Below are 143,491 nucleotides of genomic sequence, written 5' to 3'. Positions count from 1 at the left end.
CCTCTGAAAGGAGGCTACAAAGTGTTATTTTCTTTTTTAATGAAATTTAGACTGAAAGTTAAAAAAAAAAAAAAAAGCCCTGGGCTTGACGCCTACCTTGGCCCAAGGCTGTGTGACCTTGGGTGAATTACTTAACCTCTCTATGCCTTAGAGTCTTCATTGATTAAATGAGAAATTAGGTCTAGGTAATGTCTAAGATCCCTTCCAGCAGTCCCTGTTCTCCAAAGACACTGGACAATGCTGGGCATTGCAATACCAAGGCTCCAACTGATTGGCTATCTGTGTCCACCCATTCACCAATGGGACACTCTCAAATGCCAATCCTCACCTGCCTCCTGGTCCCCTCCAGACAGATGTGAGAGTTGAACTTGTTACCCTTCTGTTGTGATGACAGGGGAGAGCCGTGGGCATGGTGGGGAGAAGGGACAGAGGCAAGCGCCTGGCACAGAGTCCCTTCTTCTCTTCATCCCTCCCCACTTCTTCTTCATGATCACAATAAGAGCAAGAATAAGAGTGGCAACAGCACTCACCAACTCCCCACTACTGGAGCCTTCATGTGGTGCCTGGTCATTGCTATCAGCTCATGACAGAATTAACCTACTTAATTCTCATAATGACTCGATGAGGAATGTACTCTTAATACCCTTTCTTTACATATGAGGACATGGAGGCAAGGAGACTACTTCTCTGAGGTTACACAGCCAGGAGGTGGCATTAGGCCCTCACAGCTGGAAGGGCCCTGAGAGCCCATCTAGCCCACAGCTTGCCAACCCTGCCTGCAGAATGGAAACATCAGGGAAGCTTAGAACATGCGGATGCCTGGGTCCCACCCCGGAGACTCTGGTTTAGTTGGTCTGGGGTGCAGCTGGGTATCTGGGTTTTTAAAATCTCATTGAATGATTTCAACGTGAAAGCAAAGGTTGAGAAACATTTAAAAAACAAAACAGTTGCTACCAAGTTGACCCCAGCGCATGGTGACCCCAATGTGTGTCAGAGTAGAATTGTGGGTTTCTGATGGCTAATTTTTTGAAAGTAGATCTCCAGGCCTTTCTTCTGAGGTACCTCTGAGTGGTCTTGACCCTCCAACCTTTTGGTTAGCACCTGAGTGCATTATCCACAAATTTAGTCTAATTACCCATTTTAAAGATGAGAGAATTGAGGCTCAAAGAAGGCAAGTGGATTTATTGAGCTTCTGTCTCATCTGTGGCCCCCATTCATGGATATCCTGGTAGGAGTACTGGGACAGAGACCCCGTGAGCTACAGGAGTTCACCCTCCTCTTCTGGCCTCCTCACAGCCCAGTGCCTCTGAATCTCCCCAGGGGACCCCAGGGGTGTTGTCTCTTCCACACTCCGCTATCCTTCTGCCCAGGTTGGATCAGTAAAGCCTTGAGGTAACTGGGGGACCACAAGGAAGGGGCAGGGGCAGAGGAGCTTAAGGCCTCACTGGGGTCAGCCCTGGGGACTTAATTATTCTCTACCTTCACCGGAAGTCTTTGCTTTTATCCTCCCCCAGCACATCATTTTCTGAGCTGAGTCCTCACAGGTTTCAACTGGCTGAGATCAACAGCGTGTGACCCGCTGTGAGTGCTGAGCGAGAACATCAACCCCAGGCAGGGAGCAGCCCGGGGGCTTGATCTGAAACAAAAACCCTAAGAGTAACCATGTAAAAGTGCTTCTTATAGACCAGGCACTGTGATCATTATTTATACCTCAGGAGTGTAAGATGGAAACATTATCAACCCCATGTTCCAGCTGTGAAAATGGAGGCTTAGAGGGGTTAAATAATCTGTCCAGGGTAAGTCAACTAGTGAGTGATAGCACTGAAATTTGAATCCAGGTCTCAGGCCAATGTCAGCTTAAGTGCCGCCTCCCCCAGAAAGCCTTCCCTGAATACCAGGACAGGACAGATCCTTTTGTCACACCCTAGTGTTCTCTGCGTATTACTTATATTACTTATGGCTACATGTAGCCAGCCGAAATCCAAGAAACTGAAGTTGTGTACAATTTCATTCTACTTGGACTAGCAAACAACACCCATGGAAGCACCAGTCAAGAAATCAAACAACATGCTGCACTGGGCAAATCTGCTGCAAAAGACCTCTTTAAAGTTTTAAAAAGCAAAGCTGTTACTTTGATGACTAAGGTGCACCTGACCCAAGCCATGGTATTTTCAATCACCTCATTTGCATGCAAAAGCTGGACAATGAAGAAGGAAGACAAAAAAGAATTGATGCATTTGAATTGTGTTGGTGAAGAGTATTGACTATACTGTGGAATGCCAGAAGAATGAACAAAGTGGGCTTAGAAGAAATACAACCAGAATCCTCTTTAGAAGCAAGAATGGCAAGACTTCAGACATGTCACTAAAAAAAAAAAAAAAAAGGACATTGTGGTTGGTAAAGTGGAGGTTCAGCGGAAACAAGGGAAACCTTCAATGAAATGAATTGACACAATAGCCATAACAATGGACTCAAACATACCAATGATCATCAAGATGGCATAGGATCAGGAACCACTGTGTTCTGTTATATATAATGTCATTATGAGTCGGAGCTGACTTGACAGCACCTAACAACAAAGCAGAAACTCAACTCCAGTGTATTAGCCGTATTGGGGCTGGTTTATTTTTCACATCTAACCAGTCCAGAGGAGGGAAGTGCAAGGCTATTGCAGCCGTTCAAGGGCATCCTTGAGGACCCAGGGTCCTTTCAGTTGCCTGCTCAGCCCTCCTCAGAGGAAATTTCCATCCTCACGGTCACAAGATGACTGCTCCATCACTGGGTGTGGAGTCCAGGATTCTGGGGGCAAAAGGAAAAGGTAAGGGGCCAAAGATAAGGAGCCAGCTGGGCCTGACCCTTTTTCAGGAAAACAATGGCTTTGCTAGAAGCCCACTGCAGAATTCAGCTTGCATCTCACTGGCCTAAATGGGAATCACATGGACCCAAACATCAGTGGAGTCTGGAGAGAGAAATATTTTTAATTAAGCACGTTGCCCAAGTGGGATTCTACTAGAAAGGAGGACGGGAAAGATGAACATTGGAGAGGTCACTGGTGATGTCTGTCACATAGGCTTTGTGCTAGGCATGAGGGATACAGAGGTGAACAATATGCGGCCCCTCTCCCCACAGGGCACATGGTCTGGTAGAGGAGCTGGACTTGAAAACAGGATTTTACAGTACAACAAATGTATTGCTAGAAGAGTGGTGGGAGCCCAGAGGACATAGTAAGTAGACGACCTGGGGGAGCTGGGGAAAAGTATCACAAAGAAGACGACATTTGGGATAGGTATTAAAGGAGAATTAGAAGTTTGTCATGTAAACAGAGTGAGGATCTGGCCTTTCAAAAGCTGTTAGCCCCAGCTCTAGGGGTTACCCTATTCTTCATGCTTTAGGGCCCACTTAAAACTTGCTTCATCGTCCCTCCTTTGGGATGGATCTTCAAGGAAGAGTAGGAGTTTGTCAGATGAACAGTGAGAGCCTGACCTTTCACAATCTGGTTCCAGTCTACCTTCCAGCCACAGCTCTTGGGATTACCGCACTCTGTACGCTTTGGAGCCCCCAGACAACTCAAATTCCCGCATATTCCATACTCCATGAGTTCTGCGTGCCCTATCGCAGGCTGTTTTCTCTGCCTGGAATGCCCCTCCCCCTTCATTCCCTGGGATGCATCTCCCCTGTGGTGGTGACTCATCCTTGGCCAGCTGTTGGGAGGGCGAGAAAGGACTTATCAGAGTGAGGTGTATGCAGGAAGACAGACTGCAGTCACACAGTCAAGCTACAGAGTTTGACTTTGCTTGTTTTATAAATGAGAGGAAAGAGGAAATCAACACTGTGAACCCCAGTCATAGAAGGGAACACTGGATGTATCATCTGATCCTACAAACAACCTGCACAGTAGATATTTTTGTGCCAGCCTGGGAAGCTGGGACCCCGAGAGGTGAAGCAATGTGTGCAACAGTACTTAGCGATGAGGTGACATGCCTGGATTTGAATCCTGCCTACCTAATGCCAAAGCCTGTGCCCCTGCCAGCACACCATGAGGTCTTGGTGGATTTACTTGTACTGGTGCTGCCTTGTGTGGCTGCTAAGTAAAAAGTTGACGATTCAAACCCACCAGCTGCTCCGCTGGAGAAAGATGTGGCAGTCTGCTTCTGTAAAGATTACTGCCTTGGAAACCCTATGGGGCAGTACTGCTCCATCCTATAGGGTTGCTGTGAGTTGGAATCCGCCCGATGACAATGGGTTTTTTGTTTTTTATTCAAAATGAAGGATTTCTACCTTGAGTTTCCCTCCTACTCTTTACTCTCGTTCTGAGCGACAGCTAGGGCAGTAGTTCTGGGGAATTTTGCCCCCCAGAGGGCACATGACAATGTATGGAGATACTTCTTGTTGTTATGACTGAGGCTAGGGTGTTATAGCATCTACGGGGAAAGGTCAAGGATGTTGCTAACTAAACATCCTATAATGTACAGAGAGCCCCACAACAAAAAAATTATCTGACCCAAAGTGTCAATAATGCTGGGGTTGAGAAACTTGAGTTAGTCTCCTTTAGTCTTCTTGAATGCCAAGAAAACAGGTTCTTTCTGGAAGGTTCCTCTGGCAATTCTTGTTACACCCTCCCTGCCCCCTCTTGACAGTACAAAGCAGTAAGTATACCCTATGCTGATTGCATTTTCCAGGAGGGTCTTCCTTTCTCTGCCATCACCTAAATTCTTGTTCATCTTAACTCCGTTCTTTCTAATTTTCATGAAGAGATTGGGCTGTCTGGAGTTCGAATTGTGAGCCTATGCCTTACCTGGGACAAGTCATTTAACTCCTCTAAGATTCAAGCTTTCAGGCTAAGAAAGACTAGGAAGAAAGGCCTGGTGATATACCTCTGAAAATTAGTCCATGAAAACCTATTGTTCTGTGTAGTGCCAGAAGATGAACTTCCTAGGTTGGAAGGCACTCAAAGTGCACAAAGGGCACAACAATGGACTTAAGCATTCCAACCACTATGGAGATGACTCAGGACCAGGCACCCTGTTGTACATGGAGTTGCCATCAGTCGGAGCTGAATCTATGGCAACTAACAACAAGATCCAAGTTCCTCCTCTTCAAAACGGAGATGACAACAGCACATACCTCATTAGGGTTATTCTGAGGATTTAATGGGATAATTCATATAAATTAGAGCACCTCCAGAGACGTGTTTGCCATTTAGTATGTGTTTGCCATTATTTTTACTCTGAGCTTCTTACCTCACCTGTCAGCTTTCTGTTTGAGTCATTTTATTTCTCTGAGAGGCATCTGGTAGAGGGAAAAGGGCGTAGACATTGGAGTGGGACACCCCCGAATCCCAGTCATAGCTCTGCTAACTTGCTGGCTGTGTAAGCTTGGGCAAGTTACTTCTCCAAGTCTCTGTGTCCTCATCCGTAACGCCGGGATAACGCTGTTGTTGTCGTTAGTTGCTATCAAGTCAGCCCCCAGCTCATGGCAACCCTATGTGTGTCAGAGTAAAACTGTGCTCCATAGGGCTTCCTTTTTTGTTTTTTCTTTTGTGGAGGAATCAGCTAATTTATAGCTATCATTTATGAATTCCAAGATGCCAAAAAAAGTCCAAATTTTTAAATATATATATATATATTTTTATTGTGCTTTAGGTGAAAGTTTACAGCACAAGTTAATTTCACATACAAAAATTTATACACATATTGTTATGTGACCCTAGTTGCAATTCGTATAAAGTGACAGCATACTCCCCTTTACTCCATAAGGTTTTCAATGGCTGATTTTTCAGAAGCAAATGGCCAGGCCTTTCTTCCAAGGCACCTGTGGGCAGACTCGAACCACCAACCTTTTGGCTAGCAGCCAAGGGCGTAACTGTTTGCACCATCCAGGGACTCTGGGATAATAATCTTACTTCATAATTTTTATAAGAATTAAGTTAGCTAACCGTCTGACACTTAATAAGTGTTTAGTAAACATTAGCTGCCTACTCTTTCTATTTCTGAGTCTTCCTGGACATTGATAAATAAGTATTTTTGCAGCATCTTATTTAACCAGACATACAGATGATGATTCTTGCCAGAAAACAATTGGGGAGGACAATCTTCACATCGGGAGACCAAAAAGTCTATGTTTAGGAGCTAAATCCGCTTGATGCAGGGACTCTGGTTGTACTCTTTCCAGAGCATGTTATCAATAAAGTGTAGATAAAACTCAATAAATGGACTCATTTGGGCGTTTGCGGTGAAATCCAATATCGAGAGCATTATTTAGAAATGACATTCTAGCCTGCGGGAGCTGAAGATGAAAGCAGATTTGCTTAATTTCTCTGTAGGAGTTAGCAAGCAGAGGAGGGACGCTTTGACAACAATAGGAGAAAGAGGGTGTTGTGCTGGAATCTTCCACTTGCCCTCCCAGGTCCACTCTCTTCCCCTCTCCACCCTGCTGTCTCCCCCCGAAGGCTAGACCACACGGGCAACGTGAGTGGGTTCAGCCATTTGCAAAACCTGCCTGGAGATGGAGGGAGGAGAATACAGTGGGGATATTTATTTCCCTGGTGCCCTTCCTGCCACTTCGCTGCAGGCTGGCTGGTCCCCAAAGGTCACAGCTCTTTTTCAAGCAATTCTCTCACCACGGAATGTTCCCTTTTTTTGGGTTCCAGTTAACTGCTCCCTGTCCTCCCCTTGGCTGCCCCCGGGGTGGTAGTGGGTCCCCACTCTTGCTAGCCCCCAGGTACTGCACTCTCCCTTATCGTGCTGCACAGCCTGCCCACATCATTACAAATAGTGCTTTTATTAAACCAAAACCAAACCCACTGCCATCAAGTCGATTCCGACTCATAGCAACCCTATAGGACAGAGTGGAACTGCCCCATAGAGTTTCCAAGGAGCGCCTGGTGGATTCGAACTGCCAACCTCTTGGTTAGCAGCCATAGCATTTAACCACTACGCCAAACACTCCTCAAATTACCCAACCTGAGCATGCCGTTTATTTCTTGCTAGCACCTTAACGGATCAAGAGAAACTTGAATTCTTGGTTCTCATTGTGGTGGTGGTTGAAGAATGGGAATGCCAATTAGACAGGAATAAGATGTCTTGATGGCACTGAGGATATAGCAGTATTCAAGAGGGAAGAGGTGTCTGCTTTCAAGGTCCCTGGTATTCTAGTGGAGTCCTTGGGTGGTGCAAATGGTTAATATCCTTGGCTGCTAACTGAAAGGCTGGTGGTTCAAATCTACCCAGAAGCACCTCGGAAGAAAGGCCGGGTGATCAACTTCTGAAAACTCAGCCACTGAAAGCCCAATGGAACACCACTCTTCTCTGACACACATAGGGTTGCCATGAGTTGGAGTCAACTCCATGACAGCTGGAAAATTATAGAGGGGTAGAGAAAGAGACAGACCACAAAGAAGCCAATCAATAGAGTTATTCCAACGGTGACAAATGCTGGAAAGATAGACAAGATCCATGATAGAGGAGAGGGCAGAGGGTGGGATTTTGGTAGAGGGTTAGGGACAGCCTTTCTGAGCAGAAGATTTCGAAAGCTGATATCTGAATGAGACAAAGGAGTCTCCATTTGAACAACCAGAGAAAAACCTGAATAAGAAAAATTCAACAAGCCAATACTCGCTTTGAAGAAGGAAGGGGGCCATGAGCCAAGGAATCCAGGCAGCCTCTAGAAGCTAGAAAAGGCAAGGAAATGGATTCTCCCCTAGAGCCTCCAAAGGGAAGATTTTCACCAATTTCAGGTCTCACAGTAGGGCATTCCTGGCAGAGGGAATGTGGACAAAACATAAGCAATGGCTGTGTTCATCCAGAGAATAACTTTCACTGAGGCAAGGTTGAAAAAGAGAATATGGGGGACACGCTTGTTTTCATTGGAGTGAAATTTTAAAAATTCAGTTTAAACAGGCATCATTTGAGTGGGTCATTTTCCAGCACATTCCGTCATACAGCACCTTCCTCTGTACTTGGATTTTGCATTTATCCTCTCCTTTTTTTTCAACCTAGTATCTAGAAGTTTCCAGGGCAGAGGCTGAGGAACTGAGTTCCGCCTGGCACGTGGGCCTGGAGAGCTGGCTCCGTCCTGTTTTAACCACCGTCAGGCCGCGCAATAGGCAGACGCTCTGACTCTGTGTACAGAGATGGTGCGGCAATGCCATGGGCCCATCGCAATTTCCCCTGCGGTTTGCTAGGCGGCGCGGTGGATTAGCTTGCTGGGGCAGGCTCATTTTAATGTATTAGTCTGCATTTAAAATATTACCACTGTGTCCACGGGGATCTCTATCTATTCCATATGTTTGCAAGAGCTCTGGGGCCAGCATTGTGTTTGGTTTTGTGTTTAAAAATGAAGGTTAAAGGTGACTCGCAATAAAGCTGAGCAGTAACCCTAGGAGAGAGACTAAGACGCCTTCTTAGTAAATATCAGCTTCCTTGAGGCTCTCCTTCCCCACAAACAGCCTCAGAGGCTGTTAGGTTGTAATAGATCCTAGAGACCAGCTCTTTCTACGGGTTCAGCCTCCCTCAACTCAAACTCTTTCTTTTCCTCCTCTCTTCGTCCTTCCCTCCTTGATTTTCTTCCAAAAAAGTATATTGAGCTGACCACCTGTATTTGTCTCCTATTGCTGCTATAACTAATCACAGCAAACTTAGTGGACTAAAACAACACGAATTTGTTATCTTATAGTTCTGGAGGCCAGAAATCTGAAATGGGCCTCAGAGAGCTAATATCAAGGTGTCAGAGGGCTGCACGTCTTCTGGAGGCTTTGGGGAAGAATTTCCTTGCTTTTTCCAGCTTCTAGAGGCCACGACACGCCTTGGCTCATGGTCTGCTTCCACCTTCAAAGCCAGAAGTGGCCTCAGGCTGCACCACCCTGATACTGACTCTCCTGCCTCCCTCTTTAAATTTATAAGGGCCCTGTGATCACAAAAGAGCCCTGGTGGCTCAGTGGTTAAGTGCTCAGCTGCTAACCAAAAATTTGGTGGTTTGAACCTACCAGCCACTCCACAGGAGAAAGATATGGCCATTGCTTCTGTAAAGATTACAGCCTTGGAAACCCTGTGGCACAGTTCTCTGTCCTGTAGGGTCGTTATGAGCCAGAATGGACTAGATGGCAACGGATTTGGTTTGATTTTTGTTTTTTTGTGATTGCGTAGGGCCCACCAGGATAATCTAAGATGATTTATCTCAAGATCCTTAATTTAATCACACCTGCAAAGTCCCTTTTGCCATGCAAGATAACATATTCGCAAGTTCTGGGGATTAGTATGTGGACATATTTGGGGGAGGGGGCACTATTCTGCTGACCACACCACCCCTCATGCAATTTAATTTCTTCCAGTTATTTGCTTTCATAACATCCACACTTCTTAGCCATGTTGTTTGTGGTTAGGTGTTGTTGAGTCAATTTTGACTCGTAGGACCCCATGTGTCAGGGTAGAACTGCCCCACAGAGTTTTCTTGGATGTAATCTTTATGCAAGCAGATAGCTAGGTCTTTCTCCCCTGGAGCCACTGTGTGGGTTCGAACTGCCAACCTTTCAGTTAGCAGCCAAGTGCTTAACCGTTTGTGCCACTTTCCTTAGTCATAGTGCCCATTGTAATTCAGTGCTTAGCTGTGAAATTATTGATTTAATTCTGTCCCCTTTGCTGGAACATCTTAATCATCTGTAGTTTTCTCAGAGCTTCCTAGCAGCAAATGCAAGAAAGGAAACTAGCTGAGAATAGAGGAATAAGATAAAACAAACAAACTAACTAACATTTAATGACCAGTTATGTTCCAAGTACTAGCCCGTTTAATTCACATATGTGAAGGAGGGACCGTCATTTAATTTAAGCAAGTGGCAGAGCTAGAATTTGAAATCCATGATCTTAACCATTATGCCATATAGACAAATACTCTCAAATAATATTTCAGGTACTGTAATAGAAGTCTGAGAGGTGGAAACGTACGCGGGAGAGATACGTTTTACAGAAGGGCTGGGTAAACCTTTCCAGAGGATGTAAGGCATGAGCAGAGACTTGGAAGACAGAGAGGGGGGTGTAAGGTGTATAGTTCGGTGAGCTGGGTTGGGAATGTGCAGGGTGTTCTAGGCGGAGGGGACTGTGTGAGCAAAGTCCAGGCAGAAATGACTTGGTGTTTTCCAGAAACTGAAGGTAATACAGTACCGCTGGAGCTTAGGTGCTGAAAGGCAGGAAACAGATGAAGCAGAAGAGGGGGACAGAGGTGCCATTTCTGAGGGTGCTGTAGGCTACACCTGGGCTTCAGACCTTACTTAAGGAAGACAGGAAGCCGTTGAATGACTTTTGATACCAAAGTCTTAACAAAATCAATTTGCTCACTGTGTGGAGGAAGGTCTGGAGGGTTGGGATGCTGAAAGCAAAGAAGTAAATGTAGAGAAGGTGAATGGGAAATCTAGTGCTAGAACCCAGAGGTTTCACGGCTCCAGCCCAGGCCATTTCAGCTCTGCCTCTGGACCCTCTCAAAGGCCTCCCCACTACTCACAAAAGGAGTGGGGTGGGGGACTACTGAGCCCTCTGATGCTTGGAATGAAAAACTTTGAACTCCAGTCTCCTTGCTTCAAAACCAGAGTTGGAGTAGAAGTGAACCAGAGGAAATGCATTTAATTCATAACTTATAGCCCCTTTCTCCAAAAAGCCTACCTTGCTCAACTCATTCAGAAATTATTTCTCCCTCCTGTGATCACTCCCCACTAGCGTTTCTGCCACTCACGTTTATTCAATTAACAGATGTTTATTGAACACCTATGGTGCAATGGTTAAGAGCTATGGCTGCTAACCAAAAGGTCAGCAGTTCGAATCCACCAGCTGCTCCTTGGAAACCCTATGAGGCTGTTCCACTCTGTCCTGTAGGGTCGCTATGAGTTGGAGTCAATTCAATGGCAACTTTTTTTTTCTTTTTGTTTGTGTGCCAGGCACTGTGTGAGGCACTGTGTTAGATACAGACATGAAAAATCCTGACTTGTTCTTTGCCCTTGTGGAGTCCTTGTGGAGTTTACTATCTAGTGAGAAAATAAAATGTCAAACAAATAAATACATATATGATAACATGATTTTCAAAAATAATTTTTTGTTGTTGAAAATATACACAGCAGAACATACATCAATTCAACAATCTCTACATGTACAGTTTAGTGACATTGATTACATTCTTTAAGTTGTGCAACCATTCTCACCCTCCTTTTCCAAGTTTTTCCTCCCCCATCAATATAAACTCACTGCCCCCTAAGTTTCGTATTCTAATCTTTCGAGGTGTTCTTATCAATTCGATCCCATATATCTAGTTCTATAAAGGAGTACAATGCTCAAGGCAGACATTCTAGTGGTTAAGCATCAGCTGGCTAACTGAAAGGTTGGTGGTTCGAATCCACCAGCCACTCCATGGGAGAACAGTCTATTTCCATAAAGATTATAGCTTTGGAAACCCTATGGGGCAGTTCTACTCTGTCCTATAGGGTCACTATGAGTCAGAACCAACTTGATGGCAGTGGGTTTGGTACTTGATTTAAAGAAGACTTCAGGGAATAATTTTGGTTAAAGGTTTAAGCCTTGAAGATTATCTCAGGGCAATACTTTCGGGGGTTCATCCAGCCTCCAGGGCTCCAGGAAGTCTGGATTCCATAAGAATCTGAAGTTCTTTTCTGCGTTTTCCCCTTGTTGATCAGGAGTCTTCTACAGAAACTTTGAATATGACAGTATGACTTTACATGTGGAAACTCTATGAAGAAGTTTAGGGTTCTTGGAGATGGTATGATGGAGAACCTGATTATGGTGCATTATATCATTGGCTCCAGTTCTTTACCCCTCCTTGTATCCTCAACCTTATGGTGTAGCTCTTATCTATTGGGAGATATGAAGTTTCTTCCATAACAACGGAGTGTGTCTCCACAACTTTTGACTTTGGGCTTAGCCAGTGAGTTGCTTTTGCAAGCAAAAAGAAATGAAAGTGACAGTGAGCCAATTCCAAGGCAGACCTTAACAGGTTCCCATTTGCCCTCTTGTGCCTCTGCCATTGCCTTGAGAAGAACATGCCTGAGCTAGCCTGCTGGTTCCGGAAAGAGGACGAAAGATACGTGGAACAGAGTCACCCAGGTGAGCTGCCCCAGCTAAGCCAAGCCTAGATTGGCAGACTTCCAACCCTGAAGATGAGAGATCCCAACTGAGACCAGAAGAGCTGCCCAGCCAATCCCAACCCAGATCAACTGATCCCTAGCTAACCTGCACACTTGTGAGTTCCATTAAGTGCTTATTGTTGTAAGCTGCTGGGATTTTTTGTAGGTTTTTGTTATGGGGCACTATTGCTTATAGTTAACCGATACGAGGACTTAGTCTAAGCAGGATTCCCTAAAGAAATGGCATCTCAGTGAAAGCGCAGTTGGTGAAGGAGGAGGTGGGGAGCATTTCAGGCTGACAAACCAGAATGAGAAAAGGCCCTGAAGCAGGGAAGACATGAACGTTTTGAAAAATCAGAGTTTTCTAGGGGTGCAGAGGGCACTAGAGAGCTAAGGGTGACCAACTGTGGTGGAAGAAGGCTGGTGAGGGAACAGATATCTGTACTCTTCCCTGCTTTCGAATGCCACTAAGCAAAATTAATGTCCTGTTGTATTGTGCATTGGAGCCCTGGTGGCGCAGTGGTTAAGAGCTATGGCAAGCTATGGCTGCTAACCAAAAGGTCAGCAGTTTGAATCTACCAGCCACTCCTTGGAAATCCTATGGTGCAGTTCTACTCTGTCGTATAGGGTAGCTACGAGTCAGAATCGATTCAACAGCAACCGGTTTTGTTTTGTTTTTTGTATTGTGCATTTTCGTGTTGTTCCCAGCTATGCTGTAATGCTTGGAAGGAAAGGGTCCATGACTTATCTTTGTCTTCCTTCACTCTGCCAGAGCAACACTCCACCCAACAGTAAATACCCAGTATCCTGGGTGGATGAAGAAGTTGAGTTATTGAGAGTAGTGCTGAAAGAACAGCTCTCTGGCTCCTCCTAAACCGGGACAGTGGCTACCATTTTTCTTCCTTGGTAAATAGTCCATTTGTAACACTGTCGTTTCACGTGGGAGGCCTCCTCTTTCACCCTACCACTCTCTATTTTCATATTGTGCTCTGTGGTTCCTCATGACATTTATTGCTACCTGATTTTATATTACAGAATTATTTGCCTAGCATGTTTCCTTCACTAGAGGTAGGGACCTTGCTTTGTTCATGACTGTACCCTCCATACCTAGAGCTGTCCCCAACACAGACATAGATGCAAAAAATATATACACTTGTTGAAAGAATGCATGACTATATGCTGAAATAGTTAATGATGAATAACCCTCAAAAAAGTACAGTCCAGAAGTTAGATGTGTTGTTTTTAGGTGCTGTCGAGTGGATTCCAACTCACAACGACCCTATGTACATCAGAGCCAAACACTGCCCAATCCTGTGCCCTTCTCACAATGATTGTTATGCTTGAGCCCATTGTTGCAGCCACTGTGTCAATCCATCTCCTTGAGGGTCTTCCTCTTTTTCTTTGACCTACACTTTACCAAGCATGATGTCCTTCTCCAGGGACTGGTCTCTCCTGACAACATGTCCAAAGTATGCTTCTAAGGAACATTCTGCCTGTACTTCTCTCAAGGCAGATTGGTTTGTTCTTTTGGCAGTCCATGGTATATTCGATATTCTTCACCAACACCACAATTCAAGGCATCAATTCTTCTTCTGTCTTCCTTATTCATTGTCCAGCTTTCACATGCATATGAGACAATTGAAAACACCATGCCTTGGGTCAGGTTCACCTTAGTCCTTAAAGTGACATCTTTGCCTTTTAATACTTTAAAGAAGTTTTTTGCAGCTGATTTGCCCAATGCAATACATCATTTGATTTCTTGACTGCTGCTTCCATGGGTGTTGATTGTGGATGCAAGTAAAATGAAATCCTTGACAATGTCATTCTGTTCTCCATTTATCATGATGTTGCTTATTGATCCAGTTTTAGGGATTTTTGCTGTCTTTATGTTGAGGTTTAGTTCAAACTGAAGGCGGTGGTCTTTAATCTTCATCAGTAAGTGCTTCAAGTTCTCCTCACTTTCAGCAAGCAAGGTGTGTCATCTGCATATCACAGGTTGTTAATGAGTCTTCCTCCAATCCTGATGCTGTGTTCTTCACATAGTCCAGCTTCTCCGATTATTTGCTCAGCATACAGACTGAATGAGTATGGTGAAAGGATACAACCCTGATGCACGCCTTTCCTGACTTTAAATTACAAAGTATCCCCTTGTTCTGTTTGAATGACTGCCTCTTGATCTATGCACAGGTTCCTCATGACCACAATTAAGTGCTTTGGAATTCCCATTCTTCACAATGTTATCCATAATTTTTTATGATCCACACAGTTGAATGCCTTTGCATAGTCAATAAAACACAGGTAAACATCTTTCCATTATTCTCTGCTTTCCGTCATGATCCATATGACATCACAGTGTTCAAAGGCCTCTTCTGAATCCAGCTGCAATGTTTGGTAGTTTATTGCTTATGTACTGCTGCAATAGCTTTTGAATTATCTTTAGCAAAATTTTACTTGTGATATTAATGATGTTCAGTAATTTCCATATTCTGTTGGATCACCTTTCTTTGGAATGGGTACAAATATGAATCTCTTCCAGTCAGTTGACCAGGTAGCTCTCTTCCAAATTCCTTGGCATAGATGAGTGAACGCCTTCAGTGCTGCATTCATTTGTTGAAATATCTCAGTTGGTATTCTGTCAATTTCTGGAGGCTTATTTTTTTACCAATGCCTTCAGTGCAGCTTAGACCTCTTCCTTTAGTACCATTGGTTCTTGATCATATGCTACCTCCTGAAATGGCACAGTGACTCTGTGTATTCATCTTCTCTTGACACTTCCTGCATTGTTTAATATTTTCCCTGTAGAATCTTTGACTATTGCAACTCAAGGCTTGAATTTTTTCTCCAGTTCTTTCAGCTCGAGAAATGCCTTGCATGTTCCTCCTTTTTGGTTTTCTAACTCTCAAACTGTACAAGAATATTGAGGGTAGGGCACTTGTCTGTCTTGTCCACTACCGGATTATACAGTGCCTGGTATCTCTCTCTCTCTATCAAACCCATTGCCGTCGAGTTGCTTCTGACTCATAGTGACCCTGTAGGACAGAGAAGAGCTGCCTGACAGGATTTCCAAGGCTGTAAATCTTTATGGAAGCTGACTGTTACATCTTTCTCCCGCAGAGTGTCTCGCATCTAGTAGGTTCAAACTGTCAACTTTTCAGTTAGCAGCCAAATACTTAACCACTGAGCCACCAGGAATCCTGGTATATGTTGCTGTTGTTAGGTGCAGTTGAGTCAGTTCTGACTCATAGTGACCCTATGTATAACAGAATGAAACACTACCAAATAACCAAAAACCAAACCAAATCCATTGCCATCAAGTCATTTCTGACTCATAGTGACCCTACATGACACAGTAGAACTGCCCCATAGGGTTTCCAAGGAGCAGTTGGTAGATTCAAACCGCCAGCCTTTTGGTAAGCAGTCAAGCTCTTAATCACTGTGCCACCAGGGCTCCCACTGGCTGATAGAAAGTACTACATAAGTATTTTTGAATGGACAAAGGAATTGGCAAGCGATAGGGGAAGACATTGCTGTTCTCTTAAGGCTGGATTCTAGCCCTTAGGTTTTTGGTTTTTTTAGAATAAATCACCTGCAGTTATGAGGTTGCAGTATTGTATCAGTTATCTATTGCTGCGTGACAAACCACTCCAAAACTAGGTGGTTTAGAACAACAACCATTTTATTTGCTCACAATTCTGTAGGACAGCAACTTGGGATGAGTTCAGTCAGGTGGTTCTGCTGGTCTCATCTGAATTAAATCATACAACTGCTATCATATGGTGGCCAGACTGGGGATGGATGAGCCAAATGGTGTCACTCCTATGTCTAGTGGTGATGTTAATGGACCCACTTCCTCTTTATAGTCTCAGGACAGCAAATAGGTGACCAGCCATCCTGCTTTATCCTGGATTGTCTCGGTTTTAGCAATGAAAATCCCACATTCCAAGAAACCTCTCAGTCTTGGGTAAATCAGGATGGTTTGTCACCCTGGCAGCAAGAGAGAAAAAGAACAGAAGCTACAAGGCCTCTGAGGTTTATACTCAGAATCTCCACACAGAAGCTTCTATTCAATTCTGTTGGTTAAGGCATGTCACAAGGCCAGTTCAGATTCAAGGGGCTGGAGAAATAGACTTTATCTCTTGATAGGAAAAGCATTAAAGATGTATTGCAAAGAGAACACATGCACAGATGGAAGGATTTTTTTTTTTTCTTTTGCAATCTACTATAGGGTCATTATGAGTTGGAATTGACTCGACGGCACTGGGTTTGGTTTGGTTTGGTTTACAGGTATTGTACAAAGTAAGAGCACCGGTTCAGAAGTTAAAGTAAGGCTTTTTTTTGTTAATGAAAATCTGCATGAAGGAAGGAAGTATCGGGAGAGCCCTCACCAGCCAAGTGCTGGGTGAACATTGCACCTCAGTTCCTTGACACATCAAAATTACAGCCTTTCTTTTACAGGTACAACTTACGACCTCCTTTGGAAAAAAAATGCCTTGTGGTCAGAAGGTGAGGAAGAGTTGAGACACTCTGGTAAAAGAGTGACGACTTCTTGGTTATTAGGAGAAGACAGGAAGGCAAATATTGTAATTATATATCAGCAGTATTAGAAAGGTGGTTTCAAGGATAATGTTAGTAACATGTTTATCCAGCAAAATATTTGGGATAATAGAAGTTTACACTTACACAATGCTTACTATGCTCTAGGCACTATTTCTCCTGTAGGTGATTTACACCTATTTAACACATTTAAACCTCACGTTTACAGATGAGGAAACTGAGGCCCACGATCACCTAGGTAGTAAGGGGGGGAGCCCGGATTTGACCTCAAGCAGTCTGGCTCTTAACTACACTACACCGCCTTTCCAGGTGCTATCATTCTGCTAAGACTTTAACTTCCTTTCTCTAACTAGCAGTTTGGAACGGTCATCTAAAAGTCTATGTGTTTTGGAGGCTGCTGCTCTTTCTCATCAGGATTAGGGAAAGAGGCTGGTCCTGGGCAGCCCTGAGCAAAGATCTAGAAACATGCAGCTTCCTAAAGAGCGACGCGGAGGAGAGTTTGGTTCCGGAACAGAACTCCAAGGCTCAAGTTCCCCAACCCGGGCAGAAAAAAAGAGGACTCTTGCGCAGGCGCAGTGACTTAATCAGGACTGGGTCGGAACCCTGGTGGTGTAGTGGTTAGGCGGTGTGGCTGCGAACCGAAAGGTCCGCAGCTCCAGTCCACCAGCCGCTCCTTGAAAACCTCTGGGGGCGGTCCTACTCTGCCCTGTAGGGTCGCTATGAGTCGGAATCGACTCCACGGCAAGGGGTTTGGTTTTCTAGGGCTTGGGTTGGTTTCAGCCTAGACATCCCTGCGAGCCCCGCAGCCGGAGGGTCAGGCCGTCCCCTCCCTCTCCCCTCATTTGGTCTTTGTGGTCGGCGACGGGAGGCGGCCGACGGGGTCCGCGGGGCTGGGCATGGAGGGCGGGAGCGGGGGAACCGCGAGCAGGCCTGGAAAAGGGGACACCGGAAGTGCCCTCCGCGCGGGAAGGTCTGACTCCCTGGGGCCCGCAGGTGGCTGTGGAGGACGTGTCGTTACACGTCATTACACGTCCTGCAAGGGGCCGCACCTTAGGAGTAATCGTCTCAGCCCACGCACGCATTTGATGGAGTGGCAGATAGAGCTTGTCCCATCTGGGAGCCCTGGAGAGAGCTCACTTCGCTGACTTCTTCTCTGAGCCCGGGTTCCTCATCTGTGAAATGGGATGGAGAGTTCCTGCCCTACTTTTGTTAATTCAGCGAATTTCGATTGCGCTATGTGCTACTTAATCACATGATCACTGTGGGGAAATGAGATGGGATGCTGAAGGTGAAAGCACTTGGCATGCTTTTAAACATAAGTGTGAGCTCTTAGGGACAGCCTGAGCGTTATGTAATTATTGTTCATTTTTTATCAAAAAAGAGGCCAAGCTTTCCTGGTTCCTGACCTCAGCTCACCCCACTCCCTCCGGCCAGATTTCTTGCAAATAGATCCAAGGAGTCACTGAAAAAATTGAGAATTGAATTGCTCAATGCAAATAGATTATTTCCCTTGCTATGCTTTATACCTTTAATATTCCTTCAAAGAATGTAAAGTGAGTTGGTAATTTGCAGCTGCTCCAGCTGCAGTTCCCTGACAGATCTGAAGTGTATTTCAATTTACTAATTAATTTGGGAGATTGAAAATTGTTTATGTTGAAAATGAAACTTCTGCTGCCTTCCTTTCCCCTTTGGTTAATGAAAATCCAGTAGTAGGGAAAAAAGAAAAAGCCCTGGCATCCTCATTGCTGCTTCTTTTCATTCAAAAGACTCATTGTTTCATTTGTGGAAACAGTATAATATTGATACTTTTACATATATAAAGTTTAACACACATTTACGCAATAACAACATGGGCAGGGTGCTGTGCCAAGTCCTGGAGACAGGAGAAAATGACTGTGATAACAGTTCCTGCTCTCAAAAAGCTTACAATACTGAAGGGAAAGAATGTAGTGGGGGATCTAAAACAAGTGGAATTAGAACTCGAGGGAAGTTTCACAGACAAGCTCCCTTATTTTCTTAAAGCCATTGGTTGTTTTATTTTACTAGCAATTGGCATCATATCTTTTTTTTTAATACATGCTAGTGACTCCCAAATTTGTATCTTCAGTCTAGATTTTCTTTTAATTAACTCCAAATTTGTATATCCAAGTGTCTACTTAACAAACATACTTATTCCACAACTACTTCAAATAAAATTTATCTGAAACAGGCTCCCTTCTCCAAAGCTGCCACACTCCAGGGTTCTGCATCTTTATCCAGTGGCTGAAGCTGGGGACCGAGGAATCATCTCAGTATGTTTCTCATGTCCTTGTGCCCACATCAAATAGATCACTAAGTTATATGGCTTCTACCTGCAAAATAAAACTGAAACTCACCCAGTTCTCTCCATCTCCACTGATAACACCAAAGTCCATGCCACCATCACCTGTCCGCTGTGCCCCTGTAACAGCTGTCTCTCTCAACTTTCTCCTCTAATCTGTTTTTGACATGGCAACCAGTGTAGTCTTTTTAAGTACGAATCTGGCCAGACCCCTTCCCTGATCAAAATCCTTTAATGCCTTTGCTGGTAGACTAAGGTTTGAGTCATTCCCGAACCGTACGGCAGCCAGTTTACATAATTTGGCCCCCCACCAACTAACTTCTCTGACCTCAGCTCCCAACACTCTATGCCCCATTGTCACCTCCCCTCGTCCCTCTACTTCTTTGCCTAACTAGCTCTTATTCACCCTTCATGTTGCTGCTTAAGTGCCACTTTTTCAGGGAGGCCTTCCCTCCCACTCCCCCATCATTATTTTGCCATCTTAGGAGACCCTCAGAAACCCTGGTGGCATAGTGGTTAAGTGCTATGGCTGTTAAGCAAAAGATCAGCAGTTCAAATCCACCAGGCGCTCCTTGGAAACTGGGGCAGTTCTACTCTGTCCTACAGGGTCGCCATGACTCATCGACTCTACGGCAATAGGTTTTATAGGTTTTAGGAGACCCCGACTTTTTGTTTTCTGTACTATTTATCTTGATGGTAATTATTTAGTTCTTTTTTTTTTTTTTGCATAAGTATTTATTCATTGGTTTCCTCCGTTAGTCTACAAGTTCCTGAGGATAGAAATCAGGTATTCGCAGCACCCAGCACTGTGCCTGGCACACAGAGATGCCCATAAGATCATCGGAAAAATGAGAGAGAATAAGGTAGCTTATGTCAAGTATGATCAAAAAGCTCCAGAAGATGAGTACAATGAAATTCAGGGAAAGGAGCCATCACTGTGGCCTGAGGCAGATGAGAGTTGAATTATTTCTTAAAGAAAAGACCTTTTCCAAAGGTGGCTATTGGCCCTGAATATTCAGGGGAAAAAGAGTGTACCACTTTGACAGAAGTTTCATAATAAGGTAGCAGTTAGAAATAAATGTGGGGAAGTAAGTTGAGGCCATCTTGTGGATGCTCTTGAGTGCCACGCTAAGGAATTTAAACTCTCTTCTCTAGACAGTCAGGAGCTGTTGGTATATTTTTCAGCATGAGTGGTAACCTTTGTGAATGAGGGACATGAGAAATATATCTGTTGGGGAAAGTTCAGTTACCAGTGAGATGTTCATCCTAAATAACCTTAAACAAATGGGAATTTATTGGCTTACAAAACTGGAAAGTCCAGAGATAGTCCCAGCTTTAGGCATGCTTACTGCAACAACTCAGATGATATAACTGGTCTCTTCCTGTATCGCACTGCTCTGTGTCATTTGGGTAGGTTCCTTTCTCATACAGGCTTTCCCCTCGTGGTGACAGGATGGTTGCAGCAGCTCCAGGATCACGCCTTTTCAGGCTGAGATCTAGGGGGGAAAAAGAGAGCATCAGCATTCCCAGCAGTTCCAATACCAATCCAGAAATTAAGTCTAGATGACTGAGACAGCCTGGTTTGGTTCGTGTGCCCAGCTCAGGACCAGCATTTATCACCAGAGTAGCGTGGCTTAGACCTAGTTCAAGTTCACTGCCTCCCCTCTCCAGCTTAGGGCGGGGTCAGACCCAACCAAACCACACTGAATGAAAGCAGAAAAGGAGTGAATTTCCAAATGAAAATGGGATTGTTGTTGGAAGCAGCGTACTTAGAAGTTAAGCCCTAAGCCAGCAAATGTCAATTATAGGAAGTAAGGTCAGCCTGGCAATGGATAGAATAGACTGGAGCAGAGAGAGACCACTGTGGGGTTGTCTTGTCATTCCTATTTCCTGCAGTAGCCTGTGGGAGGATCAGACTCAGCCATTCAGTTCTTTGGAATCATCTAAGACCCTCTTATAATGCTCTGCTTTCCAAAGGTCCTCATTGTTGTTATTACTGTTAGGTGCCGTTGGGTTGATTCTGACTCATGGTGACCCATTAGGACAGAGTAGAACTGCCCCAAAGGGCTTCCAAAGAGTGGCTGGTGGATTTGAACTGCTGACCTTTTGATTAGCAGCCAAGCACTTAACCATTACACCACCAGGGCTCCAAAGGTCCTCAGAGATCTCCTTAATTGTCTCTATGGAGAGAAATTAGAAGAGAAAGAAGGAATTATGATAGATAAAATGTGTCTATGAGGCGTTGGTATTCAATGGCAGAATTCTTACCTCTCATGTGGGAAACCTGGGTTTCATTCCTAACCACTAAACTGCATATGCAGCCACCACGCATCTGTCCGTGGTGAATTGATGGGTTGCTACGATGCTGAATAGGTTTCAGCAGAGCTCCCAGACTAAGGTAGACTAGGAAGAAAGGCCTGGTGATCTGCTGCTAAAAACCGGATGGATCACAATGGAACATTGTCTGATCCACAACCGATTATGCGGATGGAGTAGGACCAGGCAGAGTTTCATTATGTTGTGCATGGGGTTGCTATGAGTTGGGCCAACTCGACAGCCGCTAACAATAGGAAACTACACTCCTATCTCATTGTCCTTGAATCGGTCACATTTTGACATATAAGAAGACACTTCCTATTGATCATTTAAGTATCTGTGGTAGCAGTATGTTTAGAAGAGAAAGGCTGCTAATTTGGCAGGATTGTTAATCTGTCTAGGTTTATGGTGATTTAGTTCTTTTTAAATTTGTGGCTGTGTAAAAAGTGGGTTAAAAAATCAGATTTTTGTTTTGTTTTCTCATGATTTTTATTTATTGCAGAACTAACATCACAATAACAATAAAGGAAGAGAAAAAGGGAAAATAAAGAGTAGGATACTGTAAATGTCTTATTAAAGAGACAGACAGCCCTTGGCAGATGTATAAATATTGCTTCAATTTGTCTTGTATCCTCTAAATGTGGATCTGTCAAAAACAAAAACAAAAACCCATTCTGTAACAGTACCAAGAGGTACATTAGTACAAAGTGCAACATAGTTTGTTGAATTTTTTATCAAGCATGGGCTAGACAAGGAAAACGATAGTCCGTCCTCTTAGACTTTCTGATGAAGGAGCTTGAGGAAAGTGGGAATAAAGAAAGGAATTTGTATAATGTTTATTCACCTTTTACCTGTGGCCATTCTTCTATTGCATAGTCTGTCCCGTGTGAAGGAAATGCAGCTTCTAACCCATTTTCTGTCTACCAGTGTAAGCTCTAGAGGACTGGCTGGGTCACTGAGCTCTCAGCTTCCTGAAAAGCCCATAGAAGCAAGAGGGCATTAAGTACATAATTGTGAACGAGGGCGATGAGTCATTTTGTTTTGGCATTGGCAGAAAGGAGAGCTTGGCTGGTGGACGACTACCTTGGGCTAAGCCTGTCATCTGATGGACTGACCTACTCTGCTACAGATTTTTCTCCTCCTCTAGGACTCTCAAGTCATTTACTGGAACAATTCATGGCCTGTCTATTAGCCTTTTACTTTAACAAATCATAGCCTGTCTATTAATTTAATGTGATTGAGACAAACGATGAATGCAACCATTTTAAGACCATAATTGAAAAAGCATAGCTTTTACAAGTGTGTGGGGGAAGACTAGTATTTGCAAAGCCCCTGGACAACAGACACATCTGACAGAAATGTAGGTGGTAAATTGAATAAATAGGATCTATCATGTGTTGGAGAGTGGTTTCTGCAAATAGGAAATTAATGTTGCTCACAATGAGTCAGATCCGAGATAATGGTGCTCAAGACTGTTGACTCCCACTCAGGTATTTTAAGGACTAAGGCACCCAATCTCAACCGTTTTCAAAATACAAGGCACTGGAATATGACAGGTGATGACTCTGAAGCATTATCTGTCCCCTTTGGGCTCATTTGCATAGTACACACACAAACCAGTGCAATCAACATCTATCAGCTCATGCCCTTCAAAATTAATGGAGCCATTTCGTAAATGCCTCTGCAGCATTGTCTTCTGTCTCTCTGCTGCAAAGCTCCAGTCATCCAGCTCTCTCCCCTTTCTCCTTCCCATGATGGCACTTTGTTCCCTCCCTAGCAAGGTAGAGGGAAGCACTATCCAATCTCAGCTCCTCCTGGCCTTCCCAGACCTATTTCACCTGGATGCTCCCTAAAATGAATTGTGTTCTTTCTCTCTCTTGGAGCCTTGTTTTCAGGAAAATAGAAAAATGATGACTAGTCTCTGAAGTTTTAAAACATTCTTTTCATGTTAGTTTTCTTTTTCTTTTACTGAAGCAGCTGGCTTCAGCATTTAACCTCATAGCAGTGATGTCATCGACTGCACAGTGCAAGCATCTGAAGTGTGGGACCAGCAAACTGAACCTTAGTTTTCCTTTAAATCTTCGTACTGCATATAGGGTCACTATGGGTTGGAATCGACTTGACAGCAGTGGGACTACAGGGTGGTTCTGGGTGTGTAAGAATGGTGTAGTGAAGGTGTCTGACATCCTCTAACTTCACAAGGGGGAAGGAGAAACAAGAGCAACAGCCCAAGGCTGATTCCTATGAGGTGGAGGTCAGATATACCTCTTCTCTCCAGTCATTTTACCAATTCTGACACCAGCTGTCCTGTCCGTGGCACTCTCTACTTCTCTGCTCAGTTCAATAATTCATTGCAATGGCCACACAGAACTCACAGACAATACTCACAGTTATGGGGTTTACTAAGGAAGTAACAGGATCAATTCAGGATCAGAAATTACTAGAATCCAGTTCTTCTATCAGGAAACCCTCTTCTCAGCTGTGTCTGCAAGTCAGCTTCTCTGGCCCTTGGGTTTTCGGCCCAGCCACTGCCCTGCTCAGGCAAGTGTTACAACAAAGCTCTTTAGCTCCACCACTAAGTGCCCAAAGGCACCCTACTCCACCAGCAAGCATCCTGCCTGAAGGTGCTCAGCTCTCTTGCTCCTGCTGCCTCTACTGCTGCCATTTCTTTGCCACTGCCTCTCACTGTCTCTTGCCATCTCCAGTGTTACAGCTCCCTCTGTCTTCTGGGTCTAGGGGAGTTTTAGCACAGGGATCCCAGGTCCAAAGGACACATTCTGCTCCCATCTTTTCTTCTTGGTGATAGTCAGGTCCCCCCTTTCTGCCTCTGGGATAGCTCATTTTAAGTCTAGCAGGATGATAAAACGGACCAATCCCCTCATTAGGGTTCCATACACCTTATTTGCATTTTGCTATGTACCTTATTTGCATTATTAGCAAGCTACCCAATCCTCTTGGTGGGCTACAAGCACCTTATTTGCATAGTCCCACCCAATAATTTGATGGAAGTTATAAGATTATGGCTAGAAGGACCATATTAAGTAATTCACTGCACAACCCACTCTCAAATCTCCCTTTTAATGCATCTGTGTTTGTCATTGCCCTCTGGGGACGTAGGGCGATGAGTGCAGCATTCTCCTGCCCTCCGCTCTGCCTCTCAGCCTCTAAGCACTCTGCAGGCTGTACTTTGTAATGTTCTGGGCTGGATGTGGGTAATTTTTCCCCCACAATGCTCTCTTTGTCAGCCCTGAGCATTTAACGTGAAAATATGGTTGGCAGGAGCAGATGTGCTGTTGCACACCCCCCCTTGCTCATTCTCATTAGCAATCTTTCTTCAAGGCAAATTGCCAGGGGAGTGCAAGTTCTAGTCCTGCTGCAAATGCTAAAAGCTGGATGTTCACTGACTTAATGCCTCCTAAGCAGCATCTGCTTCCTCCTTCTTCCCTCCTGTACATCTCTTGAACCCCGTTTGTGAAAATAACATTCATTTGGTGCCTGGGCCAGGAATGTTCTAAACTTATTGAGGAACAGCCATTTATCTGGTGCCTATTATTTTTTTATTACACAGAAGGCATGTCTGCTCTACTATATCTTTCAATCTTTGTATCAGCCCTGGAAGGTAGGTATGGAGCCAGAAAGGCATGGGTTTGAATACTGGCTCTGTCACTGACCAGCTCAGTTACCTGAAGTATGTCAAGTGACCTCTCTGAGCTTTATTTCCCCATCTGTATAATGAAGATAAAGGAGCTCTGATGGCACAACATTTAAGCACTCAGCTGCTAATGGAAAGTTGGTGGTTCAAACCCACCCAGCAGCTCCCCAGGAGAGAGACCTGGAGATCTGCTCCCACAATTACAGCCTAGAAAACCCACTGGGGCAGTCCTACTCTGTCACGTGGGGTGGCTATGAGTCGAAACTGACTCGACAGCACCTAACAACAACATAATGAAGATAATGATATCCCCTCCATAAGGTTGTTAGGAGATTTATAGAGGATGGTCAATGTAAAGTCCTCAACACAGTGCCTCGGATGCAGTAAGTGCTTAATATTTCATATGGAGAGCTTGAACTTGGTGAGGTTACTTGGCTTATCCACAGCTATACAACTGGTACATGGTCAAACTGACCATGAATCCAAATTTTTTGAACCTACTTCCTTTTCTTCCTGCCCTCCTTTGTTAGAAAGAATGCTGTGGTTGTACTGGAGCATCGTGAAAAAGAACTCGGAGCTCCTGGGTACTTTGGCAGTGAGCTGCGCAATTAAACACCAAAGCTAATAATAAAAAATCTGCTAACACAGCAGCCAATATCCACTGAGTACTCACTATATGCTAGGCACGTGCTAGGCAATTGGCACGCACCCTCTCTAACCCTTTTAACAGTGTTCACCAAATTCAGTCACTTGTGTTCCATCATCATAGCTTTTGCCACTTCTTTGTACTATTATTTTAGAGATATTCTTTATCTCATTTAAGTCTTCAGCAAGCCTATGAAATAGGCATTATTATCTTTAATTTACAGAAGTTAAGCAAGTTTCTAAGTTTATACATCTAGTAAGTGGCTGTGCTGGGATGCAAACCCAGGCCCTTGACCTTGTCCCTTCTTTTTAGATGTAAACTACTTCAGTAGATCCTGTGGTGAGCTGCCCAGGCCTCCTATCCCCTCCTCCTTTCAGGACTGAAGCACTCACTCCTCCAGCTGCCAGGAGTGTTGGTGGCTGACAACTCTCAGTCATGCCCTCTGGGGGTAGGTGAGTGGGATATAAAGCCCAGCCCTTGCCTCCACACAGGGCAGCTCTGCAGAGCCGTCCCAGCTCCAGGCTCCTCCTGGACTCGGTGAAGCTTTAGTTGTGATTGCATCGTGGTTCTATGTCTCCTGCCACTCCTACTTCCTTCACTCCCCCACAGGTGTGATCCACACAGCGTTTCTCCAACGAAATTTTTATGGGCAAATCTCCAACTCAGGATCTGTTTCTCAGAGAATCTTCAAGTATGTCTTAGTTATCTAGTGCTGCTAAAACAGAAATACCACAAGTGGATGGCTTTAACAAACAGAAATTTATTCTTTCACATTTTAGGAAGCTAAAAGTCCGAATTCAGGGCACCAGCTCCCTGGGAAGGCTTTCTTTCTCTGTAGGCTCTGGAGGAAGGTCCTTGTCATCATTTTTCCCCTGATCTAGAAGCTTCTTGGTGCAGGAATCCCGGGTTCAAAGGACATGCTCTGATCCCAGTGCTTCTTTCTTAGTGGCGTAAGGGCCCTCTCTTCTCTGCTTACTTCTCTCTCTTATATCTCAAGAGATCGACTCAAAATACAACCTAATCCTGTAGATTTTGCCCTGCCTCATTAACATAACTGCCTCTAATCCTGCCTCATTAACATTATAGAGTTTAGGATTTACAACACATGGGGCAATCACATCAAATCACAAAATGGTGGACAACCACGGGATACTGGTAATCATGGCTCAGCCAAGTTGGCACACATTTTGGGGGGAGGGTACAGAATTCAATCCGTAACAAAGTACATTCAGTGGAAATATCCATATTCTAGTGTCACAGCAAAGATATCACCTTGAAGACTAAGATGTGCCTGACCCAACGCACGGTGTTTTCAATCACCTCATATGCCTGCGAAAGCTGGATGATGAATAAGGAAGACCAAAGAAGAATCGACGCGTTTGAATTGTGGTGTTGGAGAAGAATGTTGAATATACCATGGATTGCCAGAAGAACGAAAAAAATTTGTCTTGGAAGAAGTACAACCAGAGCGCTCCTTAGAGGCAAGGATGGCAAGACTTCCTCTTACATACTTCGGACATATTATCAGGATGGACAAGACCCTGGAGAAGGACATCATGCTTGGTAAAGTAGAGAGTCAATGAAAAAGAGGAAGACCTTCAATGAGATGGATTGAAACAGTTGCTGCAACAATGGGCTCAGGCATAACAATGATTGTGAGGATGGTGCAGGACTGGGCAGTGCTTCCTTCTGTTGGATATAGGGTCACTATGATTCAGAATCTACTTGACGGCACCTAACAACAACAACAAGTGTCAGAACATTTGATGCATCAACTTCCATCCTGCTAACAGGAGACAGGAGAGAATGGTCCTCAAGAATGGGGACTCTAGAAGCCACGTCATCTGGATTCGAATCCTGCCTCCACCACTTACGGCTGTGTGTGCTCTTGCAGATTAACCTCAGTACCTCAGCTTTCCTATTTGTAATACCAGCATAATAATAGTACCCATCTCATTGATGTGTGGCAATTGAGATAACTTAGATCATGCACCTAGAAGAGAGCCTGGTACATAGTAAACAGGCAGGCAGTAATTGTTGGGTATCAGTAGCAGTCACCCTGTTGAACACGCTATCCTCATTTTCCCTGTAACGTTGGTTTCCCTGAGTCACACTCTCCTTGTTCTCCTACTTTCTCAATATTCAACCTCTGTTTGCTTTGCTGGTTCCTCTTCTTCCTCCTGTCTTCTAATTTTAGGTATTCTGTAGGTTCTATCCCCCTCTCTGTGCCTCTTCCTTTTTTTTCCCAGGTTTTCTGTCTCCAGTCTCCTCCACACTGCTGGTAACTGGCCCACAAGCCCTCAAGTGCAGTGGACTAGCCCTTGACGTGGCTGCTTGTGTGTGTGTTTTCTGTTTTTTTAATATTTTTTATAATTGTACTTTAGATGAAGGTTTACAGAACAAACTATCTTCTCATTAAAAAATTACTACACATACTATTTTATGACATTGGTTACCAACCCCACGACATGTCAGCATTCTCCCGTTTTTGACCTTGGGTTCTCCATTACCAGCTTTCCTGTCCCCTCCTGCGTTCTAGTCCTTGCCCCTGGGCTGCTGTGCCCCTTTAGTCTCATTTTGTTTTATGGGTCTGTCTAATCTTCATGATTAAGCTAAAAGTATGTCCGTGTGCCATACTCTGAGGGTTTCTCCGGTCTCTGTCAGACCAGTAAGTCTGGTCTTTTTCTTTTTGTGAGTTAGAATTTTGTTCTACATTTTTCTCCAGCTCTGTTGTGATCCCTGTCAGAGCAATCGGTGGTGGTAGCCAGGTACCATCTAGTTGTGCTGGACTCAGTCTGGTGGAGGCTGTAGTACTCATGGTCCATCAGTCATTTGGGTTAATCTTTCTCTTGTCTCTTTGGTTTTCTTCATTCTCCCCTGCTCCGGGTGAGACGAGACCAATGGAGTATCTTAGATGGCTGCTCATAAGCTAAAAAGACTACAGGTACTGCTTACCAAAGCAGAATGTATAAATTTTCTTTATAAACCATGTTATGCCAGTTGAGCTAGATGTTCCCTGAGGCCATGGCCCCAACAGCCCTCAGCCCAGCAATTCGGTCCCTCAGGGAGTTTGGATGTGTCTATAGAGCTTCCATGAGCTTGCCTTGGACAAACCGTGCTGGCTTTCCCAGTTTTGTGTACTGTCTTACCCTTCACTTTGGTCTCTATTTTAGTATTTACCCATTTGGTTTCTCCAGCTGGCTCAGAAGCCCTCCTTGGATCAGAATCTTGTTTTATTAAAAAAACAAACAAACAAACAAAAACCATTGCTGTCTAGTCAATTCCTACTCATAGCAACCCTACAGGGACAGAGTAGAACTGCCCCAGAGGGTTTCCAATCTCTCTTCAGTCTCCTCCACACTGCTGGTAAGTGGACCCACAAGCCTGCGAGTCAGGTGAACAGCCCTTGACATGGGCTGCTTGTGTGTTTTAAGTGAGGCAATTTTTAAGGAGAATAGGAAGACCTGTCATTTGCATGAATAACCAGAGTGTTTCGCATTTCAGTTGCTCCAAAAGTTAGTCTGTCAAAGCTTTTGAATTGTGTTAGCAGTTTTGTTTGCAACTTATGCCCTTCAGTAAGGGCAACTGCCTGTCTTGTAATAGGAGCTATTGTTAAGGCTGATAATGCAGAGAAGACAAGAGAAAAAGGAGAGAAGGTAACTGCCGTCTGAAGTTCTATGACAAGAGACAGGATAAAGGGATTCTGTGAAAGTCCTGGAATAACGAGGAAAATAAGAGTCATTATTCTCAGGGTTTCATTTTTAGAATGCTTTGATACGTACCTTAAATCTCAATTGTTTAGATATGAGTTACAAGACTTCTAGGAAAGCAGAAAACTCATGGAAATCATGTAGAAGAAATTCTACTGATGGCCTGGGTTTTGTAATAAATTGACCTCCAACTAAATCAATAAAAAGTATTTTCTGACTTCAAAGGTTAAACTTTTAAAAATATGGTTCTAGGCAGTAGGAGAAAAGAAGAAGAGGGGTCTGGGAAAGGAAAAGATATGGCGAGAAAAAGGCAAAGAGGGAAGAAGAAGGGAACTGACATTTATCAGTCATTACACTGTGCTTGGAGTTCCTGGGTGGCACAAATCGTTAAGCACTCAGCTACTAACCAAAAGGTTGGTGGTTCAAACCCACCCGGAGGCTCCTTGGGAGAAAGTCCTGGCAATCTACCTCTGAAAGATCACAGCCATTGAAAACCCTGTGGAGCACAGTTCTATCCTGAAACTCATGGGGCGCTCAGCACTTGACAGATGTTCTCTCATTCAATATTTACGAAACACCTATAAGGATATTCTGTCATCCCCAATGTCATGGACTGAATTATGTGTACGAAAAAAATGTGTGTATCCACCTGGTTAGGCCATGATTCCCAGTATTGTGTGGTTGTCCTCCATTTTGTGATCGTAATTTTATGTTAAAGAGGATTAGGGTGGGATTGTAACACCACCCTTATCCAGGTCTAATCCACTGTAAAGGGAGTTTCCCTGAGGTGTGGACTGCACCATCTTTTATCTCTTAAGAGATAAAAGGAAAGAGAAGCAAGCAGAGAGTTGGGGACCTCATACCACCAAGAAAGCAGCTCCAGGAGCAGAGCGCATCCTTTGGACTTGGGGTCCTTGTGCCTGAGAAGCTCCTCGACCATGGGAAGATTGAAAACAAGGACCTTCCTACAGAGCCAACAGAGAAAGAAAGTCTTCCCTGGAGCTGATGCCCTGAATTTGGACTTGTAACCTACTAGACTGTGAGAAAATAAGTTTCTCTTTGTTAAAGCCATCCACTTGTGGTATTTCTGTTATAGCAGCACTAGATGACTAAAACACCCATTTTTTTATTGTGCTTTAAGTGAAAGTTTGCAAATCATGTCAGTCTCCCATACAAAAATTTATATACACTGTGCTATATACTCCTAATTGCTCTCCCCTAATTAGACAGCCTGCTCTTTCCCTCCACTCTCTCTTTTCATGTCCATTCCGCCAGCTTCTAACCCCCTCTACCCTCTCATCTCCCCTCCAGATAGGAGATGCCAACATAGTTTCAGGTGTCTACTTGATCCAGGAAGCTCATTCTTCACCAGCATCTTTTTCTATCCCGTTGTCCAGTCCAATCCCTGTCTGAAGAGTTGGCTTTGGGAATGGTTCCTGTCCTGGGCTAACAGAAGGTCTGGGGGCCATGACCACTGGGGTCCTTCTAGTCTCAGTCAGACCATTAAGTCTGGTCTTTTTACAAGAATTTGTCATCTGCATCCCACTGCTCTCCTGCTCCCTCAGGGGTTCTCTGTTGTGTTTCCTGTCAGGGCAGTCATCGGTTGTAGTCATGCACCATCTAGTGCTTCTGGTCTCAGGCTGTTGTAGGCTCTGGTTTATGTGGCCCTTTCTGTCTCTTGGGCTTATAATTACCTTGTGTCCTTGGTGTTCTTCATTCTCCTTTGGTCCAGGTGGGTTGAGACCAATTGATGCATCTTACTTAGATGGCTGCTTGCTAGCCTTTAAGACCCCAGATGCTGCTTCCCAAAGCGGATGCAGAATGTTTTCTTAATAGATTTTATTATGCCAATTGACTTAGATGTCCCCTGAAACCATGTACCCCAAACCCCTGCCCCTGCTATGCTGGCCTTCAAAGCATTCAGTTTATTCAGGAAACTTCTTTACTTTTGGTTTAGTCCAGTTGTGCTGACCTCTCCTGTATTGTGTGTTGTCTTTCCCTTATCCTAAAGTAGTTTTTATCACTCTCCCTCCCTCCCTCCCCCCTCTGGTAACCATCAAGGACTATTTTCTTCTGTGTTTAAACTATTTCCCAAGTTCTTATAATGGTGGTAAGACACCCATTTTACAGATAAGGTAATGGAGGCTCAAAACAGCTTTAAAACCCTTCCCAAGGCCATAGTCAGGATGATCTGACCTCAAAGCCTGTGTTCCAAATGCCCCACCCCTTTGAAAAAGCTAACAGGTATAGGAGTAGGGACTCTGATATCACAACTTCATGATGATCTTTAGTTGACTACAATTTCTGTTGTCATCCTTCTGATACGTAGGGACAGTGCTGCAAGGTCATATCTAAACAAGTGTTCCTAAGTAACCACCCTGATTTGTTCATAACACAAACCAATGCAAGCTTTAAGATGAAGTCATGCCTCCCCACCCCATTTTCCTATCCCTCTAGACCAATACCCTTCTTCCTCCCCAGGGCGGATTAACCAGTAAGCAAAGTATGCATGAGTTTACAGTAAGCAAGTTATACTCAGGCTTGTGTTTACTCACTAATCCGTCACAATTTCACACGAGTTTCAGCACATCTTTTATGTCAGTGAGTGCAAGTAAGCCCGTGTGTACCTTGCTTATTGGATAATCCATCCCAGCTCCCCACATACACCCACACCCCAGCTACACACTCCCCTTAATTCAAGAGAATCTTTTGAGGAGCTTCGGTTCTAACTATTAATTTTCATACTATCTCTGGTTCAATCCATTTTAGCCAAAAGAATGGATTGAACCTCCTTTCAGTCTACTTTATGAGGTTAGAAAATCCCAGAGTCCGGGTGAAAGTTATAATACTTGGGTGCTAGGGGAACCCTGGTGGCATAGTGGTTAAGAGCTACAGCTGCTAACCAAAAGTTCAGCAGTTCAAATCCACCAGGCACTCCTTGGAAACTCTATGGGGCAGTTCTACTCTGTCCTATGGAGCCACTATGAGTTGGAATCAACTCGATGGCAATGGGTTTTTTTTTAGGGTAAGTCCTTGCGTTGGCCAGGCAGGGGCACCCTTTTGTCACACCTGTGATAAATTCTTGCTTATGTGAGGAGTCACACCAAATGATTTCTCATTTAATGACCTTTTATTATTGTTGCAAAGACAGGAAAAGATGGAGAAATTATTTGGAGAAAGGGATTTTAGTAAACAAATAAAGATGCTTCCTTTCCTTGGAGCTCGATTAAAACAAACAAACAAAAAAACAAAACTTAGCAGTTGGAATTTTGTGCTTGTGGTTTTGAAGAATAAACTTCCTAAGCTTGATGATGAACTTTTGTTGGGCTCTAGCTGGCGGTCAGCCCACAGTCTGCTTGTTACCAATTGCCAATCTGACACAAAGGGTTCTTGTCTTTTCCCGAGTAAGAATACACGGGAAAGACAAACTTTATCTTCAGCAAGCTTTATTTTGCTGGAGTCAGCGGGGATCTAAGCCTCTCCAAAAAACTGACTTGAAAAGGAAAGCAAGGCTAGGGCTTATATGGGTTCGGTGGAGACAATAGGGTAATGAATATTTAGTGGGCTTCTTTCAAGGGGCAGGTATTTCTCAGAATGGAGGTGCATGTTAATTAGGTTGTGGGGCATCTGGAATCCAAGATGGAACCCGCTGATATTCAAGATGGAGTCCTCTCAGCAGCCCTTGGCATCACTTATTATGGGATATAGCGCAAGTACACTGATATTTGGAGGGCTAAGGAAGGTTAAACAGCAGTCACACTTTGTTATTCTGCGCATGCGGGAGCCTATAAAGGGGGAAGGGACTAGAAAAACACTAGGAAGGAGATAGTAATTCACAGGTTGTTTCAGCCTTGTCTCATGCCGGCAGGGTGTGGTTCCTGTCTACCCAACTTCTAGATGGTAATCTTTTAACAGCCCTTTTGTTCCTTCAGCACACTTAACCTATCTGTCTCACGCCCAGCTGCGCATGATCAAGTTCTTAGTATTGGCAACCGGAAGCAACACAGAGCTGATAAACAATTGCCACCACCTCAAAACAAAACCCTCAAACATGAAGTACTTTTAAAAGTGGAGTGAGGCTTAGGATGTGGCTTTGCCTTGTTGTGGTGTGGCAACGTTTGATGCTGGGTTTTCATGAATTTTATGTTTGAGAAGTCTTTCCAAGATTCTTCTTGGTTGCCTAGAGTCCAGGGGTTTCGTAAGGTCAGAGCAAAGTCGTTCTAGAGAACATACGAGGACAGATTGTGGGCCAAAACATCAATTTTGCTTTCTCCTTTTATTCCTCCCTGTGAAATATTTTCCAATTATTTTTCCATGTTGTTCTTAAGCAAACACTTCTTTGTGCTTTACTGCCTAGATTTCCTAAGTAAGGACTTGAACCATTTGCTTCAGAAACCAGATGTTCACAGCACTCCCTCTGTATGGAAACCCACTTACAATAATAGAGTTTGCACTGCTGCCTCGGGTTAAGAAACCCATTTAGATTTCTAGAAAGCAGTCTTGTCCAACTTGCCCCCACCCTCAGTGCCTAGCTCTCACCCCTCTCCGGTTCTGATTTAAAAAGGACTTAATTAGAGTGCTAATTAGAACCCAATCAGGTACCTAATGAAGTAGTTGACAGCCCAGATCAATTAAAAAAAGGAAAAAGCATTCTGGCCTTTTGTTTTCAGCTTCTACAGGAGATGACATTCTCTTTTTAATTGCTTTGAAACAGGCTTTGCTGAACGAATCAGACTCTGTCATTCACGCTTGGCTCCCGGTCATGTTGCCTGCGCCAACAAGAGGCTGCATTGCAGCAAGAGGCTCTTAGACTTTGGAAAGCAAGGATTTCCTTTTTTCTGTGCTTTATGCTTGGAAATCTTACACTTCTAAGGGTATTGCTCTGCCCACCTATCTCCATCCTGGTTACTGGGTTTCTGAGCTAATAGCTATAAATCCCAACTAAGCTGAATGACCATTTAGTCAGCACATGCCCCTAGTGTATATAAAAAAAAAAATATATATACCTATTTTCTACCTGAAAAGGTAACAGTGATCATTTGAAACCAGAGAGACGTTTAAAATAATATTTCTTCCTGTGTTTTTGGTGCAAACCTGGATGCTGGACTCGAGACCCCAAACTCTAGAGTTTTGCGGATGATTTTGTAGCAATCACAATAGTGGGTGTATTCTGACATAGTAGGCATTCACCATGTAGAAAATAAAGTAGTTTTTGAGGTTGCAGTCATCTCCCACAGTGTGTGAGGGTTATTGTGGGACCAGGCCTGCAGAGAGAGCAGAAAGGCCGGATGGCCAAACCGACCATGAGATAAGGGAAAAAGGAGATGGAAGGAGAGGGAGGCAGGGACCTGAGAGCAGTGGATGCATAGAGGTGCCAGAAAGAGGTGGAGAAGTGGTTTAGCAAAGTATTTTTTTAAAAAAATATATCGAGCACCTATTATGTGCCAGGCACTGTGCTGAGCATGGGTTGTAGAACAGTGAACAAAACATGGCTCTTTGGAAGACAGACAATAAACAAAATTACTGTAAATAAGCAAAAATGTGCAAAATGCTACAGAAGATAAATCCCGAGTTCTGTGAAATAACCAGTCACCACTGAGTCAACTCCAACTCATGGTGACACCATGTGTCTCAGAGCAGAACTGTGCTCCATAGGGTTTTCAAAGGCTGATTTTCCAGAAATATATTGCCAGGCCTTTCTTCCTTCTGAGGCACCTGTGGGTGAACTCAAACCTCCAACCTTCTAGTTACCAGCTGAGCACGTTAACCACTTGCATCACTCAGGGACTTCTTAAGTACTACAGGCATGTCCTATATGGGCACCTTAGACTTCCCAGAGGAATGAAGTTGAAGCTGAGAAGTGAAGGTCAAGTAACAGATGACTAGGCAGAAGTCAGAACAGAGTCCCCATAGCAGGGATAGCATGAAGGAAAGTCGGAGGGAGGGAGAGGGCAGGTTTTGTTCTAGTAACTAAGAAAAGTCCCCCACGTTGGAGCAGAGAGAAAGAGGGAAGGGTTTCATGAGTTGAGGCTGGAGAGGCAGGCAGAAGTCCACTTATTCACAGCCTTTTATGCCACATGAAGGATTTTGGATTTTAAGAGGGTAGGAAGCCATTAAAATCTTCTAAGTAGGGAATTCTTATGATCAGATTTATGTTCTTGAAATATTTCAACAGCTGTGAGGAAAATAGATGAGAAGAGGTCCAGACGGAAAGTGGGGGGATCATTGGGAAGATTTTTACAGTTATCCAATTGGAAGTCAGCAGTGACCTGAACTAGGATGTTGACGGTGGGCATGGGGAGAGGTGATGAGATTTGAGAGACATTTAGAAGATGGAATGAACCAGAATTGGTGGTTAATCAGATGTTGGGAGTGAGGAAAAAGGAGGAGCCAAGCTAGAATTCAAGTTTTGGCCATGTTTAGTCTGAAGTTCTGTGGGACCTGTAGTGGTAATGTCATGGAGAACAGTGGGGTCAGTGGGTCTGGAGCCTGGAGGAGCTGGAGATGTGGGAGTTGTCAGCAAAGACCAAAACCCGTTGCCATCAAGTCGATTCCGACTCATTGCAACCCTATAGGACAGAGTAGAACTGCCCCATAGGGTTTCCAGGGAGCACCTGGTGCATTCAAACTGCTGACCTTTTGGTTAGAAGCTGTAGCTCTTCACCACTGAGCCATCAGGGTTTCCGTCAGCAAAAAGGTGGGTTAGAAATCTGTGGCACTCTGTAAGATCTCCTTGGGGGAGAGGGTAGCCTGAGAGGAGGTTTGAACACAGCACAGAGCCATGAGGAGCCCCACAATTAAACGGTCTATTAAAAGAGGAGGAATCAGGAACCAGCCAAAGAAATTGAGAAGGAGCTGCCAGAGACAAGAGGAGAAAATCGGCAGGGACTGGAAGACTTTGATGTGATAACGTTTTATTTTCAAAGCTTTCTGCAAGGAGGTGCCTGGGAGTTGATAACCACTGTAGACGTGAGAGAACTAGTTTTCCTAAATGTTTACCCTGTTGAGAGAGTAAAATCTTATGTAGATGACACCTGGAAGCTCTGCTCCCCCAGCCTTCCTCTTGGGCCTCAACCCCACCTCCCGCCTCTGAACCCCAAGGCTCTGAGGAAGGACGTTGGAACAGCCCTGCCTTAGAAGATGGTCACTTGGCCTGTTGAATTTAGGGCTACTCTGAGTAGGATAACCTTGGATTAATGGGTGTTGTAGCTCAGTGGTAGAGCTCTTGCTTCCCATGTATGAGGTAAATGGCTTAACTTCCAATACCACCAAGTCTTCTTTGTGGAGCCCTGATGCTGCAGTGGTTAAGCATTTGACTGCTAACTAAAAGGTCAGCAGATCGAAACCACCAGCCACTCCTTGGAAACCCTATGGGGCAGTTCTACTCTGTCCTATAGGGTTGCTATGAGTCAGAATTGACTTGACGGCAACTTTTTTTTCTCTTGGTATGTTCTAAGGCTGTGCACCACACTGAACCAGGAACTAACCACAGGCCCAGCTCCTCACTCCTAGGGAGGTTCCAGAAACAAGTATCAGGAAGCCGTTTACTAGACACCCCTCCCCCCCCCAATAAATGCATCATAATCCTTCAATATCCAGCTTAGACATCATTTATTTCATGAATCTTCTTAGGCCCCCAATTCAAATCTGATCATGCCTCCCCTGTGCTGACCCCCTTAAGCATCCTTGTTGCACTCATCATATACTACTTGGATTATTTTATTTATACACTCATCTCCCCTACTAGACTTCGAGTTTCTTGAGGGCATGGACCAAGCCTTTTCATCTTAAAGCCAGTTTAATGCCTGGCACAGGGTTAGTGTTCCATAAATGTTTGCTGAATTCTATTAAATTGCATTGAATTGAACTTGGAAGGGGCCTCAGATGGTCTATAGTCCTTCCATCTCGTTGATAAGGGTGAGGATAAGCCTCAACTCGTGACTGGCAGAACTGCTTCTGGAATCTGGACTCTTGATTTCCAGTGCAGTTTTCTTAGGATCCTTTCCGCCGTGTTCAAGGATCCAAAAGAAGAGTTAAACCCGTTGCCATCCAGTCAATTCCGACTCATAGCAACTCTACGGAACACAGTAGAACTGCCCCATAGGGTTTCCAGGGCTGTAAATCTTCACGGAAGTAGGCTGCCACATCTTTCTCCTGTGGAGCAGCTGGTGGGTTCAAACTGCCAACCTTTCGGTTAGCAGCTGAAAGCTTAGCTAACTACTGTGCCATCAGGGATCCTTTAAAAAAAAAGAAGAGGAAGAAGAAGATTTAGCAGCACTGAATAAGTAAATAAATGTTGGAGAACAAACTCCCTGGTTTACCGGCTGTAGGTGGCTCTCGCTGGCTGAAGCGGTGCTATCTCAGTCTCAGCCCGCAGGCCCATGGCATGAAGTGCCTTTCTTTGGAGTTGCTTTTTCGTAAGCTATAAGCGTGACTCTCTCCTATTTGTCCTCGCCACCTGTCATGCTTCCAGCTCCTTCACAGATTTCCCCATCACTTTTAATTCCTACCTTCCAAAAGGGGAGATGCTTCGTTTGTTTATTGTTAATCTCCTCTTACAGGAGTTGGCCCAAGAATGTCTCCAATAGAAAGGCTCTCGGGTTTCTCTGCACCGTGAAGGGTTAGGAAATTCCTTGGGGGGAGAATAGATAAAACTGGCCTCTCTTCCTTGGAGACAGAATAATGGTTTTGTGTTTGAAGACTCCTTGAAGAGGGGTTCTAAAGGGCCAGCCTTGAATATAAAAGCCACAAACACTTCTTTTTCACTATCAGCAGTAGCAGTGCTGTGATCCCCAAGTACAAAGAACCCACTGAAGGGTCTGAGAATCTGGCTGTTCACTTCAACTCTTCCCACTGATCCTTTATCCGAGTCTGTTTTTTGTTTCCTTTCAGATCTTCCCTTCTCAAACTGAAGTCCCTGGGTGGTGCAAACAGTTATCACGCTCAGCGGCTAACTGAAAGGTTGGTGGTTTGAGTCGACCTAGAGGTGCCTCAGAAGAAAGGCCTGGTGATCTATGTCCAAAAAAAATCAGCCGTTGAAAACCCTATGAAGCACAGTTCTACTTTGACGCATATGGAGTCACCAGTGAGCCGGAATCAACTCAGTGGCGATTGATACTGGTTCTCAAACTACACTGCCGCCCAGTTTCAGCCAAGAATTATCATCAGCCTATCGATTTTATTGAGAAAATGGTGAAAGCAGTGAGAACATGGGCCCAGGACTTGATCTTGTGTTCTAATCCCAGCTCTACAATGTACAGTGTGAGATCTGTCCTTTAACCTCAGTTTCCTTTTCTATAAAATAGGGCCAATAATTTTCCCTAGCAGGTAGTTGCAAGGATTGGTGCAAGTGTACATAAAGCCCTCCCAGTCCATAGTAGTCACCTAGTAAATGTTTGTTGTTAATACACCAGATTTTTAGGTTGTATCATTACAGTTTTACTTGCTTTAATCCAGGTAGTACATCCAAAACGGTTACGATTGATGGACGTGGGTGTCTGGCACAATAAATGGTTTGCTCCTCTAATTATTGTTGTTGTTGATATGATCGTGATACTTATTTATGGGGTGGCCCCCTTTAAAGAGAGATTCCCTGGTGATAAGCAGTTCCTTGTAGCTGAACAGATACAAAGAATGACACCTGGCTCACTTCATGTGTTTTGTGTTTGAAAAATATGAATTAATCTGTCAGAATAAAAAGAAAACGTGTTTAACCAATGGGGGCACTTGGACTAATTGAGCCCTGATTCTGTAGCTGCTCAGGGTATCCTTGGCAACTGTTTAGGCGAGAGCAGAGCTTCTCAGAGCTTTGCTTTCAGATGGAGGACACAGAAAGGTTACACCTTTCAAAGTTCTTTGTGTCTGTGAGCTAGTGTCTGCAGGCAATATGTGCTTTTTAGAGAGCCTGCTGAATTGTAAGGAAGGTGTAGGTGGCCAGATTCTTTCCTTGAATAGAAATATTATAGTTTTTAACTAATGTCTGATCTTGACTAAATAGCTCTCTGGTAAAGAGGTGGCATAGAGTGTATCTTAACCCCAGTTTAAAAGCAACCTGAAGGGTTACTCTTTTTTTTTTTTGTATCTTTATGCTGAAAGCCCTCACTTTTCTATTTGCAAAGGAGTTCTGCTACTCCAGTCAGGCCATTGGTAACATCGAATACAATGGCTGGATTCTGTTTACCTTTTTTGCAGTATTGAGCATTTCCTGGGAACTGTTCCAGTAAAAACTAGTTGCACATGTGGGTATATCCTAAGGAAATCATTAGGAACAGCAAAAAAGCTTAAGAAATTCGTCTTGGTATTATTCTTAAAAGGAAACCACTGGAGACACCTGACATGTCCAGCAATGGGAGCCGCGGTTAAGGAGAGGGGAGTACGCCATAAAAGATGGACATTTATGTAACCATTGAAAACTGCATTTTGAGAAGTCCTTATGCGGATATGTTCATGATACAATCTTAAAGTAGGACATAGGATTGTATGTCACGCCTGATCTTGGCTTAAACAGATGAAAAGAGTGCAAGGAAGTGTGCCAAGCTGATAATTGTACCAAAGTTGTCACTTGGGAGTGGGACTCTAAGTGATTTTTATTGTATTCTTTATATTTTCCCATATTTCCTACTTTTTTTTTTTTTTTACAGTAAACATAAATGACTTCAATTTAAGGTAAAAGTGTTATTTAACGAAAAATAAAGACAAAGGTTCAGGGAGGTGGTGGTGGCAGAACCTTTAGAAATGGGCAGCCAGTGGCCGCTGTTGGATATGAATGTTAGCCCTTATATAACATTTCATGGGAGGCTTTTAAGGTGTTTTATAGCACCTGAGCTCATTTGCATACCATCCCTGTGTGGCAGGCTGCAGGAATTGTAATGATTCTGTGGACAAAAAAAGCCAGGCTCAGAATGAACACAGCATTTTGTTTTTACCGATGTTCTCAAGCTGTGAAATCAGGTCCATGTGATGGGCTTGGTGCCACCATTCCCCACTCTCACAGAAGCATTGAAGTTTAGGACTGGCAGGGGCCTTAGAAATAGCGTGTGGTACAGTACCTCACAAAGTATTAAGTGACTTGTCCAAGGTTGAACAGTGAGTTAGCACAGTGTTTTTTTTTTTTTAATTAATTATTTTTTATTTATTGTGCTTTAAGTGAAAGTTTACAAATCAAGTCAGTCTCTCATACAAAAACTTATATACACCTTGCTCTGTACTCCTAGCTTCTCTCCCTCGATGAGACAGCACACTCCTCCTCTCTACCCTGTATTCCCATGTCCATTCAACTAGCTCCTGTCCCCCTCTGCCTTCTCATCTCGCCTCCAGACAGGAGCTGCCCACATAGTCTTATGTGTTTACTTGAGCCAAGAAGCTCACTCCTCACCGGTATCATTTTCTGTCTTATAGTTCAGTCTAATCCCTATCTGAGGAATTGGCTTTGGGAATGGTTCCAGTCTTGGGCTAACAGAGGGTCCAGGGATCATGACCTCTGGGGTTCCTCCAGTCTCAGTCAGACCATTAAGTCCAGTCTTTTTATGAGAATTTGAGGTCTGCATCCCACTGTTCTGCTCCATCAGGGATTCTCTGTTGTGTTCCCTCTTAGGGCAGTGATCGGTTATAGCCAGGCACCATCTAGTTCTTCTGGTCTGGGGGAGTTAACACAGTGTTTGAAAAGATAATTTCCATGTGTTGTTGTTTAGTATGGAAGATATTCCAGAGGCACTTCCCCTCTTAATATGTAACATTGTTAGGGGGAGGGGAAATCCTGAATCATTGCAGGTTAGACTGGAGATGGGGTAGATGGGAAAACCATTGGCAGTTAGAGAAAGTGGGCTTTGACTCTCCTGTTTGCTGAGTTCCCTGCCTGATCAGTATACCTGGCATTCTTCTGGTCCCCTTGTAACAGCCAGACTCTCCTAGCTCCTCTTCTGTGACCCCCAGTTTCCTGGACTTTCATGTACTTAGTGTCTCTAGCATTCTAGCCCACCTATGATAACTTTCAAGTTTACGATTCCAGGGTATATACCCCTAAGGTGATAAAAGAATTCTAAGCTTCTCTCTTTCCCAATTTTCTGATGTAGTTTTTAAAGGTGGTTACAGTCCAGATTCAGAGGAGACGCATATGTATCTTCCCCCACCAGTTATTATCTCTGATATTTCTATCAGTGTTGGACTGCGGATGAACTTTTTTCATAGCACCCAAGGGTTTGTAGGGATTCAAGAAAAGGCAAATGTTAATGTGATGATGCTACTTTGGGAGTTAAATAGTTACCTGGGTTTGAATGGAGGGTCTCCCTTTTGGTTAGCTGAGCTTCAGTTTCTTCAAGTATAAAAGTAAGGTAATAAGAATAATATAATAGCAGCTATGTTAAAAAAAATTTTTTTTTTTTTATGTTAGCATAGGTCATGCTATGATGTTGTAACAAATAAATCTGGAAATCTCAGTAGCTTAGTGTAGCAAAAATTTATTTTTTGCTCATGCAGAATCTGATGCAGGTCACCTGGGCCCTTTTCTGTCTGGTGACTCTGGGATGCAGGTTCCTTCCATCCAGTGTTGCCACCATCTCAACACTTGGCTTCTAGGGTCACTGAGGCCGGGACAAGAGAGCTGGAGGGTCATGCACTGGCTTTTAAATGCTGTGTCCAGAAATGACATATGTCACTTCCACTCATATTTCATTGGCTTGAACTAGTCACATGGCTTTGCCTAACTGCAAGGAGATTGGAAATTTAGAAGCGAACACGGGCTACTGGGCGAGTGCTAAATATCTCTACTGCCTTACTAACATTAATTGAGCCCTTACCATGTGCCAGGCACTATTCTAAATGCTCTACGTGGCTGATCCCATTTAATCCTTAACCTTATGACGTAGTTACTAATACCTTCAATATACAGATGGTAACCTGAGCCAGAGATGTTAGGCAACATACCAAAGTCTCACAGCTGGTAAGTGATGGAACCAGTATCTGAAGCCAAATAGTATGATTTCAGGACCTGAGCTTTTAAACTCTGGGGCTATTGTCTCCCTAATCAACTCTCTCCAAGAGGGATTTCTGTAAAGTTACAGGCAATGGAAATAAAACACCTGCTATACAATTCTGACATGTAATAGTTCACTCACGAATGGCAGCTATTTCTATTATTATGGTTACTGCTGCTGCTGTTGCTGCTGTTGTTGCTGTTGTTGGCTCCTTCCAATCCTTTCTGAGTCAAGACAGGGTATAAATAGATGACTATGGGATAGAGCTTTATTAAAAAGGCATCTCTTTTGTCCTGGCATCTGGTGTTACAGGGAATGCTTTAATAGAACCTTGCATAGAAGTATCAAGTAATTACCATCGTATGAAAGTATTTTAGCAAGCCGTGCCCATTCTTACCCTGTAAGGGCATGAAAGCAAAGTCTACATTTTAATTACTGGCCTGCCATGTCTCATTACGGGTTCTGCAAGGCTGCTCTGAGCAAAATTTAAGGACGCAACAGTCATTTATTTTGTATTTGTTATAATTAAACATTAGCACTGATCTTGACTCGTGCTGTAGGTAGTTAAAGCAAAAATGCTGTGCTGTAAAGTGACTTCTGAACCTCTTTGTGTAGCCAGAAATACATTTGGTTTCAAAGTGACTCTCCTGTCTCTTTCTTGCTATGAGTTAATTGATAGCCCTCTTGCTTTTTCTCAGGAAGGCTCAGCAGCTGGAGGCAACCTGATTTGTGGGTGAGCAAGCAGGCAGCACTATCCAGGGAAAAGGAATTGTTATGATTCTCCGGGTTTGTATAGACCAGTGAAGGATGCCATTGGGTTTGTGGACGGACGGGGGCAATAAGTGCTGTGCAAAGACCTGTGTGACTGTGGTGGTTGGAACCATTCTTCATTGGCGAGGGAGGAGGGCAGAATTTTGGCACTTGAGAAGTATTTCTGATTCTCCCCTAACATTGGGAGTTGGGAGGATGGCTCCTTTTCATTACTGCTTTCAAGTATCCCAATATCTGCCATAGATTGCAGCCGATTGTCACTTTTGTCACCCTGACAAGAGAAGATCCACACCCAGGATCTTTTACTCATTAAACTCGTGTGTGTAAAGTGTGTGCTCAGCAATGCACCAGGAAGGAAAGGTAGGGAGATCCTGTCCAAGCTCCACCACACACAGATAGGTAAGCAATAAACTACAAGAGACAGAGCTTTAAAAGTACTAGATACACACCCACTAGGTTGGCTGTTATCAGAAAAATGGATACTAGCAAATGCTGGCAAGGATGTGGAAAAATTGGAACATCATGCATTGCTGGTGGGAACGTAAAATGGTGCTGCCACTATGGAAGACAGTTTGGCTGTTTCTCATAAAGTAGAACATAGAATTACTGTTTGACCCAGTAATTCCAGTCTTAGGTTTATACCCAATAGACTTGAAAGCAGGGACTCAAACAGACACATGCATTCATTGCAGCATTATTCACAAGAGCCAAAAGGTGGACATAACCCAAGGGTTCATCAACAGATAAGTGGATAAACAGAATGTGGCATATATATACACACACAATGGAATATTATGCAGCCATAAAGGGAAATGAAATTCTGATACATGCTAGACATGAATGAACCTTGAAAACATTATGCTTTGTGAAATAAGTACATCATGTTGAGTGAAATAAGTCCATCATGTTGAGTGAAATAAGTCAGACACAAAAGGACAATTATTGTACAATCCCACTTATGTAAGATACCTATATTAGGCAAATGCTTAGAGACAAAAGTTCCCTGGCAGTGAAATCGTTAAGCACTCAGCTGGTAACTGAAAGGCTGGCAATTCAAACCTACCCAGCCGCTCCAGCGCTATGGGACGAAGACTTGGAAATCTGCTTCCATAAAGATTACAGTCAAGAAAACCCTATGGGCCTGTTCTAATCTGTCGCATGGGTCACTATGAGTCAGAATTGACGTGATGGCACCTAACAACAACAACAACCAGGGACTAGAAGAAGGAGAGAATGGGAGTTATTGCTGAAGGGTTGCTGAGTTTCTGTTTGGGGGATGTAAAACCTTTTGAAGGAGCCCTGGTGGTACAGCGGTTACGTTTGGTGGTTTAAACCCACCAGCCGCTGCTCCACGGGAGAAAGATGTGGCAGCCTGTTTCTGTAAAGATTACAGCCTTGGAAGCCTTATGGGCTATCCTATGGGGCTGCTGTGAGTCTGAACTGACTTGACACAAATGGCTTAGAAACATTTGGAAATGGACAGGGGTGACGATAGCACAGCATGGTGAATGTAATTAATGTCACTGAATTGTACACTTAAAAATGGTTAAAATCGCAAATTTTGTGTTATACATATTTTACCACAATACAATTTCTTTTTTTGAGTGCTAAATAGAACTATCTAGAGGTGTGCAGAGGAGGGGCCGATTAACTCTGAAGATAATGCTGATGTTCTCTGAGTCATCTATGTCTCCTAGGCCTTTAATACTACTCAGAGCCCACAGGTATTTACTGTTCCGAAGAATTAACTAGGTCATGTTAGGTAATGTATTTCCCCAGTATCATTTTACCTTTAAGCTGAATGGGTCTTTGGATTAGGTATTGACGCTTTAGCATTAGAAATTATGTCAGCCAGATACTGGATAAATTCTGGCAGGTCTTTAAAAAGATGTGTTTTGTAAAATTGCAAAATAGCCTGTATTCTGTAATTTTTGATAGCTGCCAACAAGTCAGCCCCCAACTCACAGTGACCCCAGGCACCAGGGAACAAAATGCTGCCGAGTCCTGTGCCATCCCCACAATCAGTTGCGCATCGGACTGTTGTGATCCATTGGCTGATTTTTGGAAGTAGATCATCAGGCCTTTATTCCTCGTCTGTCTTAGTCTAGAGGCTCTGCTGAAACCTGCTCAGCATCATTAAAAAAAAAAAAAACTGTTAGTGACCCTATAGGACAGAGTAGAAGTGCTCCATAAGGTTTCCAAGGAGTAGCTGGTGGATTTGAACTGCTCACCTTTTGGTTAGCAGCCAAACCCTTAACCACTGAGCCACCAGGGCTCCATTCAACATTGTAGCAACACGCAGACTACCACAGACAGATGGGTGGTGGTTACGCATTAGGTGAGTTGGCCAGGAATTCAACCTGGGTCTCCTGCATGGAAGGTGAGAATTCTACCACTGAACCGCAAATGTCACCTTGTATTCTATGATTACGACTATATAAAAATAACTACAGATGTGGCCAGAATCCAGGCAGAATTATACATGTTGAAAGTAGTTTATAGTGATGGGATTGTGAATTAACTTTTTATAAAATACTTTAAAAATATTATCCTGTTTTCAATTTAAAGAGGGAAGAACAAATAATGATTCTGGTATATCTAAAACAGTACACATTTTTTTAATCAATGAGAAAAACATCAATGATGATGTTCAGAAAGGAATCTTTAATGTAACTCAAAAACTGTCACATTCGATGGAAATTCTGACCTTTGGGAAGAGAACTAGGATGAAATTTTTTAAAACAGAAATGCATTTCCTAGGGAAATATAGGAAGCTATTCAGAAGTCAGTAAATCCTGGTCATTAGAGATTTGCTATTGATATTTTTTGGACAACATAGCAAAACTAAGGACACCCTAAGAGAGAAAAATTCACCCATAATCACAAAAATAACACAAACCAAACTCTCTTTCTTTTTCTATTTGTTCCTTACACTCTAGCATTTGCCCGTATGTGTGTAAAAATTTAACGTAGCTCTAGATGCATGCAAGAGCTGGACAGTGAGTAAGGAAGACAAACTGATGCCTTTGAATTGTGGTGTTGGCAAAGAGTATTGACTATACCATGGACTGCCAGAAGAACGAACAAATCTGTCTTGGAAGAAGTGCAGTCAGATGCTCCTTAGAAGCAAAGATGGTATCATTTTGTCTCACATGCTTTGGATATGTTATCAGGAGGGACCAGTCCCTGGAGAAGGGCATCATGCTTGGGAAACTAGAGGGTCAGCGAAAGAGAGGAAGACCCCCAATGAAGTAGATGGACACAGTGGCTGCAAGGACGGGCTCAAGCAAAGCAACTATTGTGAGGGTGGTGTAGGACTGGGCAGTGTTTCGTTCTGCCGTATACAGGGTTGCTATGAGTCAGAACGGACTCGACAGCACCTAACAACAGCTAGATGCATTTTATACAGTTTTTTTTTTTCCCACAAAAAGACTGTAAGTATCTTTACTCAATACTGTATCATTTCAAACAATCTAAAAAGGGTTTACTGACTACACTTGAAAACATGGTTATTCTGGAACGTTTGATCTTCTCTTAAAAAATAATGCCAATATGACAGCGAAAAGGAAAGAGATGTCAGCGTTGTCATCTTTGACTTTCACAGAGATGGGAAAGGTGATGGTCACAGATGACCTGGCCTTCCAGCCCTCAGAGATGCCAATGCAGGAATTCTGCAGCAAAGGCTGCTTGGCCTAATGTCCTTTCTAATGCTTCAGGGCCTTTGAGTCTATGAGGCTGACATTCTAGAAACTCACTTCAGCTTTTGAGCCGTAAATGGAGGTGCATTGCAGAGCCTGCCCCAGAAGCCTCGGGTGTCCATCCTGGTAAGAAGAATGCAAGCAGGTGGCAACCAAGTCTATACTGTGGGGCTCAGAGTCCAGGTCCTGCCTCCATAAACCCATCTGCCTTGTTCATTCTTAACCAAAGCTTTAGCCTTTTATAACAAAATGGCTTTCTGAGGTTTAAGTTCCTGACCATTTCCTGTTATGCCCTGATTCAACCTGCGGAGCACGGTTGCACCATCTCGGCCTGGTCCTGGAAGACCAGCAGCTGCCACGCCTTCACTGTGCTCGGCCGAGTGGAACCAGTGAACAAATGCCCAAGGGTAAGGAGAACTCACTTGGTGAGTGCGCCAGGCCCTGCCGGCTGCAGTTAGAGACACAGTGCCATCTAGTGGAAAAGAGCCATCCATTGCTTTTTATTTTATTTTTTTGAAAATTGGTGGAGAACCACTGAATTAGAATTGAAATGGACCTTGGAATCGGATGTCCTCATCTGATACCAATGGAGCTTGAGACTCGAAGAAGAAATGGATTTCGCAGATGTCACATGGCCGGTGAGTGGCGTCACTTAGCCTTGGTCCGGCATGCTTTGCGCTATACCACGTTAAAGAAAGGGGAAGGTGGAAAAGCTAGTTTCGGCTGAATGGCCTTTCAGACCTCCGCGAAGGTGGAGATGACCATAAGCAGGGACAGGTGTCTGCAGTGGAGGCCTCAGGTGTTATCGCTCTGTAAAACGCTTGGCTGGGCTCTCTTGAGGATGAGTGCGGGGCCGGCACGTATTCCGTTGTCCACCCTGCTCCCCTCCCCAACCTACCATGAACCTCAACACAAGATATGACAATGTAAAGTAAGGAGCAGGGATGCCACAAAAGGGTTACTTGTGTTCTGAGGGAACCGGCCATTGTAGAAAAGGGAAAGAAAGCTTGTGGACAGCCAGCTCCAGCCTTTTCCTATTCCCTCTCTCTCCCACTTTTTTTGGAGCAAAGTAAAATCTTGAGCCTCTGATCTCAGTCCTAGCTCTTCCCACCTCTTAGAAATTCCCTGCAACGCTAGGTTCCTGGTCCCCAGGTGCACAGGCTACCGAGGTCTCAGACCAGGAGAGGAGGCGGACCTTGTCTTCTACCCGCTAGAGACTGCCTTGAGCTTGATTAGACTGGACTGCCACGTGAAATTGAATGGTGCTGGGGCTTCTCAGGAGCCCTGGTGGCACAGCGCTAAGAGCTCGGATGCTAACCAAAAGGTCGGCAGTTCGAACCTACCAGCCACTCCTTGAAAGCCATATGGGGCAGTTCTACTCTGTCCTACAGGGTTGCTGTAAGTCGGAATCAATTCGACGGCAATGGGTTTGTTTTCGGTTTGGGGATTCTCGGCCAATCTGCAGCTAATAGGTGCAGACACGTCGTGGCAGGGATGTGCACGCTAAATTATTCAGTGTCAGTTTGAGGGGTGGAGGGAAAGGTTAAAGCCGATGCCTAACTCCATCCCCTCAGCATAAAGCGCTTAATGTTGATTCGAAACATATGGCTATGCTTTGATAAATCTTAGCCTAGTTCTGTTTGGATATCCTAAAACAGCCAGAGGATTTCTTGGCTGTGTTCCCTTCTTTTAGAGTCTGGGCCTTCCCTGGACTCCTGTGCCCACATATCAGAAAGGAACATCCTGCCTATCTTGCCTTGAACTGAAGACGACTTGCAGAGCCATAAGCTGTCTATATGAGCACAAAGGGTGCACTGTTCACCTTTAAACGTACTCTTATTTATTTTTTAAAACTAATTAGGGTAAGGGGAACTTTTAATGCCATTTGTTTTTCTAACCCAGGGAGTCTGACTCAGGGACTTTTGTGAACTGGAATGTCCCGAACTGGCCAAGACTTGACAAAACCCTCGGTGCCCAGGGCACTAGCTGAGTCATTGTGCAGCATCACATGGCCTGGGTAACCCCGGGGAAGACATCCGTGAACTTCTCTGGAAGACAGAACAAGCTATCCTGGGTGACAGAACAGCCTATGGAGGCTGAGCACTGAGGGTCTGTTGCCCAGCAACCCCCAAACAGAAAGCCCACCTGCAGCAGCGTTCTGCTTCAGCCTACTTCTGTTGTCTCTCCAAATCCAATGCCCTCCAAAGCGCTTGGTCAAATGGGCTTTGTTGTAGGCCTGGGGAATCTGTCAAGATGTAGTAAACTCATCGACAGGTCTGCTTTTCAGCCCAACACATCCCTGGAAAAGGTAAAGAGTATCTTTGTGATGCAGATCATATCCTCAGGCACATTTCTAACCAGAGCCCAGGACCACATGAATCACAGTGACATCCAAGAGCGTGTCAACAAAGTCAACATGTCCAGAAACCTCTGCAATCATTTGTCAGAAGAAAATCTCTGACAAGTCTTTTGTCTTGATTCTCACAGGGTCCTAGCTCATTATTCAAGATTCCTGAGTTGAGCTATCCATGCTGGGGCCGCTTCCTTGACTCTCCTGGCCTTGCTCTAGAGGCTCTTAGCCCCCTGGTTTTTCTACATTGGGTGGCTCTTCTGTCCTTTCTCACAGACCTTTGAGCAATTCACAATTTCATATGCCCTCCTCTCCCCACCCAGCCCACCCCAGGTTGACCTAATCTGCGCTGCGATGAGCAGCACCCCAGACTGTCATAACAGCCTTGCTCTCCATGTTATTAAACCTGTACGGTGATTAGCATGTAAAGAAAATTCCTATACAGTACACGTACAAGTCAGAGCCCTAGAACAGCCTGAATGCATCCCAAATCCACTGTGCCTTAAGGGGAAAGGGTACCTAAGTAGGCATTCAATTATTCAAAAGATATTTATTAAGTTCTTCCTGTGTGCCAAGCAGTGGTGGTTAAGAATTTTTGCCTTCCATGCGGAAGACCCGAGTTCGATTCCCAGCCAGTGCACCTCACGTGCAGCCACCACCTATCTGTCATTAAAGGATTTTATATTGCTATGATGTTGAACAGGTTTCAGCAGAGCTTCTAGGCTAAGGCAGACTAAGAAGAAAGGCCTGGCGATCTACTTCCAAAATGAGCCAGTGAAAATCCTGTGGAACACAGTGGTCTGATCCGCAACTGGTCATGAGGTTGGTAAAAGACCGAGCGGTGTTTAGTTCCATGGTGCATGGGGTCACCATGAGTCAAGGGCCAACTCAGTGGCAGCTACTAACAACAACAATGTGCCAGGTACTTCTCAAGGCACTCAGGATGTAGCTGTGAATAAAACAGACAAAAACTCAAGCCCACATGGAGCTTCAGCATAAGTTGCGTTTGTCTAATGATTGGAAAGACCATTGGCTTGGGAGTCAGGAAGCCTGAAGATCTAGTCTAGATGTTTCTATTCACCAGCTAAGTCGCTTCCCCCTGTTTGATCCAGACTCCTCATCTGGTAAGGACTCTCACTTGTGACCATCTAAAGGTGTTTTGATTTGTGACCTTCTTTATACCATCGAACCTGTGGCTTCTCAGCCAAGAGGGTAGAGCTCTCCTGCCTCTCCTTAAGCAATGCATTCAAGCTAGCTCCCCTCTCTGCCCTCACAATTCTTTCCTGCTTTGGTTATTCTTTGGTCTTAAGAGAGAAAGAAAAAGAGAAAGCGTTGCTCCATCAGTTCACCTGCCTGTTTTCCCATCTTATTGCCCCGTATCCTCCCTTCTCCATGTCATGTGATCACAAACACTATTCAAGACCCCTTCTTCAAAGATGGTTTTTGTGGATGGAATGCTTCTGGGGTCACTGTGGTGCTTTGGGGGCATCTGTTACCCTGAGCATGCTCAAGGAAACCAGTGAACAGACAGCAGGGAGGGACTTAGTACAGTTGGTGCAACAGAACCACTGGAAACCAATTAACGGGCTGAAAATCAGAGAGAGGACAGTGGCCAAAGAACAGGCACCATGTGGTAGACAATTACCAGTGTGGGCAGGGACGGCGATGTAGGTCAGCTCTCAGCCAGGAAATAGTTTCACAAGCACAAAATGTGAATTCCTTCTGGAAGCAGAATCTAGGTAAAGGTTTTCTTTCTATATTTGGGCGGATGACCACCTGGCAGCCCTGCAATTCCCCTTGGTTTCTGAGACAGCTGGTCTTGGCTTCCACCTGCCATCCAAGAAAAGTGCCTCAGGGCCTTCTAACGTTGACCTTCTGGTGGATACCATGAAAGAGGGGCTGTTTTTTTTTAATTTTTTAATTTTTATTGTGCTTTAAATGAAAGTCCACAAATCAATTTAGTCTCTCACACAAAAACCCACATACACCCTGTTACATACTCCCAGTTGCTCTCCTCCCAATGAGACAGCCGGCTCCTTCCCTCTACTCTCTCCTTTCGTGTCCATTTTGCCAGCTTCTAACCCCCTCCACCCTCTCATCTCCCCTCCAGGGAGGAGTGCCAACATAGTCTCAAGTGTCCACCTGATCCAAGAAGCTCACTCCTCACCAGCATCCCTCTCCAACCCATCGTCCAGTCCAATCCCTGTCTGAAGAGTTGGCTTTGGGAATGGTTCCTGTCCTGGGCCAACAGAAGGTCTGGGGGCCATGACCACCGGGGTTCCTGTAGTCTCAGTCAGACCATCAAGTTTGGTCTTTTTACGAGAATTTGGGGTCTGCATCCCACTGTTCTCCTGCTCCCTCAGGGGTTCTCTGTTGTGTTCCCTGTCAGGGTAGTCATCGGTTGTAGCCGACACCATCTAGCTCTTCTGGTCTCAGGCTGATGTAGTCTCTGGTTTATGTGGTCCTTTTTGTCTCTTGGGCTCGTAATTACCTTGTGCCCTTGGTGATCTTCATTCTCCTTTGATCCAGGTGGGTTGAGACCAATTGATGCATCCTAGATGGCCGCTTGCTAGCATTTAAGACCCCAGACACCACTCTCCAAAGTGGCATGCAGAATGTTTTCTTAATAGATTTTATTATGCCAATTGACTTAGATGTCCCCTGAAACCATGCTCCCCAAACCCCCGCCCCTGCTATGCTGGCCTTCAAAGCATTCAGTTTATTCAGGAAACTTCTTTGCTTTTGGCTTAGTCTAGTTGTGCTGACCTTGCCTGTATTGTGTGTTATCTTTCTCGTCACCTAAAGTAGTTCTTATCTACTATCTAATTAGTGAATACCCCTCTCGCACCCTCCCTCCCTCCCCCCTCTGGTAATCATCAAAGCATATTTTCTTCTCTGTTTAAACTATTTCTTGAGTTCTTAAAATAGTGGTCTTATACAATATTTGTCCTTTTGCAACTGACTAATTTTACTCAGCATGATGCCTTCCAGATTCCTCCATGTTATGAAATGTTTCACGGATTCATCACTGTTCTTTATCGATGCGTAGTATTCCATTGTGTGAATATACCATAATTTATTTATCCATTCATCCGTTGATGGGCACCTTGGTTGCTTCCATCATTTTGCTATCGTAAACTGTGCTGCCATGAGCATGGGTGTGCATATATCTGTTCATGTAAAGGTTCTTATTTCTCTAGGATATATTCCAAGGAGTGGGATCGCTGGATAGTATGGTAGTTCTATTTCTAGCTTTTTAAGGAAGCGCCAAATCGATTTCCAAAGTGGTTGTACCATTTGACATTCCCACCAGCAGTGTAGAAGTGTTCCAATCTCTCCACAGCCTCTCCAACATTTATTATTTTGTGTTTTTTGGATTAATGCCAGCCTTGTTGGAGTGAGATGAAATCTCATTGTAGTTTTGATTTGCATTTCTAAATGATCATGAGCATTTCCTCATGTACCTGTTAGCTACCTGAATGTCTTCTTCAGTGAAGCGTCTGTTCATATCTTTTGCCCATTTTTTAATTGGGTTATTTGTCTTTTTGCAGTTGAGTTTTTGCAGTATCATGTAGATTTTAGAGATCAGGTGCTGATCGGAAATGTCATAGCTGAAAACTTTTTCCCAGTCTGTAGGTAATCTTTTTACTCTTTTGGTGAAGTCTTTGGATGAGCATAGGTGTTTGATTTTTGGGAGCTCCCAGTTATCTAATTTTTCTTCTGCATTGTTAGTAATGTTTTGTATACTGTTGTCCCTATTTTTTCTTCCATGGTCTTTATCGTTTTAGATTTTATATGTAGTAGGTCTTTGATCCATTTTGAGCTCGTTTTTGTGCATGGTGTGAGGTATGGGTCTTGTTTCATTTTTTGCAGATGGATATCCAGTTATGCCAGCACCATTTGTTAAAAAGACTGTCTTTTCCCCGTTTAACTGTTTTGGGGCCTTTGTCAAATATAAACTGCTCATATGTGGATGGATTTATGTCTGGATTCTCAATTCTGTTCCATTGGTCTATGTATCTGTTGTACCAGTACCAGGCTGTTTTGACTACTGTGGTGGTAGAGAGAGGGACTGTTTTATGGTTCCCATTTTGTGGGCTAGGCTCTGAGCATGTGTGTCTGTACTGCATGCCCACATCTTGAGGACACTTGACATTCTTTGGCGCAGCCATGGTAGGTTCTTTTTGGTTTGTTTATTTTTTTGAGATGGCACTTTTCAGTGTCTGTGGTGCTTATGAAGATTTTATCAGTTTTGGATGAATGTCTGGGGAATCCAGAAATTAAGATCACCATCCAGGCTTGAAGGGCTATTTCTGGCAGGGATTCGGTCAAGCAGAAACAGGACACTTTGTGGTTCAGCTCCTAGTTGGTTATGAAATGGAATAGCCTCATCCTTCCGACACCCCATGGGAGCTTCAGCCTAGTGGTTCAGGTCGGTAAGAGCCACTGTGATACATAACCTCCTAGCTGTTGGCGTGGCCACAGGCTTTTATAGTTTACCAAGTACTTCTATGTTTATTCTCTCGTTGGCTACTGAGAACAGGTGGGCGGGCAGGTGTTAACATTTCTACTTTGTAGATAAGGGAATTGAGCCTCACAAAGGCCAAGGGTTTGTGTTTGCTGAGCTCTAGGAGACAGAGTCAAGACTGGAATGAGGTCTTCCTGCAGGGAGACCAGGAGTTTTCCCACCACACCACAGTGGGTTGTCTTTTCTGAGAGAGCCCTGGGTTAGGCAGGGTGGCGGTGCTCATGAAAACATAGTTTTGGTATCTAGTTGGTTAATCTTATGCTAGAGATATCAGTCCTGACATCCCACTGGATGCCACTTTCTCTCAGAGATCAGCGCCACAGACCCTGACAGGATTTTTTTCTAGGTGGTTCCTGACTCTGCGTCAACAAAACCAGAGAGGAAGCTGCATTTCCTAAATACCCTCCACTCCCCAGGATAGCCGAAGAAACAGCAGTTGGCATTTGTCAAGGGCTTCTGAGGGTCTGCTCTTTGGTCTCACTGTGGTGCTGCTTTTCCTTGCTGGCACACGTTGGCCTTTGGATTATGTGGGAGTGTTGACTGAACCCCAAGACTCTGTTCTCAGGCACCACATGGCTCAGTGCTTTGGCATATAGTCCTCATGATGGCTGGGCTTTCTGTTGGCCTTTTCATATAAGAACAAAGAACTGACATCCTCAACTTAGCAACATAAACCCCCAGGCCCGAGAAACACCTGCTAGCAGCTAGTCACGTACCATTTCTTAAAATGGTACGTGAGAAAGTTTGCAAAGGCAGTCGTCTAGAATCCTTTTGGCTTTAGTTAAGTATGCCAGCTGAGTTGTCTTCCTAAACGAACCCTGCTTTGACTCATCTCAAACTAGTTGGACTAGACGACAGCTCACATTGGGCCCCCCAAATATTGTTCCATGCAGGAAATACTTAGCATGATACAGTCAGCTTTCAAGGCACTCTCTAGGGCCTTGTTACAGAGGGGTAACTGTTAGTGGTGAAGGAATTCATTGTTTGCCTGTAGGAGTGTAATGTCTTTTTTTTTTTTTAAACCAGGAATTGAGAAATGTAACTAATGAGCACAGGGTAAAAGCCACCGCCCACCTCATTAAATGTTACAGCCACTTCGCAGGTTGGGTGGAAATGCAATCCCCAAAGAAAGGCAACATCATCAATTAACAGAAAACATTACTTTTTTTTTTTTTAAACAAATGTGGTAAAGATTCAACAGACATTTCTGATAGACAAGGAACATTTTACCCGAGGCCTTCAAAAAAATCCTGATTTCTGGTGGGATGTGAAGGATGAGGAGACTGTGGGTAGTGCAAACGGTTGCATGCATAGCTACTAACAGAAACGTTGGTGGCTTGAAGCCACCCAGAAGTGCCTCAGAAGAAAGGCCTGGAGATCTACTCCCAAAAGCATAGCCATGAAAACCCTGTGGAGCGCAGTTCTATGCTGCACGCATAATAAGCTTAGCATAAGTTGGAATTTGGAAACCCGGGTAGCGTAGTGGTTAAGTGCTACGGCTGTTACCAAAGGGTCAGCAGTTCAAATCTGCCAGGCCCTCCTTGGAAACTCTATGGGGCAGTTCTACTCTGTCCTATAGAGTCGCTATGAGTCGGAATTGACTCGACGGCAGTGGGTTTTTTTTTTCTTTCTTTCTTTTTTTTCCTGGTCTGGTGAGGGAATGAAAGAGGTGGGGAAGAAGCGATTTCTCTACATGCTCTGTGTTATCAGAGAACAGCTGGTTTGTGATTTCAGGGTTCTGATGACTCCCGGCTTTTTCTCCCTTCTCTGCAAGGACCCTTCTGTCGTTACAGCTTTTGATTACTCTTCCAGGACCCGCTGCTAGGATTGTTGTGAGGTTAGAAGACAGAATTCATGAAACGCTTGTAATTCAGTGCCTGGCACACACCAAGTGTTTGGGGGAGGGGTATTAGCTGTCTTATATTGTCCATAATATCATTACTGGGAGAAGAGAGGTGCCCTTTTTGTGAATGGGAGGATAGAGGCCAAGATCAGGGTGACTTGTTGCCCATGGCCACTGCAGAAGGTCACTTCAGCTCTTGGGCTTACCCTTCACAGGCCATCTGGCTACAGTGACAGTGTCAGACGATGCCCAGGTCACATGTCAGTGGGCTGCTGGTCAGCCACTGAGGGCCTCTTCCCATGGTAGCCCCCACCCACCTGGGTATGTTGGCAGCCTGGGCTGAGCTAAGACAGCAGTACTGATCCACTCAGAATAAGTGATTATAAACACAAAAGCTGCAGACTCTCTTTTATAAATAACCTTATTAATTGCCTAGTGGCTTTGAGTGGGGCCGTACTTTATGCTACAATAGCCTTAGCTCAGGCTTTCCAGACTGGTCTCCCAGCCTCCATTCTCTGTCTCCCCCTCATCCACCTTTCAACAGCTGCAGGAGGGCTCTTTCTAAAACAAGTTTCAGATTTTGGTCATGATACAGCCCTGTCTTGAAATCTCTGTTGGCTCCTCTTTGCCTACAGGTTTAAGTCCACATTCCTTAGTGTGGCATTCAGGGCCCTTTATAATCCCTAACTAACACTCACTCAGGAAGATCACGCTCCTTCCAACCACTCTGAGCTCATTATTTGCCGACAGGGCAGACCCTTTCCTAACTCTGAGCTTCTGCCCATGATCTTCCCGCTGCCTGGAGGGCCCTTCCCTACCCCTCCTCTGCTTGGGAAGCTCCTGTCTCATTGTTCAAGACCCAGCTGCAGGGGGACCCCTCTTTGTGGCTTTTCCTGACTATCTCAAGCCGAGGGATCCCAGGGATCTCTTTTGATACCTGTTATGACACCTTTACATCCTTAAAGCTCTTGCCTGTCTGCCTTAGCAAACGGTGAGCTTCTCCAAGGCAGGTCTGAAGCCCCAATGGTACCTGACAGGTAATAGGCATTTAATGTTTGTTGGGTGAAGGTAGGTACACAGTGCCATGTTTTTAGCCATTTTCTAAAGGTCTGACTTGATGGGCAAGATACAGGGCTCGAATTGGGTAAAAGAATTTCTTTTTTGTCTGTGGCCTGAGAAATAAAACCATTCTGATGGGTGGGGGGTGGGAGCTGGGGATTTTCTCTTCCCTATCCCATGTTACCTTTTTGTTCCACTTGCGCTCCCATCTCCGAGAAGAACCACAGGGTATGTCGGCCTTCCTTGACTTCCATCTTGTTCTCACATACTCATTTGGGAGCAGGAGTCTCCTGTCTGGTGAAGGCCAATATGCTTCCTGTTTTTCAAGATCTGGTCCCACCTCCCCCACCACCACTTGTGCACGGGGCTTGATATTGCTGGATAGTGTAGCCTGGCCTTGGAATATCGCCTTCAAGACCTGTCATATGCTCTTCATTTCAGCCTCCTTCGAGGATAGTGTGAAAGTCTACACCGGAAGTTGTCCTAGTCTGAAAATTATGCAATTGATATTGTTGTTGTTAGCTGCCTTCAAGTCACCCCTGACTCATGGTGACCCCATGCAACAATGGAACAAAATGGTGCCTGGCCTCATGTCATCCCTATGATTGGCTGCAGATCAGACCATTGTGATCTATATGATTTTCAGAAATAGGTAGCCAGGTCTTTCTTCCTAGTCTGTCTTAGTCTAGAAGCGCCACTGAAACCTGTTCAGCAACATAGCAACACACAAACCTCCACTGACAGACAGGTGGTAGCTGCACATGAGTTGCGTTGGGCAGGAATCAAACCCAGGTCTCCTGCATGGAAGGTGAGAATTCTACCACTGAACCACCACTAATAATTAGGAGATGATAAGCACCATTAAATTATCTCATTATTTTTGTAATAATGAAATGGAGAAGCACTGGGACTTGGAAGTGAAATTTTCTCTGAACTCTTTAGCAGTGGTTCTTAACTGGGGGTGGGGGTGGAGGTATTTCAGAATCACCTGTGGGCTTTGGAGAGACTGGATACTGGTGCCCCTCCCTCTCCCAGATTCTGAAATGCTCCTCCTCATCCCAGCGTCTCCTCTGCCCTGCTGTAATCACTGTGCATGGCTTCGGACTCAGAGGCACTGGATGTGCTTCGTAGCTGAATGGCTTTGGCAAAGTCCTGCTTCCTCTCTGAATCTCCATTTCCACATCTGTAAAAAAAAAAAAAAAAATCTGTAGAATGGAGGTAATAACGTTTGCCTCAGGCCACATGGGAGTCTGTCTGTGAAGTTCCCAAGAACAAGTGAGATCCCTTCTCCTTGTCCCATCCTCATTTCATCTAGAATTCGCCCCAGGTCCCGCCAAAGAAACTATTGCCACATGTAAGGAAGCCCTCAGTGCAGCTTGGATACAGAGAGAGGTCAGGCCAGAGAATATGAAGCCTTGGGCAAAACGCAGCCCTGTTTCTCTCTCCTCTGTTGCTTGGGAAAAAAGATCAACCCAAAGACACTTCATAAACAAGGGGTTCCATGGGTTTTTAGCTCATGTCTGAGGGCTGCCTACAGTTCACAAAGGGGGGCCTTCACAGCACCATTTCTGCCCTGTGTCCCATGTTCTAACTCATTTAATCACTGGTTTGGAGTCCTTGGGAGGTGATAATGGTTAATGTGCTTGGCTGCTAACTGAAAGGTTGGAGGTTCGTGTTTACCCAGAGGCAACTTGGAAGAAAGGCCTGGAATTCTACTTTGAAGTAGATTTCAGCCACTGAAAATTCTATGGAGCACAGTTCTAATGTGACACACATGGCGTCTCCATGAGTCAATATTGACTCAATGGCAACTGGTTTTAATCACTGGGGTGTAGATTGCCGAGGTTGCCTGGGTGGTGCAAACCGTTAAGTGCTTGACCACAAACCAAAAGTTTGGCAGTTAGAATCCACCCAGAGGTGCCTCTGAAGACAGGCCTGGCAATTTCCTTCTGAAAGGTCACAGCCTTGACATCCCTACAGAGCACAGTTGTACTTTGCACACATGAGGCTGCCATGAGTCTGAATCGTCTCTACAGGATGGCTCCCAACATCAACACAGATTGCTGGGTGAATGGCTGCAACGCTCTTCGAGGAAGTACAGCAGGTGGCGCTATGGAGTGACCAAAGGACCTAAGAAACCAAACCCGTTGTTGTCACGTAGATTCTGACCCATAGTGGCCCTATAGGACAGAGTAGTACTGCCCCATAGGGTTTCCAAGGAGAGGCTGGTGGATTCGAACTGCTGACCTTTTGGTTAGCAGCTGTATCACTTAACCACTGTGCCAAGGATGGAAGGGAAGGACAGAAGAAGTCACACTTGGGGAAAGGCGAAAAGCAGAGCCCTGACCCAGGGCCATGCAGGCAGTGGACAGTGAGTCTTTGGTGGTGGCCAGCTTACTCTAAGATTGCTTTGGAGCACATTTGGAAGCACCTCCATCCATTTTCCTTAACCTCGCAACCTTGTAGAGCTGTTAAGAGTGATGATGCTTACTATGGGCCTCCCATGATGCTAAGTGCTTCGTCTGTATTAACCCATTTAATTCTCACAACACTGAGAGTTAAGTACACTAAGTATCCTTGTTTTAAACTCTGGGAAACTGAAGCACAGAGAGGCTAAGTAGCTTGCCCAAGGTGAACTGACTGGTGGGTAGGGCCTGGTCTGGCCCCAGGAGGCAGGTGCTTCACCACTCACCACACCACCTAAAGGCACATTTCACTCCAGCAGCTTCAATAGCTAGATATTACTCAGGTTATCCCGTAGCAGTTTGAGGTCAAGTCAGCAACACCGGCTTAAAGAAGGTATTTCCAGGAAGCTGGAGATTCTACTTTCTCTTAGATTATGTACCTTTAGGTTGCCATTTTCAAGAGACCAAAAATTCACAAGGGTATGGCCCCTGAACACCCTTTTAACTCAGTACCGAAGTCACTCCTGAGGCTCGCCTGTCAGCCAAGATTAGACAGGCCCATAAAAAAAAAAAAAAAAACAGTAATACACGTAGCTCAACCATGCATACAAGATTGAATGGCACACCAGCCCAGGGACAAGGAGGAGTAGGCAGGAGGGGACAGGAAAGCTGGATGAATGGAAATGGGGAACCAAGACGGAGAAGGGGAGAGTGTTGACACATTGTGGGGCTGGCAACCAATGTCACAAAACAATATGTGTATTAATTGTTTAATGAGAAACTAATTTGCTCTGTAAATCTTCACCTAAAGCACAATTAAAAAAAAAAAAAAAAAGGAGGCCAAAACTAGTGCACTGGGGTGTACCTTTGGGTTCTTGGGACATTAGTTACTCAATAAATGTTTACCAGCCAGCCACTGGGTGCTGGAGTAGGAGCGAGCAAGGCTCCCATTCTCCTGGACCTTATACTGGGCTTGGGGAGTGAGGGAGACAGCTGATGAAGAAATAGACCCATAAATAAGATCATTTTAGTTAGTAATAAAAAATGAAAAGGGAAAGCAGATTAATGGGATAGAGCTTGAAGAGGGGAGGGATGGAAGAGAATGAGCAGGTTGGTGCAGCAAGCCGATCATTCTGTGTGAATTTCCCACTAAACATTTCCTAATTCTGTGATCTCCTTCAGGTAGGGTACTTGTAGAGTGACTTGTATACACTCACTCATACAAGCACCCTGTCCTGTCACAGCATCAGCTCAGGCACACCAAGGGCTTAAATAAGGGATGACGTGTTCTCCAAGTGCCAGAGGTTCTGGAGCTTGGCCAGGCTGTCTGTGAGCCTCACTTGCTCACCAGGCCCCAGGTGTAAGTGGTGCAGAAACACAGTCCTATGCAGGCCAGGCAGCTGGCCAGGTCAGAGGGCCCTGGGCAATTGTTGAAGCTGAACCTAAAATTTGAGAGTTTTGCAGAAAGAGGCCTGCTCCTGCTCACCGTTTTCCGGCAGTGCTGGCTTTTAGCAAAATTTCCAGTCCCAAGCGATAAAGATCCAGCCCCTGATGGGCTGCAGAGTCATGGAACTGAAAGGGCCCTGAGGGATTGCGTAGCCTCTGTATGTAGACAGGGAATGTGTTAACCACATTGCTCAAACCCAAAACCAAACCCATTGCCACTGAGTCGATTCCAACTCATAGCGGCCCTATAGGACAGAGTAGAACTGCCCCAAGGACTGTGATCTTTACCACATCTTTCTCCTGCGGAGCAGCTGGTGTGTTCGAACCAATGACCTTTTGGTTAGCAGCCGAGGCTCCATTTCCCTTCTTGCATATACCCAGTGGGCTTCAGTGGCCTCAAATCTATTCTTTGAGCCCCGGTCACAGCGTTTTCATTCAGAGATGTGATCCTCAGAGCGGACCTGAGCAAGGGCCATTAGAGTATTTAATTACTTACATGACGACTATTTCACCTGTAGACTGGACTTCTGTCCTCGTGAAAATGCGAAGCATTTAGAGAACAGGCACCTACCCTGTCTGCATGGCCCCTTGATGCTCAGAATCTCTCACCTTGATTAAGGGAATGAGAGACCTGCTCTGCAGTATGTGGATGAGGACCAAGGCAGATGGGCTGAATTAATCTGTGTTTGCCAGTGCTGCACAGAGCACTGTGAGGAGCTTTGGAAAGCACGCCAGGCTCTTTGGAGATGTCATCATTGTGAGCCATGTCGCTGGGAACTGGCTGAAGGGCTTGGGTGACCCAAATGACCTAAGTTAATTTCATGCCTTTGATGCTGAGTTGTTTTGTTTTAAAGCAGGACCTTGAAGAGTTTCATTTTGGGGAGGCCTTCACTTGCTTTCCTTTGGCACCTACTACCTGCAGGGCCCATAGCTAGGCACCAAGGGGAACACACAGATGAATTATTCATGGTCTGGGGTTGAAGGGCCTTACCAAAACCAAACCAAACCAGGTGCTGTTGAGTCAATTCTAACTCACAGTGACCCCATGTGTTGCCGAGTAGCACGGTGCTTGCTCCATGGGGTTTTCAAGACTGTGACCTTTCAGAAGCAGATTGCCAACCTTTCTTCCAAGGCACCTCTGGGTGAGTTTGAACCACCAACCTTTCAGTTAGTGGTCTAGTGTTTAACAATTTGTGCCACTCAAGGACTGTTAGGGGCTTACAACCTTGTAAAGGAAGTCAGCTGTGCCCTGGTTCTAGAATATCATTCTCCCCTTGCCTGTCCTCCCTTACCTGGCCCTTTGAGCTTCAGCTCCCATCTTCAATCCTTGATTCCATAATACCCTTTTATTCATTCATTCACTCCACGAACACTTAACCAGCACCTGCTATGCACCAGGCTGTTTTAGGCACTGGAGGTATGTCAGTCAATCAAATAGGCAGTCATGCTAAGCTTGTGATATTACAGTTTTCTGTGTACCTATCGGCCTCTCCCAACTGGACCGGCAGCTTCTTGAGAACAATGACCACATATTCATTATTGTATTCCTGGTGCCTGGCAAAAAGCAGGTGCTTGATAAATGTCCGTGAAACAAATGACAGTATGACAAGGGTAGTTACTAAAATCCTCCACCTGTCTGTCAGTTTGTTGTACTGTGGTGGCTTGTGTGTTGCTGTGATGCTGGAAGCTAGGCTACTGGAATTTCAAATACCAGTGCAGTTACCCCTGGCGGATAGGTTTCAGTGGAGTTTCCAGACTGAGACAGACTAGGAAGAAAGGCCTGGTGATCTCCTTCCAAAAATTAGACAACAGAAGCCCTGTGGATCACAACAGAAGCCCTGTGGATCACAACAGAATATTGTCGGATGTAGTGCTGGACGATGAGCCCCCTAGGTGGGAAGGCACTACACAAAAGCTGTGACAATTGACTCAAACATAACACTGATCGCGACGATGGCACAGGACCGGGCAATGTTTCATTCCATTATACATAAGGTCATCATGAGTCAGAGCACACTCGATGGCAAGTTACTAAATAAAGATTAGCATTTATACATATTTTTACAGGTCTCAAAACATACTGAATACACATCTCATAGGATTCTTCACAATAGCCCCTTGTGAAGCAGTTGCTTCCATTTGTGAGTGCAAAGATTGAGGCTTGGAGAAGTTATGGCTCACGGAAGCTTAAGACATGGAACTTTTGATTCCGAAGCCACTTCACATAGGAGTGCTTCCTTGATGAAAACTTCAGGGAGATAATGAACGGGAGACCCCAGAGAAAGGAGAAGCTCCTTCCAGCAGAGTGCACCAGGGGAAGCTGGGGTTGAAACTGAAAGGGAATGGGGCCTCCCAACAAGTAGAGGTGGGGTTGGAGAGGAGGAAGTCCTGGCAAAGAAAGATATGAGAGCAGGTGGCCTAGGGCAGGGTTGGGGGCCGGCAGTGGTCTGGCCTGGTGAGATGAGAGAATCATAGACCTTCAGGGTTCGAAGAACCTTGAAATGGCCTAGTCCAGCCCAGGAGTTCTTAACCTGGCTGATCCTTCCCATCTTCTGGGTAGTTTCTAAAAGGGGGGTTCCCAGGCTCAGACCCCAGAGACTTCAATTCAGAAGATCTGGGACAGACCTTTATAAAAAGCTCCAGAATCTCTTTGGATATTGAAGCCTCCTTTTAAAATCTACCATTGCATTTTTGCCCATTGGACACAGACTTTAGACTTTAAAAGACATTAGGGAGGCATTTGGGGCTCTGTCGAGTCAAAGGTTACCTATCTCCACCTGTAGAAACCACATCGTCTAAGATGTGCTGGTTGATGGTCTGCATTTTCCTCAGTGTTTACAGCCTGGCCCTTGTATGCCTGGTCCGCTCCCTCGACCCTCACCCTTTTACACAGTGGTCTTCCTGACTCCTTGGCCTGGAGATTAAGGAAGTGCTGCCAGGGTTGACTGAGAGTATGCATATTTATTTCATCTCTCTTGAGTAAGTATCTGTGGCTCACACCTTGGACTTCCTGGAGGATGAGGCTGGGGAAGCTGATGCCCTGAATAGCTTGGCCTGGTGGGGAATGCTTTGAGCAGTGGGGCGCAGCCTGAACAGTCAGGACCAAGTACAAGAACATTTTCAGTAAGTCCCAGGAGTGTCTCCTCCATGGCCCCTTTCCAGTATAAATGGAGGAGGGGGGCAAATGCTCTCTGTAGAAAAAGACGAAACCAAACCCATTGCTGTTGAGTCGATTCAGACTCCTAGTGACCCTAGAGGACAGAGTAGAATTGCCCCATAGAGCTTCCAAAGAGTGTCTGGTGGATTCCAGCTGCCAAACTTTTGGTTATCAGCCGAGCTCTTAACCTCTGTATCACCAGTGGCGTGATTCCCTGTACTCCCAGCTTGGCCTTTGTTACAATCTGCCAGTCACACCCCCACCTCCACCCCGTCCCCTTTTTTGAGACCAAATTAAAAGGCACTAGGAAACAGTGGCTTGGGAGCCCAGGCCCTCACACTGAATGTGAGCAGCTTTGACAAGGCTGCTGTGAAGTTGGGCGTTTAAAGTTGGGTGTTCAGAAATCCCTGCAGAGCTATTTGTTGTCGAATAATAGCAGTACTTTCTACCACTATTGTAACCACTTAGTTGGTTTCAGACTAGTATCCAATGAGATGCTAGACTAGTATAGTACTTAGCACAAATTGTTATTTTTATTTACGCACGTCTTCCCACTAGACTGGAAATTCCTTGAGAACAGAGACCAGTCCAATTCATCTTTGTACCCCCTGAATCCCCTAGAGGGTGCGTGTACATGTTCAGTTGGTTGGCTCAATGGGAAGACATATAAATAAGATTCAAGTCATAAAAATCCAACATGCGCACAGTTCAAGACCACATGTATTTTGTAAAATGGAATGCTTCATGTAAATATTAAGAACAAAGGAATGTATCTCTCAGGACCCCAGCAGTCTCCATTTCCCTTAGCCACCTGGCTTTAATCAGAATAGAATGTCTCAGGGTATGACAACAAAGTAGCTGTACCTTGAGTTTTTAGTCTTAGTATTAAAACCTGTCCAAAGACATGGGAAAATGTTCATGTTTAATAGTAATCAAAAATATGCAAAGTAAAAAAAAAAATTTAGATCCTGTTTTTGACCATCAAATTAGGGGAAATTATAAAAAGCCATAACCTTAAAAATGGAGACATTGCAGTGAAACAGTTTTGTGCTTGCTACATAACCCTTTGAATAGCAAAGCAAAATTCATAAAGGTTTTCATGTAATATTGGCCTACCAGTCTGACTCCTGTAAATTTATCCTAAAGAAATAATTCAAAAAATGCAAAAAGCTACATAAATGAAGATGCCAACATTGAATGTTACAGCCAAAAAAAAAAAAAAAACCTGGAAACGTGTAAGCTTCCCATAAAAGGGAAATGTTTTGATAAATTCTAGCACATTAACGTGCTGAAACATTACTCAGTCATAAAACAGTTATAAAGACCGTAGAAATCTGGAAAAAGAATATGAAACTGTTCGCTAGCATTGCAAATGTTAAAAATATGCATGTTTGCCCTTTGGCAAGGAAATAATGTGCAAAAAAAAATTGAATCTTTAAGAATGAAATGATATACACCAAAATATTAACAACAGTTATCTCTGAATGAAAGGATTATGGATGATTTTTACATTCCTCTTTAATCTTCTCTATGTTTTCCAAAATTCCCGTTAAAAAAAAAAAACAAAAACCTCATGTTTTGCTTTGGGGGCAGAGTGTAGACTCTAGGAATAAGCTTCTTTTGCCTGGAAAAATAATTTATTCTGATGATTCATATTATGGGCTAGCATTCCCTTTAACAATATTATTTTTTACAATACAGTTAAGTATTATCTTTTTTTAAGTGAACGGATTAGACTTTGAGGAACTGACCAGTGGTTACCACATCTGTGGCTACCACCCTGGACTTTGTCTCACTCTTGGATTATGGTTGTTGTTAGTTGCCATCAAGTCGGCTCTAACACCTGGCAACATTCTGCATAACAAAATGAAAACTTGCCCAGACCTGTAATAGCTTCTAACTGATCTTCCATCTTCTACCCTTGTCCTCTACAGCCTCAGCTCAACGCTGCCACCAGAGTGGTCATTTGAACAAATATATTGGTAACCACTCTTCTGCTTAGCACCCTGGGTTCCAAGGCTTCCCCATTTTACCCAGAGTTCCAATGGCTAAAAAGCCCCACGGGACCTGTCTCTGACCGCTCTGCCCCTCCCTGTTGGCCATACTGGCCACCTTGCTTTCCTTCTAACACCATAGGTGAGCTCCCTCCTTAGGACATTTGTACCGGTGTTTCCTCTTCCAGGACACTCTGTCTCCCACACATCCACACAGCTAAATCCTTCATCTCCTTCACATCTTTACTCAAATGGTACTTTGTTGATGAGGTTTGCCTTTAGCATCCATTAAAAATCTCATTATGTACCTCCACCACCACCACACCGCCACCACCTCTACCCCCACGCACCATTCTCCACATCTCCCTCACCATGCTGTTTTTCTCATCCCCTTCTACTATACTCTATTAGTTATTATGTTCATTGTTTACTTTTTGTCTCCTCTCCTTAGAATGTAACCTCCGTAAGGGCGGGCAGAGATTGTGGGCCTGCTCTGCTCACCGATAGGCCTGGCATATGCCTGGCATATAGGTGCTTAATATTTGTGGGGTGAACTTGTTACAGGTTATTTGAACAAGATGAGAGCCTTCTGGGAACTCCATTAAGAAGGGTAAGAGTGAATTGAGGCCCAGGCCGGGTTTGGGAAAACTAACCAACCCTCTATAGAGTGTCAGAGTCTGGATCCACAGTCTTCAGGATATGGTATGCTTCAAAGTCGGGGTTGACACCCTAAGTATCTAAGAGCTGGATGCAGGCGGTGAGGATGGCAGACCATTTCCAGTCTGTACTTCCCAGTTTGGAGGACGGGAATCACCACCATTTTCCCAGGGTTTGTTGGCAGGTGGCTGGTCATTCTTGTTCACAGTAGCGGGAGCTAGAACAGACCCAGACTGTCTGTTGGTGGTGCCTACCAACCAGAGTAGATCCAGAACACTGTCAGACAGGGCAAATGTCAGAGATTCACTCATCTGGTTACAAAAAGGACAGAGGTCCTGCTGCACAGATCCCCTCATTGTAAAGAACAGGTGGGCATGAAAAGTACACAACTAGGAGCTTTGTTAATTAAGCCACAAGACTGTGGTTTTGTTTGTTCTCTCAAGAAGAAATACATTCCAAATCAGATGTTGGATTTGAATGAATAGAATGAAAGGAGGCAGAAGAGAGAGGTAAAGAGGAGGGGAGATATAGATAAACAATGTGTTACTTTACTGGAACAAAGAATTTCTTATTAAGTGTCCTTGGCCAGTAATCATTGCCTAGAGTTAGATGAGTAATTGATGTTAACTTAGACCTAAACATTAAGTGATATAGGGACCTTTTTGGTTGTACCTGTTAATTAAAGCAGTTAATAGCTTTTTGACACAGTGGCTGCAACAATGCGCTTAAGCATAACAACGATTGTGTGGATGGCACAGGACTGGGCAGTGTTTCCTTCTGTTGTACACGGGGTGGCTATTAGTCAGAACCAATTGGACAGCACCTAACAACAACAACAACAGCTTTGGGGTTCTCTGTACACTTTGTCCAAAAGCGTTCATATATCTCCTTCCTATGAATGCTGCCGCTGGTCAGTGTTTTTCCTCTGCCTGTCATGTGTTGGAAACCCTGGTGGCGTAGTGGTTAGGTGCTATGGCTTCTAATCAAAAGGTCAGCAGTTTGAATCCACCAGGCGCACCTTGGAAACTCTATGGGCAGTTCTACTCTATCCTGTAGGGTCACTATGAATCGGAACTGACTCGATGGCAACAGGTTTCATTTTTTTTCCAGTGTCATGTGTTTGTTTTGTTGTTGTCATGTTTATTTTTGCAGAAAGAAAGAGTTGGCACTATTGGTCACACTAAGTCCACTTGGGTAAACCTAACTTTGTCAAACTATCGTGCTTTTTTTTTTTCCTTGTAAGAAAATGGATTATACCTGAGCCCAGAACAACTAGATGGTGCCTGACTACTAACACCAGCAGCTCTGACAGGGATCACAGTAGAGACTCCCAGACAGAGTGGGAGAAAAATGTAGAACAAAATTCAAATTCACCAAAAAAAAGACCAGATTTACTGGTTTGACAGAGATTGGAGGAACCCCTGAGACTATGGCCCCCGGATACCCTTTTAACTCAGAACTGAAGTCCACCCTACAGCCAAAGATTAGACAAGTCTGTACAACAAACAATTACACATGTGAGGAATGTTCTTCTTAGTTCGATCATGTGTACGAGACCAAATGGGCAATAGCTGCCCAACAGCAAAGACAAGAAGGCATGAAGGGACAGGAGAAATGGACAGATGGAAACAGGGAAAGTGGAGTGGGGAAGGAAAGAGTGTTGACACGTTGTAGGGATTGCAACCAATGTCACAAAGCAATTTGTGTATGAATTGTTGAATGAGAAACTAATTTGCTCTGTAAACTTTCACCTGAAGCACATCTAAAAAAATAATAATAAAATGGATTATATATTCCAGAATCTGACCACACTCATGACAACGGCTCCCACCCTCGTCCAAGCCACCATCATCTCTCACCTGCACTACTATAATACCTCCAGTAGCTGGTCTTCCATCTGCTGCCCTAGCCCCCTACAGTCTACGCTCAACACAACAGGCAGAATGCTCCTTCAAACAGGACAGTTTCCATGAGGCTTTCTTCATTTTCTTCACTGGCAGCTGCCACATGAATTATTCAGCCTCTCGGGATAGGATTTAAATATATCCACAAATACTTGCAGAGATCTATTCTTCTGCATTGACTGTTCAGGACTGCTGCTTCCTGAACTGTTTGGACATAAAAGAATGTAGACGATTGTCAGAAAGGGCTTGTAGAAACTTCCCTAATCAGGAAAGGAAAATGTCACCAGTGTTGACAAAAAATAAAACGCCCACTTTTATTTTTATAATGTGACTTACTGTCTCGGGTGTTAGTCAATGAGTCACCAAAAGCCCGCTGTACTTTGCTAATTCCTGTGCCGTGGCCTCTGACCTTTCCTGCATGTCTGGGGGAGACTGGTTGGTTCTGGTTCAGGGTAAACCTCAATAGATTCCCAAGCTCTCAACTTTATTGTGGCGAGTTGCCTCAGTGGACTAAGAAAACAATTGTTCCTGCTTAATTCTCAGAATGACTTCCAAATGCGTCAAAGTTAAAAAAAAAAAAAAAAACTAGTTCTCTTTCCCATTTTGTTTAAAAGATGGGCAAGTAGACCCTCTCTCCATATAAAAGGCTCATCTAAAGTATACCTCCAGAAACCCTGGTGGCATAGTGGTTAAGTGATACGACTGCTAACCAAAGGGCTGGCAGTTCGAATCCGCCAGGCGGTCCTTGGAAACTCTATGGGGCAGTTCTACTCTGTCCTATAGGGTCGCTGTGAGTCGGAATCAACTTAACCGCACTGGGTCTGGTTTTGGTTTGGTCTTAAAGTATACCTACAACTACAGGAAACTGTGTGTTCTTTTACTCAGCTTCTTATAAATACTTTAGTAAGAGTAAACAGAAACCTTTTCTCCCCCCTGCAAAGTAGCTTTGACATTAAAACCAGGAACCCAACCTGTTGCCATCAAGGTGATTCTGAGTCATAGCGACCCTATGAGGGTAGACAGTAGGGTCGAACTGCCCCACAGGGTTTCCGAGGAGCGGCTGGTGGATTTGAACTGCTGACCTTTTTGGTTAGCAGCTGAGCTCTTAACCACGGCACCACCAGGGCTCCTATTTGACATTAGAAACCCATTGTAAATGGCAGACAGTTTAAAACTAAGCAAAAAGTTTAGTTTCTTGAATGGCTACTTCTGCAAAGAAGATAATCTGTCAGGAGTGTCTAGGGTTATACATTGGAATGGAATGCCCCAAGGCTTGTCTTTTCTTTTGTGACACATTTTATCTGGGAGGTCTGGGCCGCCTGCTGGCCCACAGTCCTGTTCACAGACGATCTCTTCATCAGGACTGCCCTGGGTTGACAGCTCTTGGCTGAGTCCCTAGGTACTCTCAGGGCAAGGACTGTTGTGTTAAAACCACCCGCTATCTGTTGATGTAAATTTTTTGGATTCTAAATGGTTAGTCACTTATTTCTCCTGCTGTTCCTTCTGCTGCCAGGACTAATTTACCTACTCGACTTTATCAGAAAGGTATACTGGAACAACCTGTCATGAAGCTTTGTCCCATACAAAATTCATAATCCTAATGAGCAATCTTCCTAGCGCCAGCCCTGGAAAAGGTAAGAAGAGTTTCCCTTATACTTCCACAAGGTGGTAAGGAGATACAGTAGCGATATATCTCATCCTCACTCTGGGGTCCTTCACAGATAAAGCTATAGCCACTGACTTCCAGTAGGCTTGGAGTTGAGGGTCCAGTGTGCTTCCACATTTTCTGGCCAACACTCTCTGTGGCCAGCAACTTGCTAAGATGCTAGTGCTTGTCATCAAGTGCGGCACAGGGTAAGCCCTCAATAACTTGGTTAAATGAATGACTTAGGTCTGTGAACACAAAATGGGTCAAGGCTGACCTACCCTGGGCCAGCAAGAGTAGTGTGCTGGGTCAGGCTTAGCCCATTAGGCCACAGTGCCTAGCTGGCAATGTCACCTACAGAGTCACCAAGAGCTCTGAAATTCTGGTAGATCTGCTCTTGCTGACCTCAAGATCAGAGTATTTGGAATGGTTTTTAGGACAAAAATTCCAGAGATGCCATACTGATAAGCTTGGTGTTATGAATATGAGCTGAAAGCAAGAGCTATGGGGCTTCTGCAGTTGGCACCTGAAGTGCCTGGGAAGGAGGGCTTGGTCCTAGCAGTGGAGCTGAAGATCACACTAACAAAACCCTCTGTCCACTAGCGTGGCAACCCAAGACTTAGGCTGAAATATAAGATGTACTTCTCCACTGACTCGGTTTCACACAAATCAGATTTTATTGTCAGTATCATCTTTTGTGAAAAAAAAAAAAAAGTTTATTAAGATAACTCAAACGTAGCTTTATTCACATATTCGAAAATATCATTTCTATGCTCCATGCCTTCCATTTTGTCTTTTTTCACCACCCCAAAATTTTAAGCTAAATAGTAGCAGCAGCAAACCCCTAGGTGTGGAAGATTCTAACTCCTTCAAGCCTACTCCATTGCACTGAAGTTTTCTGAGGCTTTCCTGCCTGGAAAAGGTGGGTGGGATTTTATTCTTACCACAGAGTGGGTGTCATTTTATGGCTCTTCCCCCAGTCTCCTAGATCAGAGGCAGTTAATGTGCTTGAATCCTAGGTGGGAGGCGAAATTCCTGTACTGTTAGTCCCTGGCTCAAGGCACCAGCCTGCCACCAGTCCCTTCTGCCAGGAACAGTAATTGGAAAAGGTGGCCAGTTGTGTGGGCCTGCCTGAGGCACCACAAGCCCCAGCTGACCTTTCCAACCAGAGGAGTGGCTGACCAAACCAGGATGAGCCTGAGAAATTCTGCAAAGCCTTCAGAAAGAACCTATTCTAGCGTGATTTGGATGGTGTGGGATACAGTAAAAGGCAATCCTTCTTCAGAGGACACAGTGCTGTTAATTTCCATTGCTAGGAAGTATCAATTTGCTAGAAGTTAACATTTCCAACCACATTCCTTATCTGTGTACAAAACGTACATGTTGCTGAGGTAGCCACATTTGTATGTTTCTAGAATACACGATTCCTACCTTCTCTGTGTACCTTCGAGGTGGTGGGTACATGTTGATACTCAGGGCTTTGTGATGGCTGTGCTCTAGGGAACAAGGCACCCAGAATGTCTGAGTGTTCCCTACTCTGAATGGTGATTTGGCCTTAAAGAGGATGCACGTGAGTTGTGGGAATCTTGCTGAACTCACGAATCAAGAGAACTTTGGCAAACTGTCCACATTCACCACTTCAGAGTTGGAAAAACAAGACTTCATGGTCTTCAAAGTAGCCACAGGATGTAGGGGTCACTTCATGCCAATCAGCTAGATGCTTGGGCACACAGGCTTTCAGCACAGGCACAGCAAAGTCACGCTAGACCGAGGCGCCCCCCTTCTTCCGAGAGCACTCAGAGGACGGGGGTACCACTGTTGCTGCTCCAAAGGAGACTCTGTGCTTGAAGTGGGTCAGACACTAGACCTGGGGGATAAAGGAATTGATCCACACCACAGACAAGCCAAGGGGGCCTTTAGTCGGCTGTGTACAGATCGTGGGCTTGAACATTTTAAAAACAAAACTTTCCACTAATGACAAAAGCAAACAGAATCAGTGACACCGGATTTTCTCTGTTGTGGAAGAATTCTGCACACAGAGTAGCTACCAGTAGTTGTAAACCCAGTCAGTCTCTATTCAAAAGTAGCTACAGGCTGATCCGTGCTTGTGGAAGCACTTTACTTTCCAGCTTCAGGGCTATTTTAGAAATTCTGATGTATCAAGGGAATTGTATTAGAGAAAGACCTGTTCTTCTCTCTGATGTCACCTGACACAAACAGCAACACCAAGGAGCCCAAACCACCTGAGCCCATTAAAGGGAGCTGTTTTCAAAGACAGAGTCAACCTCCCATTTCTTAAAGAAATACAAATAGACATTTCCTGAACCCTGGTTATTTACCAGACTAGAATCTTCTCTGGGAAGTTTTAATCCTGCATCAAATACAGAAAGGCAAACCATTGGCTTCAAGAGTAAAAATTCATTGTCAAGGCAAGCAGACGCTCCAGAAAGGACCATTATTTTAGAAAGATTCAAAACCCTGGAAAGGAGAAGACCTAGTAACAGCTGGTTCAGGAGTGGCCTTGGTAACCTGTCACTTCCCCAAGGATAGAGAGGCTTCCTAACACAGAGTATGTGCAAATCTCGCTGCTTCAAAGGAGATGCCGTGAAGACAAAGTCCCAAGGATCCCAGCTACACCAGGTTCACATGGCACTTGGAAGCAAGCTGCCTGGGCACCCAAGTATGCTCCTTGCTCAGACACCCAGGGCGCCAGCTGGGTGGCTGTGGACTTAGGGCCACTCCTCCCCATCTTCCTGTGAGATGCTGAGCACTGACTTGTGGGGGATTCTGCACTCTTGCAGAGATTTGGTGAGGTCAGAAAAGCTTCTCCTGGGCACCTCCATAGTTTTGATGCTGCAGCGTGGGTAGGTTGTCTTATTCTTCTGTTCAGCCACAGCAACTACGGTCTGTAAGTCATCTGTTGGCCGGAAATGGCGTATAAACCTTTGGCCAGACGGTGATCTGACAGCAAGCAGCAGCCGTGGCTCTTGGTCTGAAGGTTCCTCTAAGTTTCCAGTCCTGGAGGAGCCCTGCCTCTTGGTTTCGATGGTGACCTTTTCCTCTGGGGGACAGGCTCGAGCTCTGGAATCATCTTCGCCTGTCTTCATGGTGCGGGTCTCCTCTTGGTAATGAGCCTTAATGCTGCTCAGGTGCAGTGAGCTGACCGTTTTAGCTACTGTTTCCCCAGCCCTTTCCTCCAGGTTCTTTCTGTTGATGGAAGGAAGGACTGGGTATTTATTGAGTGACGAGGACGCCCCAATGGACACCTGCTGCAGCAGCTCGGGGATCTCATCAGGGGCTCCCTGATTTGGAGATTTGGGTGTGCAGGCCCCTGGTTTCCACGTGCTTGGTGACTCGCAGGGAATGGCTGGAGGCGGAGAAGAAGGCGTGTGGCTGGAGCATACCTCTGCGCCCTGGGATATGTGTAGACGTGGCCGTGTACGTCCCTTGGCGGACTTGGGCCTTATGACATGCATGTTTAGTGGCTCTGGCTGCCAAATGAAGGTGTCAGCTGCTGTGCCTACAGCACTTCTGCGCTCAGGTGGTGCGACGTTCACAGGGGCTTCTGTGGCCATTGCTTCTCAAGATCCCTGAGGAAGCAGGAAGAAACAGAGGACGCTAGGAGTTAAAAACTTCCTGGGGCTTCTGGATTCAAGCCATCCACTCCCCAAGTGCCCAGCCTAAGTCACCACTTACTGCCTTTACTCAAAAGAGTGCCAGCAACCCTGCTAAGTTGCCAAACAGAGAAATGGGGCCCAGCTTCCTTGGAGAGCTGAGAAGAGTGGATGGACACGCCTCCCCTGCACTCCTGCTGAGAGCACTTCCTCACCAAGGGACACAGTCTACTCTGCTCCCTTATTCTCTGTAGGAGAGCCACCTCTCTGACCCCGCTTTCACTTTCTCCCGCAATTCCTACTCATTACTGTTTCCAAGGAACCCCTGCTTTGCCCCTACTTCACAGTACCTCAGCCTTGCTACGTGACTCTGCACAGGTCACTTAGTGTACAGCCCTCCACTGCCCTAACTTTGTCATCCTTCTTGAGGGCCAACACTTGGCACCTCTCCCAGCACTTCTCAGATTCTCTTGTGGTTGGCAGTGTACACTGATATCTTCCCAGCTACCTTGTGAATACCCCGAAGGCCTATGTATTTGGACCCTCCCACAGGGGATGATCAGGCATCCCTTGGTGGCTCAAAAGGTTAACACATTTGGCTGCTAACTGAAAGGCTGGAGGTTCACGTCCACCCCGAGGCACCTTGGAAGAAAGTCCTGGTAATCTAAAAAAAAAAAAAAATTTTTTTTTTTTTTAATTTTTGAAAAATCAGCCACTGAAAACCTATGGAGCATGTAATCTAGCACACATGGGGTAGCCACGAGTTGGAATCAACTCAGGGCAACTGTTCTTGTTGTGGTTTTTAATAGGGAGTGCGCCGGTGTGCTAGTTCAATCAAACAGACTCAACTGTACTGAAGCATGGTGGGAGACGTGAGCATTTCTCTGGGCAGGCCAGGAATTGACAAATTTGTCACCTCCTCTTTCATCACCATCTTGGTGGCCCCTTCTCTAATACCATTACCACCACCACCTCCACTCTGTCCCTGGTGACATCCTTCCCAGAACCCTGCAAAAGGTTTTCTGGGCTCCCTGCCTCCTTCTGCATCTTGGCTACCACTGAGACTGCTGCCTCCTCTGCCCACACACTGACCAGGTCTCTCCCAGACTTCTAAAGACCTTCCAGACTCATGGTCCCCAGAAAGCAGCACCTCTGGGTGGCAAAGGACACAGGAGTGGGTGTCACAAGGCTTGGGTTCTATTTTCAGCTGTTACTAGCTAGCTGTGTGACCACGGTGCAGTCACTCCACCTTTCTGAGCTATGTGACCTTGAGAACATTACTTAGATGCCTCTGAACACCAGTCTCTATCTGTGAAATGAGGTCAGTAATAGAGGTGATGGAGCTAAGGCAGTAAGCTCCAGACTTTAGCACAGAGCAGGGGCTTAATTAAATGTTACGTTTTTGGTTTTGTTTGTTTTCAGTACTTTCTATTATCCTAGGTCCAAACACTTTACTTGTTGTTTCAGTGCTTCTCCCAAGGTGTCCTTGGTGGCTCTACTCCTAGTCAGTTCTAATCACCTGGGTGATTCATGCTACACATTTGCCCTGCCCACTGCACAGAAATGCCGTAAGGCTGATTTCAATTTCATACTGCCTATGAAATTGCCTTAAAAATGCAAAATAAATGCCTGAGGTTATCATCACTTCCCTTCTGATTCTCCACTTTCCTCTTACAAACCAAAATCAAACCCATTGCCATCAAGACGACTCCAACTCATAGCGACCCTGTAGGACAAAGCAGAACTGCCCCATAGGGTTTCCGAGGCTGTGAATCTTTACAGAAGGAGATTGCCACATCTTTCTCCCTCCGAGAGGCTGGTAGTTTTGAACGGCTGAACTTTCGGTTAGCAGCCAAGTGCTTAACGGGGTTTTTTCCCCCCTCTTATTAAAAAAAAAAAATTATACTTACCTCAAATTCACATACTCTGAGCTACGTCCACGACACAATCCTGAACAACGTGATGCAACTACCTTACGTTTTACAGACTAACGTTACCATTAGGTGCCTGTAACGTGCGTGCTACCATAATTGCCTACTTTTAGGGAGTATCTTCTTTCTTCTCACTAAAAACACGATCAAACAAAACACAAAATTCAACTATATATCCTCGAAGTCCTAGTCAGTTCAAAATCTTAGAGGAAGCTATCCTCTCTTTCATATTTTAAAAGGCCTCTGTGCTTTTCTCCTTAAGTGCTCAGCTACTAACTGAAAGGTTGGTGGTTCAGATCCACCCAGAGGTGCCTCAAAAGAAAGGCCTGGCTATCTACTTCTGAAAGATCACAGCCATTGAAAACACTGTGGAGTGCAGTTCCACTCTGACACACAGGGTCACCGTGAATCAGAATCAACTCAGCGGCAACTGGTTTGGTTTTTATGTTTTTCTTCATCCTACTCACAGATTGAGCCTTTCCGCACTCCCATTTTCCACTTAGTCTTTCACACCCAGTCTGGCTGCTGGGAGTTCAGGAGGCTTCTCCATGGCGAAGTCTTGGCGTCAAAAACGCCTGCCTTTCTTTCTCCTTCTTAATCTATTTTCTGACCAACTGTGAAGAATGTGTTTTTTTTCCCCCTTTAATTTGAGTTGAGTTCTAAAGTCTTTCACTTTTAATTAAGCAGCTCCGTACTTTAATTCAGGATGGCACACGAAGGTCAGAACTGCCCAACTGTTCTGCCACAGATGAGCTCAGCTGGTAAACCGACTCCTCCTTGCCACCCCCCTGGGCCCCCTTGGGTAATGGCTATTAATTTGCCACAGCTTCTCCAGAATGATCACAGGCTTGGCTTCCAACACCCACACATGCCTTGGGAAGGTTTAACTGTCAGTAAGTTTGGTAACTTAGAAACCTCTTCCTTAACAACTTTGATGAGGGAAGTCATCTGTTCTCACCAGCTCTCTGCTGGCTTATTTTTAACACTAAAACTTAAGTATGTACATGCACTTTCTATACCTTTTGGTGCTATATAATTATCCATGTTCAGGGGGTGTCACAGTCAAGACACCCTGGCCATAAGATAACATGACTGTGAGCTTTCTCAGAGAAAAACCTCAATTATGACTAATTCCTATAAGCCCACTCATGGTTATTTAGAGACTAACACCTCCTTCAGGTAAAACCGTTACATCAAACCTGCTTTCGTAACCCGCTGCCTCCTTCTGAGTGCAGGGACCATCTGTTACACGGAGGGAACACCAACTCTTCCTAGCATCCATCCCAAGGGTAGGGGACGTCGGGGAGACAGGTGTTTGGGGATCTGGGCCAACTGTGCCTTTACATTCACACCTTGGGTCCCGCGCTCTGCATACCTGTCCACCTCCCTCGGTCCAGGAAGGCTTCTGCACAGCCATCATGATCTCTGCTCAGCTCCTTTCACCACCCCCAAGGCCTGGCAGGCTCTCAAGGACAAAGTGATTTGAGGAGAGCTAAGCACAACACTCCAGCAAGCTCCCAGCTGAATAGGCAAGTGGCCTGTTTACTTAAACACAATAGCAGCTCCCCAGAGGCCTGCTAGGAGTCAGGAAACAAACATGGATCACCATTTCCAAGAAGGTGCCAAAAAGGCAACTCAAGATTAATGGACAGGTCAACTGGAATGAGGGAAAACTTCATGGGAGATGCTAAAACAAGATCCCTGCTTTCCAAAGGTGCCCACTCCCCACCATAGGGTCAGACCATCCTATTTCCGTGGCAACCCAAATCTAAAAAGCTACAGTAAATGCAATAAAATATAACCACCTACATACCTGCTTGGTATTTACCAAGAATGCATACATTGAATTGGTCTTTTTCAAAAAAATGTTTATCGTTAATACTATTGCCAGCCAACCCCTCCCCCCGACCTTGTGAGGCTTTCAGGAGGAAAACGCTTAGGAGAACTAACAGGAGGGGGTAGTTGGCCTGAGAATGAGAAAACTTTGGTACCATTCCCAGTCCTACCCTGGACTAATGATTAGAAAACGCTGTCCTCTGCAGAGTGCCACGTTTTAAAGGGGGAGTGGAGAAACTGGACCACAAGGCACCAAGTGATCCAAGTTTGGATAGGGCATTGAGGAGGATTCCAGCGGCAGAGGAGGGGAGGGGGTGGAGGATGGCTCAATTGTTTCCAAGTACCAGGCAGCGCTAGAAGGAAACAAGCTTTAGTAGCAGAACGAGGGACGTGGGGGAGGGGTAAGAAAATGCGTCTAGAAAGTGAGGGTTGACTTGGGTGAAAGGGCGCAGGTCTGGGGGAGGCTCAGATCTGGTGCCCATCTCCGTGTGACTGGGCCGTCCTTTTCTCTCTCTGGGTCTCAGTGTCCCTGTCTGTACACCCAGCCAGAAGGGGATGGCCCAGCGGTTCCCTAAGCCCATAGGCTTCTGCAGAGCCTGGCAGTTTTCCTGTTTCGGTAACGGTGAGCTCTGGCCCCTGGGGATGAGTGACCTCTCTCAAGGTCTCTCTCCTGTCTCCTGGGGTTCGCCCGTCCGGGCTGGGTCTGGGGAGGCCCGCCTGGACGACATGTCCGAGACCTCGGGGACCGGCCTCTCCAGGCCCCTTCCAGACCGGGTGAGAGGCCAGGGCAGGCCAGTGGGGTTGGACAGCCCGGCCGCGCTCACCTTGCCTCTCGGCTCCATCCGCCGCCTTCGCCCGGCTCCTGGCTCAGGCCATCTGGTAAACAGCCCCGGTCTCCGGGGCAACCGCACCGGGAGGGGGCCACGTGCTTCCGGTCTGGGTCTGACAGGAACAGGCCTGGCTGGGGTGGGGTGGGGTGGGGTGGGGTGGGGTGGGGGGAACCTGGGGCGCAAGAGTCCAGAGCCGAGGCCTAGAGCCTGAGGCAGTCAGGGCCAGCCTCTGGGAGTGGTCCTGCCCGGTGCTAAATATCCTGCCCGGTGGGGGCAGGTAAAAAGCCCCTAGCCCAGACTCTCACTTGCCTTCTCTCCTTTCCCTCACTCTGTCTCATCTTCCTGGGGGAATGGAAGTTTCCCCACCGGGAAGGAGAGCACTGGCCTAGGAGAGCAGAACGCCTGGGCCCCAGTCCCACCTGCTTTAGGTTTTTTCACCCATTCAGTGTCCCCGGCTTTCAGTAAGGCTGTGGAACTGATTGAGTCCTGGGAACCCTGGAATACGGGCAACTGCATTTAGGGTATCTGCTTGGGTTCAGAAGCAGGTCAACTTGGCTGCCTTCTCTCACCTTAGTACAACCTTTCAACACTGGGCTGTCCTGTTCCTTGACTTCCTTGTTTCCTCATGGGCCTCCCACTTGAAGGCCACATCCTGACACTGTTGTCCACTACCTCAGCACCTGCTCTGACCATTTTTGTCTCACTACAACCTCTTAAGCGTCCAGCAACTTAAGTCATCTCCACCACATTTGTTTTTCATCTTTGGGACTTTCATCCTATTGACTTCTGCCCTCTCCATGTCTGTCAACCCAGTTCTTCCCTACCCTTCTCAGAGCCCATGGCCCATTACCTTGGCCTCTCTGTGGCCTGAATCCTCCATGGCCTTGCCCTGCTGTCTTTTCATCCCTCCAGTCTAATAAGGCCCAGCCCAAATGAGTCCACCCATCTGCCTTGTCTGCCAACACTCAGGTACTGAAGAAAAGATCAACCAGACACGCACCATAGCGTAATGGAAATGTGTGGCCTCCAACCTCAGTTGGACCCTCAGCCCTACACAGCAATCGTTCCATCTTCCCCATCTCAGTTCTCTCTCCTTACAGTTGCTATTTCTAAACCTGGTTCTCCTTCCGGAAGCCTTCCACCCCTCCCCTCCCTCCTTCCTCTCAGAAGATAACCTTACCTCCCGCTTCAGAGAGAAAATAGAAGCCATCATATGGAAACTTTCTCAGCTTTCTGCCATCAGACCTACAAACTTGTCTGCCTTCACCTCCTTGCTTTCACCCCTCCTGTTCTAATGGTAGGGGGACCCATCCTCTGACTCTACCCAAAATTAACTGCTTCTCCCGTTCTCTCCCACATGGCCACACATATACACACCCTCACTATGCCCCCGGTCTGCTCCTGCTGTTCCCTCTGCCTGGAAGATTCTTCTCCACATTCCCCAAATCCTCCCTACCTTCACTTGCCTAATTCTCATTCACCCTTCCTGTCCCGACTTAAATGGAAGAAGCCTTTCTTCCAAAATGGAATTAAGATGGCTTCAAAAGAAGTCCTAACTGGGCTACTGTCTGCCAGGCACTGTTCTAGATGCTTGGAATGCCCAGATGAATAATTTAGTGACTGTGTGATTAGAAGATAATATTAGTAGACATTCAGGGTCCATATTATCAGAGAAAAGAATCAAGATTGATTACCTAGCATTGCGATAAAATATTTGCCATCTGGTCTGTCCTGGACACAGGGTCTTGGACAAGTCGAGCACAACTTAGACCCTGCCTTCAAGAAGTTCGCAATTTGGTTGAGAAGACACATTACACACTGACAAGAAGTTACCAAACAGATTATTTTCATTAGAATTTGAGCCAAGAATGGAGGAGCAGGCACAGGCTGGATGTGGTAATCTGCCAAGTGATTAGCATAGACAGAAAGTTCTTTGGGGGCTGGGAAGGAGGGCGTCAGCTCAGCGGTGGTATTTCTGCCCATTGCAGAAAAGGAGCTCCTGACCTGTGGGAGCTGCTGGTGAGGACTGGGCTGGGCAGACCTCCTGTTAGGGTTACCCCATCTCCCACCCACCCTGGACACCCACAGATACAGCTGAGGCTCCAGGAGGGTGCAGGAGATGGTGGTCTCAGGAGCTGATGGTTTTGCCGTTCAGTGCCGGTGGCTTGTGTCTTATAAATGATTCTGTTAGAAATAGCTAAGCAATACACTGCAGCCCTTCATCGCCCACCCAAAAAAGATTAAAGTAGATTCCTCATCAGCTATTTTAATATCACCTAAGAAGTACGCGCTCCTTTGAAAAATCAAATTGGCTTCTCATCCTCTTTGTGTGTGTGTGTGTGTGTGTGATGATTATCCCTATGGCGGTGTATGCCTTTTGCTCCCCAGTGTCATCTCATGCACAGCCCCAGGGTAAGGCCATAGAGAAGGAGAGGAAACTGGCCGGTGAATTGCTGTACCCACCTGCTCTTTAAAGAGAGACTGGACTTTGCTCCCTGTCTCCTGTCCATGCTGATCCTTCAAGACCCGTTTTCAAAGACACTTCCTCATAAAGACCTTTCCTGACACCCGGCCACACCACCTCATGTGCTGCCTCTTTTGGTTCCATGAATCATGCCTGAGATAACACTGTACCTGCTCCCTCCAGCAGCTTCTTTAAGAAATTTTCACAAGTGGCCTCCACTGGCCTCTTTTGCCTTTGAAAACCACTAAACATCATGTCCTCCTAGCTAATGAATGGCAGAGAAGTTTTAGAACGAAAGTCCAGCTGATTCCAAAGATCATCCTGATCCCAGCCCCCCCCCACTGAGGCTCCCCGTGGCACATTATCTATACCCTCCTATTGTACTGGTCACACGGATTGCCTCTGGAGTCAAGGCGTGAGTTTGAATCCTGACTCCACCACTTGCTAGCTGAGGACCTTAAGCAACTGTCATAACTCCTCTGGACCTGAATTTCCACATCTATGGAATTGGGGATGATAAAAATAGACCCGTTGAGAGGATAAAATGAGATAATACAAGTAAAGGTCTTAGAACAGTGCCTGGCACATGGTAAGTGCTTGCTGAGGGTTAGTGAATATTTATGATATTGTTTGCACCCTACTGTGTACCTCTTCTTTAGGAGGTCACAAGCTCCTTGAGGGCAGGGCCTTGCCTTGCCCGTTTTTGGAACCTGTGTTCAGTAAAGGAGAATTAAATTAATGATGATGGCTATGGTGATTGCACAGCTGGCTTTCCTACTGAGAGATCCAGCAAGCTGCCAGTTGGCATTCCCTGAGGATATCTGCCTAGTGGCCTGAATGACCTCCCCTAGGACTGGGCCAAAGACAAGACCCAAAACCCAGTGCCGTCGAGTCGATTCCGACTCATAGCGACCCTATAGAACAGACAAGAGCTCCGATTTTTCAGCATCTTGTCCTTGAAGAGTTTTTGGCCCCATTTTCAAACTGTTGTTGTTGTTGTTAGCTGTGGTTGAGTCAGCCAGTCTCCAACCCACGGTGACCTCATTCTCAACAGAACAAAATGTTCCCCGGTCCTGCAGCATCCTCATGGTCAGTTGTGAATTGGACCGTTGTGATCCTTAAAGTTTTTATTGGCTGATTTTCAGAAGTAGATTGCCAGGCCTTTCTTTCTGTCTGTCTGGCAGCTCCACTGCAATCTGTTCGGCATCACAGCAACATGTAAGCCACAGGTGGTAGCGGCACATGAGGTGCATTGGGTCTCCTGCATGGAAGGCGAGAATTCTACCATTGATCCGCCAATGCCTCATATAATTTTGAACTAGTGCCATCTAAATTTCAGAGTCTGTACCCAGTGTCCTGCTCTGTCTGTCCTTGACACCATTAGACATGTCAGTTGAGGTCATGAATAACCTTTAAGCAAAAGGTGACTGGATGGATACCCTGGTAGAGAGGCCAAGAGGATGACACAGTTAGTCATATCTTGTGGTGAATCAGCTTCCTGAGGGGACCTACAAGACGGAAACTTCCAAATAATGAAAACATACTCCTTTAAGTGCTGTAGCTTTTTATTATTTTTTCCATTTTACTGGAAACCTTTCAAAAACATATTGCCTACTCCTCAGTCTTCTTAAGCAAAGGTTTCAAACATGGTAACTTGCCTTGGTTACTGTTGACCAAATGCTTTTACCTTCAGGAGCTTGAATTTTGCAGGCAACCATAGGAGGCCAAGATCATTGTCTCCTTCTCCCGGGTGAGGAGGTTAAAGTCCCAGGTGATTAAATCTCTCTGCCAGAAAGTAGTGGAGCCCTGCTGCAACTCACTTCTCTGACATAGAACCCTGAGTTCTCTTGTACAATGTAACCTTTTTTTGGAGACTCAAAGTGAATAATTGTGCTACAGGTGCAATACTGTCCATGTGGGTAGAGCCACTTGCCCCTACACTCAATGGCTCCAGGTCCCGAAGTTTTACTGGTTATCATTTTAATCACTCCACCCTTGCCTTCCTGCCAGTAGCAGCCACTCTAACACCATTCCTGTTCAACTCCTGAGTCTGAGGAAAAGAGGCTTGTGGGAATTGTGTCTAAAATAAGAGCATAGTGGCATCTCCTTAGCTGCCGAGGTCATTTTTGGTTTTGTTTTCTCTCTTTCTTGTATTGGTACAGCCCTTGGATCAATGACCCACAGGTCAGCAGGATACCTACTGAGGGATTAGGAGTGCTGGCAGACACATCTGGGGTTAAATCCTGGATCTGCCAATTTGCAGAGCAAATTACCCAACACCTCCAAGTCTCAATTTTCTCACTGATACACGGGGATTAATAGTAGATGCTTCACTGGGGGCATTCAAAGAGGATTCAAGGAGATAATACACATAGCATGTTTAGCCTGATGCTGGCATTCAGTAGGTTGTAGTTACCACTTTTCTTTCTTGAACTTGAAGTGTGATAAGACTCTGACCATTCATTCATTTATTCCTCAAATATATATTTACTGCCATCTCTCTGTGTCTAGTTTCCTTATCTGCAAGATGAGGATAATAACAGTACTGCTCTAGTTGCAGGATGTGAGGATTAAAAGAGTACATATAGGTACAATGCTCAGACCTGTGCAGGGTATAAAAAAGGCACCCTATAAATGCCACCCATCATCATCATTATTACTAATTTGTACCAGGCAAGGTGCTAGGTCGGCGCTAGGGAAAAAGAGGTGAACAGAGTAGACGTGACCCTGTCCTTATGGAGCCTGTAGACTCTTTCCTTGTTATTTTCTCTATAGGGGGAAGAGCCCACCAGTGTTTCATCACTGTCTATAGAAGATGAATTGATGGGTCTGGCAGATGAACCAGAGGGTGGCTCTTATGGTCCCCCGGTTTGCTGGCTGCTGCTTTTGAGTCTGGCGTGGGAGCACATACATGCTCCCCTACCATGTTCTTGCCCCTCGTCGAGTCCCTGGCCTTCTGGCCCTGTGCTTTTGGCTTTCTTTCAGCACTGTCCAAAAAAAAAAATTTTTTTTTTTTTTTTTGCATCCCCAAATAATTGGTCAAATGAAGAGAACCACACCTGTCTTGCCTGCTTCACAGTTATAAAGGCCAGTGTCTGTGAGATGTTCTGTAACCTTCAAAATGCCATATGGACCAGAGGTTGAGGCAGGGCGACTGGGAGGTGGAAAGAGCTCTGCATTTGGAGTTAGGGACCAGAGTTTACGTCCTGCCACTTAGCAGCTGTGTGGATATTTTTTGGGTCACTTCTCCTCTTAGAGCCCGGGTTTCCTCATCCATAAAACGGAAAAGCTATCCTGGTTGAGTTGTAGTGAAGATTCAGTGAGGTCTTACAGCACCTTCTTTGGGAAGTTTTCTGAGACCTTCCCAGGAAAACACACTGTTTGTTTCTCGGAGCTCACAGGTGTTTACTTACATAGCCACTACAGCAATGCTCACTGCCCCACATGGTCTCAGGTAGGGCTTCCTAGACCCAGGTTCCAAAATGGAGAAGTGCATTCTGGAAGGTTCCTAGGAGTTACACCTGTCAGGAAATGAGCACAGCAGGAATGGGCAGGGGAGAAGTCAGCACATAAGGCAGGTATGCCTGAGGCCTCAGCCTGTCCTCCAGGGAGTGTTGGAGCGGGGTGGCCTTTCAGCTCTGTCGTGAAGTAGACAACGGGGTCGGCCACTTAAATCATAGTCTCAGCCAGGCATTGGCCAGGGACTGCACCCTCTTCCCCCAGCCAGCAGGGGTCATGACCCAGGGTAGGGCAAGGCAGTCCCTGCAGCAGGAGCAATTCCCAGTGCGAAAGGGTGGAGCGATCAGATCAGCTGCAGCGAAGATCCCAGCTCTGAAGAAGCTATTTGCCAGAGAGTGTGCTGAGTATGAAAGAAACACTGGAGACCCACACATAGAACTTTGTCTTCATGGGAGTTTTCGTCTCTATTTTAGTATTTACCCATTTGGTTTCTCCAGCTGGCTCAGAAGCCCACCCTGGGTCAGAATCTTGTCTCATTATTAAAAAAAAAAAAAAAATTGCCATCGAGTCCATTCCGACTCATAGTGACCCTATAGGACAGAGTAGAACTGCCCCATGGAGTTTCCAAGGCTGTAAATCTTTATGGAAGCAAACTGCCACATCTTTCTCCCACAGAGTGGGTGGTAGGTTTGAAGTGCTGACCTTTCAGTTAGCAGCCGTGCATTTAACCGCTGCGTCACCAGGGCTCCTCTTGTCTTGTTAGAAGAGCACATGGTTGATGCTTCATAAGAGCCTATCCAATTTCATTACCAGCGAAGCACTCAGCCACCACCTGTCTGTCAATTTATTGTACTGGGTGGCTTGCATGTTGTTGTGATGCTGAAAGTACGCCAATGGTATTTTAAATATCAGCAGGGTCACCCATGGTGGACTGCTTTCAGCAGAGCTTCCAGACTAAGACTAGGAAGAAAGGCTTGGTGACCTACTTCTGAGAATCAGCCAATGGAAACTCAATGGATCACAACAGAACATTGTCTGTCTCACTTGCCAAGGACAGCACGAAGGCTCAATTGCTGGAGGAGAGCATAATGTTTGGTGAAGAAGAGGGCCAGAGGGGGAGAAGGAGACCCTCAGTGAGGTGAATGGGCAGGATAGCCACAACAATGGACTTGAGCACGTCAGCGCTAATGAGGATGATGCAGGACTGGGCAATGTTTCTTTCTGTCGTACACACAGTTGCCATGAGTCGTAGTCAACTCAACAGCAGTTGTCTGTCTATCTGTAAAGCACCAAGGTCCCTTTCTTGGTCTCTGCAAAGAGTCATCTCCTACTCATTCGAAAGACGTGAGCCGGTTCTTCCTGGAGTAAACCTGCACACGATTACTTTTTCAGACTCAAAAGAGAAAAAGGAAGCAAAACCTGTAGAGATGGCACCTAATTAAAACACACCCTGTGCAGCCTTTGAAATAAAGTTTGGCTGGGATCAGGCCTGGTAAGGGCCCAGCCTCACAGCATCCACCAGCATTTTGCCCAAGGGGGAGAAAATCGTCAGGGTGCCTGATTAACTCTCTCGGGCTCAGCAGCAGGATGCTCATTTTGAAGCTTCCCTGGGAAACTCGGCCACACAGTGTAAATCTAGCTAAAGTTCCACACTTGCCAAGTCTTGTAGGCCCAATAGAGCTGTTGTTCACATGGCAAGTCCTGCCGTTATCAGATTTAGGCTGACTTAATATGGGAACCCAGAAAGACCACTTGTATTGAAAGTAGGCTGTTGGCTGGTCGGAAACCCTGGTGGCGTAGTGGTTAAGAGCTATGGCTGCTAACCAAAAGGTGGGCAGTTCAAAACCATCACCTGCTCCTTGGAAACCCTACGGGGCAGTTCTACTCTGTCCTATAGGGTTGCTATGAGTTGGGATCGACTCAATGGCAACGGGGTTGGTTTTTTTGTTTTGGTTGACCGGTCATGCAGATAGTCCACATCAGGGACACCGAGCCTATGTTCTTCTCTGTTGTCCTGCTGGAAATGTGCATGATGTTGATATCATCATTGCTAATAGTAGTAAGAATGGTGTATTTACTGCTAGGAGTAACCCTGGGTCATGCAAACGGTTAACATGCTCAACTGCTAACCAAAAGGTTGGAGGTTCCAGTGCACCCAGAGGCACCTCAGAAGAAAGGCCTGGTGATCTCCTTCTGAAAAAATCAGCCATTGAAAACTCTACAGAGCATAGTTCTATCTGGGCACAAATGGGATCGCCTCGAGTTGGAATCCTCTATGACAACTAGCAACAGCATTTACAGCTATGGCGTCTTATAGTACAAAGTGGTTTCACTTCCATTGTTTCATTATTTCATGTGGTCCTCAAAACAAGCCTGTGAAGTAGGCGTGAAGTATGTGAAGTGTGAGTGCAAGGAAGTTATTTGATCTCTCTGAGTCTTAGGTTCCCCATCTTCAAAATGTTAATGGGATCTTCCTCTTAAGCTGTTGCAAGAACTAAATAGTTTAATACCTGTGATGCACTTAAAAAAAGAACACTGCCCAACCTTTAGTAATCTCTTAATAAACACTAGAGCCCTGGTAGCACAGTGGTTAAGAGCTTGGCTGCTAACCAAAAGTTCTGCAGTTCAAATCCAGCAGCTGCTCCTTGGAAACCCTGTGGGGTAGTTCTACTCCGTCCTATAGGGTTGCTATGAGTTGGTTTGGTTTTGGTTTTTTGGTTTAAAAATATTAGAGATTATTGATAGGCATTTTTAGTGTCACTTTACAGGAGAGGCCACCGAGATTCAGAGGGACTAAGGTTATGAACGTGAAGCACTGATGATTCAATGGTAGAATTCTAGCCCCCCGTGCAGGAGACCCTGGTTTGATTCCTGGCCGATGTGCCTTGTATGCGGCCACCACCTGTCTGTCCGTGGAGGGTTGAGTATTGTGACGGTGCTGAACAGGTTTCAGTGGAGATTACAGACTTAAGATGGAGCAGGAAGAAAGGCCTGGCAATCCACTCCCAAAAATCAGCTAACGAAAACCCTATGGATCAGAACACCCCAGTGTGCAACTGATCATGTTGATGGCACAGTACCAGGCAGCATTTGTTTTCCATTGTGCTTGGGATCGCCATGAGTTGGGGGTTGACCCCATGGCAGCTAACAACAACAAGTTTATGAATAAGATACTTGGATGTTAAGGAGAAAAAACACTGTGGGATTACGATGCAAATGAGGCTAGACTTCTCTGAGCTGGATTTCCATGGCAAACAATATATATGCCCTTTATACTCAGGAGCAGAGGGAATGCCACTTCTCAAAAGAAAAAAAGAAGATGTAAGAATTTTGTTGCCAAGGCGGGGGGGGCGGGGAACCCTTGCACTTTTCAGGTAAATTAACCGTTCTTATTTTTATATTTCGGTCTAAATACCAGAAACGGTATCATATTCAGAGATGTTTAGGTTTGAAAAGATCTCTTTGTACTGAGGGCTTTTGAAGGTCTACACTGTGGTCATTTTGGTCATTTCCTTCACTTAGCAGGAGTTCAACTGGCTGAACCCTCTTGCCCAGGCCAAGGTGTGACCGTGGCGCCTCAGACCCTCTGGTCTCCTCGGGAATGAAGGTCATCGCCGTTCTCGTTGTCTTTGTCTCCTGCTGTAAGTAGTAAGCCAGCTGGAGAGCCAGGGCCTTGTCCTTTTCTGTGTCATCCCAGAGGCATTGGATGAGGGGAAATCATGAGTCACCCACAAGAAAACAGGAGAAGAGCTTGCTCCCACCAAATTTCTCATACTTCTGTTTCTTCTATAAAATGGGCTGATCCTAGAGTCAGGATCTCATAAAACTTCCAGGAGATCAAAGATTGTTAAGCATTTACTGAGAAAGAGGGAGTTTGACTACTGTTTTATCACCCTTCCCTTGCCCTATGCCTGGGGTCTTTTTTCCTTTGGCTAGCTGCTTTTATTTAAAGCCATGTGGATTCCGGAACAGAAATGTAGACATACCCCTGTCTAATTTAGGAACGATTAATTCTTACCAGAAAGACAGTCTGTGTTGACTTACGGAATAATTAGTCGTCGTAAGTCATCACTAGGAGATCAGGTTGCATACGTCCGCCAAGCGATGAGGGGCTTACTAGGAAAAAGTTTTAGGCCTGCTGAATACTCTTAGACTTTCTTGTTTGATTTCTTGGGTGGAGATTTGTCCGGGTTCATTTTTCTGTCTATTTCAACTGTGTACCACTGCTAGCAGTTGCCTTTGGGTCGATTCTGACTCATGACGACCCCATTGTTTCAGAGTAGAACTGTGTTTCATAGGGTTTTTTGGAAGTAGATCTCCAGGCCTTTCTTCCGGGGTGCCTCTGGATGGACTCAAACCTCCAACATTTTAGTTAGCAGCCGAGCATGTTAACCGTTTGCGCCATCCAGGGACTCTGTTTCAACCATGTAGTAATAACTTTTGGGCTCCTAAGTCGAAATGTCAAAAATGGGGTTCCCCCCCTTTTTTTTACTTGGTCAGTGATAGAATTTACAGCTGTCAAGATCATGGGAGAAACCCTGGTGGCGTAGTGGTTAAGAGCTAAGGCTGCTAACCAAAAGGTCGGCAGTTTGAATCCACCAGGTGCTCCTTGGAAACCCTATGGGGCAGTTCTACTCTGTCCTATAGGGTCATTATGAGTAGGAATCAACTCGGTGGCAATGGGTTTGGTTTTTTTGTTTTTAAGATCATGGGAGTGGGTTGGACCTGCACACAGGAAATTCTTAAGATCATAGGAAAGGTGTATCTGTACGTAGGTAGGACCATGTCTGCAGGCCCACAGTGTGCCTTGGTGTGGTTCAGTCCTCTCTCCGGGAAGGCAGCAGTGACCCCCTCCTGGGCTTCCCACCCCTTTGCAGAGCTTGATGCCAACAAAGCATCCAAAACCACCATAATGACACAGAAAGGCTCCTGGGAAAATTTCCCCAAACTCTCTGTTTCTGCTTTTCTTCTTCAAGGGCATGTTTTTATTTTACTGCAGAAGCAATACATGCTTTTAATTAAAAAGTAAAACAAATGAGTACATAGTAACGGGACAAAGCCCCTCCTCATTCATGCCACAGTTCTTTTCCTATACTCACATGTAACCACTTTTGAGTTTGGTATACATCCTTCTAGGCTTCATACATACACATCTGAGACATTTTAAAAGTAATGCATGCCATTGTAAAAAAAGAAAAATCCAAAAGCATAGAAGTATAGAAAATAAATCTTGCTTGTTTCTCAGCCTGTCGCCTCAATCCCATTGCCTAGAGATACTGCTATTAAAGTGTTACATTTCCAAGACACATAATTTAGTTATTGTCCCCCTATTGGTGAACATATGGGTGGTTTCCAATTTGTTGATACCACAAACAAATACTGTAGCAAACATTCTTGTATTTATATTTTTGCCCACTTTCATAAGCATTTAGTAGAAGTAAAATTGCTGGGTCTACATGCATTTGCCCTTTAAAAAAATGGATTGAGGGTAACTTCCTGCCTTTTCAGTATTTTGTTTTTGCTATGAGATTGTAAATGCCTGATGATATTTGTAGGAACTGGCATTTCTGGCTTTGAACGTTTTCTATTTAATATTGCAGCAGACCTCAGGGTGTTTCTTCCTAGGATAGTGGCTTTCCGCTTTTTGAGGGGGGAGTAGGGGGAGACTGGTTGACAGTAGAGCATTGTCTCAAACATCATGGAAACTGGGTTTGCATCCAGGTTTAGCAAGAAACCATCTGGGTTATGTGGATAAGTCTGGTCCTATTTTCTTCCCATTAAACGGGCTAATCATACCAGTGGTACCCATTCACTGTGTTTTAGGATTTTCATGATTGCATGTTATCCAGAATGCAAACATTAGGGGAAGTCAGAATGCAAACGTTAGCGTCATTCTCATTGCATCTTTTTTCTCACTTATTTTCTTCTTGGCAGTGATGGCTCCCACCCAGAGCAGCTTCTGGCAGTTTCAAAGGATGGTCAAACATGTCACAGGGCGGAGTGCCTTCTTCTCCTATTATGGATATGGCTGCTACTGTGGGCTTGGGGGCAAAGGGACCCCTGTGGATGACACTGACAGGTGAGTGAGGTGGCTGGGGCTCTGACGCCGCCAGCATTCCATTGGAAGTGAAGTTCGTGCTGGAAGCATTGAGAGGGCATTAGGGTTGCAAATAACAGAATCAGCCAAGTTTAAGGGGAAAAATGAGTGGGAGCCAGAGGGCAGATCTTGAGGAATGCAAAGCCAGGACTGTCTTCCTGGGCGTTCGACCTGCACAGTTTCATGGGCCCCATGTTCAGAAGAGATCACGCTTGGTTTATTGCTCTGCTGTCGCCATCTTGAAATTCTTACTTTTTGAACAAGGGGCTTGCCTTTTCCTTTGCACAAATTGTGTAGCCAATCCTGCCTGGAGCTCTAGAAACTTTTTCACTTCTCTGTTCTTGTGGCAAACGTGGGCTTCCCTCAGCTCCTCAGGTTTTAGGCTTATAGGCCCAGCAAGACCGACTGCCTGTCTCTCAGTCCTCATTCTAAATTCCAGGAGGGAGAATCTGGGTGGTCTAATCTGGGAAAGTTGTCTGTCTGGGTGGGGTCACAGAGTACCAGCCTGGTTGGTGGGGCCTACTCGCAAAGATGGGGTGTGTAGGGTGGAGTGTGAGTTCCCAGAAAAAAGTGGAGGTTGGTGTAATTTGGTGAGGGCACAGGGAGGTAGGAAACAGAAAATTTTGTTATTTCATTTGAAATAATAAGAAAGCAAAATGGCTAGTTCCTAGCCACATTCAACCTAGTGTAGATAAATGTGTTCCCACAGCAGGGCCTGAAATACCACTCCTGGAGCTTGATTCCTCTGGGTTGGGCTCAAAGGACCATTGAATATTCTGGTAGAAGGATCCTAGAATCCTGGAAGGGAACTGAGGCTCATGAGGTGAAGTACCCACCATGTGCTGAGCACTAGGATTGGTGATGGGGACACAAGGGCTACTTTAATCCCTATGAGGATTGTACGAGGCAGGATGTACCCATTTTACAGGTGAGGACAGTGAGGAACCAAGACCAAGAGTTACTGAACAACCCACCCTAAGACATGCAGCCTCTTAGTGGCAAAGTCAGGATTTGAATAAGAATTTTCGTGTTTTAATGGCCGTGCCCTTTCCCCAACACTGTGCCTCCTCATTGTCCAAGTCCAAAGGCTGGTAATAACATTTAACACGACTAGCCAAAGATGATAAACTGCAAAGAGCCCACTTGCTGATAGGAATGGTGAGAGGAGAAGATAGAACCACCTTGCCCAGGGCATCAGCAAGGAGTATTTTCTTTTCTCTTCCATTTGAATCCAGGTCAGGCTGCTGCGTCTCTGCTTTCCTGTCCTCCTACCAGAGATGGACTGTGGGGGCTGTTCTCCGGCTGTTTTCTCTCCTCAAATGCCCTTCTGTCTGGCTCCCAGCCCCCGGCAGACTGTGAGCCACAAGAGAGCAAGGGAGAGGTCTGCTTTTGCAGACAATTTTCTCCTCAGAGATTATTGCAGAGCGTGGCACATAGTAGGTGCTCCGCAAAAATTTGTTAAATGAAGGTCACACGGACCTAGACTTGAGTCTCGGGCTTATCATTTTCTAGTTGTATAATTTTGGGAAACTTACCTCTCCGAATCTTGTTTCTTCCTTATAAAATGGGAACAGTGATGGCACTTCATTGGATTCCTTTGGGGAGTGAATAAGCTAGCAGCAGGATCTAGAAAGGGCTCCATAAGTGGTCATGGCTATTTATGACCAGTAATTCCCCTCCCTACCTTTGGTGCCTTCTTATCCAGGGAAGGAGGCAGGTGGGTCCTTTCCTGTTCCTGCCTGAGGTCCTCCAGCTGCTTCCCCAGGGACCCCTGGCCCAGGTTGGAAAGCCCCTCATTCCCTCTCCTCTGGCCCCCAGGTGCTGCCTGGCACACGACTGCTGCTATGAGAAGCTGAAACAGCTCAGCTGCCAGCCCGTGTTGAACAGCTACCAGTTCGACATCGTCAACGGCACCGTGGCCTGTGAGTAGCCTTCCCTTAGGGACGCATCTTTGAACCTGTGCCTTTCCCTAATGTCCACCTCCTTGTTGAGTCAGAGAACTCTTAGGAAATCAGATGTTTCCAGATGCTTCGCCGTGGGAACAGGTTCTGGGGAGTCCTTGTGTCTCTGTGTCTCCTGCCCACAGCTGGACCTCCAGCACCCTCCCTGAGCACAGAGCACAGTTGTTGTTGTTGTTGGGTGCCATCGAGCTGATTCCAACTCATAGTGACCCCATTTGACAGAGCAGAACTGCCCCATACGGTTTTCTAGTCTGCAATCTTTACAGAAACAGATTGTCAGGTCTTTCTCCCTCAGAGCCCCTGAGTGGGTTTGAACCATCGACCTTTCAGTTAGCAGCCGAGCGTTTAACCGCTAAAGACACCAAGGCTCCTTTGTTACATAGTAGGTGCTCAATAAATACTTGTTGAGGTTACACTGAATTTTGCAGCTTCCCTTGGCAACTGTTGCTGTTGAGAACATTCCTCCTTCTGTCTGTCATGTGTTACACAAAGCAACTCAGCTGTCTTTCAGCTGAACAAATGTTTGTTAAGGGCGGCTGCGTGCCAGGCACTGTGAGAGTGCTGTGGGGGACATGAAAATAAGCAGGAGGGGAAGGGAAGGAAAGGAGTGTAGTGCTGAGACCATTCAAGGGAGAAAGGAAAGAGCAAGAGCGGGCAGGTGGACTGAGTATCCAAGACATAGGGAGTGATCCCTGATATCGGGGCGCCTGTCTGGGGCTGGTGGGTGTGGCTAGGGCAAGTCCAGACTCTGAACAGCAAGCCCATTTAAAGGCTCTGTGCAACGGCCTTCTTGGGGAGCAGCATCACTCCAGAGTGGCCGGTGGTCTGGCTGCTCCTGAGAGCCAGTGGTCATGGGGCCGACTGCTGCTACCTGGCCTTGTGGGCTGCTTGGATCACTTACCACCACCCTCGCACCCCCACAAACCCCATGTGTATTTATTCACTGTTATGAGTTTTTTCTTAGAGTCCATCTGTCTCCTCCCAGGCCAGAGAACTGTCATTTCGTCCATTCATCTTCTCCCTGGGAGGGGGAGGGAGATTTGTACGTGCCCCATCATATTGGGTGCTTAGTGCTCAGACCCCAGGTCTCCCCAGCGCCCCAAACACGGAGGTCTAGCTAAGTGCACCAAGACTAAGAGGTAGGATGGGACAGTCCCTCTGCACGAGCCGTGAGACCTGAGCCATGTGAGCTGGGGGTTCCATCCCCTGCAACAGAGGGCCAGCTTCAGCTCTGGAGGCTCCTCAGGCCTCTGCCCCCTGCCCCCATCACAGTATCGACAGGAAAAGAACCCTTTTTTCTTCCCATGCGAGCTCATGGACACTTCCCAATTTGGAGCTCTTCAGGGATGAACAACTTCCGGTCTCAAGCAGAGTATCACTCTTGAGACTTTGAAGGCCATGTCCAGCAGACGAGAAGGCCAGGGCCTGGTGGGAGGGATAGGGGAGAAGGGGTTGGAAGAGGTTGCTCCCAAAATATTGCTTTCTTTGGCATATGATGCCTCCCTGAGGCTAGGGACTGAGTTTCTGACCACCTTCTCCCACCCCTCTCTGCCCCAGTCTCAAGAACCCCAGGCATAGTCGCTCACTTGCCCAGTACTGATTGAGTGCCCATCAATGTCCACCCAGGGACAGTACTGCACCGGGAGCCAGGGACATGGAACCAGGCAGACCCAGGGGCTGCTCTTCTGCCTTCACAGCCTTGTGGGAACCCCAGAGCTGAAAGCGCCCTTAGAGACCACCCAGATCAACCCCTCGTTGTAATGATGGAGAGACCAAAGCCCAGAGGACAAGGTTTCATCCAAAATTAAAACACATGCATCTTGAGCCTTTCCAGTGCTCTGTAACGCACTGCCCAGCCTCAGTTTTCTCATCCATCAAATAAATGTAACAGTAACAGCTACAGTTTATGAGTATCTCCCAGTTGCTTGCCAGCCAAGACCAGGCTTTGCTGATCAAGAAGAATTCCTTCCTTATCTTGGGTCTTGGCTGTTACATTTCTATCGTATCCGAGGGTTCAACTTTGAGAGTTTTGGTCTTCCATGTCCGAGGTTTTATGAAAATCTGAATCTTGGCTGTGGTTCCACTGCAGATGACTGGTCGGGGAAGCCTGCACGATAAACCTGTGAAGCAGGAATTGTTTGCCCCATTATCAAGGAGGACCCCAAGGTTCAGAGAGGCTGACTGAGATGGCCAAGGTCACACAGCCAGATAAAGAAGGATGTCTGACCCAGAGCTCCTGTTCCTGCCTTGCTCAAACCACCCTGCCCAGAGGCATGGGGCTCTGGGGAGGGTGATGAGTCTGTGCATGGCTTCAGGGCTCATGGGCAAATGTAAACCTTACTGGGCTGTAGCAGGCTGCACAAGATGCTTCACCCTGGCCCGGGAAGGGCAGAGACGAAGTTTGCTCCTCTCAAATGCCCTGGATCTTTCCATTCCTGCTAAGGTGCCTGGAGTGAGCATGCGCTTTGGAGCCTGGCAGAGCTAGATCCTAATCCCAGCTTCACCGTTTCTAACTGGGTCATTGGACAAACCACCCTTGGGCCTTAGACTCCTCATTTGTTAAGGGAGATACTAATCTTTACTTTGTAAGGTTGCTGCCAGGATTGACTAGAATAACCAAATGAAAGGGTCTGGCACATAGTAGGTACTTAGTTTATGCGCTAGATGCTGAGATTTTTCTTCTTCAAGTTTTCTTTTCCCCTGTACTTTGTGGGTAAGGGCTGGGATTTTGTTACTGTTCAGGAATTTCTTTGAAATTCTTTTTTCTCCTTTGAACTTGCTTCTCCTCGGGCTAATGTCGTTAACCCTTTACAGATAAATCTCTCCCCCACCCTCAGTTTCTCCTCTGTTCAAAGAGTTGCCTGTGCAAGGATTAAGCACCTCCCCCCCAAAACAAAAACCTCCCCAGCCTCCCTAAATTCTGAAATCCTGCACCCAAGCCCAGTCCCAGGTTACCTAGCAACCAGCAACCGCTCCAGGAATGCAGTAGGTGCGCAGGGAAGGGAAACGAGAAAAACAACTTGGTCTGTCCACTCTCTAAATGTCACTGAGATCAGTGTTGAAAAAGGCTGTAACCCAAGCCCTGGGGCCAATCTGCCTGGTAGGCACGGCTGCCCTCGGATGGCCTGGGAGGCTGTTATCCCTCCTTTGGGGGGCTTACATAAGTACTTGGCATTTGCAAGGGGCTTTCGGATCACCCAGTGGTGACACCCCCTCTCCACCCACACACGCATACCTGTGCTGTGGGGGGAGGAGCCCAGCCGTGGGAGGCAAAGACCAGGTCCCAGCGGATTTCACCACGACCACCTCCCTGCCTGTGCCAAGGGGGATAGTGATGAGGGTGGTACTATTGTTGTTGTGTGTCATCAAAGCAATTTTAGACTCATAGCGACCCCATGTGACAGAGTAGGAAACTGCCCCATAGGGTTTTCTAGGCTGTGATCTTTATGGAAGCAGGTGGCCAGGTCTTTCTCCCGCAGAGCCACTTTTCGTTAGCAGCTGAGTGCTTAACTGGTGATAAGGATAACCCTGGGAATTCAGTTTGTACAGACCTTTCACATGTACTACTGAATTTATCCCTTACCACGACCTCCACGCGCTGACACATCACCTGCATTCTCTCCTAGTATTTCTTTCTATCTGAAATGATCCTGTTGACTTGTACACTTACTCTCCCCTCAACTAGCATAGACGTCCTGAGTGAGCAGGGAGTGTCCTGACTTGCTCAGGGACACTGTCTCCGGGGTCTGCAGAGACCAGTGCTCCTGGAACTGTGCAGTGTGTGCCTGCTTGCTCCTACCTAACCTCCCAGTTCCTAGCACAGGCTAGACACATGTTAGGAACTTGACACAGGTTTGCTGAGTGAGTGAGTGAGTGAATGCAAAGCTCATGAAATAGGCAGTGCAATATCTTTATCCTCATTTAAAAAGCTGAAGAAACTGACTCGTAGAGGAGAAATGACATGCCCAGGGTCATGCGGCATGCAAGCAGCAGATCTGGAACCTGGCTTCTTGTATCCTAGGACCAGGCTCCTTGCACTGTCCCATAGCTGCCTCCAGACAGGGCAGGCCAAAACCAAACCAGTTGCTGTCAATGCATGTGTGTCAGAGTAGAACTGTGCTCCACTGGGTTTTCAATAGCTGAAATTTTGGAAGTAGATCGCCAGGCCTTTCTTCAGCAGTGAACTCCAACCTCCAACCTTTCAGTTAGCAGCCAAGTGGGTTAACGGTTTGCACCATCCCGGGACTCCCCAGTGAGGAGGGCAATCAGCAAATACTGATGGAGCATTATTTAGTTGGCCAGCCATCTAGATGGGGGCTGGAGAGCAACAGTGGAAAAGACAAAGTCCTTGCCCTGAAGGAGCTTGAGTTCCAGGCGGGGGGACAGGCCATAATGCACTCATAAATAAAGGTACATCTGATAGCGCCAAGTGCTACGAAGCCCCTAAAGTGAAGAGATGGAATAGAGAATGACAGGCGGGGGACGTGGTCAAGGAAGGCCTTTTTAAGGAGGTGGCATTTGGTCTGAGACCTCAGAGCCAGTGTGGCAGGAGCAGAGGAGCCTTGAGAAAGAAGAGAGATGAGGTTAGGGACTGGGCGGGGAGCTGCTCCTGCAGGGCTGGGTGGACATGGGAAGGAGCTGCCTCTGCTTCCATTGCTCTCATTTTGCTTTAGAAAGATGGCTCTGCTACTATGCAAAGGAGGGAAGCAAGAGAGGAAAGAGGGAGGCCCTCTAGGAGGCCATTTTGGTAGCACTGGGGAGAGGTGACTGTGGCTTAGGCCAGGTGGTGGCAGTGGGGTGGAGAGAAGTGTCGGATGCTGGGTGTGCTTTAGAGGGAGAGTTGGCAGGACGTGCTGCTGGACTGGATGTGGAAGAAAGAGAGAGAAGATGGGTCCCAGGTTCTCGGCCTGAGCAGCCATAGATAATGGTACCATCTACTGAGCTTGGGAAAATGGTGGAAGATGAAGGGAAAAGCCAGAGTTGGGTACGAGCCACGTTACGTTTGAGATGCAGAGCAGACATCCAAGGGGTGTCAAGGAGACGCGTGCATATTTGAGTCAAGGAAAAGTCCAGGCAGAAGCTGAGAACTTGAGCGTGATCAGTGCTCAGATGGTATTTAAAGCCCTGAGAGTGTGCAAGAACACCCAGGAAGAGAATTTAGAGAAGGCCAGGGCCAAGGCCAGGGTGCAGACATTCAGAGAGTTAGCCATCAGTGAGAATGCAGACCTTCATGCCTAGGCCTCATTTGTAGAAGTGTATTTTGTGGTATGTCCTAAAATTGTAACTTCCTTTCTTTGTGCCTCAGTTTCTCTGGAAGATGCAGGATCTGGATCTAGGCTGCCAAAGATGGCATTTCTTGGCCTAGGGCTGCCTCTTCTTCCAGGCTATGACAGGCCTGGTACAACCGTGACTGAGTGACACCCACAGAAATGAAGCTATAGGCCATGCTCAAGATTGGTTCCAGAAGGTCTGGCGATTTGGCAGGCTATTAGAGGTGGAATTGAATGCCAGGACAGAATTGTACTCCGCACATTAGAAAGGATAGGAGGAAAGGGAGAAGGGAGTGAGAGAACGAGGAAGAAAGAAGTTTAGAGAATAGAGACGGAAGAAAGGTAGGATGGAAGAGAAGAAAGGAACAGAAAACAAAGAGGTAAACAGAAAGAGAGAAAGGCGTGAAAGGAGAAGGGCAGTGGTGGTGGCTGAGGAGGGGTGGGAGAAATGTCTAACTTTGAGTTTCCAGAGTGGCAGCACTGGGGTGTCAGGCACTTTGGGAGGAGAGCGAGGATGGATGGGGCAGAGAGAACCAGCCCTACAGGACCTAGTGGGCTCCACCACAGGCCACAGCTGCTTCTCTGGGAGGGAAGTAAGTGATGTGCTAGGGACAGAAGAGGAAAGAGAGATGGATGGGGATGGGGTCCCTGGAATGACTCCCTTGGGGAGCCAGGCTTGATGGATCTTGGAGGATTTCACAGATGGAGAAGGGGGTGTGGGAGGGCAAAGGTGATCCAGGCATCTGGAACAGTGGAAGCCACTGGAAGCGAGCCTCAGAGGCGTGAACATCCCTGGCACATTTCATGCCGGTGAGCGAGAGTGCGGCTGAAGCGTAGGGTGGGTGTCGACATATCTTGAGAAATCAAGTCTCCAAAGGGGTGTGGGAGGACAGTTTCCTGCAAGAATTGTGGACTTTGGAAGGGAGAAAGGCAAACAAACAGATTCTAGCCAGCACTGTGTCCAACTTGAGAGGATATTTCTTTTTTCTATACATGAAGCTAAGGGGACATCATCTTAATAATAGCAAGCATTTATAGCGCACCTTTTGTGTGCCAGGCACATCCAAACCACTCCATCTGTCAACAACAACATAAGTCCTCACGGTGATCCTGTGAAGTAGACTCTATTCTTTATCTTGATGCTATTATTTTAGCACCATTTTATAGATGAGGGTTGTTGTCAGCTGCCGTTGAGTTGGCCCCATGCACAATGGAACCAAATGCTGCCCAGTCCTGGGCCATCCCCGTGATCAGTTGTGGATTAGACCATTGTGATCCACAGGGTTTTCACTGGCTGATTTTCAGAAGTAGGATTGCCATACCTTTCTTCCTAGTCTGTCTTAGTCTGGAAGAGGCACTGAAACCTTTTCAGTATCACAGTAACACACAAACTTCCACTGACAGACAGGTGATGGCTGGGCATGAGGTACATTGGCTAGGAATTGAATCTGGGTCTCCTGCATGGAAGGCAAAAATTCTCCCCCATAGATGAGAATATTGAAACTAAGTGAGGTTAGGTAACTTGCCCAAGGTTACAAACCAGGAAGTAGTCTGAGTGCCTCCTTCCTCCCAACCCTGGGGTGGAGTTATCTAGAAAGAAGAAAATATACCTTTAACACCCCTTATACACACATGTGCGTGCGCGCGCATGTGCGTGCGCACTCACACACACACACAGAGGGCATCACAGCTCTGACTACTAAATAAAAGCTTCCTACCTTGTGGTGACTCAGCCAAAAGGCAGACACTCAATCCCAGAGGCCCACAGAGGCTTCATTCATTTATTCAGTGTCTATTTGTGGAGCATCTACTATGTGCCAGCATCTGTTCTGGATGGTGGGGGTGCTATGGTGAACAAGACAGACAAGATTCTGGCCTCGTGGAGCCTATACCCCATTGAGGGGAGACAGACAATCAGTAAGTAAACAAGTAAGAATTAATTACAAATTGTGTGAAGTACCACGTCTGAAATAAACAGGGGGATGAAGGAGAGAGTAGCTGGGAGATGGCTTTAGATCCAGTGATCAGGGAGCACTGCTCTGAAGAGGAGAAATTGCAGTGATCCCAGAGGGTGGGATGGATTCAGCCCTTTGGAGATCCCAGGGAGAGACATTTTAGACAAAGAGAATAGCGAGTACAAAGGCCTTGGGACAAGATAGAGCAAGGCATGTCACATAAAAGAAGCCAGTGTGTCTGCAGTAGAGTCAGAGTGGGAGAGTGGAGGGTGTTGAGAATGGAGAGGCTGGCAAGGGCCGGACCATAGCCAGCCTGCTTTGCAGACTTTGAAAAGGACTTGGAATTTCTCCTCTGAATAGTGGGAAACCACAGTAAGGCTTTAAGCAGGAGAGTGAACATAATTCAGGATACATTTTCAGAAGATCCCTGTTTATTTCCTTCCATTAGGAAGGAAGACTAGATAGTGACAGGGATTTGGGTAATGGCCAAGAAGACGGAGACAAGAAGGCAGAGCATAAAATAGTTTAAATATAGAGAAAACCAATTGGACTTGCTGGGGATGTGAAAAGTCAAAGTAGGGGAGGAATCTAGGTCGACTTCTGGTTTTCTGGATCGAGTAGGAGGTGATGCCATTTACTGAGAAAAGAGTGTGGGTGAAGGATAGGCTTAGAGGGCGGAGGAGCTTCTGTCTATCTAGAGTTCCCTTTTGAACTTCTTAGGTTGGAGATGCTGGAGACATCAACGTGGAATGTCAAGCAAGCAGTTGGAAATACGAGATGAGTTCTGAGAAAATCAGTCCCATTAACCTTGGCCTGGTCTTTGGGTGGTCCCTGGGTGGCTCAAGCAGTTTTTGCTTGACTTCTAACTGAAAGGTAGGCAGTTCAAAATCACCTAGTGGCACTGAGGAAGTAAAGGCCTGGAGATTTACTTCCATAAAGATTACAGCCACAAAAACCCTATGGAGCAGTTCTCACCATGAGTCAGAATCGACTCGATGGCACAGGGTGTTTTGTTTACCTTGGCCTGTGGACTGGTAACAACCAAAACAACTGGTCAGCTGAGCCCAGTCTGATTCAGAGCACCCACCTCCATCAGCCCACAATCCCCTCCCCCTCTTATCTCCTTCCAGGCTTCTCTTCATTCCAACACTTGTGCGATGTCCAGGTGTGGTTGCAGAAGGGCTTGGAAAACGCCTTCCAGTTTCTTTCCTTTTTGTCCTAACCCTTGACCCCTTTGCATCAAGCTCTCCATTCTCCCCAACCTTAGAGCCAACTCTGGGCATGGGCTGGGAGCTCCCAGTGACCCTTTGGCCCCTGTCTTTCTGCAGGTAGATGTGCCGTGGGCCCTGGTGTTGGCTGCCTCTGTGGGCTGAAGGCCTGCGAATGTGACAAGCAATCTGTGTACTGCTTCAGAGAGAGCCTGCCCACCTATGAGAAAAACTTCAAGCAGTTCTTCTCCAGCCGGCCCCGATGTGGCAGGCGCAAGCTCCGGTGCTAGAAAGACACGGGGTCCTCCTTGACATTCAGCATCTGCTCCAGTGTCGTTCTTCCAGGAAGCCTTCCAGATCATACCCAACAGGCTCCAGCCCTTCTCCCAAAAGGGAGAGCAAAATGTCTCCCCCAAGGGAGCAGCTCACCCTACAGCATTCCGGCTCAGGGTCCTCCTTGTTGTTCAGCAACTGGGGGCTGGAGATCAGCAATGAAACAGACAAAATCCCTGTCCTGAAGGAGCTTGTGTTTATTCTAGAGAGGGAGACAGACCACAACGTATACATAAAAACATTCAGAAAGTGGGAAGTGCTATAAACAGGCAGTAGGGGAAAGAGATGTCCCAAATCCCCCATCTCTGGAAGTTTCTGGGAGGTAAGAGGCCCCAGGATCTACCCAGAACTCTCCCTCCACCCCCATACCAAATCAGGATACAGGCAGACTTGGGAGCTGAGCCCACAAACCCAGATGTAACTGGAAGCAAAGGAGGGGTGACAAGGGCTTGGCACACGCTCCGAGGACTCAAGAAGCACACTTGGAGTTTGTTTGTCAACTGCTCAAGTTTTGTTCTCTGTAAACCCCCAGATAGGAAAAAAAATTGATGCCATTTTCACCTCTCAGAAGACAGAGCTCCATAAGAACATCAACCTCCCACTGCTGCTACGTGCCTGTCATGGCCAGAAAGATGTCATGGTCAACCCCAGTGGTCAGCTGCCTTTGGCTGGTGTATGCCTAGTGGGAAGCAGACTCTTGGCAGAATCTGTGTAGAGCAAGAAAAAAAGAGGGAAGAAGGAGAGAGGAATAGATAAAAAAGAAATGGAGAAAGAGGGGATGGGAAAGGGAATCAGAGGTACCCAAATTTTCTTTCCAGACCTGGTTGTATCAGGTTTAAATTCTAGCAAATATTAAAGTGATATAATTTGGATGGATTCGGATCTTTATAATGCCCAGCTGGTATTGCAGATCATATCCTTGTGTCCTTGTCTTTCACAGTGTCGTAGAGGTAGAGTCTGTTTCTCCACGCCTTGAGTCTGAACTGATCTTGAGGCTTACTTTGGTCATTTGAATGTAGTGAAAGTGATGGTCTACCAGTTCCAAGTCTAGGCCTCAAGAGGTCTGGTGCACTTTCACTCGCTGTCTTTGGGCCCTGCCTCTGCTATGACGACAAGCCTGGGCTAGCCTGCTGGAGCATGAGAGCCCATGTGGCTCAGAGTCGGGTCAGCCCAGTTGTCTCAGGCATGTGAGAGAGCCCAGGCAAGATCAGCGAAGCCATCCCATAGCTGACCATGGACACATGAGAGAACCCAGCTTAGACTCAAACAACTGCCCACCTGAGCCCATCCTAAATTGCCAACATGCAGAATTCTGAGCTAAATAAAATTTGCTATTTTAAGGAGGGGCATATCTACTGAAAATAGCACCTATGGCAATTAGTTTTAAATTGCTGAATGATCTCTCACAGCTGTGATGGAAGCTGCAATGGCCAGTAGAAACTACTCATTAGCGCCCTTCCTCATGCAGTACCCAGGGTATGTGCCCTACCTGCGATACCTTAGTTATACCTCTGACTTTAAGCCACTAAGGTTTTGGAGCCTTGGTGGTGCGATGGTTAAGAGCTTGGCTGCTAACCAAAAAGTCAGCAGTTTGAATCTACCAGCCGCTCTTTGGAAACCCTATGGGGCAGTTCTGCTCTGTCCTATAGGGTCGCTATTAGTTGGAATCAACTCGACAGCAACAGGTTAAGTTTTGGTGTGGTTTGTTAAACATCAATAACTCACTGATATAATTGGTCTTTAATCATTGAGACTTCCGGGTTCTCGGTTGTGGAAAAAACTGCTCTCCTTGAAAGGCTATCATTTATTCATTCATCCAACTAATACATATTGAGGACCTACTCCAGGCCAGGCCCTGTGCTAAGGGTAGAGAAATAAAGACGCATTAGACCCCAAGGAGTTCTCAGGCCAGGTACGAGTAAACAGGCAATTATGAAACAATGTGGGAAACGCTGGAATTGGGGTCAACATGGGGAACAAGGACCACAGTCTGGGAGGGTCAGGGAAGGCTTCCAGGGGAATGCTGGGGTCTGATGTCTCATTAAGATCTGAAAGATGAGGAGAGAGGAGTTAGGAAGGTCATTGGGATGTTCAGAGGCTCCCAGGTAGAGGGAAGGAAGAGAATTCAACATTGACAGACTCCAATTCTTCATCCACCTGTCTTTCCCCATCTCAGCTGAGGGCCCGTCCAGCCTTCTATTTGTTTAGGCCAAAACTCTGCGTGTTGACCTCTTTTTCTCACATCCCACATCCAATCCTTTGGCAGTACCTTCAAAATACATCTAGATTTTATATTTATAAACTACTTCAGTAAAATATTTACAATAAGAAACAACACAAGGAGAAAAAAAAAACATCTAAAATCTGACCACTTCTCATCACTTTCCTTGCCACCATCTTGGTCCACACCACCATCACCATGTGCCCGATTTACTGCAACTGCTCTTGGTTGTTCTGTCTGCGTCCACCTGTGGCCCCTGCAATCTCTTCACACAGTGGCCAGTCAACAGAGTGACTAGCGTCTGGCCATGTTATTTCCCACCCTCCAATGGCTCCTTATTTCTCTTTGAGTAAAAGCTGAGGTGCTTACAATGCCCTGAAGGCCCTGCATGATCAGCCCCACCTCCGCCTTCTGACTTCGCTTCTATACTCACCCCCTTCCTCTCTCCACTTCAGCCATAACAGCCTCCATGCTGTTCCTTCAACCTGCCAAGCACTCTTCCCCCTGAGGACTTTGCACAGGGTGTTCCCTCTGCTTGGAAGGCTCTTCCACCAGATTTGCACAAAGTTCACTCTGACCTCCTTCAAGCTTTTGTTAGAATCTCACCTTCTGAAGAACGAGTCTGCTGTCTCCCTCACACTGGCATTTCTGACCCTCTTTGTCCTGCTCTTCTAGTTCTTTCCTCCACCACCCAACACATTATTATAGTTATTAGTTGCCATTGAGTCAGCTCCAACTTATGGGAACCCTATGTACAACACTACGAAACATGGCCCAATCTGCACCATCTTCATGATTATCGGCATGGGTCCATTGTATTTGTATTTTGAGTATCTTCTAATCTAGTGAGCTCATCTTCCAGTTTTATATCAGACAACATTCTGTTGTGATCCATAGGATTTTCACTGGCTAATTTTTGGAAGTAGATCACTAGGCCTTTCTAGAAAGTCTTAGTCTAGAAGCACCACTGGAACCTGCCCACCACAGGTAGCCCTGCTGGTATGTGAAATACCCGTGGCATGCGTTCAGCATCATAGCAACACAAAAACCATTACAGTGTGACAAACTGACAGATGGGTGGTGGCGTCTGTCACACACTATGTATACAGCGCATACGGTACATATTCATTGTTTATTTTCTGTCCCCCTCATGAGCTCAGGAAGACCAGAGTCTTTGTTCTTTTTTGTTGCCAATATAGCTGTTGAATGACTTAAGGTCAAGAGCAAGGAATATGAAGGAAACCACAAGTAGCTCCCAGTGGGGTGCATAAAATCTGGCAGTCATTTTGGGAGTGAGCAAAAGACTGAAAGTAGGCAGGGCCAGTTCATGGAGATCCTGTGGTCATGCTGAGAAGGCTGGCCTTGATCCTGGGAGCAGTGGAGTTGGGGGAGGGTTTCAGCAAAGTTACAAACAACATCCTACTTTGCACTTGTGTAAACCTGGGCAGCTCAACCTCCTGGAGTTCCAGTGACCTCATGAGCAAAATGGGTAATGGGATAACATATGGACGATGCACATGGCATGTAGTAGGGACTCAGTCCATGTTAGTTGATTCACCATGTGGCAGTGATATCGGGGTGAGTGCCTCGCACCAGAGGACAGAGACTTTGGATGCAGGTGCATTTTTACAGTAGCTGTTTTGAACTTGAATCCTCTTCATGTCTTGGTGTCTGATGAATGCATTGGACAGTCAGGGAGTGTAGAGGTGGCCAGGGCCTCCACACAGGGCAGAGGGATGGGCACAGCACCACCACTGTGACTGGCTGTGGGCTGACTGTGGGTGTGAACTGAGGAAGGCAGAGTCACTGTTACCCCCATCCCCACTCCCAGGTGTTGGCAAAACAGTGAGAGGCATGAGATTGAGCGGATGTGGGAGAGTGTGCCATATGGCAGAGTGGGCGTGGTCATGGGTCCTGCAGGGGAACGGCTGCCTGGAGCACAGCGAGGAGTGGAGTGACTGGGTTTCTGGGTCAGTGAGTGCATGGGCTGCGGGCCCATGGGATGGGCCAGGCATTATTGAGATCACTGGGAAACGGAATCATGTCCTGATGGAAGGACAAAGAGGGGCAGGGGAAAGGGTCATGGCCCAGGTCCTGAGATCACGAGTGGGGAGAAGAAAATAAATAAATAAAAACTGTTGCAGTTGAGTTGATCCTGATTCATAATAACCCTATAGGACAGAGTAGAACTGCCCCATAGGGTTTCTAAGGAGTTGCTGGTGGATTCCAACTGCCCACCTTTTGGCAGCAGCCATAGCTCTTAACCACTGTGCCATCAAAACCTAGTTCCCTAAGCACCTGGTTTCCCTGGTTGCTGGAAAGAATACCCTCCAGGTACTGAATGCTCACTGGTTCTGGGCACAGGGAAAGTTCATACATGTAATACCTGAACCATCTTGGGGAGCTGGTGCTGTTAAAACCCCAGTTTACAGAGGAGAAAACTGAGGCTCAGTGCAGTGAAAGGGCTTGCTCAAAGCCATAGGTAACAAGTGGTGAAGCGGGGACTTGAACCCAGCACTGCCTGACTCTCCCCGTTAGGACTCCCCTCAGTAGGCTTGTCTGAGAAGTCTAGTCCTGGAGAGACTTGGGGAGGAGGTGTGACCTAGGAGGCTGTTCCAAGAGTTTGAATACTTGTCCTGGGGAGAAGCCTAGGTTCTGGTTCTGGCTAAACCACCAAATTGTTGTGTGGTTTCATTCATTGCACAGGTATTCAGTGTGCAACACTGTGTGGGGCACTGGGGACTCAGTGGGAGTAGGGGAGGTCCCCTGTACACCTGAAGCTCACAGCATGGTGGAGGCAGACAGGTAAGCAGGTGATAATCTGGGACGGAAGCCCAGATGCAGGAACACCCAGTGGGTACCTCATCAGACCTGCTGGTCAGCACAGGCTCCCAGTCCTGGATCTGAAGGTAAGTGGGAGTTAGCGGGGCAAGGCAGAGAGGAAGGAAAAGTGTTCCAGGCAGAGGGAACGGTCTGAGCAAAGGCCAGGAAGGAAGCAAAGGTGAGACAAGCTGGTGGTCTGGAGGTGAGGGTGAAACCGAAGTGGAGGTGGAGGAGGGATGGGCAATGAGGAGGGAGGGAAGGCCCGGCCAGGTTGTGGTAAGGGAACTGGAGTCAGAATGACTTCATACAAGCCCCCCTCCTCTCGGGCCCTTGGTTTCTTCGTTGACACAAAAAAACAACATTTGTGTAGCATCTGGCCCTTCCCAAGGCTGTTACTCAACAGTTGTGTTGCTTGATCCTCAGAGCAATCCCAAGGGTCACTCACCCCTGTTTTACAGATGAAAAAGGGGGTCCTTGGGGACAGACAGCATGTTACAGGTCGCCAGCTAGTATGCAGTGGGGCTGGAATGCAAACTCAGGTCTTCTGATTCTAAATCTCTTGTTTTTCACCCCCTTTTGCAAAAGGAGGGGGCTGGACCAGATGCTCTCTGAGGTTAAGGCTCTGGTGTTGAGTTCAAATCCTGCTTCCATGGAGTAATTTACTTGGCTTTTCTGGCCTTCAGTTTCCTCAGTTATAAACAAAGCTATTGATAGTCTCTACTTTGTAGAGCTCATCTTCTGACACTATATCAGACAATGTTCCACTGCTATTCTTAAGGTTTTCACTGGCTAATTCTTTTCAGAAGTAGACTGCTGGATCCTTCTTCCTATTCTGTCTTAGTCTGGAAGCTCATCTGAAACCTGTCCTCCATGGGTGACCCTGCTGGTATTTGAATAGTGTTGGCATAGCTTCCAGCATCACAGCAATATGAAATCCCCCACAGTATGACAAACAATATATGGACAGGGAACTGGCAGAAATCCAAGCTGGATTCAGAAGAGGACGTGAAACCAGGGATATCATAGCTGATGTCAGATGGATCCTGGCTGAAAGCACAGGATACCAGAAAGATGTTTACCTGTCTTTTGTTGACTATGCAATGGCATTCAACTGTGTGGATTATAACAAATTAAGGATAACATTGTGGAGAATGGGAGTCCCAGAACACTTAATTGTGCTCGTGAGGAGCCTGTACATAGATCAAGAGGCAGTTTTCAGACAGAACAAGGGGATACTACATGGCTTAAATTCAGGAAAGGTGTGTGTCAGGGTTGTATTCTTTCACCATACGTATTCAATCTGTATGCTGAGCAAATAATTTGAAAAGATGGGATAATATGAAGAAAAACAGGGCATCAGGATTGGAGGAAGACTCATTAACAACCTGCGTTATGCAGGTGACACAACCTTGCTTGCTGAAAGTGAAAAGGACTTGAAGCACTTACCAATGAAGATCAAAGACCACAGCCTTCAGTATGGATTACACATCAACATAAAGAAAACAAAAATCCTCACAACTGGAACAATAAGCAACTTCATGATAAACGGAGAAAAGATTGAGGATTTCATTTTACCTGGATCCACAATCAACAGCCATAGAAGCAGCAGTCAAGAAATCAAAAGACACATTGCGTTGGGTAAATCTGCTGCAAAGGACCTCTTCAAAGTGTTGAAGAGCAAAGATGTCACCCTGAAGACTAAGGTATGCCTGACCCAAGCCATGGTATCTTCCATCACCTCACATGCATGTGAAAGCTGGACAAAGAATAAGGAAGACCAAAGAAGAACTGACACCTTTGAATTGTGGTGTTGGTGAAGAATTTTGAATATACCACGGACTGCCATGCCATGGACTGCCAAAAGAAAGAACAAATCTGTCTTGGAAGAAGTACAACCAGAACACTCCTTGGAAGCAAGGATGGCAAGACTACATCTTACATACTTTGGACATGTTATCAGCAGGGATCAGTACCTGGAGAAGAAGATCATGCTTGGTAAAGTGGAGGATCATCAAAAAAAAAAAGGAAGACCTTCAAGGAGATGGATTGACACAGTGACTGCTTAAGCATAACAATGATTGTGAGGATGGCGCAGGACAGGGCAGTGTTTCATTTTGTTGTATATAGGTCGCTATGAGTCAGAGCCAACTCAATGGCACCTAAGAACAACAACAACAACAACCTTGTAGGGCTGGAGTTCATGGGTGCTGCAAAGAGTTAAGGTGCTTGGCTGCTAACCAAAAGGTTACAAATTGGAGTCCATCCGAAGGCACCTCAGAAGAAAGTCCTGGCCATCTGCTTTTAAAACATCACCATTGAAATCCCTATGGAGCACAGTTCTACTGTGACACACATGAGGTCACCAGGAGTCGGAATCAACTCAGTGGTAACTAGTGATTTGGTACCTGGTAGGGTTAATGAGAGGGTTGAATGAGATGGCACACACCAAGTTCTGCACACAGTGCCCTGCATACAGAAAGTGCTCAATAAATCCAGTTCTTCTTATTTGGGCCCTAGTATCCTGAGACTCCAGTCTTTGTGCCCAGGTGGGACGGGAGCATTGCAGCAGAGTTGTGGTTGGCAGGGCAGTGTGTCTGTGCCTTGTAATATGGGCACCCCTGCTTGCTGAGGCTGGGAGCCACCTTGGTATTTCTCTCTAGAACTCTGCTTATTGTTACAGTTGGTGGCATCAGCTTCTTGTTAGAAAACCACAACCGGGGAAGCTGACAGCTGTGCCAACCTCTGGGGAGGAAGGGCTGCCTCTCAGCATCACAGTCACGTCTCTACGAGTGTGAGGAAGTGACAGCTTCCAAGCCCAGCTGAGCCCAGGGTCAGCAAGGCGTCAGGTACCTGGCTGTGAGCTGGGGACAAGAAGTGCTCATGGATCCTTCCTCGTGACCCCCTTCCCCTCCTCTTTCCCCTGTCTCTCTCCCTCTCCCCCTTGCACCCAAGAACAGGGAGTTAGATTTTCTTGCTAAACAACAGTTTCATCTTCTGCCAGGTTTCCACTTTGGGGACGATCTTAGTTTCTTAGTGTTGCTATAACAGAAATATCCCAAGTGGGTGGCTTTAATGAACAGAAGTTTATTTTCTCATATTTTAGGAGGCTAGAAGTCCGAATTCAGGCCACTGGCTCTGGGGGGAGGCTCTCTCTGTCCACTCTGGGATAGATCCTTGTCTTAGCTTCTCTAGCCCTGGTGTTCCCCTGTTCGTTGGCCACCTCTCCGTGGCATCTACCTTTCAATGGTTTATGCTTCCTTGCTTCTGTGCCTAATCTGCTCTTTCTATATCTCAAAAGTGATTAGGTTTAAGGCACACCCTACACTGATACGGTGTTATGGATTGAATTGTGTCCCCCCAAAATGTGTGTCAACTTCGCTAGGCCCTAATCCCCAGTATTGTGTAATTATCCACCATTTTGTCATCTGATGTGATTTTCCTGTGTGTTATAAATCCTACCTCTATGATGTTAATGAGGCTGGATTAGAAGCAGTTATGTTAATGAGTCAGGACTCAGTCTACAAGATTAGGTTTTGTTTCAAGTCAATCTCTTTTGAGACGTAAAAGAGAGAAGTGAGCTGAGAGACAGGGGGAACTCATAGCACCAAGAAACAAGAGCCAGGAGAATAGCATGTCCTTTGGCCCTGGGGGCCCTGCGCTGAGAAGTTCTACAGCCGGTGAAGATTGATGACAAGGACCTTCCCCCAGAGCTGACAAAGAGAGAAGGTCTTCCCTTGAAGCTGGCACCCTGAGTTCAGACTTCTAGCCTCCCAGACTGTGAGAGAATAAACTTCTCTTTGTTAAAGCCATCCACTTGTGGTATTTCTGTTATAGCAGCACTTGATAACTAAGACATATGGCCTTATCAACATAACAGAGAAAATACTTGTTCTGAAATGGGATCACAACGACAGGTATAGGGGTTAGGATTTCAACACATATTTTGGGGGGACACAATTCAATCCATAACAGGGAGGATGTCATGGCCAATCAGCTTCCGTCAGCTCCTTCCTTCTACCTGCTGCTCTCTGCCCACCTGGCCCTGGTGGCTCCTTGCCCAACACACTCAGCTAAGGGTACTCTAACCAGCTCCCAGTTTCTGCTCTCCATGCCAGGCCCTGTGTCAGAGTGTTCTCATTCATAACCTCATTTCATCCTCAAACTGCATGACCTGTGCTTCATTATTATCCACATTTTATAGGTTGGGGACTCAAGACTCAGAGGGTGAAGTGACTTCTCCAAAGCCACATTGCCTGAGGCACAGAGCCACAGTTCCACGAAGTCTGTGCTCTTTGTTTTAAGGGCTGTTCTTTGTGAGAAGCAGCATTTGTGACAATGACAGGATGATGGTGAGGGTGATGCTGACCATTTCCTTGTACTCTCTGGGCCTTGCCAGCGTGGAGCAGAGGCTCTCAACACTGTGGGTGCAGGAGCAGAGGGGCGGTAGCTATGGAGCAGTGGTGACCAATAATGGCCACCAGGTGTCGCCCAAGTTCTAGAAAACAGTTCGTTGCCACTCTGGAGTGCCCCACCAAGTACCTGAAGAACTGAGGGGTGGGAAGGTGGGTGCAGTGATTCTCCAGAGAATGGAGAAAGCTGAACTAAGGTCTGAGGAGAGATGGCAGCCCCTAGGCCAGTGAGGAGCAAATGCAGCCCCCTCATATCAAGCCTTAGCATAAAAGACCCAAAGTCCCTGGGTGGTGCATATGGTTACTGTGCTCAGCTGCTAACTGAAAGCTTGGAGGCTCATGTCCACCCAGAGGTGCCTCAGAAGAAAGACCCGGTGATCTGTTTCCAAAAAACCAGCCATTGAAAACCCTATGGAGCACATGTGGACATCAGGAGCTGATCTTAACCTGACAGCAACTGAAACTTGGGAGGGGTCATCAACAGCCTTGAGAAAGGGAGACCTCCAGGCTGCAGAAGGAAGGAGCACCCTCCTCAAAAACTGCAACCCCTGTTCCTCCTTTCCACCTCCAAGGAGACCCCAAGTACACCTTCGCAGAAGCACCCCTTATCCCACTCATCCTCAGGCTCAGCAGAGAGGCCCCTGCCTTTGGGGTCCCTGCCAGGACTGCTCAGACAGACTTGGAGTTTCATCCCCTGTGTTCCCCCACGACACCCTTTGGCAGCATGTGTCATGGTCATTGGCTCACATTTCTGCTGCCTCCTCCCAGACTGTGGGTTCCCTGTGGGCAGAGGCTATGTTTGAGTCTGGTCTCCCCCAAGACACCACCATGCCTGGTACACAGGAGACCACAGCACAAGTCCATGGAGTGAAGGAATCAGTGGGTGATCTTGTCTGGTGGTTTCAAACATTTTTTTTTTAAGCTGGGAGATCTCTTTTCTTCTTACAGAATCTTATCCAGGAAAAGCAGGGCTGCCGACTGAAGATTGAGTGTGGAGTGGGGAGCGGAGCCGGCTCTTCTCAGCCTGCCCCTTCCCCAGAAATCACTCTGCAAGGTCCCCAGGAAAGCGCATGGTTTCGGGGAGCATTTGAAATAGCTGCTCTGGTCACTCTGTCCATGGGAAAAAGCCTGAGTCAGGGACTAGATAGGACTAGGACCGAGGACCCTGCTGCCACCTGGTCATGTCCTTCCCCGGATCTCTCTGTCACAGTCCCACTGTAATGAGTATCTGGCCTCCAAACTCATGACCACAATGGTAACAATCTCCCTGCCCCACCCTAACCCACTACCCCCCATCCATCATCTTGAAAATCTCTTTCCTGCCTGCTGTCTCGGTGGGCTATCACGACAAACCTATGACCCTTCAGAGCAGGGATGTCTTCCCATTTCACAGTTGGGATCACCAAGGCTCGACCTATGTTAGCAGCAGAGCTGGGAGGAGAACCCCAAGTGGTTGATAGTCAGGGTCTCAGTCCCTCCTCCCACTTTCCTGGTCGGCAGCTGGGTCATCATTAAGGAGGGGTGAGGAAGAGGGACTAAAATTCAGACACTGAGGAGTCAGACCCCAGCCCCACCCCTTATCACCTGTGGGACTTGGAGCAAGCTGCTTTCCCTCTCTGGGCCTCAATTGTTCAATAGAAAACAGTGGGGTGGAGGGAGAACCCTGCTGAGATTGAGGCCCGGGAAGCACTTAGCTTCAGTGACTATGTCATTGTCCTACCGTGGACCGCAGGCTTGTGGCCGCAGTGCCACTTTCCACCTTTGCCTCTCTGCTGGGGCAGGGAGGGGGTGGGCCGTGCCAGCTGCTGGGTATCAGGAAGCCACCTGCCCCAGAGCTGGGACCCCGGGGTGATTCAAGGCAATCCCCCCCGCCCCCCGCAATGCCTGGCCCGTGGGTGCCATGCCAAGGAGGACCCAGAAGTAAGGACTTGAGGCAGAAACCCTTTATTGGTTTGAGGAGGGGGTGAGGAGTCTGGGGTGGGACGGGGGATGGGCAGGACTTCTTAGGAGCAGGTTTTCACCCCAGCTCTCTGACCCTGACCTTCAGAAGTAGGGGATATGCACATGTGGAGATGGTGCAACCAGACACCAGGCTCTCCGGAGGAAGGGCTGAGGGGCAGGTAAGGGGCCAAGGCCTCTGCAGTCACCACCTCCAGGTACCCCTCCCAGCTCCATCCTGGCTTGGTGGGGCTTCAGCTCAGAGATGTGGGCCAGCTGAGGATATCTCAGGGATGGAAAGGTCGGGGCCAGGGAACACAGGCCACCACAACTGTCACACCACAGCTAGCAGGCGGCAGGGCCTCAGGACCCCACGGTCTCTTCCGCACACAGTGGCAGCTGACCCTGGGCACAGCCTTATCCTCAGTCCTGAAGGCTGGAGTTCTGAAGCTGCCTTGTGGTGAGCCTTCTGCTCATCCCTGAAACCTTTTGCACAGGCATCCTCTCCATTGCAGAGGGTCCTCGGGGTTGACACCTGGTGAAGGAGCTGGCAGATGTGAGGCAGGGTGGACTGGCCATCTGGAGGCTGCTGATCCTGAACTCAAGGTTGAGGCAAGGGAGCACCGGGGCAGGTGCACCTGGAGGAAGGACAGTGCTGGGTGCGGGGTCAAGAAGAGCTGGCCCCACTGAGTCCCAAGTCCTCCTCCACCTCTGCCCACAATCCCACAGTCCCACAGGCCCCAGACATGAACGGGCTGTGGAGGCTCCACATTGCCAGGGCTCCTCTGTCCCCGACCCACTTCTCTGCTTTCCCTGCTGAGCGGCCACTCGGCATCTGGATGTCTGACCCCCATCTTCTCCCACCTCTGTCTGCTCCCTCCCATTGCCTCTCCGCCCCCATACTCTCCCCCTGCCCCCTGTTGCTGAGTTTGTTTCCCCCTCACAGAGCCCTCAGCCTCTTCCCCTCCAGAGGGCTGTGCCCTGCATGCAGCCCAGGGAGAGAGGGGCCCTTCGGCCTCCTGTCCTGGCTGCTACCTGAAGTGGGGGAGCAGGGGAGGATCTGAAGGGCTAGGCCTGACCCCTCTGGTGTTTGTCAGGACCTGGAGTCGGGATGCCCCTCCAAGCAGTGCAGGGTTGAGGGCAGGGTGAGGTGTATCTTCACATGTGTGCGTAGCAGGAGACATCTGTGTGTTTTGGGGGCACCTGAGGAACCCCATCTTAGTCCCTGTGCACCTAGGGGAGTTTTGCTATGCACATGGCTTCTGCCAGAGCCCCTGCTCTGGGCACTTTGGGGAACTGAGGCAGGACTTGGGGACTGGGACACTAAGCTTAGTGGCCATCCTGTGGTGTCTGGGCCTGGCCTCCCATGCTACTTCAATGAAGCCCAAGGTGGGGCCACCTGTTGTGTGAGTGGGGCCTCAGCTAGCCACAAGAGCCCCAAAGCAGATATCCCAGGCCTCAGGACCAGCACTACCCGGGGTCTTGGTCCTAGCTTGGGGCCTGTGCCAGGGGCACCCTGGCCCAGCCTTGAGGGCCTGGCTGAGGACATCCAGCTGGGGCAGTGTGGGAGGACTCCTCTTTCTGAGGCCTCTGCCTTCATGCTCAAGTGGAGGCCACATGCTTCTTTCCAGGTCTGGGACCAGCAGCAGAAGCAGCCTCACCAAGCTGCTGAGCTGGAGGGCCATGAGGGGCAGGGGCCAGGGCCCAGGCTTTCTGGGCTAGAGCAGGGGCTGGGCCTGCTGAAGGCTTCATTGAGGAGACAGCAGAATAGCCTTTGGGCTCCCCACCTGTACCCCCCAACACCTGGTCTGGAAACTAGAAACCCCAATTCTCTCTCAGACCAAAGAGGGTGCTAGGGAGGCACCGGAGGTCCTGGGGAGATGTGTCTGCAGGTGACCTCCTCAGGGGGTGGCTCATAGATGCTGCAGTTGGGTGCGGGGCCCTGGCAGTAGACATTGAGGTAGTTGCGATACGTCTCGTTGTACGACTGGTTCAGGAGGCACAGAGTGACGCTCTTGTCACATTCACATGCCTGCTTGTCACACTCTGTCTGGTTGAGCTCGCCTGCAGAAGATGGGGAGAGGGCAAAGGCTGTGGGTGAGGGGATGGCAGCCCATCTGGGACGAGGGGAGAGAGAGAGCGAGACTGCAGACTCATGGAGTCCTGTGCTTTTCAAAAGGGGGTCCTAGGCCAGAGGCATCCATATCAACTGCCGACACCACCCAGACCTGAGGAGCAAGCCTTCCAGGTAACTCTGATGCTGGCTGAAGTCGGAGAAGCCCTGGAGTCCAACATCGTCACTGAGGCATTTCTTCAGTGGGGGAAACTGAGGCCTAGGAAGGAGGGTGGGCTTGCCTAAGTCCCCCAGTGAGTTAGAAGCAGAGCTGGGACGTAGTCTGAAGTGTCAGGAGCCACCATCCCCAGACTAGTGACTCTGTACTTCCCTGGCCTCCTTCTTCAATCACAGAGCCTCAGAATGCCCACCTGGAGGTGGTGGAAAGGTTTGAGTGAGAAAATGTTTGGAATGAGCTTAATTCAAAGCTTAGCACTTGTTGTTAGGTGTTGTTCAGTCAATTCTGACTCAGAGCAACCATATAGGACAGAGTAGAACTGCCCCGTAGGGTTTCCTAGGCTGTAAACTTTACGGAAGCAGATCACCGGGTCTTTACTTTCACAGAGCTGCTGGTGGGTTCAAACCACCAACCTTTCGGTTGGCACCCAAGTGTTAAACCAGTGCACCACCAGGGCTACTTAAAAATCAAAACCCAAACCCGTTGCAGTCGATTCGATTCCGACTCATAGTGACCCTATAGGACAGAGTAAAACTGCCCCATACAGTTTCCAAGGAGCGCCTGGTAGATTCAAACTGCCGACCTTTTGGTTAGCAGCCGTGGCACTTAACTACTATGCCACCAGGGTTTCCAGGGCTTCTTAAGCACGTGCTCAATACATGGTGTCTGCTGCTGTTGTTGTCATTATTAGCTTCCAGAAATCATCTAGCCCAGTAGTTCTTAACCTTGAATGTGCCTTAGAATCAGCGGGAGGGCTTGTTAAAACACAGACCTCTGGGCTCCACCCCTAGGGCTTCTGAGTCAGCAGGGCTGGGTGGATCTAACAGTTTGCATTTCTGACAATTTCCCTGGTGATGTTGTTGATAGTGGTCCAAGGAACACACTTTGAGAACCACTGAGTAAGTCAATGGTTTGCAAACTTTCAACCCTCCCAGCAGCAGGATTCTTTCTCTTCGATGAAACTGTTTGCAGAAGGATGATATAGCAAACAGCTGAGAGAGAAATGACCTAATATATAAAATACATTAAAGAGGCAGTGGGACCACTCAGGGACACCCCCTGTGGGGTAGCAGACTCTGGTGCCCCCAGAAGTCCCTGGAGCCCAGCGTGAAGACCACTGCTTTAGGTTAGCCCATTGTCTTTCTGGGTGGGGGAGTCTGTCTCGCCTTGAACCCCTTTAATGAGGGGACACCCCTCTCTCAAGCCAGCTTCTCCCCTCTCCTATGTTTGAACAGCAGAATACGGGAACCACAGAGTCCTGGACTCCCAAGTGGTCCAAAATGGGCCGAGTTCCCCACCAGACTCTTTTCCAGAGAACAGGAGATTTGAGTTTCTTTGCAAAGCTGGTGTTGCTTGTGAGCCGTCAGAAAGAGCAACGTGCAGAGCCTGGTTAAGACAAGGAGGCAAAGAGAGCCCAGCAGCTGCACAGGGGACGGGGCAAGGGGTGGGACCCTAGAGAGGAGCATTCGAGGGAGGTGGAGCAGGGACACTTGGGCCTGTTAGCTTGGATGCTGCTTTCATGCATCTGTCATCTGAGGAATGGGGAGCTTACCACCAATGAGGGGAGAACTGCCAGGCCTGGCTCTGAGACCTTGAACCCCTAGGAACACCGGGGCATTGTGATGGGCCACCTCTCCCAGTGCAGTCCCAATGACAGAACTGGAAGGGAGAGATCTGCTCTGACCCAAAGCCCTCAGTGTACTCATAGAAGAGTGAGGCCAGGTGGGAAAGAGTCTCGCCCAGGTTTACACAGTGAGGAGACAGAGGTCAAGCCCAGAGCTCCCAACTTCCAGGCTGGGGTTTCACAAAGTCTGGCTCACAGAAGAGTAGGCTCAGGATCACCTAGAGTCTGGTTAAAAACGTGAATTCCTGGACCCTACCCAGACCCATGGAACCAGCACCTTTCCCTAAGCTCCCCCAAATTTAAGAATTGTGGGAATGGAGAACCCAGTGTCCAGCCCAGGCTTGGGGATTTGAGCACATCAGAGAGACCTGCCGGGGCCTCATGGCTAGGGTGGTTGGATTTAGCAAAAAAGCAAAATAGAACAAAAACAGGAGACTCAGTTAAACTTAAATTTCAGATAAGCACCCAATAATGTTTTAGAGTAAATATGTCCCCAACATTGTATGGGTCCTACTTACACTAATACTTCATTTTCTACTGATATTAATTCACTTTGTACTCATATGAATTAATTTTAGATGAATACTTAACTTTTTAATGTAAGTATATCCCAGGCAATATTTAGGATATGCTGATATTAAAACATTACTCATGTTTATCTGAAATTCAAATTTAACCATATTTCATTTGGCAACCCTACTCACGGCCCCACCACAGGTGGGTGGGGCTGGCAGCCCATAGTCCTCCCCCAGGGCTCGGATAGCGACAGAGGGACTCACTGCAGACAATTGTATTATTCTCAATGGTGTGTTCATAAGGGTCCACGTAGGGGTGGCAGCCCAGGTCAAAGAGGTTCTGGTAGCAGCAGTCGTGGGCATGGCAGCACCTACGGGCGGGCAGAGGAGAGGTGGGGCCCCATCCTTCCACTGGCAGAGACACTGATCGACTGTCCAGTCCCTCATTGGTCAGACTCTCAGACTGAGGCCCAGAAAGGGGCAATTACTTACCCAAGGTTACATAGCCAGGCAGTGGCGGGCTGGGGCCAGCACCCCAGTTTCTGTCTGAGATCCTGCCTCTTTGTCCTATCCTTTCAGGGCTCCCAGTTTTTCCCTTGGGGCCCTGGATGCAGCTGCAGGAAGGGCAGGGGTCCAGCAGTGTGATCAGGGTGGGAGGGAGCCAACATCAGGGGAGTGCTGACTATACACAGAGGCTGTCTCTGGCTATGCATGATGGCCAGAGAGGGACAAAGGTCTGGAGGGTCCAGTCGAGATGGGGGTTTGGGGGACAGGAAGCAAATGAGGCTATCTCCATCACCTCCAGGGGAGTGAAGTCAATTGGCCAACATGCATTTATTAGGCTCCCAGTGATATCAAACTTTGTGTTAGCTGCTGTTGGGGAGGCAGGAACAGAAGAAAGGCGTGGCCTCTGGGAGCTCCCAGTCTAATGGAGGAAGCATAGCCCCTGTCCTCCAGCACTTCCAGTCTGATGGGGGTGGAGGGCATGGTCCTGGCCTATGTAGGACATTAGCTGTGTGAACATTGCTCCCATGTGTGCTTTTGGGCAGGTCAAAGGTCCCTTCCTAGTGAGAGTGGGAGTTCAAATGCCTTCAAGCATGAGTCCTTAGGGATGGACAACAGAAAATGTCTAAGACAGCTGGACATGCCACAGGTCAAAGGACAGGCTCCTGGCCACAAACTCATCCCACAAGCCTTGTCCTTTAGGGAAAGGGCCCTTTCCCACTTCTTAGAAGTGGAGATAAGAGTGACCTTCTGCTGCCCACCCCAGTCAGCCCAGAACTTACCAGTCCACCCCATCCATAGGCAGGCCTCGCCCACCTAGTCCGCAGTAGCAGCCATAACCCACGAAGGTCCAGATGGCGTGTCTCCCCGTGAGGGCTTCCACCATGGACTTGAGGTTGAACAGGCTGCCCTGGGCCACGGACAGAACTGCAAGAGAAAAAAGGGGCCTGCTGTGAGCTCAAGTACCAAGTCCAGTGTGGCACCCATGTAAGTACCTTAAGCCCTCACAATCCTGAGACAATAACCATGATATTTGTGGAGGGCTTGCACTGTGCCAGCACTGTCCAAAACCTCTTCCAAGTATTAATTCGCTGAGCTCTCTCGGCTGCCCTAAGAGGTGCTATTATTATCCCTATTTCACAGATGAGGAGACTGAGGCCCAGAGCCCAGGCTGGGTGCTCCAGAGCTGGGGTGTTCTCCATCCCGCAGCACAGCTCCCACCAGGCCTGTCAGCCCTCTGGGCTCCTCCAGCTGTGCCCGGGGTTAGGTGCCCCCTCCACTCTCCACGTTCCCCATCCTGATCCGCAGCCTGAACCAAGAAATATACCAGGAGAGGAAGGAAGCCAAGAATTCCAGAAACAAGGCTGAGTGGAATCCCAAAAGCCACGCCTGCTTGCTTATTGAGATGTGATTGTCCAACATCTCACCAGCTCGATGTGCCTAAGTGAGAAGAGCACAGACTTTGATGGCAGACAGAGCTGGGAGCAGAGGCATCTATCTGGCCAGGCAGGAAAAAGAAGGACTCAGAGTCAAATCCCTGGGCCCAGTCAAAGCTCCCTAGAGCTCTGTTTTCTCATCTGTACAATGGGAATAGCAACCCACCCTTGACAGATCAGGTAGGCATTGCTCAACATGGGGCTTGGCGCACACAAGACCCTCACTGCCTCCACCTACCACCCCTCGGGACTTGTTGGGGCTCTGGCCCAGGCCTTCCCTCCCCTTCAGAGTTGATGTTGGGGTTCTCGCCCCACCTGAGTCTTCCCGCCTCTTGGCTTCGCGGTTTTTGTCACTACAGAGAACAGGCAGCAAACAGGAGAGGAGATGAGGAAGGAATAGGGAGAAATGAAAGACAACTTTAAAGAGAGTGGTTTAAAGCCATGTAAATGTCTAAGTTGGGGTCCAGGGCAGGGAGAGAGAGGACCCTGCATTCAGGGGGCCTGAGTTTGAGTCTCCTGACCTGCAAAAGGAGATTTGGCCTAAAATGGCCGTTCAATAGAAAGTAGGTGAAAGGAGCTGAGAGGGTGCCTGCCAGATAGTGAGTTCTCACCCCCATCCCCTTCCTCTCACTCTGTTGGGTTCTTGTTGCTCCAGTAAAATGTGTGCAAAGCGGTGCAGGAGGCAGACAGACCTGGTTTTGAAAACAGGTTTATCAGTTGGTACTGTGGGACCTTGGGCAGGTCACTTAACCTCTTTGGCCTCAATTCCCAAGTCTGAGGGCTGGGGGTAATGACATGCCCTGTGCAGAGCACAGGGAATTCAGGTGAGGTCATGAATGTGTGTGGAGCACTGGCCCAGGCAGTGCCTTGAGGTGATACTCACATCTGTGAGGGCCCGTCCTCCTGGCTCCCTCAGCCTGAAAAGCCCCCACCCTCCCTCCCATCTCCCCCTGCCCGTTGTCTGTGCAGATGTTACCCTGGGGGGGGCGGGGGGCGGGGTGCAGCCTCAGCCTTCAGAACTCCCTGACCGTCAACTTCTCCCATGTTGTACAAGAAGAAAAGTGAGAAACTTACCCGGTCACACAGACAGTGGACACACACATTCTCTCTCTCACACACACCTCACATACAGACACACATTCATCCACTTCACATACCTCTATACACCTCACCCACACACACACACCTGACACACAGAAACACACAGACGTACACACATATACCTCATACACTCACACCTCACACGTACACACACCTAACACACAGAAATACACACACACGGCTCATACACTCACACCTCAAACAGACACACTCCCCACCTCCCGCTACCTCTATACTCTTCACAAACTCCCACATACATGCCTCACACACCCACACTCACCAATCTCACACACTTGTACACACACTCACTCCCACATACCTCACATGTAACTTACACATCTCACACACTCATATACACTCATACACAGACACGTACAACTTATACATCTCACATGCACACATACCTCCCATGTTCACACATAGACACACACCCCGCACATCACAGTCTCTCACACTCATACTTGCACACACGCACACATCACAAATATACACACACACACCATACCAAGGGAGAACCAGTGGCCTGAAGCTGAGCGCTTGTCCATACTTACTCTCCAAATACAAGTAACAAAGTCTGTGTTCGGTCAAGCTAAAGGCTCTGACCTAACCACTGTTTTCTAAATAACAGGTCCCTTCGCCTGAAATCAACCAACAATTTCTCGTGTCTGGCCAAATTTAACCTTATTACATTTTGTTTGTTTCTGGTATGTATTTCTTTTCTTCAAGCCACTCTGTGTTCTGGCAAAGTTCAACTGGCTGTATAAAAAGTCAGTGAGAGATTCAGTCCACATTTCATGTACCTGACTCATCTGCCACCCAACAACATCTGGATGTGTGACAAGGGTCAGATCTCTGTCAGAAGCCTCACTTGACAATACCATAGGGTGGCTCCCTTTGATCCATGGTACCCTGGAGTACCACCAGGGAGAGAACTCTTCTCAACCTTCTCTACCATATATCTATTACATGTGAAGATTTGTCTTTTCTTGTGCACTCACTCACATCCACACACTTAGTCCTACATACACACTCATATGCAGATATATGCATACCTACGTGCATGTAAATTGTGGTGCTGGCAAAGAGTATGGAACACACCGTGGACTTCCAAAAGAAGGAACATATCAGTCTTAGAAGAAATACAACCAGAATGCTTCTTAGAAGTGACGATGGCAAGACTTTGGCCCACTTACTTTACACATGTTACCAGGAAAGACCAGTCGCTCAAAAAGAGCATCTTGACTGGTAAAGTAGAGGGTCAGCAAAAATGAGGGAAACCCTCATTGAGATGGATTGATACAATAACCGAAACAATGGACTTGAACGTACCAGCAGTCATGAAGATGGTGTAGGACTGGGCAACATTTTGTTCTGGTACACATAAGATTGCCATGAGTCAGAGCAAACTTGACGGCGACTAAAACAACACAGTCATATACACATTTTATTGACACATACTCATCAAGTAATACACACTTGCATCGGTCAACACAAATATACTCACACACTCAGGTGCCAACAGGGACGCATGTTATTCACATGTGCTTCACACACAGTAGACATATGCTGAATACCCACACACAAACCCATTACCTTATGTCCACAGGTATACACATTCACAATTACACACTTCTATGCACACAAACACCTAGATTTTGCTGGGGTACCCAAGCAAAACACCAGCAAACACCACAATTTTACAACGCTTGCTCAGCTCTGGACCTGCCCCCTTGAGGCTCATAAAAGCGACTGACCCTGGCGTGTTTACAGGTGAGGAGTAAACAGCCCCAGAAGGGAGGATGAAACCTGGCAGAGGGCTGAAATAGGAAGTAGTGTCCCAGAGAGGGGAAGTGACAGGTCCAAGGTCTCACTCAGTCACTGGAATTCAAGCCCTGGCGCTCAAGTTCACAGAGAAGGGCTGGGAAGGGGAGAGAAGGAGGAGTCTTCCTCAGAGCCTTTACTCACCGCTGCTGGCCAGAATGGCAATGGTGAAGAGCTCCTTCATACTCAGGCTAGACCTGCGAGAGGAAGAAACCCAGGTCTCGAGTCTATCCCCTCCACTGTCCTGCAGTTCTAGGCCTGCTGCACCCTTTGTGCCTCGCTACAGGCTCCATCAGCACTGTCCCAGATCTTCTAGTTGCTGGCACCCAGCCCTGTGATTAGCTCCTCCAGAAAGATCCAATCACCTCCCTTCCTGCACTGCTCCTCCTGGAGGAACAGAGCCTCCCTGCCTCCCACTCTGAGCAGGACACCACCCTGCATCTGCTCCAAGACAGGAAGCTCACCATCTCTTGAGGTTGGGTTACCATCTTGGATCAGAGCCAACCCTTCTTCTGCATAGTGTCCTGAGACAGTGAGCTGCAACCCAACCTGGTGGCTGGGTCTTGAACCTGGAGATGAGTTTCCTCGGTTCTGGGCCCAGTTCTGCTTCCAAAATGCCAAGTAACTGAAGGCAGATCCATTAGCCTCTCTGGGCCTCAAGTGCCCCATGAGGTTTGATTAGATGACCCCTAAGGCCCTTCCAGCCCTAAAAGTACAGTGATATGTCTCAGCCCATCACTCTGAGAATCGGAGCTCTCCTTTCTGGAGAAATGGATTCTAGAAGCCAGTCTCCCACCACCCAAACCTTGCCCCCTCAATAGAGGATTCCATCCAGGGTAGCAGGCACGTACCTGGACGTTCTCCAAGTAGAGGAGGCCCTGAAGCAAAAAGCCCCACATCCAGAGGGGTGTCTATCCAGCACCTTCTTCCTGAACCCTTTGGGGTTGACCTGCGCCCCATCTACCATGCTCTGGATTCTGGGAGGCCAGCGACATAGGGCTCACAAGGTCCGTGATCTGCTTTTAAGGCTCCAGGAGCAGGCCCCAGCTTCACGCTGCCATGCACACTGGCAGGGCAGTGCCAGGGCAGTACCCCCAGGCAAAAGGCAGGTGACACATGCCCTAGAAAGGAGACTCCTCCTCCCTCCCACCTCCGCTGCCCTGCCCACAAGCTGGCTGGCTAAGTTCCCACTCACAGCTGCAGGGCGTGCTCTGTCTGCGGGGGTGGGGGTTTGCGTACCTGACTGTGAGTGGGCACCTCCCCAACACATGTGAAAGGGCACTGTCCCAAAGACCTGTCTGTCCACATCTGGACATAAGGAGTTCTTAGTGCTGCTATAACAGAAATACTGCTGTGTGGTTTCAACAAACAGTGATTTATTTTCTCACAGTTTAAAAACCAAAAACAAACCTATTGCCATCAAGTCAATTCTGACTCACAGCGACCCTATAGGACAGAGTAGAACTGCCCAGTAGAGTTTCCAAGGAACACCAGTTTAGGAGGCTAGAAGTCTGAATTCATAGCTCTGGCAAGGTTTTCTCTTGCTCTCTGGGGAAAAATCGTTGTCTTAGCTTCTCTAGTGTTCGTCTTGTCACTCCTTGGAGATCTCCACATGCCATCCATCTTTTCCCCATTCCTGCTTCCTTCTGTGCCTAATCTGCTTTTTTATATCTCAAAAGGGATTGGTTTTAAGACACATCCTACATTTATATGGCCTTATTAACATAATGAAGGAAATCCTATTTCCAAATGAAGTTACATCTACAGTGTCTTAGGCTGGGTTCCCTAGAGAAGCAAAACCAGTGAAGTGTATATAGAGAGAGAGAAAGAGAGAGAGAGAGAGAGGTAGAGAAAGAGATTTATCTCAAGGAAATGGCTCATGTGGTTGTATAGGTTGGCAAGTCCCAAGTCCATGGGTCAGGCATCAGGCTGACTCATGTAATTGTAAGGACTGATGAATCCAAGATCGGCAGGTAAGACGGCAGGCTGCTGGCTCACAGGCTGCAAAGGCTGATGAATTCCAAGAACCACAGGCAATATAGCAGGCCGCTGACTCAAGTCCCAAGAACTGGAGGTCAAATGGTGATGAGTTGGATGCAGGATCCAGAGTAAGCAAGCAAGCAAGCTTTGCTAGAACATCCATGTACTTATTGGCTGTAGGCCACATCTCCAAGGAAACTCCTCTTACAACTGATTTGCTGATCACATCATAGAGGATGAATACATTACTACCTTAACTGCTAAATTACATCATTACATAACTGCCAAACTACATCATTACATAACTGCCAAAACACTGAGAATCATGGCCTAGCCAAGCTGACGTACAACCTTAACCACTACACACAGATATAGGGGTTAGAATTCCAACACATACTTTGGGGGGACATGATTCAATCCATAAGAAGTCCATTCACATATGGAAAGAGTTTAGTCCAAAAACTGGAGAGAACTCTGTATCCACATCTGCAAGGGGGTCTCCATCATCCGGAAGCATGTTGGTGCCCACATTGGTCAGGATGCCCTGGTTAAGACTGGAGGAGTAAGGGCTCATTTACCTGGCAAGAAGTATCCCCCGTACATATCTGGAAAGAAATCCTGCTTGATTGGAAGCAGAGCTTCTCAGCCCGAGCACTACCAAGCTGTCAGGCCAGATATCTCTTTGTTGGGGACCTGTCGTAGGCACTGTAGGATGTTTTGCAGCATTCCTGGCTTCTACCCATGAGACCGTATAGCACCTCCCCACAAGTTGTGATAACCCAAAATGTCTCCAGACGTTACCAACTGTCTCCTTTGGATCAAAATCGCCTCTGCTTAAGAGCCTGGTGGGCCTGGGTCAGTGCCATTTGCCTTTTGTTTGGGAGGTGAGAGGGTAGTATGTAGGGAAGAGGAAGTGGTAGAAGGATCTGAGGCTTGAGCCCTGGGGCCCCTGATGTGGGCTTGAATCCTAATAACCCCACTTCTTGGCTGTGAGACCCTGGGAAAAAGTTTCCTTCCCTGGCCTCTGTGTCCTCAGCTATGGAATGAATATACTAAGGCCTCATCACCTGTCTGTCAGTTTGTTGTAGTGTGGTGGCTTATGTGTTGCTATGATGCTGGAAGCTAAACCACCAGTATTTCAAATACCAACAGGTCACTCATGATGGACAGGTTTAGAGGAGCTTCCAGACTAAGACAGGCTAGGATGAAAGGCCTGGTGATCTACTTATGAAAATTAGCCAGTGAAAACCCTGTGGATCACAACAGAATATTGGCTCATATAGTGTAGAAAGACGAGGCCCCTAGGTCGGACGGTACTCAAAATACATGGTGGCCACAGCAATGGGCTCTTAGCATATCAAGGATTGTGAAGATGGCATAGGACTGGGCAATATTTCATTCTGTTCCATATGGAGTTACCATGAGTCAGAGCCAACTCCAAGACAACTAACAACAACGAGTAAGGATTAGTACTATTAGATGTCAAATGTCATGTAGTACCTGGCATGAAGTCGATGCCCAATTGAAGTTCTGATTGTTACAAAGTAGAAACCCATTCTCCAGGTGGCAAGTGGGTGGGAGAGGGAGAAGAGCAGCCTTGGAAGTGGAAACTCCACATAATCCCCTCATCTTCACATTGACCCTTCTCTTAGTGTCCCTGGAGTCACTGACAAGAGGCAGAAGAGGCCCCCTGGGGCTTCCTTCATACCCTTATTTTTGTAAACTTTCTTTTCTGGTTACACCAAACCAAATGGATAGCTGATCCCACAGGTCATTCTTCCCATTTCCCAGCCCAACTATTCCCCTGCCCAGTCCCCAGCCCAACTTCCTGTTTATGGATCCAGGCCCCTCTCCTTCTCAGGATGTCCCCCTGGACAAACCCCACTAGCATCCAATCACACATCCCTACATGGGTAGGTATTAATTTGCACTTGCCAGTGGTTAAGAGCTTGACTGCTAACCAAAAGGTCAGCAGTTCAAATGCACCAGCTGCTCCTTGAAAACTCTATGGGGCAGTTCTACTCTGTCTTATAGGGCCGCTATGAGTCAGAATTGACTCGACAGCAAGTTTTATATACAATTCTGACCCAAGCCATGGTGTTTTCAATCATTTCATATGCATGTGAAAGCTGGACAACGAATAAGGAAGACAGAAGAATTGATGCCTTTGAATTATGGTGTTGGTGAAGAATATTGAATATACGGTGGACTGCCAGAGAATGAACAAATCTGTCTTGGCAGAAGTAGAGCCAGAATGCTCCTTAGAATTGAGGATGGTGAGACTTCATCTCACTTGCTTTGGACGTGTTATCAGGAGGGACCAGTCCCTGGAGAAGGACATCATGTTTAGTAAAGTCGAGGGTCAGCAAAAAAGAGGGAGACCCTCAAGAAGTTGGGTTGACACAGCGACTGCAACAATGAGCTCAAGTATAACAACGGTTGTGAGGATGGCACAGGACAGGCAGTGTTTCCGTCTGTTGTACATAGGGTCACTATGAGTCAGAACTGACTCAAAGGCACCCAAAAACCAATACACTTCTTTGTAAGTATCTGTTTGTTTTGTTTTTGTTTTTGTTTTGGGGGGGTTTGTGAATATTGACACTTCTTTCAGATGGAGGCTCCCAGGGAACAGGGGTTCCCTGAAGGACAGGGCCTTCATCTGCCTTATCAGACTGGGAGCTCCCTGAGGACTGAGAAAAACAGGAGAATAATGCTGGCCTCTGTCTTCACCTGTCTGCACAAAGAAGCAAGTAAGACACACTACAGTCCACACACTGAAGATATAGCCTCCAACTGCAGGTAACTGAGAGCCACTTAGATCTATATCAGGGAGGACAAGGCTGGAGTGGAGGAGGATCCAAGAGCCTAAGAAAACCCTATTGCCTTTTCTCATCTCGCATTCCCACAGGACATGCTGGTTGGGCTGGTTTTTGGAGAGGGTGAATCCTTGAGGGAGAGGATGGGCTCTTTCCTCTTCCTCTTCCTCTCGCTTCCCCTAACAAGCAAGGTTGTTCAATAACGATGAAGTCAATAATAAACTGGTCTACCTAGTAATTCTACTTCTGAGACTGTAAACCAAGATATGAACCTGAGTTGTTCCCAGAGACAGATAAAAAGGATGCTGACTGTGATGTTTTTATGGTAACCGGAAAAAAAAAATCAGAAACAACATAGACTAGGGAATTAGTTATGCAAACTATTAGCCATTCTCTCATAATCATAGTTTCAAAGAATAGTTGATAATCTGGGGAAAAAACTGATTTTATGATGTCAAGTGGGAAAAAAAACCTTGCATGTACAGAGTAACAACAATTTTGTAAAAAAGAGAGAGAGCAAGAGAGAAATGGAAGTGGTTGGTTGGTGAGTACATGTATAAAAATTATCTGGAGGGACATACAGCAAAATGTTGGTAATGGCTGCTTTTAGGTAGTAGAATACCTAGTGACTTCTACATTCTTATTTGTACTTTTTTGTATTAAAATGTATGTAACGCAATGCATTTGATAACTATGATGAAATGGACAAACTCCTTGAAAGAGCTCACTCAAGAATAAATAAATAACCTAAATAGCCCCGTTGTGCTGTTTTTAGGTGCCATTTAGTAGGTTCCCACTCATAGAGACCCTGTGTACAACGTAACAGAACACTGCCGGGTCCTGTGCCATCCTCACCATCATTGCTACACTTCAGTTTATTGTTGCTGCCACTGTGTCAGTCCATTTCATTGAGGATCTTCCTCTTTTTCACCGACCTTCTGCTTTACCAAACATGATGTCCTTCTCCAGGGCCTGGTCCCTCCTGATAACATGTCCAAAGTGAGATGAAGTCTTGCCATCCTTGCTTCTAAGGAGCATTCTGACTGTACTTCTTCCAAGACAGATTTATTTGTTCTTCTGGGAGTCCAATATTCTTCACCAACACCATAACTCAAAGGCATCAATTCTTTCTCAGTCTTTCTTATTCATTATCCAGATTTCCCACGCACATGAGGCAATCGAAAATACCATGGCTTGGGTCAGGCACATGGAAACCCTGGAGGCGTAGCAGTTAAGTGCTACAGCTGGTAATCAAGAGGTCGGCAGTTCGAATCTGCCAGGCGCTCCTTGGAAACTCTATGGGGCAGTTCTACTCTGTCTTGTAGGGTCACTATGAGTCGGAATCGACTCGAAGGCAGCAGGTTTTTTTTTGGTTTTTGGGTCAGGCACACCTTAGTCCTCAAGGTGACATCCTTGCTTTTTAACACTTTAAAGAGGTCTTTCGCAGCATATTTGCCCAATGCAATATGTCATTTGATTTCTTGACTGCTACTTCCGTGGGCATTGATTGAGAATTCAAGTAAATGAAATCCTTGACAATACCAATACTTTTTCTGTTCATCATGATATTGCTTATGGATCCAGTTGTGAGGTTTTCTCTTTCCCTAAATTGGGATATAACCATAGTGAAGGCTTTGATCTTCATTAGTAAGTGATTCAAGTTCTTTTCATTTTCAGCCAGCAAGGTTGTGTCATCTGCATATTGCAGGTTGTTAATGAGTCTTCTTCCAGTCCTGATGCCCTGTTCTTCTTTTTATAGTCCAACTTCTTGGATTATTTGCTCAGCAAACAGACTGAAAAAGTATGGTGAAAAGATACAACCCTAACACACACCTGTCCTGATTTTAAACCATGTAGTATCCCCTTGATCTATTCAAATAACTGCCTCTTGGTCCGTTATAGGTTTCATATGAACACAATTAGGTGTTCTGGAATTCCCATTCTTTGAAATGTTGTCCATAATTTATGATTCACACAATTGAATGCCTTTGCATAGTCAGTACAACACATGTAAACATCTGTTATGGACTGAATTGTGTCCCCCTAAAAATGTGTATCAACTTGGTTAGGCCATGATTTCCAGTATTGTGTCCTTGTCCTCCATTCTGTGATCTGATGTAATTACCCTATGTGTTGTAAGTCCTAACCTCTATGATGTTAATGGAGCCCTGGTGGCACAGTGGTGATGAGCTTGGCTGCTAATGAAAAGGTCAGTAGTTCAAATCCACCAGCTTATCCTTATAAACCCTACAGGGCAGTTCTTCACTATAAGCCTGAACCGACTTGACAGCCACAGGTTTGGTTTGGTTTTTTATAATGTTAATGAGGCAGGATTAGAGGCAGTTACATTAACGAGGCAGACACAATCTACAGGATTAGGTTGTACCTTGAGTCAATCTCTTTTGAGATATGAAAAAGAGAAACAAGCAGAGGTGAGAGGGACCTCATTACCATCAAGCAGGAAGAACCAGGGGTGGAGTACATCATTTGGACCTGGAGTCCCTGCACTAAGAAGCTTCTAGACCCAGGGGAAGATTGATGACAAGGACCTTCCCCCAGAGACGACAGAGAGAGAAAGCCTTCCCCTGGAATTGATGCCCTGGTTAGAATTTGAACTTCTAACCTCCTAGACTGTGAAAGAATAAATTTGTGTTTGTTAAAGCCACCCACTTGTTGTATTTCTGTTATAGCAGCACTAGATAACTAAGACAACATCTTTCTGGTATTCTCTGCTTTCAGCCAAGATCCATTTAACACCACCAATGATATTCCTCGTTCCACATCCTTTTCTGAATGCAGCTTGATTTTCTGGCAGTTCCCCATTTATGTACTGCTTCAACCATTTTTAAATTATCTTCAGCAAATTTTACTTGGGTGTGATATTAATGATATTTTTCCATAATTTCTGCATTCTGTTGGATATCCTTTCTTTGGAATGGGCACAAATATGGACTTTTCCAGTTGGTTTGCCAGGTAGTTTTCTTCTAAATTTCTTGGTAGAGACAAGTGAGCACTTCCAGTGTTGTATCCATTTGTTGAAACATTTCAACTGTTATTTCCTCAATTCTTGGAGCCTGTTTTTCTCCAATGTCTTCAGTGCAACTTGGTCTTCTTCCTTCAGTACCGTTGACTCTTGATCATATGCTATCTCCTGAAATGGTTTAACATTGACCAGTTCTTTTTGGTACAGTGACTCTGTGTATTCCTCGCATCTTCTTTTGATGCTTCCTGCATCATTCAATAATTTGCCCCTAGAGTCCTTCAGTATTACAACTCAAGGCTTGAATTTTTTCTTCAGTTCTTTCAGTTTGAGAACTACTGAGCATGTCCTTCCCTTTTGGTTTTCTAACTCTAGGTCTTTGCATACTTCGTTATAATGCTTTGTCTTCCTGAGCTCCCGTTTGAAGTCTTCTGTTCAGCTCTTTTAGTCGATCATTTCTTACATTTGCTTTAGCTACTCTACATTCAAGAATAAGTTTCAGAGTGTCTTCTGACATCTATTTTGGTATTTTTTTCCTGTCTTTTTAATGACCTTTTACTCTCTTCGTGTATGATGTCCTTCATGCATCCCACAACTAACCTAGTCTTCAGCGATTAACGTTCTATGCATCAAATCCAGAAAGAGATTAACCAGTAAGCAAGGTACACACAGGTTTACAGTAAGCAAGATATTCATAGGCTTAACTGTGTTTTTACTCACTAATCTATACTGCACATCACACATGAACTTCACCACGTCTTTGAAATTGTGACTACAGATTAGGAAGTCAACACAAATAAGGCCATGCATATCTTGCTTATTGGGTAATCCATCTCTGGTCAAATCTATTCTTAAGGTGGTCTCTAGATTCAGGTGGGATATACTCAAAGTCATACTTTTGCTTTCATGGACTTATTTTACTTTTCTTCATCTTCAACTTGAAATTGTGTAGGAGCAATGGGTGGTCTGCTTCACAGTCAGCCCCTGGCCTTGTTCTGACTGATGATGTTTAGCTTCCTTATCGTCTCTCTCCACAGATGTAATTGATTTGATTCCTACGTATTCCGTCCAGCAAGGTCCATGCGTATAGTCGCCGTTTATGTTGTTGAAAAAAGGTATTTCCAATGAATAAGTCATTGGTCTTGCAAAATTCTGTCATGCAGTCTCCTGCATTGTTCCTGTCACCAAGGCCATATTTTCCAACTACCAACCCTTCTTCTTTGTGTTTGACTTTTGCATTCCAATCGCCAGTAATTATCAATGCATCTTGATTGCATGTCTGATCAATTTCAGACCTCAGAAGTTGGTAAAAATCTTCAGTTTTCTCATCTTTGGCATTAGTGGTTGGTGCATAAACTTGTGTAATAGTCTTACTAACAGGTCTTCCTTGTAGGCGTGTGGATATTATCCTGTCACTGACAGTGTAGTACTTCAGGATAGATCTTGAAACGTTCTTTTTGATAATGAATGTGATTCTATTCCTCTTCAATTTGTCATTCCCAGCATAGTAGACCATACGATTGTCTGATTGAAAATGGCCAGTATCAGTTCATTTCAGCTCACTAATGCCTCTGATATCGACCTTCAAATGTTCCATTTCATTTTTGACAGCTCCCAATTTTTCTTGATTCATACTTCTTACATTCCACATTCTGATTACTAATGGATTCTTGCAGCTGTTTCTTCTCATTTTGAATCATGCCACATCAGCAAATGAAGTTTCCAAAAGCTTTACTCCATCCGCATCAATAGGGTTGACTCTATTTTGAAGAGGCAGCTCTTACCCGGTTGTATTTTGAGTGCCTTCCAACCTGAGGGGCTCATCTTCTGGCACTATATCAATGTTCCACTGCTATCCATAAGGTTTTTACTGGCCAATATTTTTCAGAAGTAGATCATCAGGTCCTTCTTCCTAGTCTGTCTTAGTCTGGAAGCTCTGCTGAAATCGTCCACCATGGGTGACCCTGCTGGTATTTGGAATACTGAAGGTAGAGCTTCCAACATCACAGCAACACAAAGCACCACAATATGAGAAACTGATAGACGAATGGTGGCCCTGTATCTATTAAATAAATTGAATATATAGTTCAAAGCCTTCCCACAAAGAAACTCCAGGTCCAGACGACATCTCTGGTACAGGCACTGAAATATTTAAGGAAGAAATAATAACAACTCTACATAAACCCTTACAGAAAAGTAAAGAGGAAGGAATCCCTTCAAATAATCCGTTAGGCCACCATTACACTGATACCAAGCCAGACACGACACTACAGGGAAAGAAAACTACAAACCAACATCCCTCATAAACACAGATTCAAAAATTCTTTTAAAATTTTAGCAAATTGAATCCAACAATATATAAAAAGGTAAACACACCACAATGAAGTACAGCTTATCCCAGGAAGGCAAGGCTAATTTTACATTAAAAAAATCAATCAATGTAATTTACCATATTAAGAGACTAAAAAAGAACGCAATATGATCATCTCAATGGATGCAAAAAACATTTGACAGAATCCAGTACCCATTCCTGATTAAAAATCCCCAGTAAACTGAAATAGGGAACTTCCTCAATTTGAAAAAGGACATCTACCAAAAACCTACAGCTATCAAAAACCTACAGCTAACTTCATACTGAGTGCCTTCCCCCTAAGATTAGTAACAAGGCTAAGATACCCACTCTCACTACCTCTATTCAACATTGTAGTGGAGGTTTTAGCCAGTACAATAAGGCAAGAAAAAGAAATAAAAGGCATCTAAATGGGAAGGAAAGAAGTAAGACTGTCTTTATTCACAACTAACATGATCATTCACATAAAATATCCTATGGAAACTGAAGAAAAAAAAAACTATTAGAACTAATATGTGAATTTAGCAAGGTTGCAGGATATATTATCAAAATACCAACAACAAAAAGTCAATTGTACTTCTACATACTAGCAATAAACAATTAGAAATTGAAGTTGATAAAATACATTTACAATAACTTAAAAAAATATGAAATACTTAGGGATAAATCTGACAAAAAAATGTACAAGACCTGCAGAACGAAAACTACAAAACAATGCTGACATAAATTAAGGAAGAACTAAATGAATGGAGGGATATATCATGTTCATTAATCAGAAGACTCAATATTGTTAATATGTCAATTTTCCCCATATCACTGTATGGATTCAATGAAATCTCAATCAAAATCCTAATAGACTTTTCTTGTAGAAATTGACTAGTAAAAAAAATAGATCCTAAAAATTCATATGGAAATGAAATTGACCTAGAATAGCCAAATCAGTTTTGAAAGTGAAAAACAAGTTGGTAGACTTACACTAGCTAATTTTAAGATTCATTGTAAACCACTGTAATTAAGCCAGTTTCATGGATTGAATTATGTCCCCCCAAAATGTGTGTATTAACTTGGTTAGGCCATGATTCCCGGTATTCTGTGGTTGTCCTCCGTTTTGTGATTGTAATTTTATGTTAAAGAGGATTAGGGTGGGATCCTAACACCCCTACCAAGTCACACATCCCTGATCCAATATAAAAAGAGTTTCCCTGGGGTGTGGCCTGCACCACTTTTTCTCTCTCAAGAGATAAAAGGAAAGGGAAGTAAGCAGAGAGTTGGGAACTTCATACCACCAAGAAAGCAGCGCTGGGAGCAGAGCATGTCTTTGGAGCTGATGACAATGACCTTCCTCCAGAGCTGACAGATAGAGAAAGCTTTTCCCTGGAGCTGGCGCCCTGAATTCGGATTTCTAACCTACTGGACTTTGAGAGAATAAACTTCTCTTTGTGAAAGCCATCCACTTGTGGTATTTCTGTTATGGCGGCACTAGATGACTAAGACAGACTGTGCAATATTGGTATAAAGATAGAAACATAGAACAGAATAGATAATCCAGAATTAGTCCTACATACATTGGTAGATTTATTTTTGAAAAAGATGCAAGAGAAATTCAGTGGAAAAAGAATAATCTTTCAACAATGGTGTTGGAACAATTAGCTACTCATATGCAAAAAAATTGCAATTCATAATTTGTACCATATACAAAAATTAACTCAAAATGGATCATAGCTCAACAAGGGTGCCAAGATAATTGAATGGGGAAAGAACAATGTTTTCAATAAACAGTGCTGGGACAACTGGATATCCACATGAAATTGGACCCCTTCCTTATACCGTACACTAAAATTAACTCAAAATAGATCATAGACTCAAATGTAAGGACCAAAACTATAAAATAAAAAATACTCAGAAAAAATTGAGGAGTAAATCTTTATGACCTTGGGTTAAGCAATGGTTTCTTAGATACTGTACAAAAAGCCCAAATGACAAAAAAAAAAAAAAAAGAAAAAGACATCCTGTTTTATCAAAATTGAAAACTTTTGTGCTTCAAATGAAATTATCAAGAAAGTGAAAAGACAACCCACAGAACAGGAGAAAATATTTGCAAACCATATACCTGATAAGGGTCTTGTGTCCTAGATACACATGGAAAGAACTCTTACAACTTAACAACAAAAAGACAAATAACCCAACTAAAAACTGGGGAAAGAATTCAAATAGATATTTCTCCAGAGAAGATATACGAATGGCACATAAGCACATGAAAAGGTGCTTAACATCATTAGTCATGAAGGAAATGTAAAACAATAACCACAATGAGGTATCGCTTCATATCCACTAGGGTGGCTAAGGAGCCCTGGTGGCACAGTGGTTAAGAGCTCAGCTGATAACCAAAGGTTGGCGGTTTGAATTCACCAGTCACTCCTTGGAAACCCTATGGCGCAGTTCTACTCTGTCCAATAAGGTTGCTATGAGCCAGAATCAACTTGATGGCAAGAGGTTCGGTTTTTTTTGCTTAGGGTGGTTACTATAAAAAAAAAGAAACAATAACACTTGTGGACAAAGATGTGGAGAAATTGGAACCCTCATATATTGCTTGTGGGAATATGAAATGGCATAGCTGCTTTGAATAACAGTCTGGTATTCCCTCAAACAGTTAAACACAGAATTACCATATAACTACTCCTAGATATATATCCTCTCCTAGAAAAAAAAAAAATTTTTTTTTTTTTTAGATATGTACCCAAGATAATTAAACACATAAGACCACACAAAAGCTTGTACACAAATGTTTGTAGCAGCATTATTCATAACAGGCAAAAAGTGGAAACAACTCAAATGTCCGTAATGGATGAAAGGATAAACAAAATGTGGTTGCTATAATTCGGAAGCAACTCAACAGCAACGGGTTTGATTTAGTTTATATCCATAAAATGAAATATTATTCAGCCATAATAAGGAATTAAGTACTGATATATGTTACAACATGGATGAGCCTTGGAAACATTGGGCTAAGTGAAAGAAGGCAGACACATGTATGATTTCACTTATTTAAAATATCCAGAATAGGTAAATCAACAGACACAGAAAATGGACTGGTGGTTGCTGAAGGCTGGAGGGAGAGGGGAATGGGGAGTGACTCCTTAGTGGGTCCAGAGTTTTCTTTTGGGGTGATGAAAATGTTTTGGAATTGGATGGAGGTGGTGGTTGCAAACACTGTAGGTGTTCTGAGTACCACTGAACAGTGCACGTTAAATAGCCAATTTTATGTTATGTGAACTTCACCTCTATTTAAAAAATAATAATAATTCTGTAAGATAACTGGGTATGTAAGTAACATTTTATTGACAGGTCTCATATGTACAAATGATAACCAGTTAGGAAATCAAAGAATTTTTTCTTATAATAGGAATGGAAAACACAAAACATCTAAGATTAAACTCAGCAAAAAACGGGCAAGACTTACATGAGGAAAATGCTCCTATAGATGACAAAAGTCAATTAAACAAATAAAAAAGCTCACCAGATTCTTAGCTATTCAGAATTCAACTTCATAAAAATATCAAGACTTCCTTAAATTAACATATTAATTTAATGTCTTTCTTGAGGTGCCGTAGAGTCAATTCTGACTCATAGTGATCCTATGTATTACAGAACGAAACATTGCCCAGTCCTGTGCATCCTCACAATAGTGGGTATGTTTGAGTCCACTATTGCAGCCACTGTGTCAATCATTCATCTTGTTGAGGGCCTTCCTCTTTTTCGCTGACCCTCTGCTTTACCAAGCATGATATCTTTCTCCAGAGATTGATTCCTCCCAATAACATGTTCAAAGTAAGTGAGATGACATCTCACCATCCTTGCTTCTAAGGAGCAATCTAGCTGTACTTCTAAGACAGATTGGTTCATTCTTCTGGCAGTCCATGGTATAGTCAATATTCTTTGCCAACACTTAATTCAAATGTGTCTATTCTTCTTTGCTCTTCTTTTTTCATTGTCCAGCTTTTGAATTAATTTAATGAGATTCCAATAAGAAATTAACAGAACTTTTCTTTTTTAACTAGACAAACTGACTCTTACATTCACATTTTTTTAAAAAAAGCAAGAATAGCCAGGAAATTATATAAAAGAAAAGCAATGATAACTGAAAAATTCTACCAGATTTTTAAACATGCTTTCACTAATTAATGAGACATCCACATGTGAACAGAGAGATCAGTAGAATAGAACTGAAAGTCTAGAAATAGACCAAAATACATATGGGAATTTAGTATGTGAAACTAAGTGGCATTTTAAATCAGTAGGGAAAAGATGGATAATTAATAAATAGTTTGGGTACAACTGAGTAACTACTGGAAAAAATACAAAGTTGAATCCAAACCTTATACTCTCATATGAGTATAAAGTCCAGATGGAGCCAATATTTAAATTTTTAAAAAATGAAACCATAAAAGCATTAGAATAAACTATGGGAGAATTCTTTTCAATCTGAGAGTGAGAAAGACCTTTCTAACTCTGACCCAAAACTCAGAAGATGTATAAGGAAACACTGATAAATGTAACCACATTAAAACCTAAAATTTCTTCACAGCAAAAACCACCATAGGGGAAAGGAAAAAAAAAAAAAAAAAAGATAAATAGCAAACTGTGAAAACATTTGCAACAGAAGCTAATTTCCCTAACAAATAAAGAGTTCCTACCAGTCACTGCTGTTGCTGTTAGGTGCCACGAGTCAGTTTTGGCTCATAGCGACCCTATGTACAACAGAACGAAACACTGCTTGGTCCTGTGCCATCCTTTAAACAAAGAGATTAGTGGTTGCCTAGGGCCGGGAGGAAGGAGGATGCAAGGGAACAGGGAGTGGCCTCTAAGGACTAACAGTTTTGTTATGGAGTGTCGAAAATGTTCTAAAATTAGATTGTGGCAATGGTTGCACAATGCTGTGAACATACAAAAAAAAAAAAAAATTGAATCTCACATGTGAAATGGGTGAATGGTATGGTACGTGAATTAAATATCAGTAAAGCTGTTTTACAATATATATGTAATATACCAAGATATAAAATCTAAACTTATAAAACTTTTAGGGGAAAATCTTTGTGACCTTGAATTAAGCAAAGATTTTTAATATAACACCAAAAGCATACGAGAAAAAAAAAATCAACAAATTGGACTTCAGGAAATTTCAATTTCTGCTCTTTGAAAGACCCTGTTAAGAGAATGAAAAGACAAGTCACAGACCGGAAGAAAATATTTGCAAATCACATACTTAATGAAGGATTGTATCCAGAATACATAAAGAACTTTCAAAACTCAGTAATAAGAAAACAAGGCACTTCTTAAAACTGAGCAAAGGATTTGAAAATCCACTTCACCTAAGAAGATATACTGACGGCAAATAGTGCTCAACGTTATCAGTCATTAGGGAAATGCGTATTAAAACCACAGTGAGAGTCTACTACACACCTATTGTTGTTGTGTTGTTAAGTGCCATGAAGTCGGTTCTGACTCATCGCGACCCTATGTACAACAGAAAGAAACACTGCCCAGGTACTGCACCATCCTCAAAATCACTGCTATACTTGAGCCCATTGTTGCAATCCATCTTGTTGAGGGTCTTCCTCTTTTTTGTTGACTCTCTACCAGGCATGGTGTCCTTCTCCAGGAAATGATCATTCCTGATAACACGTTCAAAGTATGTGAGACGTAGTCTCACCATCCTTGCTTCTAAGGAGTGTTCTGGTTGTACTTCTCCCAAGACAGATTTGTTCATTCTTTTGGCAGTCCATAGTATATTCAATAATCTTCTCCAACATCACAATTCAAAGGCATCAGTTCTTCTTTGGTCCTCCTTATTCATTGTCCAGCTTTCACATGCATATTAGTAGATTGAAAACACCACGGCTTGGGTCAGGCACACTTTAGTCTTCAAGGTGACATCTTTGCTTTCAACACTTCAAATTGACGGATGCAATGCATCTTTCGATTTCTTGACTGCTGCTTCCATGGGTGTTGATTGTGGATCCAAGTAAAATGAGAGCCTTGACAACTTCAGTCTTTTCTCCATTTATCGTGATGTTGCTTATTGGTCCAGTTGTGAGGATTTTTGTTTTCTTTGTGTTGAGGTGTAACTCATACTGAAGGCTATGTGGTCTTTGGTCTTCATCAGTAAGTGCTTCAAGTCCTCTTCGATTTCAGCAAGCAAGATTGTGTCATCTGCATAACACAGGTTAACAATGAGTCTTCCATCAATCCTGATGCCACATTCTTCTTCATATAGTCCACCTTCTCGGATTATTTGCTCAGCATACAGATTGAATAAATATGGTGAAAGGATACAACCCTGGCGCACAACATTCCTGGCTTTAAACCATGCAGTATCACCTTGTTCTGTTTGAACAACTGCCTCTTGATGTATGTACAGGTTTCTCATGAGCAAAATTATGCATAAAATGAAGAAGACTGACCATGCCAGGTGTTGGAGAGGTTGTGGAAGTATTGGAACTATCATACACTGCTGGTGGAAATGTAAAATGGTACAACCACTTTTGAAAACAAGGGTTTTCTTATGAAGTTAAACATATACCTACCATATGACCCAACCATTTCATTCCTATGTGTTTACTCAAAACAAAGCATGAATCCCTACAAAGACATATGCAAATGTTCACGGCAAAAACTATAAACAACCCAAATGTCCTTCAGTCAGAGAAAGGATATACCAACTGTGTTGTATATCTATACAATGGAATACTACTCAGCAAGAAAAAGTAACCAGCTACTGATGCTCAAAACAATATGGATGACTCTCAAAAGCATTATGCTAAGTGAAAGAAGTCAGACACAAAAGATTAGCTATATGATTCCCTGTATATGAAATCCTAGGGAAAGCAAAACTCATTCATATTGACAGAAAACAGTTCAGTGCTTACCTGAGGCTGGAGGTAGGGTTGGAATTGGCTTCAAAGAGGCACAAGGGGAATTTTGAGGGGGAAATGTTTCATATGTTGATTGGAGAAGTGGTTCTATGGATGTGTATATTTGTCAAAACTCACTGAACTTTAAATAGGTACATTTAATTTTATGGAAATTATATCTCAATAAAACTGATTTAAAAAGAAACAAAAAATGTTTATAGGAAACATATATTCTTTCTACATTTATAACAACATTTTTGTTTTGGTGTTTCTCCAAATAAGCAGCCAATCCTTAAGCAGCCAATCCTGGAGGAGGGAGGCATCAAAGGCCATTATTCCCATTTTATGGAGGTGGATAATGGGGCAGTGAGCTGGGAAGACATGTATCAAGCCTAAGGGCAGTGCCCTGAGGGCCAGGCCAGTCCCTCAGACCACATCTCTGTACCTAAGAAACTGTGTTTTTGTGTACATCGTGGGGAGGGAGAGACGGATGAGCAGAAGAAAGGCAGCAATGACCAAACTGCTGCTCTCCTCCTCCAGGAAGCCATCTATTCATTCATGATTTTCTCTGGGCTCTGTTAACCCATTGTCTATACAACTGAGACTGTGGCCTACTGGAAAAAATTCAGTCTTGGGGTTATAAGACTGGGTTTTGGTTGGATCTTCTGCTGACAGATGGTTTGACTTTTGCATGTCCCACTAACACATCTATAAATGGAACAAATAATACCCATCATATAAGCTGGGCTTTGAGGAGTGAGTGAGAGGTAAGACTCCGTGCGTCGCAAAGTGCTATTCTTTCCAGTGGAGTTCATGGTGTATCTATCTGGGCTAAGGTTTCTTACCAGGTCTGATGGGCCTGTGGGCCCCCGTAGGATCACCTTTACAGTAAGAAATGCCTCTGTCTTCTTGTACTGCCCACATGTCAGCATCATCTCCCCTTCCCCTAACCAAAAAAAAAAGCTTTGTCGTTCTTCTTGGGAGTCTCCAGAGGTGTCTTGTGGTCAGTCTTGCGAGTTCTAGGCATCTTGTATTCTTCTGTTCTGCTCCTCCATCCCCCACCCTATGGTCATAGCTGTTCATGGAGGCCTCAGGCCACTGTGAGATTCGGCCAAACCCCCAGGTAGTGACCCCACCAAAAACCAAACCAAGCCACTGGGTGCTGACCCCAGACACTCCTAAAGCTGCAAATTCTCAAGGTGCCCAGTGGGGATGGCTTACCTTCTAGTCACAGAGCCATCCCATCCCATGCCATGTTCATGCCCCTCTGCCCCTTGGGCTTCACAGAGGTCACTCACCCTGCCATGACCTTAACCTTTGCCTGGAACCTCTCTCTCCACGAGGTTCAGGCCCAAGTCCACCGGACAAATATCTTGCTGTTCACAGTCTTCCCCCCATTCCGACTTCCTCCATGCAAACCAACCTCTCTAAATCCGAGTGAGGTTCTCACCCACCAGACAGCCATGGTGAGTCTGCACAGCCCAGGTTCAAACCAGCTGCAAAGCGGCTGGACACTCCTGGAACTAGAGGGCAGGGCATTTCCTACTCCTTTCTGCACCCCACACAGTGTGCCAGGTGTGGCTGAGGGGCCAATGCATGGTAGGTTCTCAGGAAATGCCTGTTGAATTGAATCATTGAATGGAAATGCCTCTTGAATGGTTCTTTTGGGATTCCTTGGAAGGGCGGTCTTTGCCTTGCTTAGATTAATAGTAACAGCAGCTACTACTATGTGATGGTTAAGGTTGTGTGTCAACTTGGCTGGACCATGATTCTCAGTCGTATGATGTGATAACTTCTATGATGAGATTTGATATTATGTGACTACCTCCATGATGGGATCTGATGTGAGTAGCCAATCAGTTGAAAGGGAGTTTCCTTGGGCCTGTGCCTGCGTTGAATATAAGTGGATAGTCTGGCAAGGCTTAGGTGCTTTTTGCTCGTGCTGGATCCTGCAGCTGGCTTCTGTTCATCTGGCCTCCAGTTCCTGGGATTTGAGCTTACCTACACTCTTACTTGCAGTCTTGACTGCCGATCTTGGGATTCATCAATCTTCATAGCCTATGAGAAAGAGCCCTGCTCTCTGATCTGCCAGTCTTGGGTTCACCAGCCCCTGCGGCTATGTGAATCAGGAGAAGCCTCCATCCTGACCTGTAGGCTTGGGACTTTCCAGCCTCTACAACCACGTAAGCCATTTCCTTGATACAAATCTTTCTCTCTATATATATTTGTATATTTATATGCATTACTGGTTTTGCTTCTCTAGAGAATGCAGCCTAGACATACTACTACCATTATTGAGTGCTCACTGTGTATGAGACATGTTGTTCAGCACTTATATGCCTCATCTCTTGGAATCCTCACAACAACCCCATGAGGTAGACATTATATCCTCCTAGGAATCCCTGGGTGGTGCAAATGGTTAACATGCTTGGCTGCTAATCGAGAGGTTGGAAGTTTGAGACCATCCAGAGGTACCTTGGAAGAAAGGACTGGCAATGTACTTCTGAAAAATGAGCCATTGAAAACGCTGTGGAGCACAGTTCTACTCTGACACACATACAGTCACCATGAGTTAGGCGAGTAACCAGCAACTGTCATCCTCCTCCCTCCCATTGAACTGATGGAAAAAAAAAAAAAAAGAGCATCAGAGACGTGAAGTAACCCTCCTGGGATTGCATAACTATTGCAGGGTGAGTCAGGATCCACGCCAGGTCTGTCTGACTCGCCCTGCAGCCTTCCACCCTAATGTGACCTCTAGGAAGACAGTAGGTGGGCTCGACGGGGTCTGAAAACAAACAACCTTCCAGCAATGACAGTCTCAAAGCTGCTGAGTGTGGGGCTTTTTAGAGTGATTTTGAAAGTGCCTTCTAGTGGCCACTGGCCTGGGTCTGGGTCACTCCGAAGGAACTTAGCAGTCAACTTAGAAATCCCCTACAGTGCATGACTAACTTCGTCATTTAGAAAGAAGAGTCTCTAGGTCTTAGAGAGGAGTAGAGGTTAGTTTGCTCGGCTCCTTGCCTCAATCAAGCACTTTCCTCCTGGGAGGAGGGTTCATCAGGTTCTATGGCATTTATTGACTGCCCACTATGTGCCAATCATTCTGCCTGTAATCATTACAACATTTGCCCCAAGTTTCAGATGGGAAAACTGAGACTCAGACAGACAAAGTAACATGGCCAAGGCAACACTGTTATTAAGCTGCAATTCAAAGCCAGAAATATCCAATATCAAAGCTGATGCTTTCTTTCTACTACACTACCTCAGTTGTTTATAATCTAGAAGGTCTTGCTTCCATCTATCTGAAGTACTCCTGCTGAAGTTTGATCCCATTTGCTTTTATTATTATTATATTATTATTACAATTATCATTTTTTAAATATTTTATTTATTTTTAGTGGTAATATGCACAACCAAACACACATCCATTCACAATCTTTACATGAACAGTTCAATAACATTGTGTCACCACACTGTCTCTACCCATATTGTTTCATCACCATTAATCTAGGCTCTCTGCCCCTTAAAGTTCTCATGCGTGCTTTAGATTAACTTTTGTCAGTTTACGCTCGTCTACATAATTCTCTATAAAAGCACTATGCTTCAGGCAAACATTCTTTATTAATTGGGCTAACAATAGCTTCATGGGATAATTTCTGTTCAAGGTTCAAAGATTATTTCTGGGTGTTAGATTTGGTGGTTTCCCAGTCTCAATGGATCCAGTAAGTCTGGTTTCCATATGAGTTGGAAGTTCTCTTCCACGTTTTCCTCCTTTCGATTAGGATCCATCTATTGAGTCCTCAATCAAAACGCTCAGTAATGGTAGCCAGGCACCATTCATGTCTCCTGGTCTCATGGTAGTGGAGGTAGTAGTTTATGAAGGCAATTAAACCCGCAGTCCATTTCCTTCTCTGATTCCTGGGTCTCCTTCTTCCTCTGCTGTTCCAGGTGAATAGAGACCAATAGTTGTATCTTGGGTGGCCTCTTGCAACCTTTTAAGACCCCAGGCACTATTCACCAGACTAGGAGGTAGAACAGAAACTCTAAAAACAACATTGGACCATCAGAGTGTATAGACCCATGAAGCTACTTCATCATCATTTTATTCAAATTTATTAAAGTAAGGCAAATGCACAGAAAAATGCACAAATGAATTGTACCACGAAATTTAAACTACCAGATGATTTTCCCCAGTGTGAACACACCCATGAACCAGCACCCAGGTCATGAAACAGAACATCAGCAACCCTGAAGCCCTCCAGCAACCCCTCCCGTCACCACCCTGTTATGGGTAACTGCTGCACTGATTTGTAAAAGCATAGCTTAGTTTTGACTATTTTGGTATAAATGGACTCTTTTGCATATGGCTTTTTTCATTCACCATTAGTTTGTGAGATTTATTCAGTTGTTCTAGGGAGTTGTAGTTCATTCACGTAGTGTTATTGTGTGGCTATACCACCATTTATTTATCCCTTCTACAGTTGACATACACAGTTCTTTCCAGCTGTTTTCCACTTCCTTTGGTTCTGCCTTGGTGCCAATAGAGAAAGCGGGTCACCCTCCCATGAAGGCCAACCTCAAATTTCTTCCTCCCTTTTCTTTCCTAGCCTGGGGAAGCCAGGCTCCTATTTTTTTTTTTTTTTTTTATCCTCCAAACCTCCAAACCTCCACTAATTCTAAGCTTCCCCCTTAACACCCTTGGGCAGGTTTTCTTCAGGGATGGGGCTCAGGCAACTGTCCTGGTAAACTGTTCTTTGCAGGGACAGATGGGTGGGGGGATGGAAGGACTCTGGTCCCTGGCTGAGAGTACTTGCTCCCACCCGACAGGGATATCTCTTAGGAGAAGGGGGTTCACTTTCTTCTCATCTGCAGTGAGGTTGGAGGCAGCAGGTCCCAGTGCTCTGCCTGCTCTTCTCATTTCCACCTCCACCTGTGCTGGGAGGATAAGAAAGTGCAACAGAGCTCCAAAGCATGATGGCTCATTCAGTAAAGGGAGGATTAGGGCCCCACCAAATCCAACCTACTGCCGGAGTTGATTCCAACTCAAAGCAATCCTCTAGGTCAGAATAGAA

At 45.7% G+C, this 143,491-nt stretch overlaps 3 protein-coding genes across 9 annotated transcripts; 1 reads left to right on the top strand and 2 right to left on the bottom strand.

Annotated features, from left to right (window-relative positions):
- Positions 1 to 70,205: 70,205 nt before the first annotated feature.
- On the bottom strand, positions 70,206 to 78,094 carry UBXN10 (UBX domain protein 10). 2 transcript variants are annotated; one of them, XM_049878132.1, is made up of 2 exons: positions 76,665 to 78,094; positions 70,206 to 73,334 (listed from the first exon to the last, which is right to left on the bottom strand). In XM_049878132.1, exon 2 carries the CDS (start codon positions 73,317 to 73,319, stop codon positions 72,474 to 72,476), a length of 846 nt encoding a protein of 281 aa, XP_049734089.1. In that variant the 5' UTR covers positions 73,320 to 73,334; positions 76,665 to 78,094; the 3' UTR covers positions 70,206 to 72,473. The 2 variants fall into 2 exon arrangements, with proteins under 2 accessions (XP_049734089.1, XP_049734088.1); XM_049878131.1 differs by having other exon boundaries at positions 77,950 to 78,094.
- On the top strand, positions 77,609 to 101,599 carry PLA2G2C (phospholipase A2 group IIC). 6 transcript variants are annotated; one of them, XM_049878139.1, is made up of 5 exons: positions 77,609 to 77,747; positions 87,404 to 87,519; positions 89,813 to 89,957; positions 91,794 to 91,897; positions 100,490 to 101,599. In XM_049878139.1, exons 2-5 carry the CDS (start codon positions 87,480 to 87,482, stop codon positions 100,657 to 100,659), a joined length of 459 nt encoding a protein of 152 aa, XP_049734096.1. In that variant the 5' UTR covers positions 77,609 to 77,747; positions 87,404 to 87,479; the 3' UTR covers positions 100,660 to 101,599. The 6 variants fall into 6 exon arrangements, with proteins under 6 accessions (XP_049734096.1, XP_049734097.1, XP_049734093.1 ...); XM_049878140.1 differs by having other exon boundaries at positions 87,401 to 87,519; XM_049878136.1 differs by lacking the exon at positions 77,609 to 77,747 and adding an exon at positions 77,754 to 77,899.
- Positions 101,600 to 113,594: 11,995 nt separating this feature from the next.
- On the bottom strand, positions 113,595 to 122,449 carry PLA2G2F (phospholipase A2 group IIF). Its single transcript, XM_049878133.1, has 5 exons — positions 122,237 to 122,449; positions 121,530 to 121,582; positions 117,810 to 117,954; positions 116,788 to 116,894; positions 113,595 to 114,157 (listed from the first exon to the last, which is right to left on the bottom strand). The coding sequence occupies exons 1-5, from the start codon at positions 122,350 to 122,352 to the stop codon at positions 113,946 to 113,948; spliced, it is 633 nt and encodes a 210-aa protein (XP_049734090.1). The 5' UTR covers positions 122,353 to 122,449; the 3' UTR covers positions 113,595 to 113,945.
- Between the last annotated feature and the right edge of the window lie 21,042 nt (positions 122,450 to 143,491).

Source organism: Elephas maximus, chromosome 3, assembly GCF_024166365.1.
Source record: "Elephas maximus indicus isolate mEleMax1 chromosome 3, mEleMax1 primary haplotype, whole genome shotgun sequence".
Lineage (NCBI taxonomy): Eukaryota > Metazoa > Chordata > Mammalia > Proboscidea > Elephantidae > Elephas > Elephas maximus.
This window is presented reverse-complemented; position numbering and strand designations above follow the sequence as displayed.

Bases quoted from the DNA above. Each gene is read 5' to 3' on its own strand.
- PLA2G2C (XM_049878139.1), top strand. From the start codon at position 87,480: ATGAAGGTCATCGCCGTTCTCGTTGTCTTTGTCTCCTGCT. The intron at 89,958-91,793 runs GTGAGTGAGGTG...TCTGGCCCCCAG, and splicing joins CCTGTGGATGACACTGACAG to GTGCTGCCTGGCACACGACT. The intron at 91,898-100,489 runs GTGAGTAGCCTT...GTCTTTCTGCAG, and splicing joins CGTCAACGGCACCGTGGCCT to GTAGATGTGCCGTGGGCCCT.
- UBXN10 (XM_049878132.1), bottom strand. From the start codon at position 73,319: ATGGCCACAGAAGCCCCTGTGAACGTCGCACCACCTGAGCGCAGAAGT.
- PLA2G2F (XM_049878133.1), bottom strand. From the start codon at position 122,352: ATGGTAGATGGGGCGCAGGTCAACCCCAAAGGGTTCAGGAAGAAGGTG. The intron at 121,583-122,236 runs GTACGTGCCTGC...TTCCTCTCGCAG, and splicing joins TCTACTTGGAGAACGTCCAG to GTCTAGCCTGAGTATGAAGG. The intron at 117,955-121,529 runs GTGAGTAAAGGC...TTTCTCTTGCAG, and splicing joins TGCCATTCTGGCCAGCAGCG to TTCTGTCCGTGGCCCAGGGC.